The 144,179-nt window shown below is 33.1% G+C and overlaps 10 protein-coding genes across 15 annotated transcripts; 7 read left to right on the top strand and 3 right to left on the bottom strand.

The window, feature by feature from the left end:
* Window positions 1-10,561: 10,561 nt before the first annotated feature.
* LOC118046832 (cellulose synthase-like protein D5) lies at window positions 10,562-14,797 on the bottom strand. Its single transcript, XM_035055883.2, is given in 4 exon segments — window positions 10,562-12,486; window positions 12,576-13,380; window positions 13,697-14,022; window positions 14,024-14,797. Coding segments are annotated over 4 exon segments (3,498 nt in total). The 5' UTR covers window positions 14,624-14,797; the 3' UTR covers window positions 10,562-10,719.
* A 3,061-nt stretch (window positions 14,798-17,858) lies between these two features.
* LOC118046831 (tlg2p-like protein a) lies at window positions 17,859-20,512 on the bottom strand. Of its 2 annotated transcripts, none has more exons than XM_035055882.2 (8): window positions 20,105-20,507; window positions 19,766-20,042; window positions 19,593-19,682; window positions 19,294-19,362; window positions 18,850-18,927; window positions 18,706-18,771; window positions 18,543-18,623; window positions 17,859-18,272 (listed from the first exon to the last, which is right to left on the bottom strand). In XM_035055882.2, exons 1-8 carry the CDS (start codon window positions 20,296-20,298, stop codon window positions 18,165-18,167), a joined length of 963 nt encoding a protein of 320 aa, XP_034911773.1. In that variant the 5' UTR covers window positions 20,299-20,507; the 3' UTR covers window positions 17,859-18,164. The 2 variants fall into 2 exon arrangements, 1 of the variants encoding a protein (XP_034911773.1); XR_012169156.1 differs by having other exon boundaries at window positions 18,157-18,272; window positions 18,362-18,623; window positions 20,105-20,512.
* A 2,310-nt stretch (window positions 20,513-22,822) lies between these two features.
* Window positions 22,823-26,932, top strand: LOC118046830 (protein DEHYDRATION-INDUCED 19 homolog 6). The gene is made up of 5 exons (XM_035055881.2): window positions 22,823-23,077; window positions 23,202-23,353; window positions 25,496-25,573; window positions 25,726-25,985; window positions 26,610-26,932. Exons 1-5 carry the CDS (start codon window positions 22,999-23,001, stop codon window positions 26,716-26,718), a joined length of 678 nt encoding a protein of 225 aa, XP_034911772.1. The 5' UTR covers window positions 22,823-22,998; the 3' UTR covers window positions 26,719-26,932.
* A 453-nt stretch (window positions 26,933-27,385) lies between these two features.
* On the bottom strand, window positions 27,386-31,480 carry LOC118046829 (L10-interacting MYB domain-containing protein). Its single transcript, XM_035055880.2, has 5 exons — window positions 31,328-31,480; window positions 29,151-29,505; window positions 28,983-29,076; window positions 28,338-28,873; window positions 27,386-28,218 (listed from the first exon to the last, which is right to left on the bottom strand). The coding sequence occupies exons 2-5, from the start codon at window positions 29,484-29,486 to the stop codon at window positions 27,631-27,633; spliced, it is 1,554 nt and encodes a 517-aa protein (XP_034911771.1). The 5' UTR covers window positions 29,487-29,505; window positions 31,328-31,480; the 3' UTR covers window positions 27,386-27,630.
* Window positions 31,481-35,191: 3,711 nt separating this feature from the next.
* Window positions 35,192-39,612, top strand: LOC118046828 (nicotinamide adenine dinucleotide transporter 1, chloroplastic). 2 transcript variants are annotated; one of them, XM_073407769.1, is made up of 9 exons: window positions 35,192-35,670; window positions 35,754-35,855; window positions 35,973-36,103; window positions 36,765-36,813; window positions 36,970-37,079; window positions 37,697-37,791; window positions 37,897-37,985; window positions 38,063-38,157; window positions 39,019-39,612. In XM_073407769.1, exons 1-9 carry the CDS (start codon window positions 35,586-35,588, stop codon window positions 39,253-39,255), a joined length of 993 nt encoding a protein of 330 aa, XP_073263870.1. In that variant the 5' UTR covers window positions 35,192-35,585; the 3' UTR covers window positions 39,256-39,612. The 2 variants fall into 2 exon arrangements, with proteins under 2 accessions (XP_073263870.1, XP_034911770.1); XM_035055879.2 differs by having other exon boundaries at window positions 35,194-35,670; window positions 35,997-36,103.
* A 15,534-nt stretch (window positions 39,613-55,146) lies between these two features.
* On the top strand, window positions 55,147-61,136 carry LOC118046827 (kinesin-like protein KIN-14I). Its single transcript, XM_035055877.2, has 20 exons — window positions 55,147-55,548; window positions 55,665-55,831; window positions 55,926-56,069; window positions 56,166-56,405; window positions 56,509-56,580; window positions 56,872-56,940; window positions 57,043-57,120; window positions 57,280-57,411; window positions 57,498-57,579; window positions 57,723-57,818; window positions 57,903-58,076; window positions 58,158-58,264; window positions 58,370-58,548; window positions 58,717-58,878; window positions 58,976-59,229; window positions 59,327-59,490; window positions 59,594-59,752; window positions 60,096-60,586; window positions 60,673-60,801; window positions 60,930-61,136. Exons 1-20 carry the CDS (start codon window positions 55,428-55,430, stop codon window positions 60,931-60,933), a joined length of 3,024 nt encoding a protein of 1,007 aa, XP_034911768.1. The 5' UTR covers window positions 55,147-55,427; the 3' UTR covers window positions 60,934-61,136.
* Window positions 61,137-68,074: 6,938 nt separating this feature from the next.
* LOC118046826 (uncharacterized) lies at window positions 68,075-73,400 on the top strand. Of its 3 annotated transcripts, XM_073407764.1 has the most exons (11): window positions 68,078-68,444; window positions 68,578-68,661; window positions 68,957-69,090; window positions 69,199-69,296; window positions 69,874-70,038; window positions 71,114-71,202; window positions 71,287-71,392; window positions 71,800-71,954; window positions 72,035-72,105; window positions 72,676-72,790; window positions 73,047-73,400. In XM_073407764.1, the coding sequence occupies exons 1-11, from the start codon at window positions 68,217-68,219 to the stop codon at window positions 73,206-73,208; spliced, it is 1,407 nt and encodes a 468-aa protein (XP_073263865.1). In that variant the 5' UTR covers window positions 68,078-68,216; the 3' UTR covers window positions 73,209-73,400. The 3 variants fall into 3 exon arrangements, 2 of the variants coding, with proteins under 2 accessions (XP_073263865.1, XP_034911767.1); XR_012169278.1 differs by lacking the exon at window positions 73,047-73,400 and having other exon boundaries at window positions 68,075-68,444; window positions 72,028-72,105; window positions 72,676-72,754; XM_035055876.2 differs by lacking the exon at window positions 69,874-70,038 and having other exon boundaries at window positions 68,079-68,444.
* A 4,580-nt stretch (window positions 73,401-77,980) lies between these two features.
* On the top strand, window positions 77,981-84,435 carry LOC118046825 (fumarate hydratase 1, mitochondrial). The gene is made up of 17 exons (XM_035055875.2): window positions 77,981-78,257; window positions 78,362-78,479; window positions 78,841-78,990; window positions 79,906-80,016; window positions 80,153-80,236; window positions 80,928-81,026; window positions 81,126-81,176; window positions 81,279-81,328; window positions 81,745-81,826; window positions 82,010-82,104; window positions 82,189-82,255; window positions 82,369-82,419; window positions 82,591-82,686; window positions 83,284-83,382; window positions 83,483-83,512; window positions 83,596-83,661; window positions 84,015-84,435. The coding sequence occupies exons 1-17, from the start codon at window positions 78,121-78,123 to the stop codon at window positions 84,099-84,101; spliced, it is 1,473 nt and encodes a 490-aa protein (XP_034911766.1). The 5' UTR covers window positions 77,981-78,120; the 3' UTR covers window positions 84,102-84,435.
* A 3,391-nt stretch (window positions 84,436-87,826) lies between these two features.
* Window positions 87,827-95,451, top strand: LOC118046824 (ATP-dependent RNA helicase DEAH13). 2 transcript variants are annotated; one of them, XM_035055871.2, is made up of 11 exons: window positions 87,827-88,154; window positions 89,385-89,454; window positions 89,540-89,614; window positions 89,701-89,750; window positions 89,855-89,915; window positions 90,003-90,398; window positions 90,787-91,032; window positions 91,131-91,361; window positions 92,147-92,260; window positions 92,363-93,592; window positions 94,095-95,451. In XM_035055871.2, exons 1-11 carry the CDS (start codon window positions 88,048-88,050, stop codon window positions 95,298-95,300), a joined length of 3,786 nt encoding a protein of 1,261 aa, XP_034911762.1. In that variant the 5' UTR covers window positions 87,827-88,047; the 3' UTR covers window positions 95,301-95,451. The 2 variants fall into 2 exon arrangements, with proteins under 2 accessions (XP_034911762.1, XP_034911765.1); XM_035055874.2 differs by lacking the exons at window positions 89,701-89,750; window positions 89,855-89,915; window positions 90,003-90,398 and having other exon boundaries at window positions 87,828-88,154; window positions 89,540-89,602; window positions 90,796-91,032.
* A 4,450-nt stretch (window positions 95,452-99,901) lies between these two features.
* LOC118046823 (ethylene response sensor 1) lies at window positions 99,902-105,437 on the top strand. Its single transcript, XM_035055867.2, has 6 exons — window positions 99,902-100,293; window positions 101,031-101,961; window positions 103,508-103,876; window positions 104,004-104,270; window positions 104,602-104,729; window positions 104,949-105,437. Exons 2-6 carry the CDS (start codon window positions 101,056-101,058, stop codon window positions 105,187-105,189), a joined length of 1,911 nt encoding a protein of 636 aa, XP_034911758.1. The 5' UTR covers window positions 99,902-100,293; window positions 101,031-101,055; the 3' UTR covers window positions 105,190-105,437.
* The last annotated feature ends 38,742 nt before the right edge of the window (window positions 105,438-144,179 follow it).

Genomic DNA, 144,179 nt, shown 5'->3' on the forward strand with positions numbered 1-144,179 from the left:
TATCTCTGACTCATGCATTAAAAAAAGATAAATACCTCTTACACATTATTATTGCGGGATACGTGGCAGGTCATTTTGAAAAAAATAACTATACACCTAGGGATGTAGAGAGATGAATATACTTGACCTTAACATTTTATGTTAGTTTTATGAGGAAAAAAACAAATGGAGTTTTGTGGCCAATAGAAGGGTTAGAAAAATCATTAGTTTTACATCTACCTAGGCTTGACGAGATGCTTAGCTTAGGGATATCGGGCCTGACGGCTTACTAGACTCACATGTACTTAGACACATCACGTAGCTAAGCCTAGAGATTGATGAGCTGCCAAACCCACATGTACTTGGGCTCAACACGTAATCTGAGCCTAGGGATTGTTAGGTTTGATGACTTCGCCAGACTCACATGTACTTGGGCATAACATTGCGTAACTGCGCCTAGGGATGTTGGGTCTGACAAGTCATTAAACCCGCATGTACTTAAGTTTAACATGTAGTTAAGCCCATAGATTGTTGGGCCTGTCAGCTCATTAGAACCACATGTACTTGGGCTCAACACGTAGTCTTGTTTCCATTATAACCCTCATCATTTTTGCTTCTATTTTTTCTTTTACTTTTATTTTCTGTAATTTATGAAAAATAGCTTTGTACTTGGGTTTAACACGTAGTCTGAGCCCAGGGATTGTTAGGTCTGGTAGCTCATCGAATCCACATGTACTTGGACCTGGCATGTAGTTAAGTTTAGAGGTGTTAGGTCTGACAACTCTCTAAACCCACATGTATTTTAGTTTAACACATAATTGAGCCTATGGATTGTTAGGTCTGTCAGCTCGCTAGACTCACATGTACTTGGGCTCAATGTGTAGCTGAGCCTAGGGATTATTGGATCTAGCAGCTAACTAGACCTATATGTACGTAGGCTCAATGCGTAGTCTTGTTTTCTTTATAACCCTCATCATTCTTGCTTCTATTTTTTTTTACTTTTATTTTTCTGTAATTTATGAAAAATAGCTTTGTTGAAAAAACTCAAGCCACTTTTGTTTTAATCTAGGAAGAAACTGTCATTCTAGGTAATTTCCACCAAAAGCTTCTTTTTTCTTCTTTAATTTGAAAAAAAAAAAAAATAGACCCAAGTGTGGATGGAAAGAACAAGGAATTATTGTTCCTTATCAGTTAAAAAGATTTGGAGTCGCTACCTATTATTCCGATCACTAGAACCCTAGTTGAGCTTTAAAGTCTAGATAAGAGAACCAATTATGTATAAGGAGAACAATATCACCCCTAGTACATCTTACGTGAGATAAGTTGTATTGTTTATTTTTATAATTACTAAGACATTGTTGTTTTTTCTAACCACTGGTTTATCTATTGGTTAAACTAGGTTCACCCCAATAGAGCAAACCATTGCTTTATAGGTTAGTTCTAGCCATTCTAAAGACAAAACAAGAATCTTTTATATATCTCTTTTGTTTCTTTTAATATCTGGAATTCGTTTTATATATAGGTTTATCATAAAGGTATTAAAAATAAACAAACTAATTTCTTTGGTGTTTTTGAAATATTGGTCAAGTTCTCATGAATTTAATAAATTTTTATTAAATCCAAACATGCATGCAAAGATATAGAAACAATTATTTTTCTTGAATTTTGATATTTTAAAAAATGATAAATCTCTTTATGTAAATATAATTTTTATTTGAGAGACTTGGCCATATACAATTTAAAAATATTTAATATATTTTTTAAAGAAAGATTTTTTTTGTTTTTGTATTTTTTTTTTAAAAGAAAAAAAATGTTATTTAATACAGAAAAGCACCTTAGTGCAGATTACAATCCCAAATAATAAATAATAAGAAGGGAAATATGAGAAACATAAAAAATTTTCAAATAGATCCCTCGAAGGCATAAAATTGAATTAATTAAAAAACAAAGGCTATGTTTGGAAAATACAAAAAAGAAAAGAAAATAAACACTGCTAGAAAATCAATAGGGTGTGTTTGCCAAATACACTCTTAGCAAAAACATTAAAAGCTTAAAAATTATTTTAAGATCATGTTTGGCAAACATGTCTTAAGTACATGAAAAACATTTTTTTCCTTTGAAAGTTTTTGGCATATCAAACAAGCCCTTACCTTGACTGACTTAGCCCAACCCAAAGCCCAAAAGCCAAAAACAAGATCCACTCTCAGATTTTTAAAAAAAAGATGAAAAGGTTTTTTCGCTTGAATTTTGTGTAAAATACACCGAAGAACCTAGAAATGCAATCAATGATGTAAACCATATTTCATCAATTGAAAAGCACTAATAGCTAGATTATGTAAAATTGAAACAAAATGATGCATTGTATAAGAACAACAAAACAAGAATGGCTTAAAATCAAGCCCGCCAGCTAAAAACACAAACCCTAACATTTAAACTTCCAAGGATCAATCAATCCAAAATAAGAGATTAATGGATAAATCAATGACAAAAAACAAACATGTATGAGTCTCAGCTTCGATCAAAGTGTATTTATAAAGCCAAAAACATTAGTTTACAAGAAATCAAAATTTGCATCCATGAATGTTCAATAATGAACATAAAATCTTCATAAAACCCATAAAAATGCTAAAACCTCAATATCAAGCCTTAAACAAAACCAAAACAACCTCAAGCATGCTTATATAGACCTATCAAAACTCTCAAGAACATTAAAGAAAACAAATAAAAATAAAAATAGAGATTTAGCCACAAAGCCACATAAGAAAACAAAAAGGGATATCCTTAACTACAAACATTGTTTTATTCTTTACTGAAATTATCATAAACTTAGCTTCATTAACCTAACTTTCCACCAAGAATAACACATAACCATGTCTTTGCTGAGAAAAAACAAGAATCAAAACAATTTTATCTACTAGTCAAGGCATCTGAACTTGCTAGAATACCTCTTAACAACATTAAATAACATCAAAACAACCTTAAGGCAACAATCTATGCCTCAAATCTAATATTGAACACACATATAGATATTAATTTAAAAATGAAAAAATGCATCTAAACACAAATGTTATCAAAAAAATTAATAACCAAAGCATAATATATGAACAAACTATCAAATAATAGTTCAATAACATATTAAAAGGGGGGGCTACCATTGAGCTATACATCCTATCAAAGTTTGAAGGCATACCTGTAAGAAGGATTTTGATTCCTTATTTAGGTTATTTTCTTTTTTTCTCTTAATTTTCAACTTTTTTGCAATATAAGATTGGTCTTGATTCTCTTCATTCTTTCTTAACACGAAATCCTTATAGCTTTTCTTTTAATCAATTTAAGGGTGTTCCCCTCAATTCCTCTATGTTTCCTCTCTTTATCTTTGTGATTTCCCTCTAAAATGAATCGAACATCTACTCAAGAGCACTTGCTCTTTTATACTAACCAAAAGTTGTAAAACCATGGTGGCTTCGCACAAGATAGATGGTTTATGAATGATTTTTTTTTTCATCCTCTCCACTACCTCTCTAGAAATGTGTATTTTCGATTTTTTTTTTTCTTCCTATGAGCTCAAACCTATCAAGAGAAAGTAACTAGGAAGTCTACTCAAATATGTAATTTTCTTCTTTAGTTATGATTAACTAAGTGGGCTACTTTGGCAAAATCATGGTGGAAAATGAGATATAATCGTGTTATAGGAGGAGATGAATCCTGTAGAGGGGATGTATATCTATCATTAGAAACAAACCGCATCTAATTTGAAGGTTTATAACTCCTCATTCATCTATTAGAAGATTGGTCCCCATTTAGCCTACATTTGTCAACGTAAAAGTGGCTAATTAGGGATATGATGTTGTCGATATCATTGAAGCAAATGATATGTAAATGTTTGAAAAGAGAAACTAATCATTGTGGAGGAGATGTTTCACAATTGAGTGGTAGTTGTTGGAGACCCTATGATGGTCGAAGATGCCATGCTTATTTACTTGAAAGTGACATCTCGATAAACCTTCTTAGTTAAAGAAGAAGTAAATAGGGATGATACCACATGTCATTCAGTCTCTTCATTAAAAATGAGTGACACATCATCTGTTTAAGTCCTAAAAATTAGGATTTTTAATTGGGATTTTAGGAAATTTCAATTTGGTCCCTGCCTTTCCAATTTCAGCATATACACCCTCAATTGACCTTGAAACTTTTTAATTTTTGCAATTGCACCCCTCAAAACCTTGATTTAAATCCTTAAATTTAAGCATCTTTTCCAAGTTAGTTCTTGGTTTTCATATTATGCAATTTGACCCCTCTCAACCATCAAACTTTTAATTTCTATCAAATTGACCCCTAATTTGAGTAATTTTAGTCCTCGAACTCACGCGCCTTTTTGCACTTTGATTTTTGGTTTTGAAATTCTTCAATTTAGCCCCCAATCAGCCTCTAATCTTTAAATTTATTTCAAATAAACTTTTGATGGCACCAATTTAGTCTTTTAAAGTTTTAATTATCTTCTTAATCTTCCAATCTTTGTGAATTGTTCTGAATTAGGTCTCCAAATTTGATTTTTATTCAATTAAGTTCTTGATTAAATCCACAAAACTCATTAGAAGTTTAATTAAGTCCTTAAACTTCAAATTTTTTTCCTAATTGACTTTTAAACTTAATTTTTCTTCAATTAAGTCCTAGATTGAATCCATAAAACCCATTAGAAGTTTAATTAAGTCCTTAAAATGAACTGTTTTCTTTCTAATTTTTGCTCAATTGACTTTTAAACTTAATTTTCCTTCAATTAAGTCCTGGATTGAATCCACAAAAACCTTTAAAAGTTTAATTAAGCTCTTAAACTTAATTGTTTTCTTTTGATTTTTGCCCAATTGACTTTTAAACTTAATTTTTCTTGAATTAAGTCCTTAAACTTAATTAATTCTTTCACTTTTTGTCAAGTTTGGATTTCACCCTCAATTGTCTTTTTATTAAGTCTTTTTTCATCCTATTTTGTCAAAATATCATAGTCTGACTATTCTTTTTTTATTTTGGCATGTTGGAGTTCAAAAGCTTATCTCCTCATGTGTTGAAAATATTTTTTGATTTTGAATTTCTTTTTTTTTTTTTTTGTATTTTTGAATAAAAATATGTATTTTTTTATAAAACAATCCTGGAGAACCCAAAATTGGGTTATGACAACCATCCTTCTAGTTGAGTGATGTTGTAGCTCTACAGAGCTTCTCTTAGCTAGTATATTGGTGCTTAAAAGCAATATAAATATAACTCAAAGATCACTAAAAACCATGAAAGAGGTTGCTTTCTAATTACTGTACTGGGCTCATCGAGCTTGATGATTCCCTTGATTGACTTGCACCACCTCTAGCAGTCACAGGGAGGTCTGTGGAAAATCTAGTTCTACATATGTGTTGATTATCTACTATTAATAACGATAAGGGATGTCAAAAACTAGTTTAGGAAGAATAATTAATGGCTTTTTTATGAATCTCCACTGACAGCGCCATTAATGATGTCTTAAAAATTTAAATAGCTTGAATGGCAAGGCTTACATCTTGGATAATTAGTTAATCTCTGGGTTCTAACAATGTGATCCATTTTCATTGACCATAATGAACTGATAGTCAATACATGCAATAGATTTTTTTAGTGGATTTTAAGACTTTTGATTCTTCAATAAGTATCTTCTTTTGAGAAAAGATGATGATATTTTAAGAAGAGACTCTGAAAATAAATTTGCAACAAATAATGGAGATTATGAACTTTTTTCTTTATTAAATGATTCATAGGATCTTTATAGCTTATGAGTCTTGTTCTTTTATAGATATGAGAGGCTGAAGTGTCATTTTACCTTTATAGCATTAATAAGAGAAAATATTTTATTGATACATTCATTAAAAAAGGATAAATGTCTCTTACATATTATTAGTGAGGAATAAATATTACTTACACATCATTAATATAAGATAAATGACAAGTTCTTTTGAAGATTTTTATACACCCAGTGGTATAGAGAGATGAGTACCTTTGATCTTAACATTTTATGTTAAAGTTCATGAGAAAAAACAAAGAAAGTTTTATGGCTCAATAAGAGGGTTAGAAAGATCATTAGTTTTACATCTATCTAGTCTCGGTGAGATGCTGAGCTTAAGGATGCCAAGTATGGCGACTCACAAGACCCACATGTACCTGGGCTCAACATGTAGCTGAGATTAATGTTAGGTCTGACATCTTGCTAGACCCATATGTATTTGGACTTAATGCATAACTAACCCCAATAATTGTTAGGTCTAGTAGCTAGCCAAACCCAACAATCATTAGGCTCAATGCGTAGTTGCTCGCCAGACCCACATATACATAGGCTTAATACGTAGCTGAGCTTGAGGATCTTAGGTTTAACAACTTGACAGACTCACATGTATGTGGGTAGCAGCTAACTAGACTTGTATATTTGTGGGCTCAATGCGTAGTATGAACCTAGAAATTTGAGGTATAGTAACTCGTTAGACCTATATGTATTTGAGCTCAATACGTAGTTGAGCCTACTGATTGTTATGTTTGGCAGATCACAAGACCCACGTGTACTTGAGCTTAAGGCGTAGCAGTTTGCTAGCCCCATATGTAAATGGGCTTAGCACGTATCTAAGTTTAAGGATATTGGGTGTGGCATCTTGCCAGACCCATATTATGTGGGCTCGATGCATAACTGAGCTCATAGATTATTAGGTCTGATATTTCACCAAATCATATATACTTGGGCCTTACACGTAACTAAGCCTAGGGATTGTTAGGTCTAAAAGCTAACTAGACATATATGTACTTGATCTCAGCGTGTAGCCTGAGCCTAGGGATTTTGGGTTTGGTAACTCACCAAAGCCATATATACTTGGACTTAGCACATAGTTCAGCCAACAGACCTTTAGGTCTAGTAGCTCGCTAGATCTATTTGTACGTGACCTCAATGTATAGTTTAAGCCCAAGGTTATTAAGTCTGATAGCTCGCCAAACCCATATGTATGTGGGCTTAGGGCATAGTTGAGCCCATGGATTGTTGGGTTTGATAGCTCACCAAACCTACATGTATTGGGCTCAACATGTATCTAAGCCTAGGAATTATTGGCAGCTCACTGACCCTACATATACGTACTCTCAATGAATAATTATGCATATAGATGTTAGTTCTAGCAGTTCATCAGACCCATATATACTTGGGCTCAACGTGTATCATGACTTTGCCTTTGATCCTTTTTTAAACATGGATCTTATGCAAAAATCACAGTGATCCATTAGTTTGGTAATGAGGTTGAAACACAAATTAACAAAAAAAAATAGGTTACTAGAACACTTTGCCTAATAATTTGGAACAAAAATAAGGAACTCATTGCAACTTCCTTCTCCTTTCCTTCTTTCCTCTTCAATTTTTCTTGTCTCTCTCTAATAATTTGATCTAATGACTTCCCACCTTCCAAGTAGTTTTTTGTGTGATTTTCTCATAGTTTTTCACTTTATTTACTCCCCTTAACCAATCTCACCAATAATTTTCAAAGAAAAAGAATTTGAAGTAGAAATGAGCTTTCTCTCTCTCTCTCTTCCTCTTAATAACAATATTGTCAACCTCAATAAATAGGGAATGTGGGAGTTTTTTTTCTCTAAATGTACAAAAATATCACTCCTCTAAGCTTCAATGTAATTTTTAAGTAGTTATTCATCCATCAATATTATTTTACATTGCTTATTAACCATATTTATCAATATTTTGTAATTAAACTTTTTGGAACACTTTCACCTTAATTTATGGTGCATTTATTTTATCTCGTATTTATTTTTCTCCTGCTAATAATTTCCATTCAAATATAATAATTTACTAATTTTAAATCAATTAGTTCAAGATCATTTTATACAATTTAAGACTTATTTATATTTAATTTTTTGTTTCCCACACAAGTTTTAGAATTTCGGCCAAGGAGTTTCATTCTCTCATCCTTGTGAGAAGTTTTCAACTCTAATATTCTATTGAGAATAAGTTGGTGTACTTTCCTCTCATACCAACATCCTCTTATTTAAATAATTCTTCCATGTTTGATTTTTTCTTTCTTTCAGTATATTTTTCTTCTTGGTTTTCATTACCAAGCACACTTATCCTCATATCTATAGAAGATATTTCCCAACGAATTTGGAATTTTCGGGTCTCCACATTTATAAAACTACATTATCATTCTTAATTATATAATGCAAGTACACATTTTAATTTCTAGTACCATTAGTAATCCAAATATCATCTTGTAAACTAGTATTAGCTTCATTCTTTGAAAATCATGAAAGGTGGTAACGAACCAATTAGTGTTCAACAGTTAGACAAGGAATGATAGAAAATTAGGCATTGCTTAAACTTTTTCTACTTTCATCTCAGCGGAGATGTTTCTATGCTTTACATGCCAAACAATAATATTTATTTTGAGGCCAAAACAATTATATGCAGCATGTGAGGAACTTACATGTTTACAAAGATGCAAGGCTATTAAGAATAAGAGGGTTCTTAAAATGAAGTGAAAGGTTTTTTGCAATAAAAAATATATGACTCGATTAATTATTAAAGGATATATGAAGGAATTGACTATAAGGAAACATTTTTACATGTTGTGAGGTTGGCTTCGATAAAATTGATTTCAGCTATAATAGCTAACTTCGAATTTTGAATTATATCACATGAATGTAAATACTGCTTTTCTTAATGGAGAATTAGAAGAAGAAATCTATATGGAACAACATTGTAAGTTTTGTCAAGAAAGGCCAAAAAAACAAATGTATATAGACTTTTGTAAGACCCTAAAGATTATTAGTAATCTTTACTTGTGCCTTTATGACACTCATCTATTTATCAAGATTTAGATTTGATGTTAATTATGTTGTTAAAAGATTATAAATAATTCGATCTACTAGAACATTATTAGAAAGCGAGTTAAGTAGAAGTTAAGGGAATGAATGAAAAAAAAGGATCATTTTAGTATTATCACTCTATTTGTATTATTGGTTGATCAATTATATTTTATATATGATAAGATGTAATTATGAATTTAAGAAGTACAACAAATGAGATCTTGATTAACAAAAATGTATTAAATAATCTAAGCCATTGCATACTACATCTACTTTATGACATCTACTTTATGTCTTCATTATTCAAGCAATTATATATTCATAATAAACATATAAGTTCTCGAATATGCCCGGTAATACAACCTATTTGTTAAGTATAAATATTGAAAAATTAATGAGAGAGTTGATCCCGTCATGTGTGTGAGAGAGTTGAATGAAAAATAGATTTTGATCATGATGGGCTAACCCAATTCATATTAATATTGTTTATATTAATAAGATAATATAAAGAAAAATAATGAAGAGTTACATCCTAACAAATAACCAGTAAATCTTCGCCTTACAAATATAAATATGTCTTGATAGACAATAAAAAATAAATAAATAAATAAATAAAAAATAAAGAGGAAAAAAAGTCAACGCGTAATGGAGATGGAAGAACTAACTGCACAGACGAACTTGAAGTAGATTTTTTATTCACCATAAAAAAAGATTAAGAATTTTCTTATGAATTCCAATCGTGTATATATATAAAAAAAAAAAACACAGGGAGGAACCGGCGGGCTTACCAACCCTCCTCTCTATACACCGCCCCTGATGCAACCCAATAACTTCCTCCTCTCTATACACCGTCCCTGATGCAACCCGAGAACAAGCATTCTTATTATTGTTTTTTCAGCAAAATAATTGTAGTTATGTCAGTTCATTAAAATACTGGCTACGGAGTCAATGCTGTGCAGATGAGATGAATGGCCCGTGACAACTGCACACCCGACGGCTAGAGAGAAAGTGGAGAGATGGTGCGGCGGAGGAGTGCGGTGACTCCGTAGCCATGAGTGGTAGCAGACGTAGAAGCTTCTTTGATCTTGGACTCACTCCTGTAATGTTCATTGATTTTGTGAGGCAACAATAATTGGCAACACATAGGATGCGAAATTCACACAAGAGTAAGAGAGGGAGGACTTGGATTACCTATGAAATTGTAGAGACAGTTGTGATATGTTTCATTTCTAGAAGTTCATGAATTGTATTATTCTGCAGTGCGGATTCATCTATGAAAATGTATTTAAAATTCAAAGGAAACACCACCTACAAACGCAGATGACCGATGAAGAGACGTGACAGTGCTTAAACTAGATTTATAACAACTTCGTTAACAGGACACCATGCTCAGTTATTCTCACAGCAACAAAATAGACTTGCTGAAAATGGAGGTATCTGCTTTCAAGTTATGATCCAACCGAGGCTGGCAGACGCACACAGAAGTGCCAAATCTCGGAGAACTTTCAATGTGTTCCTCCTATAGATGAAAACCAGAGAGTTTTGCAAGAACCCGGGGTAATTGCAGCTTCAGACTTGATTTGTTTAATTCTAATTCAGAGACTAAAAGGCCAGCTTGAAACCCTAAACGACGGGCTGGATTTGAAGGCAGGTAAAACAAATACTAGCCTGTTCAAAGTTAGATTTCCTCAGTTGAAGACTTTTCTGACATTACAAATTTCAGAAACATGTCGCAAATTATCTAGGAACTAATATATTCCTTGCATAAGAAAGCGATGGAAACAAGAGGTCCAAATCAATTGAATTAAAATGAACAAAAAGCTAAACACTGCTACAAAGATGAAGTGGAGAAACTTCATCAAAGGAAATGAAACTTCATGTAGCCAGTAATGAAACTACATTAGGAGGACTAATGTACACCCACAGCAAAGAAATGATGATGGAGAGTAGTCCAGACCACACATAGACAATGGTTGGGACCCTTCCCCTCCTTCCCATCAAGCCTTTGGCAAAGGGGTAAAGATGGGACAGAACCCAGAAGCTGAAGAACACTCCTCCAAGGAGCCTGCTCCACTGTGGAAATGGGCTGTACACAGTTCTGGCAACTCCTACTGCAATTGCAATCAGGTTCAGAATCATTATTGTAATAGGAGGGACCATTAAGAAGCTCCACTTAACCACATATAAGTCAGCAAGTCCATCATCTCCATCTTCAGGCGTGGCAGATTTAGATGTCAAAGTGAATGAGATGTCAACTCCTGCTATAACCTTCAGTAGTCCTTGTAAAACTGCTGCAGGATGGGCACTTGTCCCCCCAATCAACCAAAACTGTTCATTTCGCCACCAATCATTAAGTGTGATTCCTGACCATTTGATTTCTAGAATTGCAAGCAAGCATAGGGTGATAGTGATCACCAACAAGAGAACTAGAAAGGTCACACTGAGTGATTGGACTATGAACTGGCCGGAAAAAAGAGAGATTGCAGGTAGGACGCAATAAACTATGAGAAACATGGATGTGAATGGGTACATTCCGCAGTTGAAATATGCAACTCTTTGTAAGAATTTCATCCGGCGAGTAGCAAATAGTGCATTGTTCCGTGAAAAGAAGATTTCCACTGAGCCTGTTGCCCATCGAAGGACTTGGTGAAGCCTGTCTGTTAGATTAATTGGCGCTGTTCCTCGAAATGCATCCCTTTTGGTTACACAATAGACAGACCTCCATCCTCTGTTGTGCATACGATAACCAGTCACCACATCTTCTGTTACCGAACCATATATCCATCCTACTCTCTTTCCCCACTCAGTTTTATCCTCGTAGAAACAAGAGATGACACTGATTGCCTCTGCAACAGTTGCAGCATCTAAAGGCTCACGAGGCACCGCAAGGGAACCGGCTGGTCTTCCGTGGCTACCTTTTCCTTGCAAATCTTGAAGCAGCCTTCCCTGGTATTCTGCAACCGGGATAGATGCAGCTAGAGAAGTAGAGTTCCCAAACCTTATAGGTAGAAGAAGCAAAGACTCAATATCTACATCATCAATATCGCCGCGATCCCCATTGATTGGCAAAGCTATCTCATCCTCTTGCTTCTTTGCTGCCTTGGGTTTCCTCAAGAACAATTTGATTTTCCTCCTACCAAACCACCCATGGTGCTCTGTGGTTCTAGGAGGACTAAACCCATAAAGAGCTGTTCTGCGGAAAATACAGCCTGTCCCAACATACATCGGACCCTGTAGCCCATCAAGAGCTCTCATGCTTACATCAAAGAATATTGTATTGTGGTTTGCATACCGATCACTTGGATCAATCCCATCGAACCTTTGTGGGAACTGAACGTAACAGATCCTATCACCACCCCTATCAAGCATAAAGCACATCCCTTCTCTCAAAGCCAGAGAGTTAGAAATGTAGTGATCACAATCCAGATTCAGAATGAAGGGACCATTTGACATGATTGCACTGGTTCTAACTAGAGCATTCATTGCCCCAGCTTTCTTATTGTGATCATAGCCTGGCCTCTTTTCGCGAGACACATAGACCAGCATTGGCAATCTAATATCAATTTCTGTGGTGTCAATCAAGTTCTCACCATCTGCTTCTACACCAAAAACAGGTTCTGCATTTGGTGGAGCTAGCATAGCCTGGAAAAGAAAAACAAAAATGTAGAATGACTCTGTATTCAACATCTCATTCTCTAGAAAGTTTACAAAGTCAAAAGCAAGAGAATTACCTGGATTATTCCAGCATGGTCTCCTCTTGAGTGGTCTGCTTCTCCAGAAGCCCAAGTCCCCGGCCAATGAGAACCATCTGACATCCAGGTAGCCTCGGGCACCTTCACAGTTTCTGATGGACTTTCCCCCATTTCCATATGTTTTTTCCTAGCTCGAAGCTCTTCATGGGCATTATATGCATCTGATCTTCTCCTAATTGATTCAGGCAGTGAATTGATCCTCACCTTAAATTCATCATATTCTCTCTTTACTCTTCTCCTCTCTCTAACAAAATCAAGTCTCACTTTGTTCTTAAGAAAATCACGCTTCTGCCCGAAATAGGCCTCAGGGTTCCTGGGTTCTAAATTGTGTTTCCTACAGAAAGGTACCCAAATTCTTGCAAAGCTGGCTGTCTCAGCCAGAGCTTCAAACGTCAAGAGGGATCCACCATCATCCGATAAGTAACAAGCTACCTTTTCCACTGGATAATCAACCGCAAGTATTGAAAGGATGGTGTTTGCAGTGACCAAAGGAGGTTCCTTTTCAGGGTCTGCCGTGGAAACAAATACATCAGTGCCTGGGAGGTCTGATCGACCTTTCGGGTTTCGAAGATTGGGGGATTCAAACCGCTCTTTCAGCACAGAGAGGTCAGTCACTCTGCGTACAGGGCAGAGCTTAGGGAGCTGATCAAGAATCCACGACAGTGCAAACCATATCTCACAAGTTATGGACATCCCCCATAACCACATAGCTTCACGATTAGGGTGTCGGATTCTCCATGTAAGGAAAAGCCCAAGAGCCACAAGACGTATCACGATGAGTAGCCTGCATCGTAACAAATAACTTCAGATTTTAGATAATAAAAAAAAAATAGGTGATGCAATTGGCTTGTTATTGATTTAACTAAACAAATTGGATCGTTCATCATCTGGAGCTGTAAGTAACCCAACAAAGAACCAAACTTTGAAAATCAACTAACAAGTAAGCATCAATGATTAACCTTTTCTTTCTTTCCAATTTAAAACTAGACATGCAGTCAATATCATACATTCAAGTCATAACAACACGAGTTCAATTTGAAAATAAGATTCTTTTAATATCAAGCTTAAAGAAAAAATCAAAATCATAGTTTGTGGGTTACCTGTATGGGCTGAGGATTGCTGCGGAAACCTTAACCTTCCTGGTCAAAGGCCTCCTGCTTCTCTCTCCAAACTCTGGAGGTTGCTCAAACCCATTACCACCTGAACCAACACCATACCCATCTTTAGGCCACACAGCATTTCCATAACCATAAGTCCCCTTCGTCTCAAACAACCACCTAGTATGATCAAAATCAGGAGGATGATTCTGCGCCTTAAACGACTTCGCAAGTGAAAGCCTCTTATCCAATTTAGGCAACGGCAGTGCCTGATCGTCTGCTTCACTTTTCGCTTCATCATAAGCATAATCATCGTCATCGTCATCGTCATCCCTCATCATCAACATCCTTGTATGGTTCCTTGCAACCAGAACAACGACCTCCTCCATTAGACCCCACACAGTCTAAATAACAATCTCTACAAATCTTGAACCCACACTCACATTTTCCCTTAATTGCTTTTTCGTCACAACCTTTCATGCCACAAACAAGCCCAGATTTCAGGGACTCGTTGTTTTCTACCGAGCAATCAATAACATGCCCACGTGTAACAGAATTGAACCCACCAGTGAAAATAGTACCAGAAATGAAACTCCTATCAGGTTTGCTAGCATTTTTTATGTCTTCAGCTAGGCTTGACTGTGAGGCTGAAAAGGTCTGGTGATCTGGAGTGGGCGGTATATGGACAGTGTACGAGACGAACTCTGAATTGTTTTCCTCCGTGGCATCGTCTCTGGACATTGAACAGTATCTGCCTCCACTAGATGTTCTATTTCTATTGTTGCTAAGAGGGGAGTTTGGGTTGTTTGAAATGGAAGTTCTTGGTACTGGACTTGTTAAGCCCATGCTTCTACTTCCTCCTCCTTTGCATCCTGATGAGACAGTTATGGTCACTGGAGATGAACATGGAGAGCCAGCCCTTTTCACCATTTTCTTTGTTGTTGAGGGTTTTTTGCTTCTTCTTTTTTTGGTTTCTCTCTCACGAGTGGAAGATTCAAATGCCGGAAAAAGGAAAATGAATCTTGTTTCTTTGGAAAGTAAAAGAAATATAAAATGACGAGAACCCAGATGAAGAGAGAGAGAGAGAGAGAGAGAGCCGAAAGGAAGTTAAGATGTTTCAAGGGAAGCAGATAAAGAGGGTTGGGGTTTAATAACCACAACGGTCGATTAATCTGGACTGTACATGGAATGTGATCTGACGGACAGTGTTTAAATAAAACGGTCGTGTTAGGGACGCGACATTGTCATGTGGTCCATGTCGGGAAGAAAATCAAAAGGCTCAAGGCCAATGGCTTTTCCCGCTCTGGATTCTTATGCTTCTCTGATCTACTACAACAACTACAAGGGAATCGAGAGTTTATACCGTGTTTGGATATAATAATAAGAGCCCGTTTGGCTCTGCGGCTGCGGCTGCGTTTTATTGAAAACGCAGTTGCAGCCGTTTGGTTAATTAAAATTGAGGCGTACTGTTCACTGGGACACATCTTTTTTCTGCGTTGGAAACGCAGCATTTGAGATGCAAGAATTCGTTGCTTTTTGTTTACTGTTCACGTTAATTGAATTGTTCAATGAACAGTGCAATTAACATGAACAATGTATTGTGGTGCACTGTTCATGTGAACAGTGCAAGGAATTGCACTGTTCACTATTTTTAAGTGAACACTGCAATTCTCTTGCACTGTTCACTTGCACGCAGACTCCTCTTCTTCTTTTTTTTTTTTTTTTTTTTTTTTTAGTGTGTAAATTTAAAAAAAAAATCAAAATGAATTTTATACATTATAATATTTTATCTAATTTTATTATATGCTAAAAAATTATGAAAATTGTAGTTTTTGTCGGATGTATTTTATAGATAATGGAATTATAGATGGTTTCTTGAAATAATAACAAATATTTTATATAAAGTATGATTTATTTTATAATATAATAACAATAGTTAAATCCATAATATTTAAATTAAAAATCATCAATATTAATATATATTTTTTAAAATTATTTTATAACCTCAATTTTAAAAGCATTTTTAACCAAACACAATAAACTATTTTTTATTCAACCTTAATTTCAACCACAGTTTTAACCAAACACCTATTTTTTCAAACCAACCTCAACTAAAAGTATTTTTTATAAAACAATTTTTTTCAAACCACAACCGCAACAGCTACCGCAATGCCAAACACACTCTAAATCAGTGGAGAAGGAACCACAAAACAAAATGATTAGTGGATAATCGAGAGTTTTTAGATTAGAACATTGGCAATTAAAAAGGAAATTTATACCGTGTTTGGTATTGTGAAAGTGGAAAAATCTTTTTTATGCTTTCTTTGATAAAGCCTTTCATTAAGATGTTCGATTCATCCATTTTAGAAAAAAAAAATGAAATTGTTAAGGCATTAGAAATATTTAGTATCTTCTTAGTTACTATAGTACTGATAAATGTCACTTTATTAAGTATGTGTTTGGAAAATTTTAAATATATTTTTTTTGCTAAAAATTAATTATATTTTTATGTGTTTTGAATCGTTTTAATACGCTGATTTTAAAAATAAATTTTTAAAAATAAAAAAAATATTATTTTAATACATTTCAATATAAAAAACATTTTGAAAAACAACAACGTTTAATAATTTAAGCTAATAAAAAATAATAAGAAATATCCCATAGATCCACATGCTATGATCCCCACGTTTTAAATCATGAAATATTTCATTAAAATTTTAAGCAAAATGAATCATTCAGGGTTCTTTGCATCATAATATTTAAGATTTTAAATGGGCTTTTAGTAATCATGAATATTAATGCTACTTAGATTCCATGTTACTATTTTCACAAGTTAAATCCCAGTTGCATTAGGATCTTAAGCAAAAAAAAAAAAAAAGTCATTTAGAGCTCTTTGCATCAAATTTTTTACTATTTTTATAAGGATTTAAATAATTATATGTTACGATTTTAACAACTCAAATTATAATCTTATACAAAAAAATGTAAGTTCCAACTAAAAAATTATTTATGATATGGACAATGGATTTCAATAACTTGTGAAGGTAAGAATTAGATTTTGATATGTATGATTTTTATTGAAAATATAATTTTGAATTTATCAAGGTTGACGAGGATTTGAATTATATGTTTTTAAGTTTGATTGATATATTGATATTAGTGTGATTGAATTAATTGATTTTGAGTGATTTTATTAGGAATTATGACTTGGGATTGATTTGTTTAATTGATATGTAAGAAGGGTTAAAAAAAATTGTAATAACCTTGCTTGAAAATCCTGACATATTTTTTTTAAAGTTGAAAATGATTAAATTTTATTTTTCTCCTTGATTTGTGAAAATTATAATTTAGTCCCTAAAGTTAGGGGAAAATACAATTTGACCATTGAAATATATTTTGAAATCATGCACAAAATTGATTATGTGGTTAAAGATGAATGATTTTAAATTGGACGTTAATTTATGATATTTTTCAGTTTAATTTTTTAATTTTTGTAAATTTACAATTTAACCCCTAAATTTTAGAAAAAATTACAATTTAATCACTAATGGTAAATGATAGATTTCAGTTAGGTCCCAACATATATTCAAATTTATTAATGGTGGATTATCAAGTTTTATTTGCTTCCATTTGAATTTAAAATTGATTCAATGTTGTGCTTAATTTTATTTATTTATTTTAGAAGCACCACTCGCGACTTTGTCAATATATGTAATTGCTATTAATATATCTTAGAAGTATTATAAATTTATATCCATACTTTTATTTTAAAATTCATTACTGTGAATAATTTTTATAAATGTCTTTTGAAAATATTTATGAAATATGAGTGTTTGCATATATGTATGTTTATTATATAAATCATGTGATTGGTATGTACATAGTGTGGTGAGTTACGCGCATTGGTTACACATTAGTAGGGAAATTAATAATACAATATCATATATGAGTTTGGTAATATTATTCTGGTGTGTACTTATTTTGATTACTCATCGAGTTATGGAACCTCATTCATTTTTCATAAATCATAAATAATTTTTATCTCCATGATGTATTTATAAAGATAAATTTATTGGTTAAAGAAAATACCTTCTAGTTAAAATAAATAAAAGCGTTGAGATTAAAAAAAACAAAATGCATGTTTTTTTTTAATTAAAAACCATGATATTTAAAAAGACATTTATAATATTAACACGTTCTATTCTTTTATTATATACAAAATTAACTTGAACGGAAAGGATGCTATGCTAACAAATTCGTGCAGTAACTTTTGGTTAGTATTAGTTCAACCATTATATACCCTTTAGCTTCTGTGCCTGCTCACATGTACACAAAAAAGCATCTCCATGTCGAAATGAGGGCGGCAGTCTCCACAATCCAAGCGGGTTAAAACCTATCAGTCTGTTTGCTTTTCACTGCATTCGAGAGCTATGCAGAACAGGCTCAGGTGTCCAATGACAGCATAATTTGATCACAACAGCGACTCCTTGAGGATCAAGAAGGTCAGCATTATGAAGCACATTATAACAAGTACTGTTGCACACATCACCATTCCTCCTTTCTTCTGATTTCTCTCTGCCTGCAAAACCAGGATGACCAAAATGAATCATAGTTGAAAGGAGATGAAAATTTAGTAGCAAATCATGCATCAAAATAGACTTTCCTTACATAGAATTGAGCAGTGTGTGGATGGTATTAGCAACAGAAAGAACATGTTGAATTTCACAAAATTAGAAACTCTGTTCTAGAAAGATGGATGTGCTGTGCCGTGGGTGGTAGCGTGTATGCACACATGTGAACATGTTATCATCCCAGCTTCTGCAAGTAGGAGAGAAGGAGAGAATTGGACCTTCTGCAACTGTTTAAAGCCCTCCTCTACTGTTGACGCAACATTATGAATATTATAGTCTATCCGATCAACAACTGTGCCCTGCTTGAGAACGTATTAATTTGATCAGAACCCATCATAGATAAATCCACCTCCATGACATGATATAAGATGTGGCTCAAACCTGATCTATCACCAGGACCGATAGGTCTTTCACGATTTGAGCAAGCTCATGCACTGATTCTATGACCTACAAACAAATCATAGGTCAATTGAAATGGGAATTGGAAACTGACTCTCAGATGACCAATTAGGCTCATGTAAATACCTGTTTGATCTCGCTTTCCCTGTCAGCAGTAAATTGCTCACTCTTCTTTAGCTTAAGCATCTGACCCTCATTAAAACCCTACACTTATCAAACATTACTCTTCAAGCACTGCACAGGACTGGTTGAACAAGCATTACTGGTACAGAACACAAGAAGTTGAGAAAACCATGATTCAATTGCCAAAATTATCTAATTAGAAAGCTACACGTTCGGAATTACCCACAACCACAAACTCCTGAATGAGGAGAAAGGGAAAGGAGGAGGGGAGATCAATTGAATGAATACGCTCAATCTCCATATACTTCACATACTGTTTTTCTAAATGACTTGCATCCCTCGGTTTCCATATATGAAAGGATAATTAAATGACATTCTGTAAGTATACTATGCAAGTAACCAAGTCGCGTATAGCAAATGTAGCCCAACAAAGAAAAAACAGCATACCACAGCACTATCTTCCGATCTAAACTTGTTCGCATTCAGGCTCATCTCTAAATCAACCCCGTCATGTCCCTGCACCAGAAAAAAAATAATAAAAAAATTACACAGGACGCAATGAACAAGTGATTCTGCAAGACAATTCAACATGATCATGTAGCTGCGTATCACCACTTCACAGTAATAACATCAACAGCAACCGAATCCAACAGTAGCATAGCATACGAGCGGTATAAGATAACAAAGTGAGAAGGCCATGGCCAATTTTACACGACAGTTTCCATGCTATTAAGTGTATCCCAGACCTCTTTTTGCTGCTGCAGACGTTTTAGATACATGGATTGTTTTCTACGGAGATCCATCGACAAGTTCTGAAGTTCTGTTGCAAGCGCCCGCTGAAAAACAAACCCAACATTAATTAAAATCCTCCCCGAAAAGCCACCACCAGAAAGACTCATTGACAGTTAAAACCATATACCTGTACATTCTTTCTAACATTTGAGTCCTCAAAAGACTCACTTGCAGAAATTTTCTTTAATCTAGTCTCGGAATTTCTCAATAAACCCGTAATCTCTCGAGTAAGACCTTCAATCCCTCGTTCATCTTCTTTCCCGTCTCCAAATGTTGGCATTAAAGCTTTCGCATGCGCCTTGACTAACTCACCCATTTTGGTTCGAATTCTTTGAATATTCACCGATATTTCCTCAGAATCATCCACCCACGCCGGCGGCAGACCACTCCTAAACGCATCACCACTGCACCAAAAGCAAAATTTTATGAAAACAATCAAATTATTAGAAAGAGATGAGAGAGCTACCTGGAAGTGGAAGGACCTGGATCTTCGGTGCTCAGTGGAGTATAAGAGGAATGTTGGGAGCGAAGAAACGACGCGCTAACCATTTCGATAACCGGACCGCTAGAACCGGGCAGCAACGATGATAAAGGAGCACGCACGCTCTTGACTTCATCTCTGTGCTTCTTGTACACTACGGTACGGTTTCTTGTTGCCATCGATAGCCGGAAAAATTGAAAGAAGTCGGGGATGTGAAAATTATTTTTGTAAAGGGTGAGGAAATGGTTATATAGGAATTTGACGAGAGTGGGAAAAGTATGAGAAAGTGGAATTCGTGGGATATTGAGGAGCTTTGAATTGCATTCTCAACGAATCAGAAGCTTTGGTTGAAAGAAAACTTACGCTACTTTGCGCCTTTCTGGATCGCGACCGGGCTGCTGATATTTGAGCGGGCTTTGGGCTATCCCAATCCCCGGGGAACGGTTTTCTAACTTGTTCGGGCTTTGGGCTTTCCCCCGATCAGCGGAACGTTCTTCTCGCGCGCTTTTTCTTCATCTCGCTGAACAAGCGGGGTCTGTGAGGCTCAGGTTTGATGACTTTTTTTCCCAATTAATATAAATAAACTAGGTCATATTAATTGCATTATTGATGTTTAATGGAACGAGTAAATGATAAGCCTTTAAACAAATCACAAGCAAACTTTCATCATAAAATTACATTGTTTTAGTAAGAAAAAAACAAAAAAAAAAATTAACGAGTTTACGACCCAGTTTTGCTAGGTTAACCGGGTTAACCAGCCAGGTCATACCAGGTTTTTTTTTCTTTGTTTTTTTTTCAACTCGGCCCAATTCCAATCATGGTTTTCAGGTCGACCTGTCAGGTCGAGCCAAGTTTCAAAACCATATCTATAGTTACTAATATAATAGCCAAATGAGGCTTACATAGCCGTTAATTTTATGGCCCGTGAGATTAGTCGAGGTACACACAAGCTAGCCCGGACACTCTATTTAATAAAAAAATAGAGTAAAATATGTTTTAATTTACTAATAAGTTAATATAGCTGAGGGACTAATTTGAAATTGGTTCTAAAATTAATTGAAGATGAAACAAGCGAGTTTCTTTTTTACCAATTAAAATTAATTCTCGTTAACAAACTTGATGGAGGGATTTGATTTAGAATTACTAAAGGAGTAATTCGGGCTTAGAATAGTGTATCGGTCCCAAATGAATCCAACCAATCAGGCTCAACAAATTATTGATTAACATATATTAAAGGGTTTGACTTTTCACTGTAATAGTGAACATGAAAAGCAAAGTTTTTATAGTTTGTTACTCAAATATTTTAGGTTTTTTTAATTGCATTTTTTTTAAAAATTATATTTATTGGGTATAGAAATTCATAATTTTTTTTTGTTTATGGAATTATTCTAATTTTATAATTGGAGTAACGAGTTTTGTGAGTTAGCTATGTTGAATCGAGTAATTTTTTTGTTAATTTTAATTTTTTTTTCAATTTCATCATTTGAGATTGGGTTAATTGGGGATAGAACTCTATATTTTTTTTTTAATCGTTTTTTATATAATTATCACAGTCTTTTGATATTGGTTTAATAAGTTAACCCGAGTTGATTTTGATCATTTTTTTATTATTTTTAACCTTTTTTTTTAAATTTAATCCTTCAAAATTGGGTTGATTGAGAATTGAGATTTATAATTTTTTTATTTGTTTTTTATATGATTATCACGGTCTTATGATTTGGATCACAAGTTGGTCGATTGACTTGAGTTTTTTTTTCCTTTTTTTACTTGATTTTTTGTTTTTAGTTTTATCATTCAATATTTGATTGTTTGAAAATTAGGATTCATAATTTATTTCGGTTTAAATTATATAAGGTTATCTTCAGTCTCAGAACCCGATTAACAAATTTAATTAGTTGGCTTTAGTGATTGTTTATGTTTTTTTTTAATATTTTTTTAATTTCACTCTTTAATATTATATTAATTTATAAGTTTTGACTTGTTTTTTTATAGGATTATCTTAATCTTATTATTTATGTTTGACATGTTAACGATTTATTTTTTAGTTAAATTTTATCTTTTAATATTAAATTAATTAAAAATTAAATTTAATAATTATTTATTTATAAAACTGCAACTAACTCAAAAAATGGAAGGATCAAATCAATTATAACACGACGTTGCACGAAAACTCGAAAGATATAGGGGGAAAGAGGCAAAAGGACAAGGACAAGGACAACCCAGCCCCAGGTCGGTCAGCAGAGGCCCACAACGCAAGACAGAACTTCTTTAACAAGCAAATGGAACTTCTTTAACAAGTAAATTTTTCCCAAACACACCATCACACTTTAAAGTGTGTTTTGGTAATTTATAGTATAGAATTTTTTTTTTAAAAAAAAAATTAATATTTTTTTGAATTTTCTTAACATTAATATATTAAAAAAAATTAATATATTAATTTAATATTTTTTATAATTTTAAAAACACTTAAAAAAAAATAGATTGAATCACATAAACAAAGACACTGAGTCATATGATACATTGTAGTATGAAAAGGATCCAGATTCTCTTTGTCGGTCTCGAGGGTCTTCTCATGAGATAAAAAAGTAGAGTGCCGAGGGTAGTCTTTTTGTGAAATACGCGGGAGGTGGAGGGTAATTTGATAATTCCGAGTTCGTGTCCATTAAGAATCTATTTATAATCAACACCTTCGATTTTTCTCTGCAATTTTCACCTGCCTTCCTTCCGCGCCACATACTGCCTGCTGCCGCCCTTATTTCTACAGAGAGAGAGAGAGAGAGAGAGGGAGAGGTGAAGAACCCAGATAGAAAGAATCAAGAAATCTGCAAAAGATAAGACATAAATTTAATTAATTGTTAGTGAACTATAATCAAATTAAAATGGAAGATGACACGTGGAGCTTTGGTCTCTCTACTTCTTCTTCAAGGAGCTATCAATCAGTTCTCAAGTCTCTTTCTGGTCAGTTCGAGATTCATTTTTTTTTCTTCTCTTATATATATTTGGTATTTTTTCTGTTCTTGTCTTTTTTTGTAGGGGTTTTTATTAATTGTTAATTCTAAGAAATGGGCTGTTGTTGAAACAGATCTTTGCATTGATTTTGAAGAGATAGAAGAAGAAGATGATGATGATGATTTAAGGACGGAGTATCAGTGCCCTTATTGTACAGATGATTTTGATTTAGTTGAGCTGTGCTTCCATGTTGAAGTGGAGCATTATTTAGAAGCCAAGTCTGGGGTATTTTACTTTACCATTTTACTCTGAAATAATATCTTGTCCCTTTGATTTATTGCGTAGCTGCCTTATACTGACTGCTTGCTGGGCAACCCTTTAATGCTTTTCATCGCTCTATGTTGATTGCTGGGTAGAACCTTTCGAATCATTAATTGACCATCTTTCTCTTTATAATAGTAAAAGGGGCGGAAAAGTTTGGTATATCTATTGAATGCCTTTTGTAGTTCAGCTTTTATGCGTTTATAATCTGGGCCATGTGCTTTATCAAAGAGTTGTCGGACATGTTTGATTTTGAATCCTATTTGCGTACTATATGCTTTTTTTGTTTGTTCTTTTTTTTTTTTCCTGTTAATAAAAAAACAGAAAGGGTGATTGTAAACAATCATAGGTAAAATGTTAGTAGTTAAATCTTAAGACTTTCTTCTTTGTTTGGGAAGTTTTTTCTTCTTATATACTGTAGGCCAAGTTTTGATGCTATCTTCATTGAAAATGGCATTGTTATTCAACAGAGGCTTGAGCTTCTTACTATTGCGCAATTTGTTATTCAATTTTCTGCAAATGATTTTGAACATTCTCCTTTGGATTATGATATTGGCTTTCACCCCATTTCTCTTACACTAAACTTGATGTGGGACGTGTATCAACAAATTCTAAATTCAAGAAAAAGTCTAGACACTTCAAATGGCTTTTTTGATGAAAATTTGCACATTTTTTTATGCAATGGTTAGATCAGGTTGAAATTTTCCTAGTGTGTTCTACATGCTTGGTTCTATAGTTGTTAGCTGGCTAAGCCTTAGCCAATGAAGGTCCTCATTTTCATGTCCAAATTAGGCCTAGAAGAAGATGTTCTGGATTTTTCTTTATTTTCCTAGCTATTTTTGGATTCCTTTCCTAGTTAGGTTACAAAATAGTAATTTGATTTGGTTTTAATTAGCTAGGTCGGTTTAGCCACTATTTAAACAACTTTGTAGCTTATTTCTCGAAACTGTTAAGATTGATCATTCAGCAATTTATTAATTTTTTGCTTTAGAGTTCTCTCTACAGTTTAGGGCTGTAAACTTAGGGCTTGAAAAACTATAGTTCTTTCTTTCGCTATACACTATGTCAATTGATATCAGACTAGGTTAGCTTGTTTTATGGATGTAGACATTAGTAATAACTTCCCACCTTGCGTTGAAGGAATGGAAGCCATCTGGGACATTATGAGGGCTCAAGAGACAATGCGGAGAACCCTATCATAAAGAATTGATTGGTTGTATCAACTGTCTGGAGGTGCAAACAAGGATCATGATGAGGAGATGGATGTACTGAGAGACTTTCTTCAGGGAGAACCACCCCTGTATCTATTCTTGTGGACCTATATAGGCATCATGATGGCATGGAGAGTGTTGTTTATGTTAGGCGATGCACTCAACCTTTTCATAAACGTGTTCTTAATTTTGATGAAATTCTTTTTTTTAATGGGGATTTTTCGAAGAAAAGATTTAATGGATGGTTATCATAGTTGTACTTTTTATTGAAGAAAATTCCTAGTTATTAGAAGGGTCAAAGAAGCAAGATTGTGTTCCTCTTGAGGTTGATAGCATTCAAGAGCATATTAACTATGAGGATCATCAGAACAAATCTATGAATACCGAGCAATCTTGTGATTCCAAAGAATAGGAAATATAGATAGAAGTTGCTGAGGTGAATGCCTATTATAATGTTGTTTCATCAAAGCAAAGGGGGGAACACGATATCAGCTACTTAAAACAACGGCTTCAGTTTAGAGTTTCTCTATAGTTTAAGGTTGTAACTCTAGGGCTTGAAAAACCCTAGTTCTTTCTTTCACTATACGCTGCGTCAAAGCTAATGGATCATGTTTCATTGAATTGCTATTTTATCTTAATTATGTTGAGTTATACCTGAAATGAGAATTCATCTAGATGAATCTGTTGACAAACCTAAACTGATGCGTATCTGTTTTGTTAAGAGAAAGGCAGGGAGATTTGAGTAAATCTGTTTCTAGCTTGCTAGCATGTACGAGGTTCCCTTAATATGTTTTAATCATAAGTATAATGGGGATCTTTGTGCACGTGTCATAGCCAGCTTGATATATAATTTTGGAAGTACAATTTGCTTACAATCACTGATATTTGTTTGCAGGTATGCCCTGTTTGTTTCACCAAGGTGGGGGTGGATATGGTTGATCACATAACAACAGAACATCAAACCATTTACAAGATATCCTTCTTTTTTTAATTGGAATTTTTTTTATCTTTTTATTTGATATTTACTTTCGCTTACTGCATCTTGTCCTTTTACTGCCAGTTGAATTGTTCTTAGTTCTTTTATTTAGACTTGAGCCCATGTCTGCATCCTTGACTAGAGATTACAGTTTGCAAAAACTGAAACTTCGGAAAGGTGAATCACATTCGAATTCTACTTTTCTGAAGAAGGAGTTAGAGGATGGATATTGGCAAGCGTTATTTAGTGGATCATCCCCAGTGGTTTCTTCCTCCAATTTAGCACCTGATCCATTGCTTTCATTCCTTTGCAATGTACCCCCTGCTGAGAAGAATGAGAGTGCACAGCCTAGTTTATCAAGTAAAGTGACTGTAGAAGAGAAAAACTCAGATGTGAAACTATTGGAAAGGTTAGGTGTTTGGTTATGCTCTATGACATCATTCACATTTGTGCTAATGTTTGTTCCTATATATATGTTTTGCTGGGGAAAAAAAATCAAAGGGCTAGTTCTTGGCAGGGTAAGTTAAAAAAAAAAAATATAATAGATGGCAGATGGTTGAAAGAATATATAAGGTTAGCTTATATTCTGAAGCCAAAGTGTGGAAAAGAGACCCAAAGCATTTCAATGTTACAAGCGCAATAATTTGTTGGTGAACGGTGATGAGAAGAAGGATGGTTGCAATGTCATTTTATGAAATATTGGGGGAGCTATATATGATAGGATAGCACCACTGTCATTATAGTACGCACTTGGAAATTTCTGAGTGGAAACAACAAAAGAACTCTAGGGAGGTAAATTTTCCTAAATAGGATGGGAAGGAAATATTGACAAAGCGACAATCATGGTAAACAAGAAAGCCCTACATTTGATTCCAAGCTCAATGGAACCTTGAAGTTCCTGTGGTTTGATTTATTGTCTTAATGTGGGGATTCATACTAGTATGATTATGATTGTGCAAAGGTTTTCATTTTAATACCGCTACTTGATTGTTTTCTTGCAGTACCAACTCTGATAGTATTTTTATTATTGCAGGAATGATCACCTGTCACCTTTGTCAGATGAGGAACACATGGAGAAGGCAAGGAGAAGTGAGTTCGTACAGGGACTGTTATTGTCCACTATATTTGATGATGGACAATGAGTGAAACACAATATTAGCGTTGTTGGTTGTCAACTTGAGATTATAACATAAAGGTCTTAATCGTGAATGCTATGTTGAATATACCTTTTCTAATAGAGCTAGATTAGATGCAGCTCTGAATTGTATCCCGCAATTGTATGTAATCCATGAGGCCAGATCGGAGCCAGAATTTCAAAGCTCCTGTGCTTAATTGAAATTTAGCGTTATTCTTCTAGCTAAATCTCAAATCCCAATCAAATTCCTATTGTGTACACTTTGCCTGTATGGGAAAATCTTGTTTTGAGGGTCGTGGTGGTGATTCTGCCACTAATAATGGGGTTTTAATTGCTGGTTATGGTTCTCTTCAATGCATGGCTCTATGGTGCTTATGACTTGCTCACAAATCGACCTGAATTATCTCACCCTGCTTGGATGCCCTCATCAACAATAAAGATACTTGATGTATATGTTCTCCTGTTAGGTGAGAAGCACGCAGTAGTCCGTTTCTTTAATACTGGTTTTTATTTAACTGGCTAGATACTCGATCCTTCATGCTTTATAATAGAAAGAGGATATTAGGAAGAAGCTAAAGGAATAGTGAAGGAGCACGTACCTTTAAGATGTAGGAAGTACCTTCAAGATTGGGACTCTGACCCATATGAGAAAAAGGACCATACTCAAAAAGAACAGACTGAAGGGGGGAAGTTCTTTATGCCAAGAGATAATGGTTTCACTTGCCAAATGGATATATTTTTTAGTTCTGAGTTTACGTCATTACATTCCGAACTGTTCTATTTTCATGGGGGAAAGTTCTCAAAAATCCACTAAATTTACATTAGCCGTGGCGAGCATGTAAACCTACGCAGCCTAGTAAAAAATAACTTGATCCAAATATGGCCAGCTAAAGAATGAAGTGTAAACTTCAAAGATCACCTATGACTCTGGGCGAAGCTTCCTCAATAGCCATTTCTTTCGCAATTTAACATCCAGTGCCATAAACGTCTTCGCTTTCAATTCATCCTCTAATAAATCACAGGCATCTAATACAAGGTCTTCGTCCATTTCAGGCAATGCTTGGATAGCTTCAATTACTTTCTCTATAGAGTTGGAGTTTGAGATTTCATCCTTCCTTTTATCTGATAAAGATGAGACTGCAGTTGCCATCTCACGAAGGGCACTAGCCATGCCATCCTCATCACCGCGGGACTTTTTGGGGGGAGCAGAATTTGATTGGTTTTCTAATGGACGTTTGTTCTTCTGTGTAGGTGCACTGGATTTTGAAGCTGTATGAGCAGGGTCCGAGATACCACCAACTTCATCTCCACTGGAATTTGATGCAGCTGGCGACTGAGAGCTCTGTGGCATTCCACAAGACTTAGCAATCTTGAAATCATTTTGCAGCTCTGCATATTGAGCAGAGAAGCAGTCTCTATCATCACTGTCTTGATCACTGCATATCGTACACAAATCTTTATAATATGGGATAGGCCGGGTCATGAACTGCCGTGCATCTGTATGCGTCTGCATTTTATCATATCAAAGGCTTTTATAATATTCTTGCTTCAATGCCATACAGCTGCTATTCAATTTAACAAGCATCAGTTGGTTATGGGTTCCAGATACAGTAAATAGACACGTACCTTGATATAGTCTTGCCAAACATAATCATCAGCAGTTACCATTTGACGAGCATCATCCCAAGTAAACCCATCCAATTCAAGGAGATTCTTTATAACATTATGCTGCCTTCTCAGAGTTTTGAAGCGATTTTTCAAAACATCAACATCATAGTTAAAGCCAAACCTAGCATTGAAAGATGCAATCATGTCCATCCATGCTTGTTTCCGGAATACACCATCAATCTGATTTCCTTTCTGCCATTGTTCAAGCATAAGGTCAATGAAATATCGGTCCATTGGTGGTTGCCAATATGTCCGAGTGCGGTTGCTTGTCGTGCTTCCTGTGATATTTGGTGCAGCCCCTTGCACATCATCCCCTACCCCTTTTGTCACAGAGTCATCCACTACTTCTGAAACACATATTCTGTAATCTTCATCAATTGTGATTTCTTGAAGAATTTCAGCAACTCCCTCACTACCAATATTTGGCTGAGTGGTTGTGACTTCTTCATTCTCAGAAGGTAGTAGCAAAGGCAGTGACTCTGGCACATTGTCACCTGGTAACCAACCATCAAGAGACAGTGACGGATTTTAAAACTAAATCCTTGAGTCCTTGTGATGCAGACATATTACTGTCAAAGACAGCATCAAAGTTGGATTCTTTACCTTTTTTCTCAATGGTTGGATCTCCATATATCAAGCACAAATCACTATAATAGGGTATAGTTTTTATTCTGAATGCACGTGCATCTGGATGTATCTGCAACTATAACACATGAGATTTCAAGAATATAATAATTCTTTTCAATTTAGCAGAAGTGAGAAGCTTTTCACCTTAATATATTCATCCCAATCATTATTATCAGCCGTCACCATTTGTCGATTCTCATCCCAGCTGAAGCCCTTATATTCAAGGAGCTTCTTGACAGCCTTATACAAATTCCTCAGTGTTTTGTGCCGATTTTTCAAAACATCCTTTTCACATTGGAATTTGAATTTTGCATTGAACAAATAGGTCATATGCTTCCATGCTTTTTTGCTAAATAGATGATCATCAAACTTGTTTCCATTGCTGACCTGCTCTAGTAGAAGGTCAATAAAATACCGATCCATTTCAGGGGTCCAAATTGTCCGAAGACGATCATTTCCATTTCTGGCTTGAATGCCCATTTCAGCAATCCAAACTGTCCTGCTCATTAAAAAGTTATTAATTAATAGTTAATGCAGAGACAGTCTCTTATTTCCAGTCACATTCCTCAAAATATACTACCAAGCATAACACAATAAAGCCATTCTGTTTTCCATGTCAACCTAAACATCCTCAATGTTTGATTCTTATGTTATTGAAATGATAATCCATGCCCTCAAATTGATGAACACGTGCTATTGATTATAATGCATTAACATGAAGATGGTTATGGCACAATGCTGTTGCTGTTCACTTAATGATACCAATTTTTCTTAAAGTTGGGGGGGGGGGGGGGGCGGGGGAAAAAAAAATAATATAATAGTAACTGTTGCATTTTCATGTAACAAATCCTAGGCTGTGGAATTGTTATAGAGAAGTTTTAAGAAAAAGGGAGAAAAACAGGAAAGGGGTGAAAGAACAGAGAGGATATACGGAAAACAAAACTTTGTAATTTTCATTCACTGATTCCAAAGTTTGAGAATAGAAACTTTGAACACACCCTACGCCAGATGTTTCCACCCTATCACTAGGATTGGTATATTAATTCCTATAGTAAATAGGTTATAATGCCCCCTTGCTTCATTTGATCCTTGTTCCCAAGGATCATAGGTTGGGAACTTGAAATGGGGTAAATGTGATAGCAAAGAACGCAAGTTGAAGGCCTCTTTGCTTACTTGTTATCTTCATTATGTAGCTTGTCATCGTGTATCTACTGTCAGTTTAGGTCCTTAGAATGTGAGGTTGTACTTAACAAACTTTCACCTTTGCTTTTAGAAAGATTTATTTCAGGCCCAAAATTCCCCACCAGGATTTAAACAGGAGGACAGTTAGATCATAAAATGTAAAAAGTCTATAAACTTCAGGCCAAACTTCGAGGACAGCAGGAGCGCCAACAAAAACTACACAGAATGTTTCATGGGCATCGTCCTTAGACCCAAATGCTGGAATTGGAAACTCTAGCTTAAAGCTTTGAACACGCCACCAAAATGAGCCATAACATAGCTCTTGTAGGGGGGGGGGGGGGATGCGGCCTCTTCCCTGTAAAGTGGTCCTTAAAACAGGTCTGCAAACTTCCAACGCCATACACAATGAACTGATTCAAGAGTTTCACTTGCTCCACCAAAATCACACTTACATCATGAACTGATTCGAGAGTTGCACTTGCTCCGCCATAATCACACTCCATTTGCATACTATTATCAAACTATAGTAATGTTAGCCATATTCTTCATATGCAAAAGGAACATATTCCATTAATTCTCACAAGCAAGGGCTTAGTATTCATAATCCAACTAACATGGTAAAACAAAATGCAACTCCTCTTAGACTTGTAATCAAAACCCCACACCACTCCAAACCACTCAGTGGGTTTTTGTTCAGGGAGGAGGCCATTAGGTGCCATCTGTTAGTTACATTCAGGCTAATTCATACTGCCACGACAGATTGCAAAATCACCAAGACCAGTCCCCTGGTACTTCATCTGTTCGTTCTAAGTTTATATGCTCAAATGTATAGAACCAAGTATTTAGTTAGTGTATGTACAGATTGTTTCCGTTACGACTCAGTGAAAGAAAATTACGAAATTTCCTTATCGTTTTCGATCTATCTTCTTTCTCTTTTCCTCTTCATCTTACTTAACCTGTGACATCACTAAAACCCTAGGACCGTCTTCAACTATTAAGTGATATTTGAATCAAACAGAGACAGAGATAGAAGCAATAACTGTAGGGGGAGAAGGTAGGAGCAGAGAGAGCCGATAAAATACTATATATATAATCAAACAGAGCACGAGTTAAGAGAGAAGGAATTAGTCAAAACGCACCTGGGACGGGGAGATGTCGTGTAGGGACGGATCTAGGTCAGGGGTTTCTGCAAGTTAAATCAGGGATAGGGCTTTTCATGGATAAGGGGGGAATTGAAATAGCGTTCCCGTTGGAATGCAATGATAACCTAGATAGGGTTATCACGATTTTGACAAGCATATCACAATCCAATCAGGAAAATTAATATTCTTATTTATTTTATCTTATCATTTAATAATTTAATTAACTATCTCATGAATATTTAAGCATGAATTAATAAGTATTTATTTATACTTATTGCATCTTAAACACTATCTTATTATTTTATAAATTTAAAAAGAATATAATTATGCTTTCTTGAAATGTTTAGGGGAAATATTTATTAAAATTATATTCTTATTTTCTGTTTGTATTTTCATTTTTTATCCCATCCCAAGTTATCATACCACCTCATGAAGCATATATTCTTGATTATCAAACATAACCTTATGATACATATTAACAAATTCATCTAAAAAAGCCAATGAAAAACCCACAAATGAGAAATGTGTTGAATTTTTTTATACATTATAGTTGAAAAATAAGTTTTTTAATTTTTCTCCATATATTTGTTTTAGATTAACGAAGTTGTCCAGGTTAGCTTGGGCGCACCTAAACTAATCTCACAAGTTCTGAAATTAACAATCATGTAAGCCTCAAGTGGCTCCGAATTTGTGGGACTCGAACTAGTGAACTTTGAAAAACAAACCCAGAATATGATTAGTTGAGCTATACCCCTCAGAGTTTTTCTCCAGATATTTGATAAAACTTGGATTTGGTTTATTATAATTATAATGATAAAATAAAATAAAAACTAAACTTGTGGATGCTACTGTAGCTTTCCTCGCAAGATATTTTTTGAAAAAAAAAAACTTTTATTGATTAATTTATTAATTTACAAATTAATTCAAAAATATAAAAAGGCAAGTAGTCAGGTGTGACTATTAAAACATATAAAACGTTAACACATGCACAAACCTTAGCAGGATTTCAGGTTTTTAATTATGCAATAATTAAATAATGCAAGTTATGGTATTTTTAAGGATGAAATTGAAACACTGGTGGGTTATAAAACAAATTAAATAATCAACGTGAGAACGTGACACCAATAAATAGGGTCATGTTTGGTTGGAAACTTTCATCCATGTCCTTTACTGAATATTTTTAGCCTTCAAAGGTCAAACTTGGCATAACGCCATTCTAAGACGATTATCAAGCGCCGTGTATTACTTGGACACTGAAGATTGCACTAATATTCTTAAATAATGATAATGATAATAATAATAATAATTAAAAAAAAAAAAAAACAAATATTTGCCAGCAGCCCGGGGAGGATATTTTAATGTGTTTGGAATTGAGTTTTACTCTATTTTAAAAAAAATATTTTTTTTTTTGCTTCAAATTAATTTTTTTTTGGTTTTTGAATCATTTAAATGTACTAATGTAAAAAATTAGTTTTAAAAAATAAAAAAAATATTTTAATATATTTTTAAATAAAAAAACATTTTAAAAAGCAATTTTCATCGTACTCTTAAACATCCATTAATGATGATTGGACTATGATAATTGTTTTGAGTTTTTGTTTTGTTTTTTAGCACAACAAAAATAATTGATAAAGTAACATAACGAAGAAAATATTTAAGGATATAGTACAATTTCACAAGTCGTGAATGATAATTGTGACTATTATGTCATAGTTGCTATCTACAACTCTTATTTCATGTTTTTTATTTGTGGCACACGAATCGCTGATGGCATCTATAACTTCACTTGAGATTTAAACTCAAAGACTCTTTATTCTCCTTTTTCTTCTTCTTTCTTCTTCTCTCTCTCTCTCCTTATAGCTACCACCATTCCCCTCTCACCAAATTCAACAAACTCTCTCTCTCTCCCTCCCTACCGTTAAAAAACACCCATAGTGGCACTACATCACCCATCTCTCTCTCTCTCTCTCTCTCTCTTTATGTACTTCCAGATTGTAGGCCATCTCTCTCCCTCTCTAGCGTGACTCATTAATTTTCTAGCCAAAATAGTCATAACTAGCCACCATCACCACCCACATTCTATATTTAGAGGTATATCGAACACTTTTCCTCTATCAATTTAATGTAGTTTATACTAATATATGTTAATTTGATTTTATAGAATGTTAGAGTTTTGAATTAGATATTAAGTTAATTAGATATAATTTAAGTTGATAATTATGTTATTTTGTAAATTAATCAATGATTTTGGGTTGTTGTTCATTGTGAATCAATAAAATTATTTTGGAAGAGTTAGTGTTGATTTAGGTTAAATTATGGATTATACCAATTTACATATAATTGTGGATTATACCAATCAATAAAAATATGTTGCATATGATGTGTACAAATCCTTCTAAAGAGGAGTTTGACATTTTATGTAAGGATTTGGTGGAGACCGATGATACGATCAAAGCATGGCTAGAAGTTGAACCTAAAAAAAAAAAGGCTTTGTAATATAATTTAAATGGTCATTGTTATGGCAATATGGCAACAAAATTGATAAAGGTTTTTAATAATGTTTAAAAAACTGTATCTGGCTTGCCTATATTGGCTAATGTAGATAATTTGTTTTAGTTGTAATAAATATTTTATGGAGTCCAAAGAAAAGTTGAAGATTTCTTTAGTCGTGATGTATTATAGCCTTCAAATGTCATAGTTGAAATACTTGTTCATGGGACAACTTCTAGATCACATTTGATATCTTAATTTGATCTTAAAAACAAGATATTTCTGTCTAAGACACCTCCAACAACTAGCGTTACACGAGAAGTGTGGAAAACAATTAACATTAATGAAATAACTTGTACTTATAGTAAATGATAACTATATTGTTGACCATGTTCATACTTAATTGCACATTGCACTTTATGAAATATGGACTATATGCAATTTGTTAATGATTTCTATTCCAACTTGTTATATAAAAATACATATAGTTATCGTTTTCAATCCTTACCTAATACATCGTTGTGGCCTATACATAGTGGTTCAAATATAAATGAATGCCCAGCTAGATGGTGAATAAATAAGGGCCGAAGGAAATTCACTCATCTACATAATGAGATGAAAGCTAAAGAGGGGCACTCATAATTATTGTTTTTTAAAATTAAATAGAAAAGGGTCATAACAGAAAAACTTGTGAAACTAGATAATGTATGATATTTTTTGTATTTATTTAAAATCATATTACTGTCAATTATTATTTTTAATTAAACTATATGGATGTTCAATTTGATTGCAAAAGCTAATAATTTGCTACTATAAAACATCGAGAGAAATATGGTTCAAACTAGAGGAGGTTTGACTACTTTTAGAAGTGCTAACAAACATGACCAATTTGTTATTGAGGTATGTCTTGATGATAGGTATGTTTTATATATGCAAGATCAACATTGTTATGATGATATTTGGAGAAATTCATATAAGTATTTTAATTAAGCATTGTAAATTATTAAACTTTTAACAATTATAATTTTTTAATTAACTAAATTGCTTGAATTTCAAGATGGTGATCATGTAATATCTAAACAACATGCTTTGATAAAATTACATTAACGTGTCAATTTATTTGTTAATTATATTAATTTTTATGAGATCGGTTAGTTTATGTGATATATATCTTAATTATACATTGATTATAACATTAGTTAAACGATAAAGACACGAGACACGTATCTTTCATCTTCTTGTTCAAAATATCATCATATTGACTCTAACTCTTGTGATAGGTCAATTTACAAAGATACTTCATATGATTATTTATTAAGATAATTGCCTCCATATAGTGTGACTTTAGAGTGGCAACTACACAAAATCGACGTTGGTGTACGTAAATTTTAATGCCCCCACGAAAATTAAAGAAAGCCTCACGTTTTTTATTCCGGTTCTCTTCAAATACACTAGTAAAATCCACGCAGGGAACTGAATCTTTCTCCTTTCGTTGTTCCTCTCCCTCTTTTTCTCCTACAATGCAATAACCCAACAATAAATGCTTTCCTCGACCTTATCGAATACCTTCTCCTAATTCGATTTCTTCGATCCCTTATTAACCTCAAAAAAACCCTAACAAACATCCTAGGACGGGTTCGACGAGCAACAGGGTTTCATCTTCTGGCCATGCGACTCTGGCTGTCTGCAAATTCCCTCTCCAGAGAGGATTCCTTGTATTCTTTTTCTAATTCTCGAATCTCTGCTTTTTTTCTTTTCACAAGAAATGTCCTCCACCGATTCTCATGCCCATCCTCATCCTAATCCCAAGCAATGTCTTCTCTGCAATGCCGGCGCCGGTGCTGCTGCCGGTACTCTTACTTCTTTCTTTTTTTTCTCTGGCCTAGATCAATTAATTGAAATATTGATGCTTTCTTTTTTAATTTGGATTCAGGAGTTATTGCCGCTACCTTCGTCTGTCCTTTAGATGTTATCAAAACTAGGTTTCAGGTTCATGGCCTGCCAAAACTCGATGTTGCTGCCAATAGTTTTAAAGGTTTGATTTTTTTTCTTAAAAAAATAAAAATAATTGATCTTTGAAATTCTAACAGATGCCAAAATTGAATTAGTTCCTTAAAGATTTGCATCCGTGTGGTTTGCTTATGAATTACAGAAATTCTCTTTGAATTTTGGTCAGGGAGTCTTATAGTTAGTAGTTTGGAACAAATATTCCAGAGGGAGGGGTTGCGTGGTATGTACCGGGGGCTTGCTCCAACCGTGCTCGCACTGCTTCCTAACTGGGCTGTAAGTTGAAGCCTTACCTCCTCAATTTAGTTCTCATGGCGAGTTTTGTTTCGAACTTATATTTTGTACGTCACAACATTTAGTTATTGTTATAAAACAGAAGCACTTGAGTTGGGTTTCCATGCTAGTTTGTGTGAAGTGTATGATTATGTTTGCAAGCATTTTTAACTAAATCAGAGCTTGATTATGAGAATTTGGCGAGGGCATGGCACAACATATCTATAAACTCTGTTATTATGCGATTAAATTTGTTTGCGTTCTTGTAAGATGCTGAATTTTAGAAACGTGGTGAGTGGAAATATGAAGGAAAAAATAATCCATTCACTTACTGAATCAACAAAACAATGATTAACTTGTCGTAACCCTCAATCTAGAAGTCATTGGTGAATTCATCTCTACAGCACAGGCAATTTTCAGTGCCACCATGCATTGTTTCTTTTAGGCACTTCATTGACTTGATTTTGTATCCTTATAATAAACAATCACTAGTGAGAACTGAGGCCCCAAGATGAATTTTGAATATAATGAAATATATTTGGTCCAGAATTAAAATATTTGATTCTATTTTCTCATTTCCCCTAGCATTTCCGACTTCCTTTTTTTGAAGATGATGCTGCCTTAAATTTTCTTCTTCCTAATGATCTAGGGTTTTTTTTTACAGGTTTATTTTACAATCTACGAACAGCTCAAAAGCTTTCTTTGTTCCAATGGTCAGTGCTAATTTGTTACTTTCACTGGTCATTAAACAAAGCTTCATTGCTGCTTTCTTTTCTCCCCTGTTTCATAGTTTCTCTTAACATTTATCTCACAGCACCTTTTTTTTTATTTTTAGTGTTAATGAGACTGTGATTGTGTTGCTTGTGTAGATGAAGGTCATCATCTTTCAATAGGTGCTAATATGATAGCTGCTTCTGGTGCTGGAGCTGTAACAGCTATTTTCACAAATCCTCTTTGGGTTGTAAAGACAAGACTTCAAGTGTGTGATTTTTGCTCATGTCTTATTTTGTCTGTTATTATAAAAAAAAATGTGCTAGTTAATCTAGCACTTACCAACGGAAGCATCTATGGAATTTTAGGTCAAGCTCCTTTATTTAATACACCTTGTAGATTTAGCAGGATGCAAAAACCTATAGCTCATTTGAGTCATGCCTTTTTTTTGTTTCCTTGCCGAACATACCATGCCCCAACCTATGATGCTCATTCAAGGAGGATTAGCCAATTGTGAGCTCCTGGTGGAGAGGAGAGGACCTTCTCTTGAGTTCCCATTTGTTATTATTTTCTGATGCGTAAGATGTCTTAGTTGTCCAGTCAACAACTTCAATGCGCTTAGGAGCAACAATTTTGTTGTTTTAATTTAGTTGCTTGTGATTATTATTTTAGTTTTTGTTTATTTTATGTGATATGGTTTTGCAATATGTACCTAAGTCATGACATTGAAATTTGTGCATTGTACATGATAATGGTAACTAAATCTTCTATACATGCAAGTGACTTGTTCTAGTGTGGAAAGTGGAAAAAATAGTGGATGATTGCATATTTCAAGGTGCTGAGGTGGTCAGCATTCACTTTGTTTTGTTTGCTTCTGCTCTGCAGACTCAAGGAATGAGAGCTGGTGTTGTTCCATATAGGAGTACACTGTCTGCTTTGAGAAGAATAGCTTATGAGGAAGGCATCCGTGGGTTGTACAGGTATCGAATTCTTCAATGAATATCATTGGACTGTGTTAGATATTTATGTCTAAAGTTTGAAGATGAGTTTTAATAATACTTAATATTTTTTTATGCGGCAATCAGTGGTCTTGTGCCTGCTTTGGCTGGTATCAGTCATGTTGCCATCCAATTTCCAGCATACGAGAAGATCAAAATGTACTTGGCCACCCGAGGTAATCTATAACTGGTTTTAATCTCTTAGTAATGTAAAACAGGAAAGAATTGTTTTTAAGTTATTTTTTTGCTTCAGATAATACCGCAATGGATAAACTAGGTGCACGTGATGTTGCTGTTGCCTCATCAGTGTCCAAAATATTTGCTTCAACACTGACATATCCACACGAGGTATGTTGTTGAAAAAATGGTCTGATTTCTTGAGTTAATATATATGTAATCACTGATCAGCATGAAAAATAGAAACGTCATTGATGCTCAGCTGCCTTCCCACCTCGCCCCCTCCTTTCTCCAAGGTTCAGGCAGCTCTGTAGCCTTTCAATTGTCTTCTTTCTGGATTTTATTTGTTTTTGAAGAGGAAAAATTTTGGACTCTCAAATATTTCTTGCTTGTAACTTGAAGTTCTATTCAGTTTTTGAGCAATCAGAATCGTACTCAAAATGCCTTGTCTAAGCTGCCAGTAACTTTTGAATCGTTGATAAGACTATCATTATTAGGATTTCACAATGAATTGTGCAGTCACTTTTATCTTAAGAAAAAGGAAAAAAATCTTATGATGTTTCTTGAGCTCATAAGCTTTCGTGGGTGGCAGGAATCATTCACCATTCAAGTTTTAGTTTTATGAGCATGTGACCTGGTTTGGAAGATATAAACAATAGATAAAGATGAGAAATGTGCTCACTGACAAAAAAAAACATACCCTGAATGCTGATACTCAAGGACTTCATCCAGAAATCCTGTGAAGTGAAGAGAGATAACTTCAAAAAATGTTCTCTTATTTCATTTCCTGGCCAAAAAATCATGCAGCAAAACCTATCCCAAATACCTCCATTGCCTATATAGAAACCACAGGCCCTTTGAGCTATTAACTTCTAGCAAACTACTTAAATCTCAACAGAAAGCCACAGCTTCATGCACCAACTCCCCTAAGCTTCTTGCTTGTTTTCTATGTGACAGTAAATTGTTGGTTGCTAGTTGTCTTTGCTTGACAGAAACACTAACATACAAATTTATTCTCACATGATTGTACAGGTAGTTCGCTCAAGGCTTCAAGAACAAGGCCACCACTCAGAAAAGCGTTACTCTGGTGTGGTCGATTGCATAAAGAAAGTATTTCAACAAGAGGGTCTCCCTGGATTTTACCGAGGGTGTGCCACCAACCTTATTAGAACAACGCCAGCGGCTGTTATTACATTCACCAGCTTTGAGATGATTCACAGATTTCTTGTTACCCTTCCCCCTCCTGATCCACAGCCTCAGACATTGTGAAGATGGATTTTATTTGAGAATATTGCGTGGATAGATAAAACTTGCATTGCCTTGAATTTGCAACATGGAAGAGCAGATGAGGTTGGTCAGCGTCATGATGATACCTTTTCTAGATTATACTTATGTATTCATAATTGTCTCAGGTAGTTTTTAGAAATATTGGATGGCATTGATGCCCGCATCCCCTAGCGTAAAATCTGCAACATGAAGTTATCAGAAGGGTTGTGAACATTATGCTAAACTGACAGTGATAATGGCGATAAAAAGGGATACTGTGTGAATTTTTCCTAGGAACATTATTTTATGAATAATATTTAATAATCAGAAATCATTTAACGTTGCCTGCTGAAGATTTTACATGCTGCACCCCCTCATTTAACGTTGTTTGCTCCTGTGCCATAAAACATGTTGCATAAAGATTGTACCTTTAATGTGTATGAAGGCAGCTGAACCTGAACAGCTAGTTGCGGCATGTGGATCAATCTCTCTTTCATGGAAATAATTTTGCATCCAGTAGCTCATTTCAGCGGCTGCGGGAACCACAGTTAAAAGAATAAACGCTATATCTTGTGGTGTAACTGGATTGCAGTTCAGGGAAGGACTGGGGGTATTTGAAGGCTAGAGAGGTAAGCCTGTCATCAAGCCTAGTACAAGATTTTCCCCATTGGATCATGTAATTGGCCCTAGAAGGCATGCTTGCATTTGTGCGCCCTCGAATATAGAAATGGCTGCCTTCTCCAAAAGAAAAAGGAAAAAAAGAAAACAGAAAGTTGTTAGCCTGGTTTTGTAAATGGGCAATGATTTGACCTTTCGAATGCTACTAGCGTCCATAGCCATAAGTTGTAGAGCTCCACACTGAATTTGGATTTCTGCGTGGGCTGCTAAAGGATCCGATATTAGCAGGCTTTGTAATAATCACTAAGGATCCGTTATCGGCTTTGTATAAAAATGCTGCTGGCATGGATTGTTATTAAAGTTTGCCAGTTTCAGACCAAACAACCAGCGACTGTACAGATTGAGCCAAAGGATCCTCTAGCTTTGGTAAAAGTATGTTGTCTGAATAACGGGATTCTATAATATTCTCTGAAAACGAAGAAGGGTGGAAAGAATAGGAAAGGATGGCATTGGTTGGATAACTCAATTGTCTAATCACTCAAAAGTTAATATATTCGTGATTGGAAAGTCGGTTTAAAGTTTAAAGGGTTTGGCTCAACAGCTTCCCAGAAAATTAAAGCTTTATTATCATTTAGACTAAGATCCTTATCCCGTCGAGGGGATGAATCATGCTTCCCTCGCAAAGATATACCCCACTGAAAAGCTCGAGGGCTAAAACAATGAACGTGATTCGAAAAATCTTCTCCTCTTTCCTGTTCCTTAATGCCAGTTACGAGTGTAATAATAAAGGGGATAGTGCCCATAATTTGACAACTCATTAGCTGAAAAGGGGAATCCTATGAGCCGCATGTCTTCATTGGAAGCTCAACACAACAGAGTTAGAGCCTTGAGGTAGGTTCAGTTTGTAATCAATAAAGACTTTTCTTGACGTTCTACGTGCAAGAGAACTCTCTTGTTTTTCCCCATTTTGTTGGAAAACTGGATTTATGCAAACTTGCTAGAAGCAAGGGAACTGAGCCATTAGATGTGATCAGAAGCTAGCCGGCCACCGCACTTTTCACGGACGAGGCTAAGCTGATAAAAAACGGCATTCCATGAAGCAGATCATGAATGAAGAAGAACAGGCAAAACTAAAAAAGCCTTAATTTCAACTTGGTGGGATTGCATCAGGTGCCATGCCTCAGTATATAATAGCAGGGCAAGGAAGCTAAAGGACTGCCCTTTCACTACTCGCAATAAAAAATAACACACAGGGAGCAAGGAGTGCAATGGTTTCATGATTTATTGGGAATGCTGGTTGCCCCACCCATAATTATAAAACCAAGGAAAAGGAAAAACCTATGATGCTCCTCTGCTCTTCTTCTCTTTATGCCTTATACTTTTAATGTCCTATACATTTGATTAAGGTTAAGCCAAGGTTTTAAAACAGGAACCACTTGGTTGCAAGCTCATGAACTTTAGTTTAGCCTCTTAACAAGCTGTCCTTTCTTGAGTGTAAAGGCTTGACCTTTTCCATATCCTTAATAATCATATTACGTGAGATTCGTCCAGTAGTTTGCTTGCAGCTACACTTTGCTGTTAGATTTCGCTGGTGTTTACTTTCCAGATGGAATTGCGATAAAAATCTTCCTTTTCGACTTTCTGGCCAGCAAAGAACAATAATTGTAATGATTGCAGGGTGCCTTTAGCTCTGCCATGGCAAGGCCACTGTGTGCTCTCTTTACTAAGCTTCAATCCCTCTACAGAAAGCCTAGAGTTACGGGCTGCTCTGATGATGCAAAAGTATACTTAGCGAATTCTTTTATAAAAGAAAAAAAAAGGAAAGCATCTTGCTTGTTTCGTGCTCGTACTGGCCCAGTTCTTTTTTCCTTTACACAATACATCCATACATCTGGCCGCCTCCGGTTCCTAAACCTAGCAAAAAATAACACGGAAATAAATAATTAAAAAGAATTGTGAGTATTAAGACGAGGATTTCAGTGAGTTGCTTGGATAAGATGAAGCATGGGATCGATCCCATTACATGATGTGGCTCGCCATCTTCTGGGCATGAATCTGCACCAGAAAGCGATGCGCACCTTCTCTGTAATCGATGACTAAAATCATTCTAAGAACCCAGAGGTCAAATTTGTGGGTTCACCGAACATGTGAAGCTGATAATTAAGGGGAAATAAAGGAAGGATGATTGCTAGTTTGATAACTTTGACAACTGAAATCTCTGCCTCAAGTTTAATTACAGCATTTGCAATAATAGTTCAACAATTAACTGCCTTTTGTGTACTATATAGGAATATGATTAGGAACTTAATTTAACTGCCATTTTTAACAATTTTCTTCATTAAAGTGAAGGTTTGGTGCTTGCACAATTATGCTTTGGCCAAAAAGACGTTAGAGATTCTTTTGAGATGGAGATGGAGACTGTGGGACACACAGAAAATGTTTTCATATATGTTTTCTTTTATTTTGAAAGCATAAAAATTCATTCTAAATTTATCTTATTAATATATTATTTTACATTTTTATTCCAGCCTCTTCAATCAAATAAATTTTTATTTTCATTGTCTTATATTTTCTGTTCCCATATGAAATTAAATGTTATATAACATGCATAAAATATCTTGTATGCTCATTTCTTGGATAGTATGGAGAATGAACCAGCTGTGTATGTTTCTCTTTCGAATGAGATCTGCAGTGGCTTCAAACTGATTTTTTACCATAATCTAATATGAATATGAAAAAAAAAATTAATCAAATTTCAACAAGGATAAATTTGGTTTGATTGGTTCTATTTAAAGTAAAATGCTCCATACTTGCCAAAGTAGAATGTCGAGGTTGTCATTCAATTTTAATCCAGAGACTACTTTATTAGCCTACTGCAAGTCGGATTAAATTTTTTTCTTTAAACATAAAAAAGATTTTGAGAGTGCAAGAGATTTTTTTGGCAGTATCGCTAAACTAGATTAAAAAAATTAATTTTAAAACCTCTAGTCCAATTCATTACTTAGTTGAAGTTTCAAATTAAATCAAGTAAAAATTAAACTAGTATAAATCAATCTATTTCATTGGTCCAAAGACACCAACCTTATACCTGAATTATATATATATATATATATATATATATATAATCTAATAGAAAGCAAAATAAAAAATTTATTGTAATTTACTTATTTCTATACTATTGTAATAGAAAGAAAAATTGATTTGTTTAAAAATAAATTTATTAATTCACTATTAATGCATAGTAAATCAAGGTATGTATACATTATTTTTTGTAATTTACTTATTTCTATACTAGCCATTTTAGCATGGGAGAAGCTTCTTTCCCGTTCCAAAGAAAACATGAAATTTTGAAAATATTGTACTTGCAAGTCAGGATTAAAATTTTAATCACGGTTAAGTATGTATTTAATATTGTGGTGTAGATTAAAAGTATTTTTTAATTAAATAATATATCAAATGATGTTTTTTCATTTATTTTTTATTTTTAACACCAACAAATAAAATTATTAAAAATAAATAAAAATCATCAACTCAAATGAAATGCAGACTGTAACGAAAATACAAACACTCATTGGAATAGAGAAAGAAAATCCCCTATTTTTGGAAAAAAAATTAAAAACTCCAGCCAATAATGTATTGTTTGTACTTTGTAGTGGCTACAATTTGCAGCTTATATCATCCACAGAAACATTACATTGAATTTGTAGGCCATAGAGTTATGATATTTTGAAACATTTCCTTTAGCTTTTATTTTCAATTTTTCTCTGTCCAAATTATATATATATATATATATATATATATATATATATATATAAATTAAATTGTTTAATTCAAAGTGACAATGCTTTCTCCTTTTTCTTTTCCTAATTCAAAGAACAAGAGCAGAAAGTTCTATAGTTTTATTATTATTATTGCGAGTACTGAATTTAATAATACGTGTTCGCCCCTCACAGTACCGTCACGGGCTGAGGTTGCGGGTGGCGGGACAAATGTTTAGAGCACCTAATAGAAATGTGCCACCTAGCGGACAGTCGTGGAGCTTCTGATGACGTGGCTAGCTCTAACTGGCCTGGCTTAAATATTTTTGTAATTGGCTGTTGCGCTACCATAGCTTGGTTGTTGAAAATAAAACACTTTATACGTGCCGATCGCCCGTGAAGTGGGTCCTAATGAAGCCGCGCCCCTTGGCCCTCAATGGGAAATACAAACCTGGCTGGTTCGGTACCGAACCATCCATTTGAATTTTTTGAACGTTGAGGCCACCCGGCACCCTAGGAGGTCATCTCATGGACTTAGGGAGCCTCTATCTTTGTCTCTCTCTGAATGTATAGTTTTTACCATACCTGATTGATATATAGATATCGACTCATTGGTTTCCTGCAATACTAACTATTTTACATGCAATTCTCTGTAAATTAGATTATTTTTTTCAGTAAAAAAAATATTAACATGCAGGTTTTTTAAGTGTTTTTTTATTAAAAAAATTATAATTATAAATTCAAAAATTTATGTATGCATTTAATTAAATAAATCTAAGGTCTTATTGGAAAACATGTTTTACATAAAAAAAAATATTCCATTAAATATTTTTCATGAATGTTTTTAGATAATATGTCTAAATTAAAATTGAAGACTGCTTGTACAGGCAACAAAAATATTTTTTAAGTAATCTATTGAGAGTCATTTTTATTTGTATTGAAGTAAAAAAGAAAAAAAAATATTTAAGAGAAACATCCTAGTCTATTAGATTTAGGTGGTCCATTAAGCATAACCCTTAAAAACAAAAAGGTAGATGTGTGAGCTTACTTGGCAAGGCCCACTCCCTTTACCTCTTAAATTTTTACCAGGACATTGGGATGTATGACATGTTGTTCTTTTTATTTTTTAAAAAGAATTAAAATAAATGGTGTGTTTTTTGTTATTTCTAAATTATGACCACTAAAAGGATAATAAAAAAATCAAGTAGTGGATTGTTTAAACTAAAAAATCATTTTTTAAACTATTATAGTCAAAAAACACATAAATATCATCCTTGGACTCTCAAAAAACCAATCAATTAATTTGGTCCAAAAATATAAACTCAAATCAAAACAAAATCTTTTTTCTCAAACTCGATTTACTTTCTTTGGCAAGATAAAAGGTAAAAAAATACGTCAATGAAACTTTTCTTATCGAGTGAAACTTATCGGTACCAAGAATAAATATTTTGGTTGCCAAATAATATGGAAATTCAATGAATTTTTCTTTTCATAACTATTTTTTAATGACTTTTTCTTTTCGTAACTATTTTTTAGTGACTCTTTCTCTTATTTGTCAAACTAAATTGATCAAAAATGAACTTGGCCAAAAACCAAAGGCAAAGTTTCTATAAAGGACACTGACCAAACAAGAAAAAAAAAAAGATCCACAATTGTCTCCATTTTAGTCCATTTTTTTTCAATTCTTGTGAAATTTTAAAACTCAAACTCTATTTTGTAAAATTGAGCATCAAGGCAAAGTCAAAAATATTTTTTGCACACTCTAAGAATCTTAATTTAAGTTTATCGAGACAAACTATCATGACCAATCTCAAATATATTCAATGTGGAAGGATCTTTTTTTTTTTTTGAAAAAAAAATACATGAGTGAAAAAATAAATGAATAGTGCTTGAAAAAAAAATATTATGATGTTTTCATTTGTTTCAATTAAGGTCCCTCTATTTGTAATTACCCGTTAATAGAAAAATCAATTTCTTTATAACAAAATCAAACATCAAGCTAATGTCAGGATATTTCTTGAAACTATGAGAAACCTATACTAAGCTAATTAAATCAAATGATCAAGTCCAATATCAAATTAATTTTATGTGAAAGGATCAAATTAAAAAAAAAAAGTAACATAACTTAAAAAAAAAACTGAAGGATGAAAACAAAATGAGAAAACAGTGAAACATTTCACTTTTAAGATCATTTGAGATCAAATTATAGTGGAACCCATTCACTTTTAAGGTTAAAACTTTGTTAAAGATTATTCTCCAACAAAAATTATTTAACATGAAACATTGACATTATTAAAATAAATTATGGGTGAATGAGAAACTGATATAAAAAAAACCTAGGTTAACATATTTTTGTGAAACCCAAAACCTTTTATCCCACATAGAAATAAAAAAGGAGATTTTATTTTTTTAGTTTACATCATATTTTTTAAACCCAATCCGGTGGTCGACTCGGTACAATGATTGGGTCACGGTCAGATGGGTTGACCGGGTAAAAAAATAAATTGTTTAAATTAGTTCTGGAAAGCAAGCATTTCTCTTAAATTAGAGTTTAAATCTTATAGCAACACAAACACTTTGATTAATATATTGTTTAATATAATTTTTTTCACATAATTTAAAGCTAAAAATATTTAATAAATCGTAGTCCCTAAGCAAATTGTACATGCACATCTTTAAAACCATACATATCAATAGGTAATTGGATAACAATCCCTTGCGTTGAAAAGCTGCATAAGTTGTCTTGAATTATAAAAAAAATCTATTACACCTATTGCCTGCACCCCTTCACTCTTTCCTCCTTTTTATCCCCTTTTAATCCACTCCTATAATCAACAGAAATTGTTTATGTTCAATGTTTGCCCAAAAAAAAACTTTGTGTCAAAAAAGGAATCCCACTTAGTGATCTCTCTATTTCCACTAGGAAAAAAATGGTTTGCCCAAAATTGATGAAGGAATCTTAGTTATTGATCTTTTTGTTTCCACTTCAAGTGACAAAAAAGAAGTTGTGTCAAAGATTGGAGAAGTGTGCAAGAATTAATTAAGACTAGTTTGCCTAAAACAAGGGAGATACAAAGAACTAACCAAAAAAGCCAGAAACCATAAAAGCTAGATAGCCACAATAGAGATCCATTGGTGATTTAATAACCAAAAAAGAGACGGGGACAAAACCTGGTATGACTTGCCTTAAAGTCTTTTTTTTTTTTTTGCTTAAATTCCTCTACTATTCTTCACAACTAATATGGCTTTAAAGATTAAAAAGATTAGGTTTTTTTGTCTTCATTATTTTAGCCTTTTACAGTCAAACTGTTGTTGCACGTGTGCGGCATCACGATGATCGTCCACCCTCAGGTGTTGGTATCTATCTGGCAAATTTGGAGAGACAAGGAATTTTTGTCTTTTATCAATGAAAAAAAAAAATGAGAGTCGACACCTAGTATTTTGGTCACTATGAACCCTAACTGATCTCAGAGATCAAGAATTGAGACCAGTTGCGTAAAGAAAAGGTATTAACACCCCAACTATGCCCTACTTAAAGTGGGCTACATTGCTTAATTGTCTGATGTATGCTAAGGTCTTATTATGTTTTCTAATTGTTGGTTGGTCTATGGTTTAAGAAAGGTTATCTTCGATAAGGAGATTTTTATCTTATCAGGTAAAACCTAACCATTCTAATGCCAACAAAAAAATTTAATATTCAAAATATATCTTACATATAAGATCGTAACCCTAGTTATTAAAAGAAAAGAAAATAATTTTTTTGTTATTTTTGAAATATTGGCCTAGTTCTCGTGACTTTAATAAACTTATTATTAAAGCCAAAATGCATGTTAAAACATATTTTTTTGAATTTTTGTTTCTTTTGTATGAAAATATGCTATGATTTTCTCTTTGAGAAACTTGGTCGTATGCATGAAAATAAAATATTTTTTTGTTTTATAATAATTGTTTTTGCAATATTTTAATAAAAACCAGGTATTTTATTATTGGATTTGTATCTTTATGGTATAAAAATACAAATCGACATTACACGAAATTGATAGAAAAATACATAGGAAAATCACAAATTATTAAAAAAAAAAAAGATTTTGAATTTTTTTTTGGACTAGGCCGGATAGTGAAAAGCAGAGCAGCTTTCCACTATTTATATGCAACGTGAATAATGGAGAGTGAATTAATTCACTCTCCACTATTGACGCAGAACATTGGAGCAGCCGAGGAATGAAGAAGACGAAGAAAAGAAAGGGAAAGGGAGGAGGGCTAACCTGCAGTGCTGCTAGTGGCGGTGGAAAGGAAGAACAACAGTGGTTCGCAGCGAGGGATAGTGGCAACTACTGCAGTGTAGTGGGAGTTCTTCCTCCATTTTTTTGTTTTTTGCTTCTGCTTCCTGTTTTGTGCTTCAGTTACTAACAGTGGTGGTGGTGGTGAAGGGGAAGAATGGTGCGGTGGATGGGGGATTCCAGACAGTGATTCTTCCTCTTTTTTTACTCTGTTTTTCCGTGTTTCTTCTGCTCTGTTTCTATTCTCCTGTTTTCCTTTCTTTCCTTTTTTTTTTTGTTTTTCTCTTTATGTCTCTAGTCCTCTATTTTTTCACCTTTCAAGTCCAACTTTGTTTCTTCGTCTTTTGCCCCTCAAAACAATATCCTCTTTGTCTCTGTTACTCCTCTAAAAATCATGCTCTCCTTAAAAAAACCTCTCTGTTGTTTGTCCTACCTTCTTCTCTTTGTTTTTCTCTCTTCCAAAATTCCTCTCATTTGCCTCTATTTTTTTTCCTTTCTTTTTTGTTTATGTTTCCTATCAAATTTGTCGTTTTTTTTCCCAAAATTCTCCTATGTCTTCCCCTGTTACTCTCTGTTTTTCATTTCCTTCCCTTTCCTCCTACCCGTTCCTAATTTTTTTTTCAATTCTTTATCTCTTCTCGAAACCCTCTGTTTCTCATTCCCTTTAAAGAAATTCCAAGCCCCTCTTATGTTCGTTCTCCTCCCCTTTTATTTATAAGCAGAAAGAGAGGGAGCCCCCCTGCTCTGTCCCATTATGGTACAGGGGGAGCGGGGTTGCCTTACGTTTGTAGGGTAAGGTGGTAGCCCGTTTGCAAGGAATGACGCCTTTGTCTTTTCTTCAGTGTGGTGGCAGGGTATATAGGGGTATAGGCTGTGTCAGGTAAGTGATCAAGTTGGGTGGAGAGAGAGAGAGGGGGGAAAAATGATTTAAAATCTTCTTCTTCCCTGCCTCTACATGCTCAGGGAAGAAGGAGAATAGTGTCGTTCAAAATAACATTGTTTTGATATTTTTTTTGTTTTTGAAGAAAAGGAAATGTACTTGGGAAGAACCCAAACATAGGTTATGACAACTTTTTGATAGTAAAAGGATAAAATAGTGATGTATATATATATATATATATATATATATATAAAACAACGGGGTCTCATCTAGGTTGACTCGACGAGTCGACCGGGTTTTGCTAGGCCAAATCCCTGGCCATTTTTTTCATCAACCCGGCTTGGTTTCATCCTCAGGTCAGCCAGGATCCGAGTCGACCCGTCGGGCTGGGTCAAGATTTTAAAACATTGATTTACATAATAGGAATTTGAAATGTCATAAATAAGCATAAGCAAAGTAATACGAGTTTGATTCGCATGCATGCACTTGGCTTAGCTCAGCTCAGACACAAGCGTGGCTCTCAGATCTAGAGTTTAAGTTTGTTTTCTGCTAACCTATTTTGGACATGAATTTGAATTTATTGTAAAATAATTTTTTGGCCGATAAAGAATTATCTTTTGTCAAACCATTTATATATCCAACATATGAATAAGGAGCTTGTACAATCATTTGAACATTTTTTTCGAATGAAAAAATGTTTGGTTTTTAAAGCTAAAAACTATTAGGTTTTTATTTTTTTATAAGTAATTATGGAAAAATAGAGGGAATTAATTATGATACTCATAGTTTTGGTTTCAAAAATTAGTATAAATAAAAGTGGAAAGAGAGGTGTTTTGAGCACTTTGAAACACACCTCTAGTCTTTCTCTCTTTTGTTTTTGCAACTTGTATTGCCTCAAGTTTCTATTAGCTTTTTTTGTCTTTTTCCTTTATTATAGAGCTTAGATTATAGTTTTTTGTTTTAGAGATTTTGAGTTAATTTACACCTTCGATTTGAGAACTCTCAAAACAAAGTGCATTCTTTGAAAGTTAAGTTGTTGGAATTGGAAGACTACTTGCAACAAAAATCATTTGCACCAATAAACAAGCAATTTATTCTTAAAGACAAAGAGTTTGGTTCTTCACATCAACACCGTCAATTTCTTAAGAAAAAACATTCAACAAGGAGCTAATTCTAATGTTTTTTTTTGTTTAATATATTTTATTTTTATATGTGTTAGTATACATGTTATGACTTGTTTTGTATATACTATAACTTTGAATATCATCATGTAAATTTTTAGTATGGCTTGGGTTTTAGGTTAGCGAAAGCAAATCTTTTTTTGTTTTGGCTTAGGTTGTTCTTGAAAAATCAGATCCTTGTTAAAACACGAGACACTTTAATGTTTAAGTCGGTAAATGTAAGAAAATATAATAATAGTAATAATAATAATAATGTATAAGAAGAGAGAAATAAAATAAAATTACAGGGAATGGATATATGAGTGTAATGGATGGAAATTATATAGCATGGTCACATAGATAGAACTTGTGTGGCATGCACCCTTACATGGTTGATTTATGGCATGGAATGGCATAGTTAGCTTTGGCTGACTTTTATAAGTAGTTTTAGCTATGACTAAGCTATAACTTTGTACAGTTGTATGTTAGACTTATATTGCTAGAAATTGCTTTCCCTTTTTACTTTGAGATTGGTGCGTTTATACACCCATGTCTTGAAATTTTTTTTTATAAATAATATCATTGATGAAGAAATTATTGTATTAACTTTGGCTAACCATAATGGTCATCGATTATTGTGTTGTGTTATGGTTATTGTATCATGCATGCTATTAATGAAAATGTTAATGATAGACAGTGTCATTTGCATAAAAAATGATGTTTACTTTATATATAAAAAATTATATACATGAAAAGTTTATGTACACGACTTCTAGGAAATGATGGTAATGGACAATGTTGTTGGCATAAAAAATAGTGTCTACTCCGCATAGAAAAACTTGTATATGCATTAAAAAATTATATACATGAAAAGTTTGTATGTGTAGTTTCTAGGAACCCAAAAAATACATAAAAGAGTATGTCGGGATAAGATTATATATATCATATCAGTACTGGTCTAGGCTGGAATTCCAGCTACTTGGGGTCATTTTAACATTTTATTTTTTTTTGTAAAAAAATATTTTTCTATTAGTTGTTTAAATTAAACATGTGATAATTAAATATGATAATACCAAAAAAAAAAAACAATATGTAAGCAAAATATTTTTCTAATTGTCTCTGCAAAAATATTTTTGTTTTACAGAAAGAACTAGGTACTATCCATATTTAGTTATCAGATGTTTAATTTAAACAACCAGTAGTTTGTGTCAACACATCCAAGTGGATGTAAAAGGTTAAAATTACCACTTTTGACTATAAGTTCACACATCTAAAAGGAATTCACTGGATGAAAGCATCCTTCATATAAGCCGAACATCCTTAAATCAAGGCGAGATTTGAATATCTGATTGGAAGGTCTAAAGTCAAGATAATGAGAATTTTATCAGATTTTGACAACACATAAATTACCAACCAAACAAAAAAGAAAATTGAAAATTTATTTTTTTTTATTAGTTGTTAAGGTCTCTCTCTCTCTCTCTCTCTCTCTCTCTATATATATATATATATATATATATATATATAAAAAAAAAAAGTTTTTCCTTTGAAGGGTAATGATTATTTTTTTCTTTTTTTATATATTTTTTATTTTCAAAATTAACTTGATAAGATTATAAAGATATTTATATTTTAAAATATTTTTTTGATTTTATTAATCAAAGTAGCGCTAAAATAATTGATATAAGAACAAGAAAGTAAATTTTTCAGTAAATTTCTTTTAAATTTTCATTTTTATTATCAAATATGTTACGGGAGTGCTTAATTCAAACTGACAAGAGCAATAGAATTCCTATCGAACGTAACGTGAAGTTAAATCAGATTTATAAAAAAAAAAAAAAAAAAAAGGAAACGAGTTCTCAAAGGTTTTGTTACTTAGAACTCAAGGCCATGAGGCATGTTTTGTGGCATTAATTTGGTTATATATTTCGATCATTATGAACTCCATAGAAACTGGTTGGTAACCGTTTTCAACAACCATTCCGCTATCTGAAAATTACGCACTGCCTAACAATTGGAGGCGATTGCAAGTAACAAATTTGACTGTGCTCGGCCTCTGGAATCGGTTGCTTTTCAACTTTCTACTTGCCATGCTTGACTAATAAATCCGAACTGTGTTTTAAAAATGTTTTTTAAAAAAATTTATTTTTTTTATTTTAAATTTATTTTTTTAATATTTTTAAATCATTTTGATATATTAATATTAAAAATAAATTTTAAAAATAAAAAATATTTTTAAAAAATAACTATTATTATATTATCCATTGCACCTAAAAGCATGACTTTGTCGGCAATGCTGCTGCTGGGAGCCGTACGGGATTGTTGCGTTTGGTATCTCACCGAGCTTAGCACAAAGTTCTTGCACCCTAAAGAAGCATCATATGAATTGCATTTGACATAACAGAATATTCAAACATTCTATAATGTGAAGTAAAATTGCAGCTTTCTTATTTAAGTTTTTTTTTTTCTTTTTGAATAATAGTCTTTAATTTTTATTTTGTTTCAACACTTGTCAAATATTTCATAAGTGAACCTCGAAGTCAAAGCGGGCGCATGGACTCAACAATAATCTGCTTTTTTTTTTTTCCAGATTATTAATTATTAAAAGGTATTCATGAGTTTATTTGATAATAAAAAAAAAAATTAAATGAGAACGGGATAATTTTATAAAATAAAATAAAAATCTGAAACTCAATTTCTAGAAAATTAAATGTTTGAAATTGAAAAAATAAAAATTAATATTGAAAAATGATAAAAACAAAAAACCAACTTTAATCAACACTTGATTGAGAGAGATAACATCGTATAAAGTATATTGAATAAAATTATAAAGTTCAATTCTCAAATCAACATAATATTGAAAAGTAAAACTTGAAGAAAAAGTTGGGGGGGGGGGGTGAGCATAATAAATGGATCGAAAAAAGAAAAAATAAACACGATAACTTCGAGGAAAAAATCTTTTTTTCAAAAGAGAAAAAACAATATAGCTCAATTATTAGTCAATCAAATACAAAAGAATGTGGGTAAAAAAAAATTACTCGAATCAACTCGAATTAGCATGATAAACTTGAAACTAGGATAATAAAAGTCAAGTCAGCTTGGGTTCACTCGCTAAACCCATGATCTAAATCACGAGATTGAAATAACCCAATAAAAAAATGAAGAAAACCATTTAGCCTATTTTAAGGAAAAAAAACAGTATTAAATGATAAAATCAGAAAACAAAATAAGAAAAACAAAAAAAAAACATGATGGCAACCCACGTTAACTTTTCAAACTCGTGACCTAGGTTATTAGATTAGAAGCATGATATTTGGAAAAACCACATAGTTCAATTCCCAACCAATCAATTATTGAAGGATGAAATTGAAGAAAAAAATATCAATTATACAAAATGATTCAAAACCAAAAATAACAATTAAAAAATGAAGATTAAAATTGAAATAAAAAATAAATTAGAGGACAACTATAATTTTTTTATTGAAGGGTTAAATTGAAAAGAACAATCAATTTAACAAAAGACAAAATAAAATAATAAAAAAATAAGAATCAAATTGGAAAAAATTAATATATCATGGAATGGAATTGAATGATGAAATTGAAAACAAATCAAAATTTTACAAAAGGACCAAGAACAAAAACTAAAAATCAAAAGAATATGAATCGAAGTTGAAATGTTAATAAATAAAATGACAACTCTGAAATTTTGAATGACCAACACAAATTTCAAGGGGATGAGAAAAGAAGAAAAAAAAAAAAGAAATTATCTCTAACAACAAACCATCTTACCACCGTTGTCATGTGTCGTCCCACAGGAAAAAGACGCCTAACAACCCAACGTCATAGCGGAAGGGAATTTTGACCACTAAGAACACCATTTAAAGACAGCGGACGCTTCTCACACATTAGTCAACTATTTTTTATTTAAATAATATTTATAATGATTATTAAATAAATTACTCTCATTCAACTTGATAATAACAAAAAAAAAAAACTATTAAAAATTTTTTTAAAAAAACCTGGATATATACAGGTTTAAAAAAGTTTGCATTTAAAAGTAATTGAGTTATTATATTATATTTAAAAAAAAAAAAAAACCAAGAAAAAAAATCCTAGATACCAGGTTTAGAAATTTTGTTTTAAGAATAATTTATTTATTTTATTGTACTTTAAATATAAAAAAATAATTTTATTTCCTATCAATCTAATAAAAACAAATATAACGTGTGAAAAGACTAAATTACTTTCAATACTATTACTATTAATTTTTTTCTGGGAAGGATAAATTAATAGTTACATTATTCCAATAAATGGTAATAATTGTATAAGTATACACGGAATCCCCCTTCCGATTTTAGTTTTTTTATTATTATTATTTGCGGAGATGACAGTACCCATCACTGAAGACTTGGCAGAAAGCTTACAGACAGAAAAGAAAAAGAAAAACAAGAAAGGTGAAGTGTAGGCGAGGAATTGAAATGGACAGACACACCGCCCACTTTCATAGTGTTGATATTTGAAATTTTGAAGAAAAAAATTGTTTTTTTTTTTTTTTTTTTAATTCTGAATCCGAATTGAAGGATCTCCATAGCTATTTATTTTAACAACACGACTGCTTAGATTGAGCAATAATTTCCCCCATCATAATCTTAATTCACTCACTATTTTATTTTATTTTATTTATTTATTTATTTTTACAGTAAATATTTAAATTAACTTACACATATCTCTCGATTAAAGATTAAATAAAGACCCAGTCATAAAATTACTGGAGTTAATTAGAACTAATTTCAAGAGGATTTTAAGAGTAGAGTTTAAAATCAGTTAAAAACAAAAAATTGCTGCCGTGATGGTGTTTTGAGCATTGGTGTAGGGCGTATATTTGGCATTGAGAATATATTAAAAATGATTTTTCTTATTTTTTTAATTCTTATATTAAAATCACCTAAGAAATCTAAAAACTATTAATTTTAATTTATTTTTAAATCAAAAACATTCTGAACGCACGCGCTGGGAAAAAAGCACCTGAAGCACGTTGGCTGGGATGGTATACTGGGGAAGCCACGAGGTTCGGAGACAGGTACGGGGGGAGAAGTAGCTTAGGAGAAACGGAGTGGGCAGAGAGAGAGAGAGAGAGAGTATACTGAAATGAATACTACTGATGCTATATATGAAGCAAAGTCATTAAAAGGAAGAGATAATTTATTAGCTTTTCTAGGTAGATGAAGGAAGAAAGAGAAAAGGCAAAAGCTCATGGAGAATGAATGTGATATATCTCTAGATGTTCTAGCATCAAACTAACTTCCTAACAAAATAAAAATATCCTCCTCCCTTCCTCTTCCATCCCTCTCTTTCTTCTCCGATTTTCCCTTTTTCAATTTGTTTTAGCTCCAACGGGCTTATATGGAGACATTTTGATGGTGGAATTGTGAGAGAAGGAGGCGGAAATATATAGTAGTACGTTGCAGGGATTTCTTACGACATGGCTGTTGAAGGAGGAGCATTGTCGTTTTCAGTGGCGTCGGTCGTGGAGGATGTGCTGCAACAGCATGGCAATAGACTCAGAGATCTTGATTTGGACTCTAGAAAAGCTGAAGAAGCCGGTACCTTTTATTTCTTCTTTTTGTTTCCTTCTATGTTTCCCTTGCAACAGAATAGTTGTTTTCCTCCGAATTGTCTACGAGAAGCGTTAATTTTATTGAGATTTTGCTTATGGTAGCGTCAAGAAGGTATGAAGCTGCGGGGTGGTTGAGAAAGATGGTAGGAGTGGTGGCAGGTAAGGATTTGCCAGCAGAGCCATCTGAAGAAGAGTTTAGGCTTGGATTGAGAAGTGGAATCATTCTCTGCAATGCTCTCAATAAGGTTCAACCTGGAGCTGTGCCTAAGGTATATGTTATTTTATTTATACCGCTAGTATTAGTACTTTTCATTGATTCTATCTATTGGATGATGGTGATTAATTTAATTAATTATATTTTAGGTTGTGGAGAGTCCATGTGATGCTGCTCTCATGCCTGATGGAGCTGCATTATCAGCATTTCAGTACTTTGAAAATGTTAGGAATTTTCTTGTAGCTGTACAAGAAATGGGGATTCCTAATTTTGAGGCATCTGATCTGGAACAGGTATGTATTGCGATTGCAATTGTGATTTTACTATATGCAAAAGATGCTTGGAATTAGATGAGAGCTTCATTTGTCTAACTCTTGTTGCATTTCTAGGGAGGAAAATCTGCAAGGGTTGTGAATACTGTTTTGGCACTTAAATCATACAATGAGTGGAAACAGACTGGTGGAAATGGGACTTGGAAATTTGGTGGAAATGTAAAACCTACAGTGTCAGCAAAGTCTTTTGTAAGAAAAAACTCGGAACCGTTCATGAATTCCTTATCCAGAAACTTGTCAATGAATGAAAAATCTTTCAACACTCTGTCCAGTGATCTTGAAAACTCTAATAAAATGGTTGGTAAGCTTAACTGTTTTAAATTTGAGCTTTTGCTTGCTCCGACAGTTTGAACTTCAGATTTATGTCTTCTAAATTTTTATCTCTTTCCGCGTTTTTTAGCCCGGGTCTGGTTCTTTGAGTATGCTTGTTCGTGCTGTTTTGTTGGATAAGAAGCCTGAAGAAGTTCCAACAGTAAGAATACATGCACCCACTGCTACTGGTTATTTTCTCGGGCATGATTAGAAGCAAATTCGCATTTGCATTATATTAACATTCTGTGAAATCCATGCTCAGATTCTGAGGCTGCCAAGCTTCCCCAGTATTGAATGATTACTTGCTGATATGTTGATCACATTTCCACAATTTCAAAATCTTAATTCCCAAATTTTTTTGAGCTCAAATACTAGCACTCCTTAGAATCTGCTGGTACCACTGATTATATTGCTTCTAACTTCGATTCTACATGCCTTCTGCTTGCAATAGTTAGTCGAATCAGTGCTCAGTAAGGTTGTGGAGGAATTTGAGAATCGCATAGCAAGCCAATATGATATGGTAGGCCAGCCGATCATTGAACACGAATAAGTTTACAGAAGATAATTAGTTCATTTCTAATTGTGCAACTATTTTTTTATCCTACTCTGCTGTAAATTATAGGTAAAGGCAGCTCCTAAAGAAATGACCATCGCTCAAGGCAACAAGTTTTTGCTGAAATCTGCATGTGGTGATAAAAGGGTAAATCTCTTAATCTTCATCCACTGAATAGCAAAAAGCCTCCTAAGTGCAACAGATATATTAAGACACTGCAAACATACTACCACTGTGAAGCCTATGATGCTTATAATTGTATGATAATCACTAAAGAGTTTCTTGTCTGTTGCTGAAATCCTGCAGACTGAAGAAAAAAATATCAGAGTGATGAAGAAAGAGGAATGTTTTCATAAAAAACTAATTGATGATGAAGAATTAAAAAATAAAAAGCAGAAACAGCAAATTATCTTTAGTCAACAGCAAAGAGATATCCAGGTACGCCTACTAGTAATTTCTTCTCCATTATTTTCTTTCTTGGATTAACAAGGTATAGTTCTCGTGCTAATTATTATTTGCTGCAGGAATTAAAAAACACACTCCGTACAACAAAAGCTGGTATGCATTTTATGCAAATGAAATTTCATGAGGAGTTTAACAGTCTTGGTAGGTACTCAAAAAAGAAATTTGATTTTTTCGTTTCGTTATCTACAAACTTCTCTTTTTTGGGGTGGGGATGGCCGTGGGGAGCAGAGTTGGTTAAGTGTTCTTTCTATCTAAGGTTTGAGTCCATATCTTTTTCTACGTAGGCATGCACATCCATGGTCTAGCTCATGCTGCTTCAGGCTACCATAAGGTTCTTGAAGAAAATCGCAAGCTATATAATCAAGTGCAGGACCTCAAAGGTAAGTTACTGTTGTCCGCAAGGGACTAGGAATTATGTTTTTTCTATATCGTGTACCTATGCCCTTCGTTTAATTTTTGTCCAGGAAGTATTCGGGTATATTGTCGAGTGAGACCATTTTTGTCTGGACAATCAAACTATATGAGCACAGTGGATCACATAGAAGATGGGAATATTACAATTAGCACCGCATCAAAACATGGGAAAGGATGCAAGTCCTTTAGCTTCAATAAAGTATTTGGACCATTGGCTACCCAAGGTCAGTTGGTTCTTAATTTGGAATTTTTTCTGATTAATGCTAATTGACACTACTTTTTCACTTACTCTCACTGAATTGCAGCCGAGGTCTTCTCTGATATGCAGCCGCTAATTCGATCCGTTCTTGATGGCTACAATGTTTGTATATTTGCATATGGTCAAACAGGATCGGGAAAAACTTACACCATGGTAAAACAAAAGTTAGATATATCTGTGAAAGTAGAAAAATTGTTTTTGCGGTTGTTCACTACTAAAATATGCAAAATTTCTGAACTTCATCATTCATGTTTCCAGACAGGACCCAAAGATCTCACAGATAAAAACCAAGGGGTGAACTATAGGGCATTGGGTGATTTGTTTCTTCTTGCAGAGCAAAGGAAAGACACCTTCTGCTACAATGTTGCTGTACAAATGATAGAGATTTACAATGAGCAAGTCAGGGATCTCCTTGTTACTGATGGAAGTAACAAAAGATATCCTTTACAAAGTTTGTTTTCTGGTTAAGCGCTAGTTAAGAACTGGAATGCATGAGCATCTACTGCTATAGCCAAAACTACTTAACAAGGAAATAAGAAGTCATTCGGACATTTGTATTCTATGGAGGGTTAAGAGTAGAATTGTCCATCCTTAATTGTTGACACGTTAGAAATTCGTAACAGTTCTCACACAGGTCTGAATGTACCAGATGCAAACATCATTCCTGTGTCATCAACATGTGATGTTATTGATCTGATGTACCTTGGACATAGGAATCGTGCAGTGGGTGCAACAGCCCTAAATGATCGCAGCAGTCGCTCGCATAGGTGACTTCTTGTTCTTTTGCATATTTCAGTTTGTAATGTCTCCTAGCAGTGCCTTCTAGTGTGGATGACATGTACTTTATATTTTTGTGAACTGCAGTTGCTTGACTGTCCATGTTCGAGGAAGAGACTTGACAACCGGAAGTATTCTCCGTGGCTGTATGCATCTGGTTGATTTGGCTGGGAGTGAGAGAGTAAACAAATCTGAAGTGACAGGAGACAGACTAATAGAAGCAAAGCACATTAACAAATCCCTATCAGCTCTGGGTGATGTCATCGCTTCCCTTGCCCAAAAGAATCCACATGTCCCTTACAGAAATAGCAAACTTACACAACTGCTCCAAGACTCACTTGGTACGGTCGAAGTAAACACATTTTTCAATCTGCCGTCTTTCTGTTCCTTTCTCCTCATGAAAATGATTGTGGCTCCGGAATGAAATTCTTCTTTCAGGAGGGCAGGCCAAGACACTGATGTTTGTTCACGTTAGCCCCGAGCCCGACGCACTAGGAGAAACGATAAGTACTCTGAAATTTGCTGAGCGGGTAGCCACGGTGGAACTTGGTGCAGCTCAGGTGAACAAGGATGGTGCAGATGTTAAAGAACTCAAAGAACAAGTATTACTTTCCTTTTCTCCTTTCTGCTTTCGATATAACATTTTTATCTTAATCATTCAACACAAATTAATGTACTTTGTATGAAAACCTTTCATCCCTGTAGATTGCTAGCCTAAAGTCAGCATTAGCGAAAAAAGAGAGAGAACCAGAACACAGAAGAAAAGAAAGTGAATCATCACCATTCAACTCTAACCACCGGCTCGGAGATGCAAATGACAGCAATGCCTTCCGCCAACCCATGGGGGATGTGGGCAACATAGAGGTGAGCCTTGCTTTCCAATCATGACTGGTAAAGATTTTTCTTAAATCAAGCGATTAAATTGCAGTTGTTGAGTGAGTGTTGACACCATGGAGACAGCTGAATATTTCACTTTGGCATGGAATCTATAACAGCATCAAATATTTGAGTCTTTAGAATTGATAAAATTTATGAGCAAGAAGTTCAACCTTTGAATAAGATTGGGGGTTAAATGTATAAAAGATTGTTGATCATCGAAAGTAAGGCTTCCTCTACTTTTCTCTAGGATTGATTCCCTTCTTTTTCTTCATCTTTGTACTCATTCAGTTAATTTGGTTCCCTATAAATTGATGTGCTGCTGCTTCAGGTTCACACAAAGTCTGCTCCAAGACAGAAGAGACAAAGCTTCGATCTTGATGAGATATTAGCAAACTCGCCTCCATGGCCTCCGGTCATTAGCCCTGGTCAAAAGTACGGGGAGGATGAGAAGGAAATGGGCTCGGGCGAGTGGGTAGATAAGGTCATGGTGAACAAGCAAGATGCTGTAAACAGAGTAGAAAAGTCTCTAGGATGTTGGGATGCAGAAAATGGCAATTTGCCTGATGCCTTTTACCAGAAGTATCTTTCAGACTCCTCAAAAATTTACCCAGAACAATCCTATAATATGTTCGCCGGTAACAACCAGATCAACCTTGCTAATAATGACGACATGGACGATATTGATGCTGCCACCAGTGATTCATCAGAACCTGATTTGCTCTGGCAATTCAATCAGTCCAAGTTCACCGGTGTAACAAATGGGATTGATTCAAAAACTAGCAAAGCAATTTCAAAAGCACCCAGGAATCCAGAGTTGAGGTACTGTAGATGTGATTTGGTGTTGGTCAAATCCTATCTATTAATTTACTTTCGCAAGTTTCTCTTACAAGTTTCAACTTTTGCAGCAAGAACTTAAATCCCTCGCTAGGCCCTTCACCGTCACGAAAGTCAGGAAACGGAGTTGGAGTTCCCCTGCATCAGAATAGAAGGCAGGCCGCTCCAATTGACGGGAAACGCAAGAATGCAAGTAGGAGGTAGGAAAGTTAGCCGTGCTGAGGGGGGGATTGCAGATTGTTTTTCCTTGTATATTTCTTTGATTTTTTTTTCCCCTGAGCGAAGAAGGAAGGTTTTAATTTTTTCCTCTGTATTGTTTATAATATAGTTAGTGCAGCAATAATTCCAGTTGCTTGTTGCCATCCTTCGGCGAGCCCACCAGATGTGTGTCCTGACCTGCTTGGATTTGATGAGAGATCTTTTTCTTTTTTTTTTTCTTTTTTTTTTATTCTATATCACCACAGATATTCTTCATGTGAAATATTGTGAGCTCAGAATCGATTTCAGTGATAAGAATTTTTATTCTAAGATTAAAGGTGTTTTTAGATCAACTGGATTGTAGTGATTATCTCTGCAGATGGCATACAGAATGAGGAACTGCAATCCATGTGCGCGTTCTTCAGTGAGAAGCTAGGAATGGTAAGAACTGCAATCCTGACACAAAAGGATGCTCCAGTAACATCTCAGCAGTCATTCTGAACACAGGTTTCCATCCCTTAAGTTTGTTAGGGGTGAAGTATTTTTTTAAAATACTTTTTAGTTAAAATAATATTTTTTTATTTTTAAAAAATAATTTTTAAAATTAGTATATCAAAACGATCCAAAACATATAAAAAAAAATTAAAATTTTTTAGAAACGCAATTCCTAAAAGTTCTCAAAATCTCTTCTGATTTTGGAGATCTAAGGAGGGATTTCAGGCAATTCATCACCAATCTTTCTCAGGAATTCTTTGGTAGTGGCCGAGTTCTTCGGTAGTGGCCTCGGGCTTCAAGTCCCATACTAGCTTCCATGTAAGCAGGGGTAATCATTTTTAATTTGGTTTAAGTTTTTATATATATATATAAAAAAAGTAAAAAAATTAAAATATATTTTAAAAAAAAAAACTGAAACCAGTTCAAACTGAGCGGTTTTCGGTTCGATTTTTTAGGATAAAAAACTGATTTTTTTGGTTTGGCTCGGTTTTTTTCCTTTTTGGCTTGGTTTTTTTCCTATATGGCTCGGGTTTTTTCAGTTTCAAGTTTATAAAATCGAATCCAAACTAAACTAGTTTGTTTTTTAAAAAAATTTAATCAGTTTTTTTTTTATGATTTAATTAATTTTTCAGCTCATCCCTACCTATAAGCATCCCGAAAACTATGCATCCAAGAGGGAGCCTCTTGGACATGATCAGCCACGGACTCCGGTGCCATATACAAAGCAGTCCCTCTGAGATAAGGATCGAATTTCCTTTTCTTATTCATCTCAGCTCTCTTCGCCAGACCAAGAATCCCCTTTCTTTGCACATATTCAGCGCCAGTGCCGCCCCTTTTACTTGACACGAGTAGAATATTCTCACGCTTCAAAATCACAACGCACATAACCATGTCCATGAATATAATCAACACCCAACACCATTAGATTTCTATGAATATAATCAAACCACAATGCACGTAACAATGTCTACGAATATGAATATTTGCTTTGGAAAATATTTTTAATTGAATTTTTTTTTCAGATGTCATTCTAAATATTAAATTGGTTGAACACAAGTCTAGGATTTTTACAAGTTGCGAGTGTAGAAATTTAAGGCCGTGATTTATAAAAAGAATAATTCATTCATACTATGTTCTGTTGTTGTATACATGTATATATAGCAAGAAGATTATGTGGCAAGGAAGATAATCTTGCACATAATTTCTCCCAAGAATCTCACCAGGATTTCTTACTAATAAGAGAATATAATAATGTCTAAACTAAGTAACAAATAAATTACAGTAGGTAATAGTATAATGCTAGAATATTTGCAGGATCTTTTGTATCAATAGTTGCAATAGAATCATTTGCATTAATAGTTGTAGTATCTTCAATAGAGTTTGGATGACTAACCCGGATCTACAATATTCATGAGAGTTTTCTTGATTTTCTCTTTTTTATAAACTCATATTTTTAATCAAGCTTGAGGTTTGATAAAACTCAATCAAGGCTCATCCAGGAAAAAAGTAAAGAAGGAAAAAGACAGAAAAAAACAAATTATCGAACCAGATTAACATATTATAGTCATGCCCATTACCCATTATAATATGTCGTTATCTTTTCATTTTACTTTCTAAATTCTTTTTTATCAATTTAATTCTTTAATAGTTCATTATTTAACATTTAAGCTAAGGTTAGGAATATGTTAAAAATAAAACTTGAATTTATTTATTTTAACCATATCATCATTTGAACTAGATGACTAATTTGTTTTTAGCTTGTTGGGTTTAACAAGTCACACTAACTTTTTTTTCATTTATTAATGTATATGGTGATTGATTAATTTGATTTGATACACTAATCAAGTTTTTAATCCTCATTTTGAATATTTTATGTGTGTAAAAACAAATAGTGACGCTTGTATTTTTTAATTTAATAATTGGATTTTTAGTTAACTTGTAGTAAAGCACATGTCGCAAGCTTAGTATTATCTCAAGACTATTAGGTGAACAATTTCAAGGTTTTATTATTAAAAAATAAATTTAGTAATTTTCTTGAGCTTGAGCTTAGATATTGAAGATGGTTGTAAAATACTTTTATGGTTTGGAAATGTGACAGTGGTTATTTTTTAAAGTATTTTTTGTTCACAAAAATATTAAAATAATATTTTTTTTATTTTAAAAAAAATTATTTTTAACATCAACACATCAAAATGATACAAAACACAAAAAAATAATAATTTAAAATTAAAAAAATCAAATTTTAACAAAAAAAAGTTAATACTTGCTCTCAAACACTATTAATTGAAAAACAATTTTGCAACAACACCTTTAAAAACACTATTTTTTATACACTATTTTTATTTTTTACAGTCTTTAATGATAACATTTTCTTTGAAAAAAAGTGTGTTGATTTTTATTTATCTTATACGAACAAACGTCGTGTCATTTAGGGAATGACCCCGACAAGCTTTATTAAGAATAAAACCTTTGGCAAAAGAGAAGAACTCATAACATGCTTGGCCTAGACTTATTTTTGGAGCTTTTTCTAATAGAAAAAAAAAAAAAACAAACATTATATCTTTTCAAGTGGCCTCATAAACCCAAAATCAGCGAGTCAACTCAAGACTCAACCTAGAGCTTGGAATGGCCTAACTTGAGAGCAAAAAATAAAGGAATGATTAACTTGGTCTGATTCAATAAAACAAAAAAAACCAAGTTGACTTATGAACCGGTCAAATAAACCATTAATTTTTATTTAAGAAAATATGATTTTTTTTTAAAAAGATAAACCCAAGTTTGATCCTCCTAATTCAAAATCTAAGAAGGTGTTTGGTATTGAGATTGAACCTGCTTTACATCAAAAGTTGAATTTTTTTCACATTAAATTAATTGTTTTTAGTGTTTTTTTATTGTTATGATATACTGCATTAAAAATACATTTAAAAAAAAATATTATTTTAATGTATCTCCAAATAAAAAATATTTTAAAAAGCAACATTTATAATCAACTACCAAAAACTTCTAAATCTTATTATGATTATGGTTTTAAAACCACATGTCATCGGATGTTTAAAAGTTAGGTGTTTGGTGGAATATGCTCTTTTCAGAAGGTTTCTTTGGAGGTAGATGGCCAGCAGATGTTATAGAAAATTATTTCCGAACATCAGCAAACACACAAAAATTGGCAATAACACAATTAATTGCAAAACGAAGAACGTACGTACCTTGAGCTTTTAACCAAAAAAAAATATATATATAATAAATTCAAGCAAGTACAACTTAAATAATCGGTCAATCTAATATCATAGTTATTAAATCTGAACCAAATTGATAAGTTAATCGAGTGCTCAGTTAATCCGATAGTTAGATCAATCTGGATAAGATAAAAGATCGATGAAAATAAAAAAAATAATCAAACCCAGGTGAGATCCGATTTATATATATATATTAATTTTATTTAACACTAGGCCTAGCAACAAAAGGAAAGTTGAAGTTTATGACCTAATTTCTTTCTTTGAGCAGGCAAGAGATCTATTAACAGCTAAAAGCTAAATTGCTTTATTTCCTAACAGAGAGTTCATTGGAGAAATCAATGCTACTTCCAGTTGGTTGGTGCTACTTCTACAGGTGTTCTATCTCCCCTACGTTGATACTATGTCCGAAGCATTTATTAACATTTTATGTCTTGTTTTTTTAGTTTTACATTTCAACCGTCTTATAGTCGCGTGTCGATATGGGAGGGATCTTAATTTTGAAAAAGTAACATTGTCTAGTCAAATTTAAGAAAACGCATAATAAATCTAGAAATTTAATTTTTGTAAAGAAAAGGGACTGCTCTTTATTTTTATCCAATATTCACAAGAGACCTTTTCCATCTCCAAGCCACGTACCAGCTCTGCCATGGACCGCCGCACATAAATTTACCTCGATGAGTCGTGTTTAGAAATTCAGTTAAAATTATGTTTTTTAAAAAATTAATTTATTTTTTTTATATTTTAATTTGTTAATATTAAAAATCATTTTTAAAAAAATGCAATATAAATATTATTTTCTTGTATTTTAAAATAAAAATATTTTAAACTGTACAGTAACCATCATCTCCGTGTCCACAACCGAAAACAATTGGTGGACTGCATTCCAAATATCACTAACCAGGTCTCTCGAACCTTCTATCACATGGCTCTCGGTCTTTTTTCCTCCTTACCAAAACACGAAACTTTTTGCCTACTCAAGTTGCCTGAAACTAATTTTATGGTATCAGCAAACTTGCTTATTGTTTATTTAAATTTTAAAAAATAAATTAAAAAATATATGAACCAATAGATTATAAAAAGAGTTGTAAATGTTAATTGACAAAAAAAAAAAAAAAAACAGAAGGAGAAGAAGATTTTACTGTACTCCTCTTCACAAAATACTATTAATTATAATAGTGTTTTTTTTAGTCTATGTTTTTTTTATTCATTAATATTTGGTTTATTGAGGTTTAAGTTTCATAATATTTTTTAATATGCTTTTTATAAGGTTATTTTAGTCTTTTAATTCAGACCGTAGGTTTAACAAGTTAACTTGATTGGCTTGATTTTTTTTTTTTCAATTTCATCATTCAACATTAAGTTGATTGAGAATTAGATTTTGTAATTTATTTTTATTTATTTTATATGAGTTTATCTCGGTCTTATGACTCATCTCACAAGTTTGGCGAGTTAACCCAAGTTCACTCGAGTCGTATTCTGCATCCTTTTGTTAATTGATTTTTTTATTTCATCTTTCAACACTTGGTTAACAAATAATTCAAAGAGAATGGGATTTTACAGTACCCCTTCTCACAAAATACTATTCACTATAATAGTGTGTTTTTTTTTTAATCTCAATTTTATTTTTATTATTCAATATTAGATTTATTGAAGATTGGATTTTATAATATTTTTTTCATTTTTTATGAAGTTATTCCAGTTTCACGACCCGGACTATAGGTCTAATGAGTTAACTCAATTGTCTTAAGTTTTTTTTTTCTTTTTTAATTGATTTTTTTTCTCAATTTCATCTCTCAATGTCGAATTGTTTGAGAATTAGGCTTTGTGATTTATTTCGGTTTGTTTTATATCAAGTTATCCTCGCCTCATAATTCAGGTTACGAGGTTGACAGGTTAACCTGAGTTAACTCAAGTCATTTTGTGTCCTTTTTTAATCAATTTTTTTTTCTCAATTCATCTTTCAACACTTGGTTGATTGAGGGTTTTTTTTTTTTATAAAACACTAAAGGATGAAATTGAAATAAAAAAAATTACACAAAAGGATTTGAAATAAAAAAAACGGTAATAAAAAAAATGAGGTTGAAAATAAAATAAAAATTAGAGGGTAACAAAAAAAAAACTTTTCTTAGAGAGTTAAATTGAAAAGAAAAAAAATTAACAAAAGAAAAAAAATAAAAAAATAGGGATCAAATCTGAAAAAATAATGCACCAGAAACTTAGATTAAATGATGAAATTGAGAACCAATAAAACTTTTACAAGAAAACAAGGGAAAAAAATTAAAAATGAAAATAATAAGGATCAAATTGAAAAAGAAAAATATACAAAAAATTAGAATCAAAAGACTGAATTAAAAACAAACAAAACTTTTACAAAAGAGCATGGAACAAAAACTAGAAATTAAAAGAATAAAGACTAAAATTATTACACTAAAAACAAACAGGGCCAACATGTGATTTTTAGAGGATGTAAGAGAAAAGAAAAAGAGAAAAAAAGAAAGGCTTGATGGCAACAAGCCGCCTTCACATGCACTAAGAAAAAGAGAATGCAATGATGTTTTCAACAATACGATAGTTTCGATAAAAGAACAAGTTTAGCTATTAGGAGATGCAACACATACTACTAAAAGGGCATAGAACCCTCCCACATGTTGATGCTTGAATTACACACATCAACAACTATTCAAAATTAAATATTAATTTATCCAGTAAAAAAAACCAAGTCGCCCTCAATGTTTTTGGAATTAACAAAAACATATATGAAAAGATAAAAATACCCTTAAACACATGACTTTATTTTTTCTTGATTCCAAGGGTAATGATTTTTTTTTTATTGTAATTTAAAAAGCAAAAAATCATAAACACCCCTGATCAACAACTTTTTTTTTACCTGAAAAATAATTTAATTATTTTACCATCTTAAAATTTGAAAAAAAAAAAGTGCATATATCTTGGATAATTTTCTTAATGACTAAAAGATTGAATTACCCAAAACACAAGTATCTCATTTTTTCTTTGAGGGACAAAAATTAATTTCACTTATATGTGTGTACAATGTTCTTACAACACCTAGAGTTTTTGTTAATTAAACAGAAACAAAAATATGAACCTTTCACATAGCAAATCCCAGTTTTACATGTTCAGGACTTGGTGTGGTTCAAATATCCAACTGACTCAATTGCGGATTCAATTAAAAGTACATAAAGATAATATATATTTTATTTATTTATTTAAATATAGAGTTCTATCGTTTGAGAAATTTAATGTTGTTAAAAATTTATCTAGTAATATCTTATTATACCTTAAAAAACATACAGACACTAAAAAAAAAAAAAAAAAACTCATGACCCAGGAAAAAGTAACTACAAAATCAAAATATAACTACAATTAGACAATAGAAAAAGTACAAGGATGAGTTTTGCTTTTGATGTAATTTTATGTTAAAGTTACTTGGTTGATTTATATAATTATTAATTTTAAATTTTATAAAATTAATTAAAATACAATCAAGGTAATACAATCACATTAATTTAAAAACAAAATACAAAGATAAAATAATATTCGGGACAACTTTAATTTCCGACTCCTAAAACCCTAGCCCCTTCTCTGTGGCTGATCACCAAAGAAGAGGCAGGGGTAGCGGCCTGAAAACACACGCAATAACTGAAAAGGGAAATACGCCTAAGTCAATGAGTGCGAAGGGAGACTCTACAGAAAAGCTCAAGGGAGTACAGATTTCCTCGCTTGATGAAGAGGATGAGGTTGAAGAAGTCGTTGAAGAAGAAGAAGAAGAAGAAGAAGGTGACGATAGTGAAGAAGAAGAAGAAGAGCCAGTAACACTAGGTTTCTTGGAAAAGACAAAGAATAGTTGGTCTCTTTCGCGGCAAGTATTTCCTAGCAAGGCTGGTGGCGTGCCGGTACTTATATATTTCAACTCTTCAAAACTCCTTTTCTTTCTTTATTTTTATTTTAATTATCTGCCATTTAGTTTGTTTAAAGCAAGCCCTGTATTTGCTAAATAAACGGATGTTGTTAATGTCTATGTTGCAGGCATGGCTGGATCCTGTTAATCTACCATCTGGAAGGTCTTGTGTTTGTGATATATGTGAAGAACCTTTACAGTTTTTGCTTCAGGTATTTATTTTTTTTGGGTTTTGGTGCACGATAATTTACCAATTTCTTGAATTTACATACCGCAGACAATTCTTTGTCGAATTTTCATTATTTGCGCATGAGACTGTTCCAATTCTCTGCTTCCTTTTCTTTTTGTCAGTGGTGGATATTTATCTTTGAATACTTTGGTTGAACTTAGAGTCAGTGTATATACTATGTTCATATCTGCCAATGGCATTTAATTCGCTGTAATTTTCAGTGATTTGAATTTGAGAAGTTGAAGAGAAAATCCATTTTCTGTTGAATAATCATCTAGGTATATGCACCTATAACAGAGAAGGAATCAACATTTCATCGAACATTGTTTGTCTTCATGTGCCCTTCAATGTCCTGTCTTCATAGGGATCAACATGAGCAATGGAAGCGCAGTCCAGAAAAACCATCTCGAAGGTATCAGTGTCTATTTACTGGTTTCGTTGTTCTTCTCTTTTCAAATATCATGACTAGGAACAGCCAAGAATCAATCTGATTTCTTATTCTTCTACTTTCTTTCTGAAGTGTGAAGGTTTTTCGTTGTCAGTTACCTTGCTCTAATCCTTTTTACTCAAGTGAGCCTCCAAGAAACGATGGAACTGATAAACCGTCCGGATCTGGGGGTAACATTTATCTTCAATTTCTTTTCATTTATCTAATATTGCGTGCATGGGTTAGGTTTTTTGTTGCCACCGAGAATAACCATCCATGTTACTTTTATAGAATATTAAAACGGCTATCTTCAATTTCTTTTCATTTATCTAATATTGCATGCATGGTTTAGGTTTTTTGTTGCCACCGAGAATAACCATCCATGTTACTTTTATAGAATATTAAAACGGCAAACAATGAAAAACACTTTAAATTTAGTATTTGGCAATATTTTTCATTGTCTTTTGATGAATTAATCCTTGCGAAATGTGTACAGCATCTCCTAAAACAATTTTGAATGAGTAGGCACCACAATTGTTGTGCAACTGCTCTGACAAAGTATAAGGATTCCCTCAATTGAAGGTTGTAGCACACTCATTCTAATCTTTCCTCTCTCAGAACACACGTCATTAATTTATGGAATACCCTCCCTCACTGCCTTTCTCCTTTTTTGTAACCCTAAAGTTGTGCTCCTGTCAGTGAACTAAGACAAAACTAGAATTTGAGTTATTATTTTTTTTTTAACTGATTTGTGCTTGGATTTGGCAGTTGCTCTCCATGATTTTGTTTTTACTTCCTCATCCAGCAATACAGAACTGAACCTAAAATTTTCTGTTAATGGATTTGGTATTCAGTGGGGATGTGATTTGAGCTATTTGCTAGCTAGATGGAACATTTGCAATGCTATGAAGTTGAAGGATGGACCTTTTGAAAGTGAATTTTTGTTTTTCTACATGATATTCATTTTGCTTTCTTCCTCTCACTTTCTTTTGAAATGGCTGGAAATTGTCATGGGGTTCTAGTATTTTATGAAAACTCGCATTGTTGATTGTTTCATAGTTTGTATTTCACGAGCCAGAGAATCCATGATACTGAAACCTCACCTGTACCCCTCAACTATGATGAAATTCTATCCTTCCCATGGCAGATCGCTATTTATATGAATTTAGCCTGCACTTGAAGATGCATCTAGATTTTCCTCTTACTGGAAAATTGAGGTCAATGCCCTCAAAAAGTTTTGATTAAGGTGGTAACAAGTATTGTTGTCAAGAGAAGTTTTACTGCGAGCTGTCATATTTGAGCTCCGTGGTTTTGATTCACCATCATCCTTTGCTAAAGACCTCAATTTGAACTCTTAGCAGGATGATAAACACTGAGCTGATCTGTCTTTTTTCAGCACTCCTAGTTTTGGTTTTCAATAGACAACTTGAATGATTGCCTTTACAAAACAACTGCTCCGTCATACTTTACAAGAGCATTGCTGAGCCATAAATGGCCTTTCTTGTAAGATCTTAGTCCTTTGACTTGTTGATATGATAACAATCATCAAATGGAGGATACAAATTGTTCCCACATGAAGACAACATAATGCAATAGCATAATCTCTCGAAAGACAGGACCAAAACTGCCAATACCCAAAATTAAGGGTTTTTCTATGTAGTTTTTTCCTTTATTTACTTTATTGACTAAACCTGCATTATTCTATTCTGAATGTAATAGGCTTGACACATCGCTGATTATATTGCTAACAAAGCCTTGCTTCCAAACAAGCAATTATTATCCTCCTACATGAGACTGATAAACCCTTACTCAATATGAAGACATCATTGTTTGGTGCAACATGGCTGCAAGGATCCTAAAGCTCTAAGATAGATAGATTAATTGATTAAGATCAAATTAATATTTGTCTGATATGTGTGATCATCACTACCCATGTTTTACATATTTCCATTTCTCTCCTTCTGTCAGACCAGGCATTTACGATGCCCATCATTTTTGCTTGTTTTAGTTTCGCTTTGTAACTGGTGTGGTACCTGGAAAGGAGATAAAGTTTGTAGTGGTTGCAAAAGAACAAAATACTGCTCACATAAACACCAGGTATGAGTTGTCAGCATGTCATGAGTTCATTTTAGGCCATTCTTGCTGAATGAACATCCTCTCCATTGTTTTCATATCTCACAGGTTTTGCACTGGCACTCAGGTCACAAAATTGATTGTCAACAGTTGAGCCTTTCGGTTGACTCTCGTTCCAGCAAGAATGGAGCCACTTCAGCAGAGATCATTAAAGGCTAGTATATACATCATGAACCTGGGTCCTGGGGTATCACACAAATTTACATATGCATATGATTATGTTCATTGTACTTAATTCTTATTAATTGAAGATAAAAATGTCTATCTCTTCTTAGAAAACAATTACATTTAATAATCATGTGATCATTTTTATCACACCTTGTACCAAAATATCATTTTATTTAGAGTATTTTTTGAACCCTCAATGGTTAAGGAATAGAATGGTTCAAGTGCAAATTGGTGACAGGACATTTTGACCTAGAATCTAGCATTATGAATGGTTGGTTGTGAGTACTGATTTAAACACGTCATAATGTCCATTGTCTAGTGTCAAGCTTACTCAATGAAATTTATGTTTCAAAAGGTCTACCAGAGGTGTCTGATTTTATTTTTTTTGAACAGTTGTTAGCAATGCCCTGTGGCCAGAGTATGAGATGATAAATGATGATGAAAGTGAATATGATGCTGAAATGTCTGATGATAACATACCCACTCATTCATTGGTGTCTAGGAACAAAATGGACAGCACAATGAATTCGTTGTTGGACATTTTTGAGGTATCAATTCTCGCTCTTGTTAATGGAAATTTATGCACTTATGTAAATCTCCTGCTTGCTTATTTTAGTGTAGTGGGCAGGGCAATAGTGACAAAAAGTGCTGGGCATCTTTCCAACAGCGCATAGCCAAAGCCCCCGAACAAGTGTTAAGGTGATACGAGCTATTATATTTTGAGATCATTTTTTGTATTTAATATTCTAGAAAACTTGAACATAATTTGAATTCTTTATGTGATTGCTTTAGGCATCCTAAGCATTGCATGCGGTGAGCTTGGATCCCACAATACAAGTGGACAAGTTTTTCTAGAAAACATGTAAAATCTTAAGACATTTAAGGGGCTAACCCAAATTGGCTGCTGATTGTGAGACTCGCATTTGTAGAGAATTGACTCTCTGTAACTGTCACTTATCCTTCGTTACTTGTCAATACTTGCTATATGCCCGAGTGATCATCTGGCTGGGAAATGATCAAATGAACAAGAAATGTTTAAAATCAACATCACTTCATATCTGTTGTCAGTTACATATTGAGAAGTTGGCAGGGCTGTGCAAGATTTTAAGAGTTTATATCTAAGCTAGTGTGCATGTCAAGTTTTCATAGCCTAGTTGCATTTCAGCCATGTGATTTTTTTGTACCTAGTATTTGAAGCATTTTATTGTGTAAATCGTACTTCCTGTTTAATTTGCAATGGAATGCTCATTCCTTTGTTTAAATTAGCAGGTATTGTAGGAATGCTAGTGCAAAACCCCTCTGGCCTATGTCAAGTGGTCAGCCATCTAAGGCTGACATCCCTAACTGCAGTTACTGTGGTGGTCCTTCAGATTTTGAATTTCAGGTATAGTTTGATCTGCCTTAGATATATTTATTTATATTGCTTTATGTATTTGTCTTTTTTTTTTTTCCTCGAAAATTTTGATTGAAGCCCTTGTATGTCCAAGTGAAGAGTGTGCCTATTCACGTGCTTGGTTTTTCTCTGTTTTTTTCTCTCCATATGGTGTGCTGTTCTACTATTTGATTTTCCTCATGGATCTCAAATCTGAGCTCCCATTAAAGTTCTAAGGTAATAATAGCTCCTGTATCTGGTGCATCAGATCTTACCTCAGCTACTTTACTACTTCGGTGTAAAGAATGATGCGGATTCTCTTGATTGGGCAACCATTGTTTTGTACACCTGCAAATCCTCTTGTGAGGCTAGCATGGCTTACAAAGAAGAATTTCCCTGGGTTCAGCTCTACCCAACATCTGCAACTTGACGGTGGTAGTTCTACTTTCACCTGTTGACGAGCGTCCTTCATTTCTTTTCTCCTTTAATCCTTTTCCGGCAGTTAGCTCTGTTAAATTGAGTGGTAGAAAAGTCTTGTCTAGCTCTGAGCTCTTTGTATTGTGTGTTTGACAAAATATGAAATATTTTTTTATTTAAAATTAATTATTTTTATATTTTTAAAGGTTCCCAAAAAGAAAAAGAAATTGAAGGCCTTTTTTTTTTTTTATCAATTTTTTTAGATGGAGTTGTCATTGAATTGTTTTTTACTCTGGTGGGATTTAAACTTCGAAGCTATTATTTCGATAACAAAAATGGAAGTATATTACTGGAATAAGCTTATGAGAACCAGCTTTTTGGTTCGGTCAACCCACCATTTTATTCCTCTGACATTGTATCCAACTGGAAATAAAACTATGCCGTTTTGTAATTGACAAGGATAATTCTAAGATGATGTGATAAAAAAAAAAATTGTATTTTTAGTACAGTAACGTTACTTTGTAATCTTATTTATATTTTATATATTCAGTCATCTTCAGTTTAAATTATGTAATAATAAAGTTGAAAATAAATTAAGTATAAGTAAAATATAAAAATCATTAAATGTGACGCTGCTAGCTATAAACACAAATTTTATACAGATTTATATTTTTACTTTTAGTAAAGAAATGTATTTTAATCGATTTTAAGTTATTTTATGTTATTCAATTTTAATCTTATCCACGCACAAGTCATCATCTACCACTTTCTATCTTAGTGAACCAAGAGTAATTTATCAACATAAAGGAAATCCGTTAAAATTATCTTTCATCTTTTGCAAATGGATTCAAAATTAAGCAAAAACAAAGAGAATGTAGAGGGCAATAGATCCGTGACCCTTTCTGTGCCTTGGTTGGGTATTTTTTGCTAACAAAAAAAAAATAAACATGTTGCTATTGTGTTTTTTAAGGAAAAAAAAATCAATTATGAATTCAAAATAAGATCTACAATACTTTTTAAAATTATTGAAATAACAGTATGTTAAATAATATTCTTTCTTTTTAGTTATTAAAACAATTATAAATTAAATTTACTTGGGTTAATTTTGATTAATTTGTAAAAATCATAGTCTAGGCTATTAGGCCGCAATAAACTCATAGAGAAAAATTAAAAAAATATTATAAAATCTAATTCTTAAACAAACTAATGTTAAAGGATAAAATTAAAAAAAAATCAATAAAAAAAAAAACAGTTTTAGGCAACTTGTGTAAACCGGTCGAATCAACTACATGAATCATGAAAATGAAATAACCTCGTACAAATAAAATAAAAAAAATTATAAAGGTTGATTCCTAACCAATTTAATGTTAAATGATGAAAATTAAAAAAAAATTAAAAAAAGTAAAAATAGCTTGAATTAATGCTAACAAACCTTCTGAACCTAGGCATGGATCATCAGAATAAGAGAACCTCATATAAATCGAATTGAAAAAAATTATGAAGTTTAATTATCAAGCAATTCAGTATTGGAGGACAAAACTACGAAAACAAAAATCTATTTTAAAGAAAAAAAAAGATTTGAGACAATTCGGGTTAACCATTAAACTCGTGGCCCAAATCATAAGACTGTGATAACCTTATAAAAAAAATCAAATACAATAATGAACTTTAATTTCAAATCAATTCAATATTGATGATAAAATTAAAAAAAAAAAAAAGGATCAAGTTAACCCGAATGAACCTTCCAAGCCCTCGATATCAGATTATAAGACCAGGATATCTCATAAAAAATAGATAAAAAAAAATAATAACAAAGCCTATATCACATTAAAGCAAATATTAAATGATAAAATTAAAAAGCAAAAATAATTAAAATAACTAAAATAAAATTTGATAGGAAATAAAGTTGAGAATCCTCTTTGAATTTTTTTAAATGCTAGGCGTGAGGATCAAGGTGACAGGAGAGGGAAAAAAAATAAAGAGAAGAAGAGTGGCTTGCCGAAGCCAGAATTGGATGTCCATTGTCAACACACACCACACGCTGTGGTAGACTGATGCGCCGTGAATGATTCGAAAATCAGCAACAATGATTCTAACAAAAATAGATGAAGGATGGGTCTGATTGTGTTGTCTTTCTTTTGGTATTTAGGCTGAATTGTAGTTATTTTAAGGTAAATAAGATGGAGGATAAACTAGAATGATACTTTGATAAGTCGATCTAGACGCCACAGAGATCAGTCTAGTATTTCGACACCACACTCTTTGTGATTGAAAAGTGATAAGTCAGGTAGGATTCTTCACAAAATCAATTTGAAAGAACAACTCTTAATTCTCTAAATTAAGTTTCAAATCTTGGCCAAAAGTGTTTATTACATATTTTGATACTACATTTATAATTGGAACATCCCTCCAAAGTTAGGACAATTCAACATGACAGAAGTCAAGCCTAAAACTTAGACTTTTAATAAAATAACTAAACAAATTTAACTAACACACGTTTTTTTTTACATTTCTGAAACATAAACAGACTAAATTTAAAACAGCCATAACTTTTGACACAGAAGTCCAATGCAATCATGGTTGGACAATCTAGACAGATTACGTTCTGAACTTGAATTTTACCTAGATAAGTCTTTTTATCACATGCAATGGATGACTTCAAATTCGGGTTCAAATCCATCTACTGTTCTGACCGTAAACAACATCAATTCCTTCACTTATTTGCATTATCAATTCAAATACAAGTAGCCCAGCATCAAAAGAACCATTAAGGGCTTTTCCCATCTCTAAGTTCCAATTGTAGGCAAATAAGCACCCTTGAATCAATTTCAAACTGATTGCTAATTTTTACTCCGACGCAGCTTCAATAATTGCGATTTGATTCGTCAAGACCCGTTGTAGTTGTTTTGCCCTCGCTTTTGTCATTGAACCATTTGAATCCTCTTGCACATTAGATTCAGCTTTACAAGATGGATTATAATTTCCATGATGCACATATAGACCATGGTGACTATAGTCAATAACACCAAGGAAAGGCGAAAGCATACGTCGAAGGTTGGTAGCTGTAGCGGAGAGAGCTGACAATCGATCTTGTATAGCCATCATGACACATCTTTACCAAATTGCCGCTAGAGCCCATCACGCCATCCATCCCTCATTTCCATTCCAACAAAAACAAATCCTGTCATCACGTGCCTTAAAATTAACTATAAATTAAAAAAAAATAAAGTTCTACTCTACTTCTGAATTGCTATTTATTTTTTTAATTATTTTTTTTAATTTTAATTTTTGATATTAAATTTTTTTATTTAGTTATTACACTCTCTTAATATAAATTCTAGGTCTGATGAGTTAATCCGATTAACTCAGATTTTTTTTTTAATTTTATCATTTAATATTGATTTAATCAATAATTAAACTTTATTATTTGCTTTGTTTACTTTTCATTAGGTTATTCTAGTCTCATGATCCAAAAATAATGCTTAACGGTAACCCAAGTTTACTCGAATTATTTTATTTTTTTTATTTAATTTTCTCATTTAACATTGAATCCGTTAGAAATTTGAGTTTTATAATCCGTTTTGATATGTTTTTTATGAGAATATCTTGATCTCATTATCAAGGTCACAAGTTTTGATATTTTAACTCTTATTAAATCATTTTTTTTTCTAAGAGGTTATATTGGTCTAATGACTCAGGTCACAAGTCATTCAACATCAAACTTGCTTTTTATTGGGTTATTTTAGTCTCATGACCAACATCGTAAATTTGATGAGTTAACACAATTAATTCTCTCTCTCTCTCTCTAACTGACTTTTTTTTCTTTAATTTCATCAATTAATATCGTGTTTGATTATGAATTAGGTTTCATGATTTGTTTTTTTATAGGGTTATCTTAGTCTCGCGACCCAAAAATAGTGTTTAATAGTTAAATCATGTTGACTTGACTTATTTTTTATGTTATTTTTTTAATTAATATTTTTATAAATTTCATCGTTCAATATCAAATTCGACAATGACAATTGAGAATCAAGTTTTATAATTTATTATGACTTTTTCTATGAGGTTATCTCAGTCTCAAGAGTAAAGTTGTGGATTTGAGAGGTTAATTTGAGTAAAATTATGTCTTTTTTTAATTTTTTCTATAAGGTTATCTTGGTCTGATGACTTGGATTATACATTTCGTGAATTGACTTGGGTTATTTTTTATGTTATTTTTAATTAATTTTTTTAATGTCATGCTTCAATATTAAGTTGGTTAAGGATTATAATTCATAATTTGTGTTAATTTGTTTTTCATGAAATTATCTCGATCTTATGACTCGGATTGCAAGTTTGACATGTTAAATTGGATCATGTTTTTATGTATTTTTTTTTAAATTTCATTATCCAATATTGAGTTAATTGTGCATTAGGCTTCATAATTTATTTTTATTTGGTTTCTATAATGTTATTAATATTACATTCTTGTAATCCGGATTATAAATTTGACACTTTAACCCGGGTTATTCCAAGTCAATTTAATATATTGTTATTTTAATATAAAAAAATATCATCTTAAAATTTTATTTAATTAAATATTATTTTTATAAGTTGTATAAATTATTTCTGAATAATAAAATTAACCAAGTTATAATAAATAAACTTGTGCACAAATTTGTTTTTACAAAATTAGTAATATTTAAATATTTTATTTTTTAAAAAATTGACTTTTCTACAATTCGTAGCCAAGGTCAATGATATAGGTAAAACTAAAAAGCCCCAGCAACGCCCTTTTCATTCCTAGCATAGCACAGCATTCGCAGCCTTTTTATTCCATTCTCGTCTCCTCTCTTGATATTTATATATATACACACAAAAAAAGAGCTTGATATCTCCTCGATCTACGCATTCTGCAAATCAATTGAGGGATTGAGTAAATTGGAATGGCGATGTATATCGTGTCACGGCGCCTCTCTACAGGATCCACGACTTGGCGTTATGGAAACTGGTTGAGGTCTTATTCAACTGCCTTCAGAGAGGAGAGAGACACTTTTGGTCCCATTAGTGTCCCTGCTGATAAGTTCGTCATTCTATCTATCCATCACTCGTTTTTTTCCCCTCTTACTTCACTTTATTCATTTATTAGTTGTCTTGCTTTGTTGTTTTCAATAAATAATAATTCAGGCTATGGGGTGCTCAGACGCAAAGATCTTTGCAGAATTTTGATATAGGCGGCGATCGCGAGCGAATGCCCGAACCTATCATTCGAGCCTTTGGTATACTCAAGAAATGTGCTGCCAAGGTCCCTCCCTCTCTCTCTTTTTAATTTTATTTGATCTCTTACGCGATTTTGTCATGTCTTTCTATTGTTTCAGCTGCTAATATAAACTAATTAGTTGTCCCACACTTTTAAGAGACCTAAATCTTTATCCTTTTTTTAAAACTTTAATTTTGAATTCGATATTTTTAGTTGATGACAGTACTTAAGTTAAATCTCAATGTAATCTCAGATTAACATCTGCATATATTGTTAATTTGTGGCTATTTATTTTTTGGATTATGATAAGTCAATCTCAGTGTAATAGAGTGTATAGATTATTGGTTTTCGTGGAGATTAATTTAGCTTAAATTAAAAATAACATAGTTGATTTATTTTGTGGCAGGTGAATATAGAGTATGGGCTTGATCCTTCCATAGGGAAAGCGATAATGCAAGCTGCCCACGAGGTAGCTGAAGGGAAGCTAAGCGATCATTTTCCACTGGTTGTGTGGCAGACTGGCAGTGGTACTCAAAGTAACATGAATGCTAATGAGGTCAGCGCCTTTGCATCTTACTTTCTGTTTCTTCAATAAAAAGAGGGGAAGGAAGTAGAAGCTATGGCATTTCTTTATTTGATGTGAACAATAGTTAAATTATTATCCTCTTGGAAAAAAGGTGCGATGGGGCTTTGACTCTACTCTCATCTTGTGAATTGTGATTTAGGATTTCCTCATCTGGTTCAACAGAGGGTTAAATTGTAGGATTTGAAGAGGCTTGATTGTTTGAGATATTCAATAAATTTGGTAACCAAAACCATAGTGTTTAACCGATGTAATGCTGTGTTTTGCATGCTAATGGTGAATAAAATTGAAATTTCTGATGGAGGTTGTTCCTTGGAAATTTTTTGTGTTATGTTCACCTTGTATCTGTTATTTTGTAAATTGTAACCTTGAGATTTCTCCCTCATTTGGTGCTTATTCTTGATCTGACCTAAGTAAATAAACTGAGTTTTTTATGTTTTTGTTGACACAATTAAAATTTAACCAAAGGCTTCCTCTGCTCTGAAATCTAACTGACGTATCATTTGAGATATCTAAATGGAAGGGACTTAGACGTTTATTCTCTTCACCATTCAAGTATGTCTGATATGTGGCTGCAATCTGGTTTTTAGTCATGTTTAAAATTGAATAGATAGCATACCAAATGATCCTGCACTTCAGGGTACGGTTCATTGTATGTGTGAACTACACATAGAGGTACATACCATTGGTGAGAATTCAAAACACATCCTTTCTATATTGGTTTGATGCTCCCAAAGAATGTTCATAACATTCATCCTGTAACCTAGTGAAGGAACAGAAACAAGATGGAAGTTGGGTGATAATTGAAAGCACTGCAAATTAGACTTGCTTTGATTAATCGAATACTGAATGCCCAAAAAATTCTGGCTTGTGTGATGCACTTTCCAGGTTATTGCCAATAGAGCAGCTGAGATCCTTGGGCATAAGCGTGGGGAAAAGTTTGTGCACCCTAATGACCATGTGAACAGATCACAATCTTCTAACGACACATTTCCAACTGTAAGCATGGTTTACTCTTTGAGTGTCAAACTGATAGGTCTTACTGTTTTTAAAAATTTTCTATTTGAATCGATAACTTAATGTATCATGAACTGATTTCTTGCAGTCTTATCAGCTGTATCTTTTTCTTATTTAGGTAATGCATATTGCAGCTGCAACGGAGATAAATTCAAGATTAATCCCAAAATTGAAAACTTTGCACTTGACACTCCATTCAAAGGTTTGACTTTGTTTTTCTTTTTCTTTTCTTTCTTTCTTTTTTTTTTTGGGGGGGGAGGGGGGTTGATAAAGAAAACATTTTGTTTATTGTTTTGCGCAAGCAAATAGAAAAATTGCTGAATTGAAATGCTTCTTTGTGTTCAGTGCATTTAATTGACCATTTTTTTTATTTGGGAATTTTCTTTTATTTTCCTGCATGTTGATCAAGCCTTTTCAATAGATGGTGGGACATGACATCTATGCATATTCTACTTCATTATTTAGGGCCTATGCGTGCTCTGCTCCTTTATCAATGGCTTACATGTTGGTGGGAAACTTAATAGGCCATGGACTGTAGCAATTATGATGTTTGTTTTGCTTGCCCTCAAATGCCTTACTTCTTAATGCCAGAAGATGGCTTAGCACATTTTTATACACACATGCTTTTGTTGAATCTGCCATTTCCTAGATATATTTTTATCCATGCATTATGAAATTTTACAGTTCAAATTTTCAAAAAATTTGTGCTTTAGTAAATGTTCTTGATCATATTTTTCAAATTGTGTGTAGTCATGTGGAAGGTAAAGCTTTAATGTCTCCATTCTGAGATTTGCTTTTGCATTTACATTTCCAATAATCTGCACATTTTTTCTTGCATGTATATTGCTGTAACTACTGCACCTGGACTAATATTGCTTTTTGGTTCCAACCAGTCAGTTGAATTCAAAGATATTGTTAAAATTGGGCGCACGCACACTCAAGATGCAACACCATTGACACTTGGGCAAGAGTTTAGTGGCTACACGACACAAGTAATATATCATTTCTGTATTATTTTTTTCTGATCTACTATTGGTTCATATTTCTCTCATGTTCGTGCTTGCTTCTGATGATTGTTGCCTCGTTTGCAGGTGAAGTATGGAATTGATCGTGTCATGTGCACACTACCGCACATGTATCAGGTTGGAAACACATATATTAAATAAAATTTTCCATTCGACTGTTCTTTTCTCCCTTTTCTGCTCTTCAGATTTTATGACATACTGGGAATGTTATTTGAGCAGCTTGCACAAGGTGGAACTGCTGTGGGGACTGGATTAAACACAAAGAAAGGGTATGTAAAGCATCATGGGTGAAAATTTTATTTTCGAGGCATTCTTTTCCTGAAAACAAAAATTGCTTCCTTCAGCTTGTTTTATTTGTGATTCTTATCACCCCATAAGGCAGGAATTCAGTTTGATTCGTTTCTTCCTGGTTTATTTTTCTTTGATGGACTGAAGGTTTCTCTCCCATTTTAGCCCCAAAGAGAAAAGAATCTCAAGTCTTTTGCAGCACCTTTTTCCTATTCTCCAATAATGTTATCAATTTTATGTTTTATTATCTGTAAGAAAATAGTCAAATCAGTGGGAGAACCAGTGTTTTGAAAACTCTTGGAATTTATACATGGATATCTATGGATCATTTCTAAGAATTATTTAGGTCGAGGCATGTCTGTTCTTTGACAGTTATCCTTTGTTTCTTTCCATCTAGGTTTGATATAAAGATAGCTTCAGCAGTGGCTGAGGAAACAAACCTGCCATTTGTCACAGCGGAAAACAAGTTTGAAGCTTTGGTTGGTTTTTGAACTCCTCATAACTTGAGTTTTATTCTTTTCCTTCCAGTTTCATTTAAGGTTGTAAGAATGGACTTTGCTCTTTTGATTTAATTCTTTTGAGCAATAGTGCGATTTTACATGTCACTACCCTAAGTGAGAGCAAAATACTTTTGCATGCTAAAGCGGTATTTTTTTTTACAGGCTGCACATGATGCTTTTGTTGAAACTAGTGGAGCACTCAACACAGTTGCTACTTCTCTGATGAAGATTGCAAATGACATTAGGTTATTAGGAAGGTCTGTGCAAAGTTGTATAATCCACTTCTCCCTGCTCTCACATATTTGCTTTACTTTTGTGGTTTTAACAATGTTTTTTTGCAGCGGTCCACGATGTGGTCTTGGTGAACTCATTCTTCCTGAAAATGAGCCAGGAAGTAGTATAATGCCGGTAAATCATCACACCTTGTTTGTTTGGTACCTGAAGAATTTTGATTCATATCAGCACATTTGAAGATTTAATTGCGATGCAATGTTGTCATTTTATAGTTTTTCTTGTTTCAGGGAAAGGTTAATCCCACCCAATGTGAGGCTCTCACAATGGTCTGTGCTCAGGTAAATTTGTAGTGCTGTCAGTTCCATCTTGTCAATATCATATGATTCACTTTAAAACTTGTCTGAAAGCAGCTATTCAGATTATAAATTCACATTGTTGATGTATAAGCTTCAAGTTTGCTCTGAACCAATCAAGTCATTGTTAAAAAATGCCCTTTCTTCATTTTGCAGGTTATGGGAAATCATGTTGCCATAACAGTTGGTGGATCAAACGGTCACTTTGAACTAAATGTATTCAAGCCAATGATCGCTAGTGGCCTCCTACATGTATGTTAATGGCGCTGTAATGTACTTGTTATTTTTATTGAAGTTCCAAATAATAAGTTACTTAAGAGTGCTTTAACATTGGATGTTCCACCCTGAGCTTGCTTTGATTCAGGGCAAAATCAGTTTTGATATGTTGGTTCTTTTGTCTGTGTAAAGTATTTCAGTTTGTTTGGATAGTGGGTTCAGTTTGAAGTTACTGGTGATTACTGAACGTAGGAAAAAAATGCCTATTCTTGCTAAATGTTTTAACACGAAAGTGATTGAAACTAAATCGAGGAATTTGAATTCAATCAGGTTTGTGAGAAATTTCGTTTTAGAATGTTAGTTTCCAATAGTCCAGGTTCATTATGATGCATGAGTTCCCTCTCATCAGGCATCTTTTGATGCATGCACTGAGATCTTAGAAGTCTTATGGTGGACCCTAATAGTATTCGTAATCAAATAGCATTTTCTTGGCTGATATTAGGATGCTGACTGTTTGGCTATGCTGTATTACTGATTGGTCACACTTTACTCTGCTGTTGTTTTTGACTCTTGGCTGGGAAGACTGAGTGTGGCTGTTTTACTAAACAAGTGTGTTTGACCTTTTTCTGGCAGTCAATAAGGTTGCTTGGTGATGCATCTGCTTCCTTTGAAAAGAACTGTGTGAGGGGTATTCAAGCCAATAGGGAAAGAATTTCGAAATTACTGCATGAGGTCAGTTCTTGATAACTACAGAAACTTTATTTGCATTTGATGTACCTGAAAGATTTTTGATCATGTTTTATTGTTATTGACAATTTGTGTGACCCTGCAGTCGCTGATGCTTGTCACATCATTGAACCCTGTAAGTCTCTATACCATGTCCATATTTCCATTCTCCTGATTTTGTGTTTGGAATATTAACTCACGTTTCCATTTTTATTCTAGAAAATTGGTTATGACAATGCTGCAGCAGTTGCCAAGCTGGCCCACAAGGAGGGAAGTACTCTGAAGGTGATGATTTCTTCTCATCTTAGTGGCTCTGCAATATAGTGTTTATAAGCCCTATGATGTGTGTATATTGTGGGAGTAACGATGTCTGCTCTTCTTAGACTCATGTAAACTGTTTATTATGGATTCTTCTCTCTTTTTTTCCCCCTCTCCCTTGGCTGGGAAGAACATAAAATTTCAAAACATTAATCTCCTTGGAATGGGCATACGTGCATTCTTGTGAAGAAAATTATTCTTGAATATTGGGTTTTTTTTATTTTTGTGTACTGTCAATAGTGTTTAAGACTAATGATGCTCAATCCATTTGTTGTTTTGGAGTGATTGAATATCGTACCTTACAATATTTATCTCTGCAGGAAGCTGCACTAAAACTCGGAATGCTCACCAGTGAAGAATTTGATACACTCGTAGTCCCTGAAAAAATGATCGGGCCAACTGACTGACAAAGTTGCAAAGAGTTTCCAGCTTCTGAGAATTGATTTCCCAAAATTTCAAGCATCAAACAAGGTTTTCCGTTCTAGCTTTGCAGCATGTTAAATCATTTGATGTGGAATAATGCGATCAATAATGACATTATTTTGCTAAACAATTTTCTTAGAGGTTTCCCGCCAGCTGGCATCTCTCATTTTTCAAAAAAGCAGCAATAACCCTTGATGAGGTTAATAATGGGAATCTTCCCTCATTTTGTAGCGGACATGTGAGAAATTTACATGCTAGAATGAAAGAAATGATATTGTTTTGGCAAGATAGTGATACAAGGGTCTTGTTGATGGTTTACTACTATATATATATATATATATATGGTGCATAATTAGTTCCTCGCCTGTTTGTTTCTTTCTAAGCAAAAGATACGGCATGATGGCTACTAGGTCTTGACCTTCTGCATATCAGTACACACTAAAGCAAGTTCTCTAGTTATGGAAATCAAAACAGGTCCATGCCAGCAAATTTGTTGATATGAGAAGACTGAAAGAGAAGCCGATTCAGCTTTTAGTAGACATGGCATCTCCTATTTTACTCGAATGTGCTATGTATTATTGCAGTTCTTATTTCCTTGTGAAAATAGTGACATTTTATTGGCAAAATTTCCCCACATAGGTCACCAGAGCTCAATCATGGAAACCACAGGAATTTACAGATTTCAAAATTTCCCCACATTCACATCTTTAGCAGTTAAAACAAAGTGAATGCCATTAGAGTTTGGTGGTAACTTGTTACCATCTATGTTGTTCTTGACTAGGCTGCGTATTTGGGCACGCTTGAGGTTCTTTCCCAAAGGCTCGAAGGTATTGTCCTTGTCCACAAAACGACATTCAAATAAGGCTCGAAGGTGCATGATCAACTAAATAAATAACATTCAAAGGACATGGTTTAATTTTAGACCATTACATCCTGGTCTCTAATAATTAATAAAGACAATTAATTCAAAATCAAATATCAATTGATATTATTATTAGATATTAAACATAAAAAAAAACAGGGTTTGATAATAGACCATACCATATTTGAGTTAATTATCAATTAATAGGAATAATTAATACATGAATAATTTTTATTATCATTTTAATTTTATTAAATTAAATACAAAAAAATGGGTGTTGGACCCACATTGACAATGAAAAATTAGCTATTGGACCCACACTTAATAGGAATAATTAATACATGAATAATTTTTATTATCATTTTAATTTTATTAAATTAAATACAAAAAATGGGTGTTGGACCCACATTGACAACGAAAAATTAGCTATTGGACCCACACGCAACGCAATGATAGGTGAACTCAAGCATTGAACTTGCATCGTCAATTTTTATTTATTTGTTTAGGGTATACAAAATAAAAAATAAAAATAAAAATAAAAATAGTGAAAATACATGTACAAAAGTAAAATTAAAAATACCCCTAGAAGCCCTTGAATTTACCTTAATGCCACTAGACAAGAAAAGTACCAAAATACCTTTGAACTTCGTTGGAAATTTCAAAAATACCCATTTCAATCGCTAAAAATGAATTTTGATTATTGAAAAATTCATTTCAAACTCCAAAAAATTTTCTTTTGACCAGTATGTATTTGGTGAACCTGTTTTTTTATTGAAAATAATGGTTTTAACTTACCTCAGTCAACACAACACAGTTTAATCTTTATTATTCTGGTGGTCTCATTTTCTTTTAATGAAAATGATGGTTTTGATCCGAGATGACTTAAAACTTATTTTTTACCTCGGTCAAAACAATTTGATTCATATTATCCTGGTGAATGGAGGTTGACTCGAAACAAGTATATTTTTAAATTTTAAGTTTTTTTATTTTTTTAAATAAAAATAGAAATAAAATGATATATAATTTATTACAATCTCATGGCTAATCAAACTGACAAGTTCAATTACAAATGTGTTTTGGCTTATTCGTTCACGCGAAACATTGCTAAAATTCCATGTTGTTATTTATTCTTTTTTTTTTATTTTATCTTGATCGGTCCTGTATAATAAAAAATTTTTTGGGTTATTTTTTAGAGTTAATTAAAAGAAATATAAATATAAAAAGAGAAAATAAAATCAATGACTCATAAAAAATATTAAAAATATCCTTACAGTTAATCCTAAAAAATAATTAATAAAAGATCACTATTTAATTATATATGTTCTAATAATGGAAAAGTTTTCTTCTCAAAATAATATATAACAGAGTAATAATATTAATAATAATAACAATAGCAAAGTTTGATTAATCAATATTTTAGCATTTTGGCAATTTCAAGGCAAAATTCAATGTCATTGCCATTTGAAGTGCCCGTTTCGGCCAACTCATGTTTTTTAAGTTAATTAATTTTTATTTTAGATCGTTTTATATTGATTTTAAAATATTTTTTTTAAAAAATATTTTAATATATTTTTATATAAAAAATACTTTAAAAAACAATTACAACAATATTTTCAAGTACATATAACCTTAAACACTACTATTGTATATCTAAAAATAAAGAAAATAAAAAAAATCAAAGCAAAATGAAATAATGTTATATTAAAACTTTGTTTGGAATTATATTTTAAATGATGTGTTATAAAAAATAATTTTTTATTTTAAAATAACTTTTTATATTTTTAGATTATTTTAATTTTTTGATATTAGAAATAATTTAAAAAAATAAAAAAATATTATTTTAATATATTTTTAAGTAAAAATTATTTTTTAAAAACAACCATTATTCTTTAAATTTTTAATTTATAATTAAATCATTTTTTTACTAAAAATTTTTATTTAAAAAAACCAACAAGTAAGAAGCTTGGATCTTTACGGAAGAAATATATTAGAGAATGACATATTATTTTAAAATAGTAAAAAGATGATATATTAAATTATTTTGAGTTAATTATTGAAAAAAGAAAACTTGAATGATCAAAATAAAATAAATTCACCACTGAAAGACTGTTGGTTTAAGACTTTAAGTCGTTTTTTCTGTAAAAGAGATTGAAGTTGGGATGATTTTTATCTGCACTCGTATTAAAAAAAAACAAAATTAGTTAGCAGCTCAAATTAATCCTCGGGATGTGAAATGGGTAGGTTATCATTAGCTGATGAGATCCATGAACCTTGATGACACCTATAAGGCGGAGGCTGATTTTTCCCGACGAGACAGAGCGGGATTCGTAAGGTGGTTGCACTAGTTGCCACTCCAACATGCCTTTCACCACAGTGGCAAACCCTAGGGGAGTCAGAGTTTGAAGGTTTTTAATATAATTACTATTATATTTATATTATAAAAAATACTCCCCGCGCCACTTTTCACACACTTATAAAATAAAATGTAAGCTAGTTGCCACTTATATTTTATTTTGTAAGTGTGTGAAAAGTGGCGCGGGGAGTATTTTATTGACCAACATCGACTTGTTAAAAAACCTCAATAGCTTATGATATATTTGATTCGGGTAAAACTAGACAAAAATCTTGTTGATTTTTTTTAAATTTTTTTTTATTAAAATAATATTATTTTAAAAAAAATAATAACCAAGGACACTAACCTTACCATCATTCACCTCCTAAATCAAAGTTATAAAGTTTTAAAAACAATGGGTACGGGCAGTACGACACCAAATAACACAAGGGGCGAAAGCATAAATTCCCATTACAGTCCCTTCTTCCCTTTCCACGTCTTTAATTAGCATTCAGCAGTAACATTTATTTATTTTCTCACAAAAAAGTAAACTAAATAAACTTTAAGCAATAAATCTCAGTTCCTTTTATTTATTTATTTTCCGAGAATTCAAAATCCCACCTTCCCCGATAACAAAGAAGCGACTGTTTTTGATAGGGTTTGCTTCTCTCTCTTCGGGCACAAAATCACATTCTAAAATCCTGCAATTCGCCAAATTAGGGTTAGGGTTTTAACTATGTATGCTGATCGCGTAGACGCTGCAGCGAAGACTTCAATAAAGGATCGCCTTAACGGCAATTCCATCGGCGACTCCGCTCGCCTCCGTCATGTTACTGGCAAAAGGTTTTGTTTCCCCTTCTCTACTGTTTCACCGTACTTGAATTTTAATTTATGTTAGATTTTAATGATTTATTAAGGAGAATTTAGGGTTTGTGGAGGTTTTTTGGGTTAAAAAAGTTAATATTTACAGTGAGAATCTGTATTTTAGCACTGGAAGAAAAACAATTGAGCTAAGCGTTTAGCTTCGTCCACATTGTAAAATAAAAATGAGAATCGGCGCTTCGCTAGGGAATTATGTTGGGAATTGACTCAAAGAGAGTTTTATTAGTTTATGGTCATACATGTAGAGATTAAAGACCCGGGAGCTTGGTATTCGATTCTCACTTTGTGTTATGATAGTCTTGTTTTAACTGTTGATTTTGGCTACTTGTTTCTGTGTGAGAAGATTGAATGTTTGCGGATGAAGACACGCCTGTTCGTTTGATGCCTAAAATATGAATAAGCGTCTTGGGAGTTGCATATTTTTTTGGGAAAAGTGTGGGAGTTTCTGGACATGTAGATTCACTTTCCATGCTGTACGTGAGAGATTGAGATAGTTTATCAGAGTAGAGCAATTGGTTATATCAATTATAGGCTCTGTATGGGTGAACTGATTTTTCAGTCAAGTGAAAAGCTGCAATTGGTTATATCAATTATAGGCTCTGCAACAAAAGGACTTGTGATAATCTGCTCTCTATTTATGGAGTAAACGTTCTCTAGTTGTAACTGGGTGGTTTTTCTTTGTATATGCAAGTTATGTTTAATGAGATGGGAAATGAATTTCTTTTTGGAACCGATAGGTTATATACAATGATGACTTTAAATCTGCATAATAAGAAATTATAGTTTTGTGCCCAACATAGCAAACAAGTGCTAATTTAGTATTATCTTATACTACTAAGTCAACATGCCATATTTCTGAAGCCATTTCATGGCAAGTAATGAAGCCTGCAAAGCCAGCTGATTTAGGAAAATGACATTAAAAAAGAAAACAATTTTTATAAAAAGAAAAGAAACAGAGAGAAAATTGGAAAGTTTAAAATCCCATTAATAAACAATTTCACCTATTGCAAACTTTATATAATTGAGTGTGTTGTTAGCTCATTCCTCTTTTTTATTTATCTCTGGTTTCTTTTTTCAAGTTGTGGATATTGACAGCTTGGGACAGAGGTTTACCTTAAGTAGCCATGGGCTTGCAAATGTTTACCTTTGAGTTTTTTTTATCCGCATAAAACTTGTTGCTTGCATATGTAGTGTGGAAGGTGATAGCAACGCATTGATCATGCCTGCAAAGAAAAGTAATAAAAGGAAAGGCATGAATCAGGTATGTAGTGCAGGTGAAATATCTCTTTTGTTCTGCTATGCCCTTTCTTTTAAGAGGTTGAATGCCTGAAAATTTTGTTGCACAGGAGCAAGAAGTGGCCAAGAAAAATAAAAACCCACAGTTAAGTAAATCTCAGAAAAGAAAATTGAAGAAGCTGGAGGTGTGTGCTTGCATTCAGCTTCTAGTGTACTCCAATTCATTCTTGTGTTTTATGTGGGAGTTGATTTGCCTTTTTGTTTTTGGCAGGAGGAGAATGAGAGAACACTGCTGTTATCAAAAAGCATAGAAACCCTGGAGTATGTTGCCGCTTTTACCTTTTGGATGATTGATTTCTATTTTCTGTTGCCTCTCCAGAAAGCATTAACAATGTTTGCAAACTACTCAATTATCTAACTTTCAGGAAATATAAGATCCCGGAGGATGCTTTTTCTCTTCTGCAATCATCAAGAAATATAAGTCGGGTTTGTATCTTAGGATCTACTTAACTTTCTACATAAATGCAAAAGCCTGTTGGATGTTAGTTTGCTCATAGGCTTACATTCATGTAGGTTGAAACTGTTAAAGAAAAACGTAGGATGGCAGTACAATTTTCCAAGGCTGGTTTAAGTCCCCAGGGTGACCAACCTTTCAAGAGGAATCATGAAACTGCTTCTTTTGAGATTGAAGCTGGGTTGGATGAGATCCAATCAAAGATGCATATGGATGAGAAAGGTCATTTACAACCAATGGTAATAGGAAGAGAAGTTCAAAACCATGCATCTTTTTCACTGGTGTGTCACAATCCAGTTAGTGGTAATGAGCTTGGCTTAAATGGCAGATCTGTTTCTGCCTTATCAGCTGAAGAAGTGTCCAATGAGGATAATTGTACACCTACACTGGAAGTTCCTAAAAAATCTTCACAGGCTTCAAGTGATCATGATGCTAGAAAAACTTCCAGTTTAATGGTATGTTACCGGCTCAGATTACAAGTCATGATACATAATCTACTTTTGTGCTATATATGTTATATACTGTTTATAACTCAGATTATATGAGACTAGAATTCTGTTTGGATGTTTATTCTTACTTTTTGAAAAGGTTGCTAAAAGAAGTTGAATTGACCAGCTGCTGGCTTACAACATGCAATTTATGCATTATGTATTGTACATGGTTAGCATGGAGGATTGAAGAAGCAATTGATGCAACTTAGTATATTATTAACTATTTTTTACTCAATACCATATCTTGTATTATATGTGAGTGGGAATGGTGAAATTACATGTGCATGTCAGTATATTGTGGTAACTGCACTATTGTTGACTAACCGGAGAGCGGGGCATTTGCATGGAGCAGGGTAAATTAAATGAGACCTCAACTGTGGATTTAGGAAAGGCTAGCAATTTCCCAGATTTTCCATTGCTAAGACCTCCTACTACCCCAACAGTGGTGCATGTATCAAGGCCAGATGAGGTGGAGAAGAAACGGAAGGATCTTCCAATTATTATGATGGAACAAGAGATAATGGAAGCTATAAATGAACGTTCCACTGTTATTATCTGTGGAGAAACTGGGTGTGGTAAAACCACTCAAGTTCCTCAGGTGGGTTTCTTCTATGCATTAGATTTGTTAGCTACTGCCAACTCAAACAATTCGGCTCAAGAAACATCTAATTTTGGTTCTTCGGTGTAATCTTTCAGTTTCTTTATGAAGCAGGTTATGGTTCAAACCATTCTGTTGTTAGAAATGGTGTTATTGGTGTTACTCAACCACGACGCATTGCTGTCCTTGCCACTGCTAGACGGGTTGCATTTGAACTTGGCCTTCATCTTGGTAAAGAGGTTGGATTCCAAGTTAGGCATGACAAGAGAATCGGAGACAATTGTTCAATCAAGTTTATGACTGATGGAATATTACTGCGAGAAGTTCAGGTTTGGATTCAGCCGATTTTACAGGCATCTTATTTGTGGGTGTTTTGAAGAATGGTACATCAATGATTATATGTGAGAAGTTTTAGTATGTGGTTTTTCAACTGTCAAATGATGTTTGCAATTCTTATATTTGATCTTCCTATAGAGTTTTTTCTTTTTTGTTGGTGCTTCTTTGGTGTTTCTTCATGTCAGATTCTTGCTTGGTTGCCTGAATCTACATTTTTTAATTGTGAATTTGAATCTATTGGTACTGACCCAAAAAAGGCAATTAAAAAGAATAAGCCAAAGGCACAGTTGTTATTGAACAACCACTAATTTCACTTGTGTCTTCTTTATAGCTGACCCATTCGTCAAACTTTTTAGTGCTGCCTGTAGAATTATATATTCTGAATGTTGTTTGTGGAAATTTAAAATTCCTATTATGTTTTCTTGGAATGTACTACCATTGAGGATCCAAAATTCAAATTTTTTTCATGTGTTATTTTCTGAAACTTGTTCCTGGAAATTTAAAGTCCTATTAGTTATATCTCCTGCAGGATCCTTTCTGGTATTGTTTGCTATGTCATGTACGGAGCTAGCTCTGCTGGTGGGACCCATGTAAAAAAGATCTTTTGTCTGGAATTAATGGATTTGAACGCTCATGTTAACTCTTCTGCAGTTCAATAAAATCTTTTATGGTGCAGACGGATATGGACCCATGTAAAAAAGATATTGTCTGGAGAAAATGGATTAGTATGCTCATGTTAACTCTTCTTTTGCTGTTTAATACTTTTTTTATGTTGCAGACTGATATTTTATTGAAGCGTTACTCTGTGATAATTCTGGATGAGGCTCATGAGAGAAGTGTGAATACAGACATTCTTATTGGAATGCTCTCTCGTGTCATTCAACTCCGCCAGGTAATTTTGATACACTTTCCCACTTTCAGCTGCAAAACATTGTTTATGGATCTTCTTCCTTCTCACCTATCTTTACCATATACAATCTTTTGCATATGGCAGAAGAAATATGAGCAGCAGCAAAAAATGGTGCTTTCTGGTCAAAGTCTAAGTCCTGAAAATATGATATTTCCACTAAAACTTGTTCTAATGAGTGCCACCTTGCGAGTGGAGGACTTCATTTCTGAAAGAAGGTTATTTCATGATCCTCCTCCAGTTATAAACGTTCCTACCAGGCAATTTGAAGTGACAGTGCATTTCTCGAAGAGAACAGAAACTGTGGATTATATTGGCCAGGCCTATAAGAAAGTCATGTCAATCCACAAGAGGCTGCCACAAGGAGGCATACTTGTCTTTGTCACAGGACAGAGAGAAGTAGAGTACTTGTGTCAGAAGTTACGTAAAGCTTCAACAGAGTTGATTGCTAATACTGCTAAAGGGCGTGTAGGGGATGAGGTCCCAGCAATGTCTGAAATGGTTTCCATTGAAGGCGTTGACATGAAGGATATTGATGAGGCATTTGAGATTCAGGGGAATTTGATTGACCAGCAAACTGAGAGGTTTGGCTCTCATGATGAAGACGTGCCAGATTTTGTTGAGAATGAATCAGATGTCTCTTATGATTCAGGATCAGAGAGCGAAGTAGAAATTGTTGGTGATGAGGTGGATATAGAGGATTCAAAAACATCTGAAAATGATGTTGTGGGTGTTCTAGGAGAGAAAAGTAGCCTTGCTGTATTGAAGTCTGCTTTTGAAGCTTTGGCTGGAGAGAATGCATCAGAATGTAAATCAGAGGGAAAACAAATTCCTTCTATGCCAGAAGAGAGCCCAGAACAATACAAAAATAGCATGGAGAAGAAAACAGTAGGAGATAAGGGTCTTTTTACCAGTGCCCTGCGTGTTATGCCTCTTTATGCCATGCTTCCTGCAGTGGCACAGCTCCATGTATTTGATGAGGTCAAGGAAGGGGAGCGGCTTGTTGTTGTTGCCACTAATGTTGCTGAAACTTCTTTAACCATCCCAGGGATAAAATATGTGGTTGATACTGGAAGAGAAAAGGTGAAGAACTACAACTCATCAAATGGCATGGAAGCATATGAAGTACAGTGGATAAGTAAGGCTTCAGCTGATCAGCGCAAAGGAAGAGCAGGAAGAACAGGGCCTGGCCACTGTTACCGTCTTTATTCTTCTGCTGTCTATAATAACATACTTCCTGACTTCTCTTGTGCTGAGATATCTAAAGTACCTGTTGATAGCATTGTTCTTGTCCTGAAATCCATGCATATCGACAAGGTGTGTTTTCTTCTATGTTATGGTTCTCTAATTACCTGCAAAATCTTTTCCTTTCTTTTTTCCTGTTTAATGCAACAGACTTTACAATGGCATTTTTGATGCACGAAGGATTTAAACTTAGATAATAGAAGATCATATAGGATTTTTTATATCAATACTATAACCAATTAGCTTTTCGTGTTTTATGTTTGTGGTGGAGGTGAGGTTTGTTCTTATCATATGCTGTTTTCCAAGTATCCAAAAATCTAAAGAGGCACATTAAATTATCTGAATGGGGTTGGATATGCCTATACGGAGTAAGTATCTTGTAGTTGACTTGTCCCCGGAATGCATTTGCTGGCTGGTCATCCAGTTGCTAGTTGTTTTGCTGAGTTTGCTTGTATGCTGCCTGCTACATGTTTTTTGAAGTTATAAAATTAGATGCCAGTGGTTTAACTCGTCCAGAGGAATTTCTTCTAACCAATTCTTTAACTTAGTCTCTCTGTTTTGTTATGTATTCCAGGTAGAAAAGTTCCCATTTCCAACTCCTCCAGAGGCTGCTGCCTTAGTAGAAGCAGAACGTTGCTTGAAGACCTTGGAAGCTCTTGATAATACAGGAAGACTGACATCCCTAGGGAAGGCCATGGCTTGCTATCCCATGAGTCCTCGTCACTCTCGAATGCTCCTTACAGCTATCCAAATTACGAGGAAAATGAAAGATCATGATACAGCAAATCTGGTTCTAGGATATGCAGTTGCAACAGCTGCAGCATTGAGCTTTTCCAATGCTTTTCTTAAGCATTTTGAAGGAAGTCATACTGACAGCAATGGCTCAGAACAGGATGGAAGATCTAGTAGCCTAGGAAGCAATAAAATTTTAGACAAGCAAGAAAAAATAAAGAAAAAGAAACTCAGAGAAACAACTAAATTATCCCGTGCTCGATTTTCCAATTCTACTAGTGATACATTGACTGTAGCTTATGCCTTGCATTGTTTTGAGCTTTCTACAAGCCCGGTGGAATTCTGCCATGAAAATGGCTTGCACCTTAAAACCATGGAAGAAATGTCCAAGCTTAGAAGGCAGCTTCTTCAACTGGTCTTTAATCATCATGTTCACGAGTTAGAGCAGGGTTTCTCTTGGACCCATGGGACCGTGGAGGATGTAGAACAAGCTTGGAGGGTTTTGTCCAGTAAGAGGTCTACTTTATTGAATGTGGAAGATATCTTAGGCCAAGCTATCTGTGCTGGCTGGGTTGATAGGGTTGCAAAACGCATCAGAGGAAATTCAGGTTCCTTGGAAGGAGACAGAAAAGCAAGTGCTGTTCGGTATCAAGCCTGCATGGTTAAAGAAACAGTATTCCTTCATCGGCGGTCCTCTCTTTCTAATTCAGCGCCTGAGTTTTTGGTGTACAGTGAATTGCTTCATACAAAGCGGCCTTACATGCATGGGGCCACAAGCATTAAACCAGAATGGCTTGCCAAGTATGGTGTGTCTTTGTGCAGTTTTTCAACTGTAGAAGACCGGAAACCTGAATATGATCCTCAAAATGATCAATTATATCGTTGGGTCATTCCAACCTTCGGGCCACATCTGTGGCGACTTCCAGCACAAAGTATGCCAATTAGCAGTGATGAGGATCGACTCAAGGTATGTGCAAAGTTTCCAGAACTAATCCACTCATTGAAGCAGATAAAGCGGGGAGTCAAGGATCAAAAGCTGAAAGGTTAGATAAAATAGAAAATGTGCCAGTTGCTTTAGCTTTCTCAGAATGCGACTATAATCGCATGAGATTGGTTTTGTTCCTTGTTGATCGTACATGAACGAATAGAAGATCTAAATTTATACATTTTTTTAGGAAGGAAAAATGATTTGATGGTCAGGATCTTGCAGCGAAATATCGCTGCTCCTGTTATCATTACTTTTTATTGGTAACAATCACACGGCAGAACTATGAATCGCTAACTGCCGCCATCAGCCAAATTTTGATGCCTGTCTGTCTTTCTAGCAAGTAATGAAAGAATAGTGATTTCTCCTAGTTTGTTCCTTTGTCAGAATCTTTAGCTAGCTAGTCAACGATGGTAGCTGTGGTAACAATGGGATTACTATACTCTGTTGGATGTTTCTTCCCACTGCTCATAACCTGTCTATAATACTCTCTGTAGCACAAATGGATATTGCTGTAAGTGGAGAAATCAGGAAGTTGATACGATGCCTGTATTTATTCGCACGTAGTAGTTGAGGGCTGGGGGCCGCTGCTGCGTCCGCCAAATGCGATGTATGTGCCTACTCTTTTCTTTACAACGAGGATGGAGATGGACACTCGGTTTATTGAATGGGGTCCCTCTGGATTTTCTCTAATGGGATGGTTTTCAAATAGCAAAAAGATGAATTTCCTGTGCACTTTCTGTCTAAAACCACAAACCTTTCTACTGCACAGTACCTTGCATTTGTTGGAAAGCAAAATGGAAGTTTGAAGTCTGAAGAAAGATTCACGAATGTGTTGAAAATTCATGTGATTTTCCCTTCTTTACGGCTCTTGGACTGGAGAAGGATTTGTATCCATTATAGGCATTACTGGCACTTGCCGTTGAAAGCTAGTTGCAGACAATGGTACAAGAGGAACATCTTTTTCAAGCAAGTTTAACGGACGTGGCAATGTTAGAGATGAAAAATCATGAATGTGGGTCCCCATTTTGAAAAGAAAACCTCTCCATCCCTACAAGGGATGTCAGCTGCCAGATCTCGACCTAATTCTATGAATCTACTAGTAGTGGTCGGTTTCTTATCACAATTTTGTCTCCCCTTGATAATGACCATATGCTCTTCCCTGCTTGTGTTTGGGAAAAATCAAAAATATATATGAATAGGGTTTTATTTGGGAATTGTGGCTTTATTAAATTTTTAAAGTGTGTTTTTTTATAAATATATTAAAATAATAAATTTATTTTTTAAAAATTATTATTGATATTAACACATTAAAATGATTTGAAAATATTAAATAAAAAAAAAACAAGTAATACAATTTAATTCTATTAATTAATTAATTTAATTATTTTCAGTTGAACTATTCTCTGAACATTCATCTCAACTCATTATGAGATTGAGAATACAAAATCTTATTTAGATTTTCATTTATTTTTTAATTGTGAGATTAATTATGTTTTCTAATGATTTAATTGGCTTGGTTCGTGCTCATTTTATAATGATTTATTTTTTTAATTATGAGATTAATTGAAAACATAATTTTGCCTGTTTTTAATTTTTTTTTAATCTTTTTAAATAATATGTAAATAAAAATTTAATTTTAAATAACCATTTACGAGGATGATAAGTGATTTTAATAATGGAGTTTTCTATATAAAGTAATATGAACTCAACAAATCAATTTTTTTTTATACGAATTATTTAACGATAAGTGTTGTATAAATTTTTTTCTACAAAAGATGAGAGATATTCAATGCATGGTTTCATGTTAATTTTGTTTTTTACATCTTTAACCTAAAAACATAAATATTAGTAGATGATGGTATATAACGTGGATGATCCAGATTGTGAGATGATAAACGGGTTAATTGCAAATTTAGCCCTACCTGGACAACTTAATTAAGGTTAAAATGCTAAAAGTCACCTTCACAAGAGATTAATATATTGTTTTTAATTATTTAATTACAAGTTTATATTATCTGAACTCAGTGGTTAACACGTGGAAGTAACTTGGATCACGAGTTCAACACTCGGAGGTACCATATTTTTTCTCAACTAACAAGAAAGACATGGTTAATATATTTTTTCAAAGGGGGTTCAAGTCGCGCTATTTGTGGTGTGCTTTTTTATCGAGATAAATGTGGTTTTTTAAGTTTTAAGAAATTTGTGTACATTCTGCAGCAGAAGTTATGATGAGTGCCTTTTGGTACATTCTGCAGCAGAAGTTTTAAAAAAATTTTAACGACATAAATGCTAAATTGAGATTCCTAATTTATGATAAACACAACTATCCATCTGGGTTCCAATTATTTTACATGTCGTTTCTTGTTAAGCAAGGAGTGCCTGTTTGGTTGTACTTTAAAACTTAATTTTTTTTTTATTTTAAAAAATTAAATTGATGTTTTTCTATAATTTTTTTTTATGGCTTGAATACCATTAATGATTTTAAATCTTCAAAAATATGTTATAATGATTCAAAAATATATAAAAAAACCTGTCAGTTTTAATAGATGTTTGATCTCACCCGTAGCCACATATTTTGGTGTTTGGTTAACCAAGCAAAAGCAATTTTGCTTGGTAAGGCCCACAGCATTTCTGCTGGCCAACCGCAGGAATTGAGAAACAGCATTTTGCTGTTTCTGGTGCATATTAACAGTGGAGCATGGCTCTATTGTTCAGTTAACAGTGGAGCCATGCTCCACTGTCACCATGTCTTTTTTTTTTTTTTTTTTTTTTTTTTTTTAATTAGTAAGAAAAGTTTATTTTTTTTTTTGAAAAACCAATGAGTAAAGTTTATTCCCCCCAAAAAAAAAATTAGTGTAATTAATCGTGAATAATATATATTTTTTATTTTTTTAAAAAATTAGTTTAAGGTTAATTAAATTTACTCGTACTGTAATCTCAATTTTATTCATGATAATATTTTACCTAATTTTATTGCACGCTCAAAAAATCATGAAAGTTGTAGTTCTTGTCGAATAATTTTTGTACGTAATGAAATTGTAATTTTTTTTTAAAAAATTATGTTTTACTCGAAAAACTAGTATTTAATATTATTTAATAACACTACATAAATTAGAAAGATATCGCATGATGACGTAGCATTTATGGAATTTGATCGCAATTCCAATAATAAATATATCACAATCTTTATTATTTAATAACACTATATAAATTAAAAACTTCAGTTTTTGTTGTTACGCGCTTAAGAAACCATGAAAAATATAGTCCTTATTTGATAGATTTCGCATGTAATGACATTACATATAGTTTAATAGAATAATAAAAAATATTTGATATTAATATTATTTATTTTATGATGTAATAACAATAGTTAAATCTACAATATTTAAATTAAAAATTATTAATATATATATATACATATATTAATTATTTTATAACCTCAATTTGAAAAATATTTTTTTAACCAAACACATTAAACTATTTTTTGTTCAACCTCAATTTCAATCACAGTTTTAATCAAACATATATTTTTTCAAACCAACCTTTATTAAAAGTACTTTTTATAAAACAACTTTTTTAAAACCACAACCACAAGAGTAACCACAATACCAAACTATTAAATAAAAAACACTCAAGCCACAGCACCAAAAAGTTCCTTAGACTATCCTCCTATTGCGTGCTGCTTTTAACAAAAGATGGTTGATTTTACTGTTTTAATTTAATTCCTTCTCCACACAAAAAAGTAAAATAAAAAGAAAATTCTAAAAACCCACTCCTCCTGAGGTATAATCCCTTTATTTTTCCAATCAAATAAAGCATCAACCTTTCTCTGGGCATCTTACCTGTTTAAAGAGTTTACTTATGATTATTTTTTAAAATATTTTTTATATAAAAATATATTGAAATATTTTTTTTATTTTTTAAAAATTATTTTTAATATCAGAATTTTAAAATAATTTAAAAACATAAAAAAATATTAATTTAAAATAAAAAAATGAAAAATAAAAAAATTTTAAAATATAAAAACAAACAGTAGATTTTATTTTGTTGATGCCTCCGTCTCCTTCGTGAGCCGCCAGAATGGGCAGCAAAGCATCTTTGAGACTTTGACTATATATATCTCCACTTGTTAAATGCCCAAACTACCTTGAGCGCGTGGGTGGGTGAGTGCTTTCACTTTCACTTTCACTTTCCATACAGACAACATTCACGGTACCTGATCAAAATATATCTCATCTCTCAGCCTGGAATGACCCGCACCCACACTTGTGAATTGTTAGGCGTGTAGTGATTATTTTTTGAAATATTATTTTATTTTTAAAAAAATTATTTTTAATATTAATAAATTAAAATAATTTTAAAATAAAAAACAAATACAAACTAAAACTACTTACCAGGCTAGGTATCCTTCCGATTCAATTCACTGCTCAATTAAGTTTTGTTTGTGTGTTTTAAAAAGTATATTTTTAAATTTTTTTTTAATTTTTTCAAATAATTTTAATATGTTAACAGTAAGAATAATTTTTTAAAATAAAAAAATAATATTTTACAAAATTTCAAACAAAAAACATTTTAAAAAATAATCATTATAAAAATACTAAAAAAAAAACCCACTAAAATATGTTTATTTTTCTTAAAAATCCCTTTTTAAAACAAGGTTGTTCTAAACATCTATCAACACTGATTGATACGTCCATCTGATGACCTCGTTCTAGTTTCGCCACAGTGTCTTTGAGTTGGCGCTTGTTGTCTCCAATCTCCATGACGGTTTTAGGCGGCGGCTGCTGCTGCTCCTTTACCTCCACTTTATTCTCTCTCTGCTCTAGAATTGGAAAAAGCTCCTCCCTTCTTTTCTCTCCATACACCACCACCACCACCGCCGCCGCCGCCGCTACTCCTCCTCCTCCTTTCGAACTCTCGTAAAAAAAATGTGAGAGCGATCATCCACTTCCACATTATGAAACTAAATAGACGGCTTCGATCAAACCTCTACTGTAACTAACTGCAAGTTCCTGGCCATCCGTTTCTTCTTCCTCACGTCTGGGGAGCATTGGTGATTATTTTCTTTTATATTTTTCTTCTGGATGGTTTAATCTTCCTGCCTTTATGTGTAACTATCTAGCATGCTCATCAATAATAATTGAAAAAAAAACCATGACTAGCTTTGATAATACGCATCTTTTGATTTTTATACTCCTTTACTTTCCTTGGAACAAAAAAAGAAAAAGAGCCTAGTCGAAGTTCAAAATGTGTTGGTTGCTGCTCTGCTCATTTGCAGTTTAAAGATGGGTTTTTACTTGTTTTTTCATGCGAACAACTGGGATTTGAATTGACTGCAGGACAGGTGAAGGCTCGTAAGGAAGAAATGGCCTCCAATCTGTCCAAATCACCAAATTAATGCATTGCATCCTATATGCAATTAGTGCTGCTACTAAACACTGTTTAGTTGATTGATGAAACGGACTGCAAATAATTTATGGGATAAAATCTGGGGGGCCACAACAGTTAAGTTTGACCTTAATGTAATTGGATTGGTGATTTTGTACTAGTTACAAAAAGAAGGATCCAAATTTATTTTATCTGAGAAGATGTGTCACCGTCTTGATGTAACTGGATTAGTATTTTCTTGCCCATACATATTTTGTAATGATTTAAGTGGCCTGGTTCGTGCTAATTGTGGCAACATCATTTTCGGAGTAAAGAAGATGGGCTCATTTTGCCGTGTTAAATAGTCTATACTAGGAGATGGTGTTGTTATCGTGATGTTTTCTGTGTCTCTTTATTTTTTAGATTTACCTCGGTATTGATCGGAAGGATGGAGTCCTGTGACTGTATCGATATGCAATGGCCACATGAAGAACTTCTTGTTAGATATCAGTATATATCGGATGTTTTAATTGCCTTCGCATACTTCTCCATTCCCATCGAGCTTATATACTTTGTACAAAAATCAGCATTCTTTCCGTACAGATGGGTGCTTATGCAGTTTGGTGCCTTCATTGTTCTTTGTGGAGCGACCCATTTTATAAATCTGTGGACGTTCTCGATGCATTCAAAAGCTGTTGCTGTGGTGATGACTGTTGCAAAAATTGCTTGTGCTATTGTATCATGTGCAACTGCTTTGATGCTTGTCCACATTATTCCTGATCTACTGAGTGTTAAAACCCGGGAATTATTTCTCAAGAACAAGGCTGAAGAACTTGATAGGGAGATGGGCCTTATTCTCACACAGGAAGAAACTGGAAGGCATGTTAGAATGCTGACTCATGAAATTAGAAGCACACTTGACAGACATACTATATTGAAAACCACTCTTGTTGAGCTGGGTAGGACCTTAGGCCTCGAGGAATGTGCGTTGTGGATGCCTTCAAGAACTGGTTTGAATCTGCAACTTTCTCACACCCTGAACTACCAAATACAAGTGGGATCTTCTGTACCTATAAACCTTCCTATAGTCAACGAAGTCTTCAGCAGTGCTCATGCAGTGCGTATACCATATAACTGTCCACTGGCTAGGATCAGGCCCCTTTTTGGTAGGTACCTGCCACCCGAGGTTGTTGCTGTTCGTGTACCTCTTCTACATCTGTCAAATTTCCAAATTAATGATTGGCCTGAACTCTCTGCAAAAAGCTATGCTGTCATGGTTCTGATTCTACCAACAGAAAGTGCTAGAAAGTGGCGAGACCATGAATTGGAACTTGTTGAAGTTGTTGCAGACCAGGTATTTTATGATTTAATTGCTCTCTTCCTGCTTCTGTGTCATAGAAATGTTGGAATGTTCTTATTTAGTTGTTCCAATACTCATGCTGTATTTATTTTTTAGTTTTTCTATTTCATGCATCTTGTCTGCATATAAGCTTATGCAAATGATGAAATAGCATGACCAGTGAAAAAGCTAGCATATAAAAATTCACATGCAGGCTTATCTATTATACACAAGGGATTGAAAATTTGCGTAGGCATGGGGTGTCTCATTGCTCAGTTTAATGTTTGGTTTTGGCATTTTACCTTGGAATGTGTAGTTCTGTCATGCTTCTTTGGTGTGTATATGTCCAATGAATAAGCTGCCTTTCATTACTGCATATATATATATATGAATGATTGGATTTTATAGATAAAAATACTGCACATATTCATTCATAAATGCATTATATGCTGCAATAAAAAAATTAAAAAACCAATTGTTGGCACATCAGATTCTCTCATCTGCGCCTGCTACCTATCTGCTGTAATATGCTGTTATGTTGACCGGTGTTGTCAAGAGGCGCTTGCCTAGGCGCTCCAGGCAAGGTGAGGCCCCAGCACCTTTATTAGCCTCAGGTGTTGGATTTCAATGAGGCGCCGCCTAGGTGAGTGCCTTGTGAGTGGGTGCAAGGCGCTAAGGCTAGTGCTTGCTTGAAGTTCTTCCTTTTCTGTTGGATTTTTCTTTTAATTTACCACAAGAAACAACTTAGGGGTATTTTTGTAAAAAACAAAGATTAGGGTAAAAAAATTGAAAAAATCATCATAGAGGGAGACAAACACACAATGAAGGACACTTAGAAGAGAAACACCAACCAACCTTTCTTTTTTCAACAGTGGGAGTCAAAGAACAACACATCTTTATAGTTAATACTTCAATATTTTCTAAACAAGTGCAATTTAGTTTGAGAGATGAGGATTTCGATTATATTCATGAAATGGAGGATATGGAGGATTCAAGTGAAGGAGAGGAAAGCATGGATGGAGATGTTTTTGAAGATTAATGAATAATGATGATGATACTTAATTTTTCCTTAATCTACTTGGCAACTTATTACTTTAAATTATCTTATTTTGTTTTAAGGGTTAAAAATATAACTTTATATGACCATGTTATGGTATATTATATTTTCCTTTGATTTTCTAATGATCTAATCTTAATTGGGAAGATATATATTTTAGATTTATATAATATAATATAATATATATTTTTTAATTTATAACATATCGCCCTGGTTCATTCGGGCGCGCGGCTAGTGCCTTGGGTATTTTACAGGCTTGGCGCCTTTTAGTGCCTTTTGCCTTTGACAACACTGATGTTGACCACTATCAGAATGATGATCAGCATCACAATTGTCTGTTTTGGTAGTCATGTTTCATATTAGGCATTGCCTCATTATACCTTTACATATGGTTCCTTGTATCAGATGCTCACAAGCAATACAATTTATGTGCCATAGTTTGAAACTTGAACTACCACTCCAAGCATGTTGTTCAGTGTTGAAATCCTTTTTGACATTCATCAGGTAGCAGTTGCTCTTTCGCATGCTGCTATTCTTGAAGAGTCTATGCGGGCACGTGATCAGCTCATGGAGCAGAATGTTGCTTTAAAATCAGCTCGTCGAGAAGCAGAAATGGCAATACATGCTCGGAATGATTTCCTTGCTGTCATGAACCATGAGATGAGGACACCAATGCATGCAATTATTGCATTGTCTTCACTTCTTTTAGAGACTGGACTAACTACTGAACAAAGAGCAATGATTGAGACAGTATTGAAGAGTAGTAACCTCTTGGCAGTACTTACTAATGATGTGCTAGATCTTTCAAGACTTGAAGATGGAAGCTTAGACTTAGACCTTAAGACATTTAATCTTCATGAGCTTTTCAGAGAGGTGACTACCCCTAATTTTCTACTTTCATCATGCACTATTGGAATTCAATACTAGTTGGCACTGTGGCACTTCCATAGAGGCATTGTGGTAACACTATTGTTTTTTTTTTTTCCTTCTGTAAACGCAGGTTGTTGGTTTGATAAAGCCCATTGCATCTGTTAAAAAGTTATCTTTGACTTTAATTATGGCCCCAGATTTGCCTGCATGTGCAGTTGGTGATGAGAAACGGCTGACACAAACTATTCTGAATGTTGTGGGCAATGCTGTCAAGTTCACAAAGGAGGGTTATGTGTCTATTGTTGTTTCTGTTGCAAAACCAGATTCTTTGAGAGACTGGCAGCCTCCTGAATTCTACCCGATGACGAGTGATGGCCACTTCTATCTACGTGTGCAGGTTGTTGACCAGTACATTTAGGTTTTGCTCAGATAATTATAGAACAGTGTTCCATTGGTCTTAATAATAGATAGCTAACCTTTTTAAGGTTAAAGGCATCTCTTGGTATCTAATAGACATGCAGTTTTGGCAGTTCAGGACAACTTTTTGGATTCTAGTATTTCAGATTGCTATACTGTCTAACATGATTAGCTTGTATAAAATCTCACGGCCATCATCCATTCCTAAGTTGGATACTAACCAATGCAGCATTTTGTGCTTGCATCATCCTTGTAGGTTGTTTGGAATATGATCTGCTTTGTTGTTAACCTTGTCACGTTGGTTGTGACAGGTTAAGGATTCTGGCTGCGGTGTTCTCCCACAAGATGTCGCACACCTTTTTACTAAATTTGCTCAGCCACAAAGTGGATCTAGTCGAAGTAATGGTGGTGCAGGACTTGGGCTTGCCATCTGCAAACGGTAGAGCTAAAAACTTTCCATTACATTGCATTGCAAAGTTTGTAGAAGTTGTGAGATCATTCCTTTCGAGCACTGTCCCATCATCTATCAAATTAATGGCAAAAATAGTCACTGTTAGATCTAACGTGGAAGCTACCATATAAATCTCTCCTTTCTTATTTGTTTTCTTGTTCTATAGTTTTTTTACTTGTTCTCCTTGTCTTAAATTATGGGAATCAGATTCGTAACTCTCATGAAGGGCCATATATGGATAGAAAGTGAAGGCCTTGACAAAGGTACAGTGACTACTTTCATTGTCAAACTTGGACTCTGCAACAATCCAGATGATCCATCTGTACACCAAACTGCATCAAGAGGGCGAGCAAATCATGGAAGTGGAGATCTCATTGGACACAAGCATCTGTTCAGAGATGTTGACGGGGTCGCTTCTTCCAATCCACGTTATCAAAGAAGTCTGTAGATACCTATAGATGTGGATAGGTATTAAGAAACAAAACCAATTGGCAAATGTGAATGTTCTTTGTGATATGGTTTGGGGGCTAATGGCAAATGAAGGTATTGATGAATAACTCGGGAGGCCTGAATGTGATATATCAGGCTAACATGCAACCAACGAAAAGGGCGCTGGTTATATATTAATACATCCTACAAATCACTCCATAGTTAGTTGTATTTGGCTTTATGACAATAAAAAAGTTTTTGATATCACATGTCATTGATTCATGGTTTATGCAGTAGTCTGCTGGAGGAAATGACCCGCCCGCCCAGGTGCTGGCATTGCATTTTCTCATATCTTTTGTAGATCTGTTCTGTGTTATGTTATTCTGCTTCTCGATTCTCTGTGGGATTTCAGGGGCTGGGGACTGCGGGTGGCTGCTGGAGTTGGTAGAAGGGATCCATTTGGGAGTTTTGAATACCATCCAAAAGACAAGGAATTTCCTCCCCCTGGCATGTCTAATGCCATTTAGCCATCAGCCTTCTAGTTGAATTGAATCCCTGTCAGGAGTGACTGCAATTGTTGGTCCTCGAAGGATGGCATTCACGAAAAAGAGTGAAAAAGGAGAGAGTCTACCATGCCACTTGGAGTTTCAAGGACAGGCCTAGTTCAGTTTGGCCTGGTCATTTGGACACCCAGAGTTACTTCCCCTTTACTGGTGATGTGGCCTCTGACAAATTGAGCTTGTGATACATTAGTTGGGCAGATGAGCTTCAATCTGCTCGTCACTGGCTAGCACAACTCTTTGTTGGTAGAATATACCCTTATATATATAATAAATAAATATCATATGAAAATGACCCACGAAAATAGAAATGTTATACTTTGTCGGTTTGTCCCTTTAAGAAACCAGAGTCTGGATTCATCTCTGCCTCCCTTTTTTCCCTTGTCATCAAAGATGTTGCTCCGTATTCTATTTATTCAATCATACAAGAACAAAGATGTCTCTCATAACTTAAAATATGCAGAGATGAGGCTTAATCTTTATTGATACAAAATAGTCTAATAATATCTTTTATTGCAAAAAAAAAAAAAAAATCAACAATGATGAGATAGAGTGCCATTCTTTTACAAAATATAAAAGGGTCATATTGGTAAATCTCAGTTATAATCAATGGCTTTGGAAAAACTACTTTGGGTATAGACACATGTTGTGGATTCACATGGTGCCTTACAATTCCTTTCTTTTGTGTTTGTTTTTGATCTTTGATTAATTTTTTTTCTTCAATCACTAATTTTATTTTGACATTAAATCCAAATCTTGTTTTTTGATTGATTTGAATTATATTATGCATCTAAAAATTATATTGCATATCTTTTTATCAAATATGAATTTTCCATTACAACCAGAAACAAAACCCGTATTTGAGAACTAGCAAATGGTACTCAATAACAATCTCAACCACTTTGAAGCTTCATCTTTCACCTTAATTGCTCATAATGCACTCTAAATTAGTAACTATTTTTAAACCTCTACAAGCCATGTAAACACCATACAACATGACGAAAATCAAACTTTTGTTGAAGAAAAAGCCTTCGAGGAAGAAATTCTTGAAATATACAAACTTTATTAGAGGAACCTTACACTTAGAACAACTCTTCTTGCATTAGACATAAGAATCCAAAATGAGCCAGACATTACTAATGAATATAAGCTCTATGAATGAAACATTGATGGTATGCCAAAATACAACATCCTTAATACCTCATAACAAATGACAATAGCTGTCAATGCTTATAGAACCCAAACTAGAATCTCAAACAAAGCCATAGATGAACTTTTAATTGCAGAATTTTCTAGTTAATTAAAAAAAATGATGGGATTACCATCTCACCGATGCGAGATTCTACAATCCATTCATACATATAAAGAGCAAACACCAATCTTTGACCAATCTAGTAATACTATCCAAGATGCAGTATCAACCCGGATACTAACTATTTCTCTACATTTCATAAGAGATCCATCCTATCTAAAGGATAAAAATATTGAAATTCTTTCAAACATTAGGTGAAAAAAACTTAGTGACTTTTAATGGTACAAAAACACCTTTCTCACTCATATTATTTCCAAAAAGAATTTAACCAACCTTCATGGAAAGAAAAACTTCTTGCTGGATTACCTACCCATCTAGGAGAGAGTTAGAAACAAAATCAAATACACTTCTGGCAACAAAACTATCATATATGACCAAATGACATGTAGTGAACTTATTAGCTTCACCTAAAAGGAGGTCTCAAAATCTTAAACTCCAAAAACAATTTAAGTTGGAAATGAAACGAATCAGACATGAGTTAGGAAATTTTTGTCAATAGTTTGACTTATCAATTAAAAAGCCAACATGTAGTGGTACCTGTTCCAAGCCCCAATTAAAACCTCATAAATCACTTCATAAATGATATGCCTATGAATATAAAAAACATTCTCATACCAAATCTGAACTTTATTACAAAATCCCTTATAAAAAATCAACAAAAAATTCTTAATCGAAACCCAAATTTGACCTCAAAACCATTTTTTACAAATGTGGCAACAAAGGTCATACTTCTAGATTTTGTCGTGTAAATACCAAACGCCATGAACTTTAATTAGAAAAAGAAGTTATTCATCATATCCAATCTTTTTTACTTAAAGTCTCTAAAACTAAAACAAACCCTTTAGATACTTTTGAATAACCCCTACAAATTGATGAGTTAGCAACATCTAGTTTTGACTCAGAAGATTCTTTTGACCATTTTTCAAGACAAATCAATGTCCTTGCTAGAGACCAATAATTCATTATTAAAGCCATAAAATGCCTTGATGATCACCAACTACAAAAAAATTTACCTAAACAAACTCTTAAATACTTTTGATAAACCAAAACCACTATAGCCTATTCAAAGTCCCTTATACCTTCAACTAGTATAAATACTTATGATCTTACAAAAATCCTCAATAAAAAAAAAAATCCAAACCTCTAGCTACTATCCCAGAATTACAATCTGAAATCAAAACCATCAAGATTGAACTTAACTACCTTAAACAAGCCAAGCAAAAAGATTATGCTATATTACAACTCCTTACAAAATTAAACAATGATTCGGATTCTAACAAGGAATCAGATTTTAATCATGACATAGAACAAAACTTAGGAGATCATATATTAACAAAAAAGTAATTCATAAAAAATACCTTTGCTTTTCAGATGATTTTCAAATAGATTCTATCGCCCTTATTTGATACAAGGGAAAATTTAAATTGTATTAAAATAGAAATAGTTCCAAAATGATTTTTAGATAGTACTTTTAAAAATCTTTCTGCAACAAACAATACTAAATTAAAAAAAAAAAAATAAAACTCAAGCATCCATTTTAAACAATGGTTTTTATCTTAAAAACTTTTTTAGTGTTACAAATGATATCAATCATATTGTTATTCTTGGCATTCCTTTCATTATCATGACCACCCCTTACAAAATTGGCCATAAAAGCATTACTTCAAAAACCAATGGTTCAAAACTTGTTTTTCCATTCGTCAAAAAACCAAAAACTAGAAATCTTAATTTAATCAAAGCATGTTCTATTCATACTCATAAAATAAATTCAAACAAGATGTATTTTTACAAAAAAAATAATTTCAGATTTCCAAACCAAAATAGAATCAGAAATTTATTTTGATTTACAAAATGCTTTTCGAAAAAGAAAATAACTCATGGTTGATCTCCCCTATGATTACAATTTAATGAAAAACAAATACATACAAAAGCCAAACCTATCTAGATGAATGTTGAGCTAGAAAAACATTGTAGACTTGAAATCCAAGATTTACATTCTAAAGATCTCATACAAAAATCTAGATTATCTTAGTCATGTGCATCTTTTTATGTCAACAAAAATAATGAAATAGAAAGAGGCACACCACAAATTGTCATAAACTATAAACCATTAAATAAAGCTTTGGAATGGATTAGGTATCCAATTCCAAACAAGAAATATTTATTGCAAAAGTTACACAGCCTTGCATTTGTATTTTTTTAAATTTGATATGAAATCAATTTTTGACAAATACAGATTCATCCAAAAGATCATTATAAAAATGTATTTACAGTTTTTTTTGGTCAATATGAATGAAATGTAATGGCATTTGGATTGAAAAATGCTCCATGAAAATTTCAAAGAATCATTAATATATTTTTAATCCATATTCAAAATCTTGCATAGTTTATATTGATGATGTTCTTGTTTTTTCAAACTCATTAGAATAACATTTTAAACATTTACAAATGTTCTTTTATCTTGCAAAGAAAAATGGATTAGTTGTTTCAAAAACTAAGATTTCTCTTTTCCACTTGTATTCATTTTCTTGGCCACTATATTTTCCAAGGCACAATCACACCTAAAGAGAGATCCCTCACCTTTGCCAGTAAATTTCCTAACAAAATCCTTGACAAAAACTTGTTGCAAAGATGTTTAGAGAGTTTTAACTATGTTTTAGACCTCTATCTAAACATTTTCCATCTAGCAAAACCATTACATGATAGGTTAAGAAAAAATTATGTGCCATAGTCTGATGAACATTCTAGCATTGTTAAAAAGATGAAAAAAAAAGGTATAAGAAATCTCTTGCTTACACAGCCAATCCCCTAGCTCCCAAAACAGTTGAAATAAATGCTTTAGAGTTAGGTTATGGTAGTATCCTTAAGCAACTCTGAAATCCCTAGGCATCCTTAAGCAATTGAAACAACATTTATGGTTTTCTGTTTGAAAAATTGGTTGATCGATCCTGGGTTTTCCAAAAACTAGTTGACTGGTCACCATGTAGTTGCTTTGATTGTCTGTTTTTTAAACTTTTGATATTTCTTTAGCTTTTACTTTGTTTTTTGTTGCCTAAGGTCATTTAGAGCTAGGTAACGAACCTTTGTACCTCTTGAGGATATGCCCCTAATATTACGTACAATTTTCTCTTTAATACAATTATACTTATTAAAAAAAATTCCAAAATTCCAAAGAACATATTCCTCAATTTACATCTGTAGATTGGAATGATTGTCAAAAGAATTATTCAACCATAAAAAAGAAATTCTTTTGATTTTCATGTGCATTTATTTAAAATTTTTCAATTAAAGATGTTCAAAACATTGTATCAAAACAAGTTTTTGTTAAGTGGTAAGCTATACTTATTAATTTTTTTCTTAATTTTGATTTAGAATCTATAAAGAAGATACCACATAAGATTTAACAGTTTTACTGATAGAAATTTTTCCGTCAAAGTAAGATACATATTCCGTCGGTAATTAATTTACCAATGAAATCACCGACAAAAATTCTTCGTCGGTGAATCTTTCATCGGTAATTTTTTGATCCGTCAGTGAATCTATTGGTAATAAAAAAAATATTATTATCGACGGATTTACTAACGAAATAGACTCGTCGGTAATAATATTTTTTTATTACCAACGGATTTACCGATGGAAATAATCCGTCGGTAATTATTTAAAAATATTTTTTAAAAAATTCATTTTATAAAATAATTAAATTAACATAAATCAACACTGTATAATATATACTCAAAATGCTTGGAAAAAAGAATAAGAAAATCAACTCAAACAAATTTGTAACAAATAAATAAAACAAAAAAATTAATTCAACTAAAAAAATTCATATGAAAAGAATGAAGTTGCAATTGCTAAAAATTTAAAAATCCTATAAATAAATTAACTAAAAATTGATCTCATATGAAAAAAAAAATATCATAACAACATTTATACATTTATTAAGAACAAAAACAATTAAAAATAAAATAAAAAACAAATATAGTGAAAAAAATCATGAAAAAAGAAGAAAAAAGAAAAATCTTACCTTAATGTACTTGCAAGTGAAGCGAAAGAGAGATTTTTTGTTTTTTGTTTTGTAAAGCATATTAATAAAAAAAAAACTAAGAGGATAAAGAAGAAAGAAGAAAAAGACATACCGAGCATGGAGGAAAAGAGAAGGAGATGAGGAGAGAAAAGAAGAGAAAGAAATAGATATTGATGTTTTTTACATATAGTGAAGAAGAAGAAGAAGAGGAAAAAGACGAAGAAGTAAAAGTAGAGGAGGAGGAGGAGGAAGAAGAAGAAGAAATGAGTCTGTCTCTTGTGAAATAACGGATTTAAGTTTTTTATTGGGGTGCATTAGCGACGGATTTACCGATGGATAATTGAATATTAATATTTTTTAATTATTTCGTTGGTAATATTTAATTTAAATTTTCAATTTCGTAAAGAGTTTTTAAGAAACCACAAAAAATTACCGACGATTTTTAAATCCGTCGGTGATTTTGTCTATAATATTTAAATGAAATTTTAAATCAATTGAAATTTTTTCATAAAACCCAAATAACACCGACGAATTTTCAATCCGTCGATGATTTTTGACTGTAAGGAACAACAAATAACAGTGTAATTGGAAAAGTGAACAATTCTAGAGCTTTTTGGAAAATACCGATGGAAAATTTCGTCGGTAATTCCCTTTGTAATTGACATGATGAACAATGTTCACAGTTTACCAACGGATTTACCGACGGATTTTACTGACAGAATTTAGTTTGTCGGTAATTTCATTGGTAAAAATGACACATCATAATTTTTTTTTTGCTTTGTTTTATTTTTTTTCCCACTATAATTCCCTCGGTATGTACTGAGGGAATATTTCCGTCGATAAAATCCCTCGGAAATTTACCGATGGAAATATTCCCTCAGTATTTTCATTTGTATTTATTGATTTTCTGGTAGTGTACAATTTCTACACCTGATTTTCTAACCAGAAAATTTTTCTAAAACAAGTGTTGATACCACCAAAATCTCCAAACCCTTTAAAACTCCTTTCTTCAGCAATTTCTTCTACAAAACCAATAAAATCATGGAATGATATGGTTACCGAAAAAAGAAGAAATAAACCATTCTTCTCATGTACAAACTTGGGTGGATTCCTTTTCCAATTCTCCAAAACTACTTCTGGCTCTACAAACTATAAGCTAGAAATCCTTACGGGAAAATAAATCTTCTTAACCAATTTCCAAAATTAAATCGGATTCTTCATCTTAAAAACCCCTATTTCAATGTTTACAAATCTCTCAGATTGATTTATCTTAAAAAAAAATTTCAAAAGAAAAATATGAATATATTATAAAACAAAATTCCCAAAATGTTTGTCTATTGAAGATAAATTTTTTTATTCTGATCCTTTAATAGTAGCTTTAAAGATTTTTCCTCCAGTATGAAATATTAAATCATGAGATTTTACAAAACCCAAACCTAATTATATGGCAATCCTTGAAGTAACAAGATTGACCAGATTTAAACACCTTAAACTTTAGCAAAACCATCTTGATCTCATTTATTACACATGTATTATCCAAAAAATGATTTACCCTTTTGATTGGAAACAAACTCTTCACAAAGAAATTTCTTTTCCAGTTAGTTTCCAAGCTAAATTACATAACCAATGCTGCTCCTATACCTATTAGGATTGCTAATAGACAGTTTAATACTTTTCTTCTCCAAAACTCCAAGAGTAGTCATTCTTAGTTATTCTATTTCAACAATGCCATAAACACTTCAAAATTACCAAACTAGTTTGGCCAATGGTGGAACTATTTGGTTCTTTATATGACATTATTTAATCTCATCCAATGGTTAAAAGTGGTCACAGCTTCTTCAAATAAAATTACAAAGCCATAGAAAGTGAAAAAAATATTTCCAACACTTCTCATTTTATATTCAAAATTCTTTGTTCCTTAGATCTACTCATGGTACTTTGATAACAATACTCAACATGGATTTCCCATTCTCATCATAAGATTTAAAGTCAAATTGTAGGACTTCTTTGCAGTAGAATCCAAGAGCTTCAAACCTATATTCTTACAATAGTTAAAATAAATTTTTTAAAAGTTGAGATTAAGGACTTAAATCCTTAACTGATTAAAAAAAAGTTGAGATTAAGGACTTAAATCCTCAACTGAAGCTCTTAGCCTAAAATTCTCATGCTTAAACCCTTTTAGCTGTAATAAAATCCAAAGAAGAGTATTTTGAAATCATGAAGTGGATTTTACAAAGTGACTCCAAATCAAATGACTTTGTTTCCTCTTGATCTTTAAAATCCATAATTGACTTCGAAGATGAAAATAAAGATGATGTTTTTGGCATTCTCCCTCCTATACAAAAACCTTAGGCATTTTTTCCTGTGTACATATGTGTGTGTGTAAAAAGTAAAAAGAGTTTTTAAAGGCTAAAAATATTTATAGCCTTCTATTTTTAATTTTTTTTTCTTTTATTTTATTAGGCCTATCTTTTCAAGCCCTTATATCCATCTAGACCTATCTTCTCCTAGCCTTTCATACTCTTAGTCTAGAGATTTTTTTCAATATAAGAAGACAAGTTTTACTCCACTTGCAAATACAAAAAAAAAAAAAAAAACTTTTAGTGGTGGAAGATAAGGCAGACAACTACATCAGACAACTTTTCAAAAGCCTAATAATTACAAGACTTTGAAAATTTTTGAATTTGCAATCATTTACTAGCTCTCTCTTTGTTTTAAGGCAGACAAATTTCCTTTAGACAACACTTTAGTAGAGAAAACCAATTATAAAAAAAACACCCTTATTTGTATTACCTATATCCAAATCCATATCTCCTGTATCTACCTCAAATTTCTTCAAATTTCAAGCTTTGTTTTTATTATAGTTATATTTTTTATATTCTTGTATATATTCTATATTCATGCATTTATAAGTATGTTCTGTGTTTGTTAGAAGATCGTGTCATTGTTAGACCTGCCTTTACTTTCACAACAAAAAAAATTTATATTGTTTGTCATTGTTTTAGTTATAAATTATCCTCTATTTTCACATTATATATATATATATATATATATATATATATATATATCAAAATAAAGAATAATATTATTGAGAATGATAGATCATAATAAAAGAAGTAATATTAAACCATAATAATTCTATGATATGTTGTGTACAATCCTCGAGATTATCAAATAACATAAACTTGAAAATCAGCTAGCTGAAAATATTTAGGAAATGCTACAGCTAAACATCATGTCAAGTTATCTAGTTTCGTGGAGCACATGATGAACTTGTCAAAAATTAAAACATACTAAACGATAAGAATAATAGTTTATATTTATACAATATTAAACATTCAGTATTCAACAATGACATTTTCTTACATATACACATGCTTCTTATAAAACCTTTAGCTTCTCAACGTAGTTTTACCCTTATTTACCATACACATATCTTTCCCTATCATTGGTAGTAACATCACAACCTAACATGTTAATTCTAATTTTTAACTTATGAGTTTTTCACATAACTTTAGGATTCTATATAAAACACGTAGTCCCTAATCTTTTGACCAATCCCTTACATAAGGCATAAGCCTATAATGGTGGTTCTTACACTAACATTAATGACTAGCCTTAAACATAAATGTTTCCACTTTGCGATCCTTTTTAATTATCCTTTAAAGGTTCGATAACATACTTAACAAGTAGTCCTCGACCACCCACATTTATGCACAAAATGTATACCCATCATCTTCTTGGTCTCTACTCATGCAATTGACTATTATTAAATAGTAACCCCACACTTGTGGTCGATATCTTAACTTAATGATTGAATCCCTATTCTTTATGGCTAACTCGTAGTATCCATTCAAAGCCCCACACATGTGGTTAGCTCCCATGTTCATATACATATTTATCATGTCCTTCAAATACCATAAATTTAGCCCTACTCATGTGACAAACTCCCATGCTCAAATATAACTTTAAAACTTCCTTTGAGGACTAATAAAACTAGTCCCATTCATGTGGTAGGCTTCCAAGATCACATGTCATTCATAACCATTTTCAACACAAGTTCACCAACTAAGTTCCCCAATGAAGGGTTGGTTTTTCACCCAACAAGACAATCATATGACAAATTTTTACAATTCATCATTCCAAGCTCCACCCATATGGCTAACTTCCATAAATAGATATAATTTTGAAGTATACACCTTAACAAGACTTCACTAGTCTTTTAACAATCATTTACTTTATATAAACATCTCTTATCGAAGTACAACTTAACAATTAAGACTCGAGTTAAAGGCTAAAAATTTTAAAAGTTAAAGTGACGGGCACCTGCACATTCCTTTCATTGGTCTTGTCCCGCTTACCTAGGGTCCCATTGTCGATACCTCTCCTGCATCAAACCAAGCCTTACATCACTATCTCTCCTTATAAATATTGAGAATGAGCTTATTAATATTCTTTTAAAAATACAGGTACATGTTACTCATGAATACATATACACTTACATCATCTTATATAGTTTTCTAACTCTTAACGTTTCATATAAGAAATGCTATCATACAAGCTAGTTTCATGCATACACACATATTATGTTTTCTTTTCCACATAATAAATGTTAAGAGGCGTGCCTTTAAATTATGCAGACATATTAATATAAAAATGTGTTATTTTCCTTATAATAATCAGTTTGATATTGACAGAAATCAATTAGAGAACAATCTTCTTCTATCCCTATTTTTCTCTACAAACTCCCTATTTACGTTTATCGTAAAAAATATAGAAATTCTTAAGAAACTTACAGAAATTGTTGTCTACAAGTTTCAAGGCTTTCTTGTATCCTGAAGATATATTGTTTTAACCCTGCAATAAATATAGTAGGGGATATTAATACCTTAAAAATAATGATCTTTATACCTCAAAGTATGTTTGCTACACCCATTAACCTAGCAAATTTAAGGTATTGATATGCAATAGAGTCCAAGACTATAGTGAATCAATAGTTTGTGAAGCTGAGTCATTTTGATGAAAAAAATTTTATTTGCTGGAAAGACAAGATGATATTCCTGCTAACTACTTTAAAGATCTTTTATAGATCATTGATCTGAATTTGCTTAAAATTCATGATCTATAAGTCACTATAATAGAAATACAATAAAGAAAAACAAGACATGTGGTCAAATTTCTTATCATGAAATATTTTAAATTCTCAATGATTGATAATGTTTCTGTTATTGATAAAGTCCATGAGTTATAAGTTCTGATTTCTAAACTTAAAGGTTTGAGAGTGAAAGTTCTTGAAGCATTAAAAATAGGAGGAATAATTACAAAACTTTCTCCTAGTTGGAATGATTACAAGAAGAAATTATTGCATACCACAAAAGAATTTTCTCTTAAACACATTAAAAAACACTAACGGATTGAAGAGGAAACCATAGTTCATATAAAGAAATTCACCATTGAATCTGCAACAAAAATGAATTATATTTAAGGAAATCATAATGTTTAAAATATGAATGGTGGAAAAAAGAGAAAATTTTATGAGGCAACAAAGAACTTTAAAAATCCAAGCAACACAAGTAATTCAAATAAAGGAAAGACCTATTACAATTGGGGCATTAAAGGGCACAACATGAGTGAGTTTAAGTTTTGAAAGAAACAAAAGTAAGAAGATTCTAGTAATGTCTAAAATTCAAATAATGCAAATATTATTTAACATGAAACTAAGTTGGTTGCAATGGTTTCAAAGCTGAATGTTGGAATGATTACTGAACTTTATATGGTTGCTAGTACCATGTATAATGACTGATGGTATGATTCTAGTTCAATCATCCATATATACAGCAATAAAAATCATTTCAAAGATTATGAAGTTGCAAAAGATGGACAATAAGTTATTATGGGAAATTATAATTCTATAAAGGTGATGAGAAAAGAAAGTGTTGAACTAAATTCCACTTCCAGAAAGAAATTATTGTTGGTTAATGTCTTACATATACCAGATATAAGGAAAAAAAATCTTGTATATGTAAATTTGCTTTGTAAGAAGGGTTTTAAGGCTGTTCTAAAGTCAGATAAGATTATCATGTAAAAAAATAGACTATTTGTGGGTAAAGGCTACTCATGTGATGAAATGTTCAAACTCAGTATTAACAATAAAGTTAATGTTTCTGTTTATATGACTAAGTTATCTTTATCTTTATGGCATGATTGTTTGACACATGTTAGATTTAGATCATTAAAATATATGACTAAGCATAATTTAATTACTTATAAAATTGGAGATAAAAAAACATGTGAAATCTGCATTCAAACAAAGATGACTAGAAAGGCTTTTCTTAAAGTTGAATGAAATACAAATTTATTAGAACTTGTATATTATGATATATGTGAATTGAATGATATCTTAACCAGAGGAGAAAATATGTATTTTTATGAATTTTATTGATGACTATTCAAAGTATACTTATGTTTATTTAATGAAATATAAAGATCAAGCTTTTCAAATGAAAACTAAAAGGGGAAGAAAATTAAAATTTTAAGTAGTGATAGAAGTGGTTAGTGTTTTTCCATGGCATTTTCTTCATTTTATATAGAAAAGGGAATCATACATCAAACTAGTGCTCCATATATGCCTTAACAAAATTGTTAGGTAGAAAGAAAGAATAGAACACTTATTGATATGCTTAACTTTATGTTAGTGAATGCCAAGTTGCCTACTAGTTTGTGTATGTGCTCACACGTGGGGGGGGGGGGGGTTCGTCATATACATAATGAAATTCCTTCTAGAAAATTTAAAGTTTCTCCATACAAATTATGAAAGAAAACAAAACCAAACTTAAATTATCTTAGAGTTTGGGGTTGTCTTGCATTTTATAAAGTCTCGAATCCAAAAGGATAAAATTAAGACCCAGAGCTTTAAAATGTAATTTTGTTGGCTATGCTGAAAATTCAAATGCATATAGAATATTGGATTCGAGTACTAATGTAAGGGCGGAATCTAGAGATATAGAGTTTATTGAAAATAAATTTCAAATTAATTCCAATTCAATTAGTGAACGAATAAATAATTCTAAAATTGAAATATAGTCACAAATAATATGGGTTTTGATTCAAGTTCTAGAAATAAAAGAATTTAAGTGGTCATCCTATTCAACTTAGAAGAAGCCAGCATGTTAAAAAATAGAAGACTTTACATCCGGATTATATATCTTTACAATATATTATTTTCCTAGTTGAAAGCAATAAGACTGACGTGCTTAATAAGATACCAATCTTATTAATAGTAGAAGATGATCCTAAAACATACAAAGAGGCAATGATATCATAAGATGTTGCTTTATGGAAAGAGACAATTAATGAAGAGATGGATTAATTATTATATAATAATAATTCAACCATTGTTGATTTGCCTATAGGCTTCAATGCAATTGGATGTAAATGGATTTTCAAAAGAAAATATAATAATGATGGATGAATTAAAACTTTTAAAGAAAGGTTATTAGCCAATGGCTTTAGACAAAAGGAAAGAATATACTATTTTGATACACATGCTTTAGTGGCTTATATAACATCTATAAAAGTACTTTTGACTATATCATCAATCTATAATTTGTATGTACATCAAACGAATGTTAAGAAACCTTTTTTTAATGGTGAATTGGATGAGAATGTGTATATGGAACAACTATAGGGTTTTGTTCTACTAGGAAATGAACATAAATCTGCAAATTAATTAAATCTCTATATGGATTGAAACAAATATCTAAGCAATGGCATGAGAAATTTGATTTTTTAATTTTAGAATATGGTTTTATGTAACAGTGCTGATAAATGTATTTATTCTAAATTTACAAATGATTTTGGTGCAATAACATGTCTTTATATGGATGATATGCTCATTATTAGTACTAACATGAATGATGTCAATGATATAAAGAAATATCTAACCTCAAAGTTCAAAATAAGGGACTTAAATGAGATAGATACAATTTCAAGTATTTAAAAAAAAAATATTGTGAGGGTTTTGCTTTTTATCAATCTTATTATATTGAGAAAGTCTTGAATAAATTTAATCATTTGAATATATAAAAAGCAAATACTATGTTTGATGTTTCTTTAAGTTGACAGAAAATACAGGAGGTCAATTACTCAATGCTAGAGTAATTGGTTGCTTAATATATGTCATGCATTGTACTAGACTAGATGTTGCTTTCACAGTGTGCAAATTATCTAGATACACAAGTAATACTAGTATGGATTATGGCAAAGCAATTACAAAAGTACTTGGTTACTTGAAAAGGACTATGAATTTTGGATTATTTCATAATAGTTTTTCAGTTCTACTTGGAGGTTATGCCGATGCTTGTTGGATAACTAGTGCAAGCGTTAATAAGTTAACCTGTTGGCGAGTATTTATTTTGGGAGGTGGTTTTATTTCCTAGGTCTCAAAGAAACAAACATGTACAACTCATTCTTAATTGAACACGAGTTTATAGCTCTAGCAGCCGCGATAATGGGACAAAATGATTGAGAAATATGTTATTGGATGTTATATTAGGGTTACAACCAATGCCATCTATCTCATTACACTGTAATAGTTAAGCAACTATGTCTAAGGCATCTAGTAAAATTTTCAATGGAAACTCTAGATATATAAGCTTGAGACATCATAAGACAAATAATATATAATGAGATAATTATCATTTTATATGTTAGATCTTGCAATAATTTAGTAGATCATTTAATTAGGAACCCAACTTTTACTAGTTAGGAATTTCGTGGGTAATAACAAATTATTATAAGAGAGGTGTATACTAATTTGTGTATAAAATCAAGATTTACAAAATTGGTATTTGAATTAAACGGGAGAATGAGTGATTAACACTTTTAATGAAATATTAATGTGAGAATGAAGTTTTACCTATATGAACATAGAAAGTGGTGCCGCTTTAAAAAAAGTTTGAAAAACTTCATAAATGTTTGTGAATTTAGAAAGTAGCACAAGCCATATTTGTGCTAAAATAATGGTAATTTTTTGTTTTGCATTAATTGGATCATGTGTAATAACCCAAATAATGAACCACATATTTGGGACATAAACTCAATCTCATGTATAATAACAAACATGCTTTTTTTTTTTTTTAATCTCATAATATATATTAAATTTCTACCAAAAATTTTGGTAGAGTTTTTTTTTTTTTTTTTTTTTTATTTTTTGCATACATCCTAAGTATCAACATCAATTTAATCACACAACAATAATCATAAATATACATTTATACCTAATGGTCTAAACATTCCAAACCTTTCCAACATCCATACATATATCCAGGAGATTTGTTCCTTCAACTTTCTATACACTTCTAATTCATTTTACTTTACTTGCTTAAATCAAATGTGTTTTTTTTTTTTTTTTTAATCTTACTAGACAATTATAACATACAAGATCAACCTGACTAGGTTCATCCGAAAACAAACCAAAACAAAGACTCAAAACCAAAACAGATAAACCTTAATAAAACATAAAACTTAAAAATATTTTAAACAAAATGAATCAAACACATGAAAAACAAAGAACATGAAGAACATTCATCAAGAACCCATCAAACACAATTCTTAAACCAAACTAGATCTCGAACAATAAAATGCAGGATTTTGTTCACAATTATGCATAGAACATTAATCAAGGATCCATTTGTTTCTATTATCATTAAATCAATATAATTTTGTCAAAGAGGGTTTAGGTGCGAAACCAAAACTCTAAGATTAAAACACTTAAAACATGGTATTGATGTAAAAAAAAACCTAAATTATTTGCTAACAATGTCATGTGAATGTAAACATGTAAAGAAAAGAGTGAGAACATGTCCAAAACACCAAGCTATGACAATATTAATAGGAAGAACATGAAGAACAAAACCCAGATTTGCCCATAAAAGATGAACTATTGCCAAACCTATAAATGCTTATTTTTGGCTGCTAAACACGTTTTTTTAACCTTAACAAATTATCATAGACAAATGTATTTGAGTAAAAAACACAAATAAATAACACTAAATCATTAAGAACATGCATATGATCCAAAGTTCAAAGCTGCCAAATCATCATAGCTTTCTTTTCCATTAAATTTGAATAAAAAAATAGAATTTAAAACTTATTTTAACCATGACCAAACTCATAAACCCAGAAAGCTTACATATTTCAACACACTTATTTGGATATTACTCAAAATCAATCAAAAACTTTATTATATATATATAAAAAAATTCAACCTCCTTTCATGCCATCAAAAATAATTTTAAGAAAGTTGAAGGAGTTTGCAAAACCACAAAATCAACATCACAACAATCCTACCTAAATTAAACAATGAAACTAAATCATGGTTGAACACCAACTTTTTCATATCCAACATATCAATGTACTAAAAAACATTGCATTACACTATAAACAAAATGATTTTGGATCTAACAAGTCTCATGGACTCTACCTTCAACGTTTTAAAGTATACATTTTAAGCTTGAAATCTTCAATTGGGGTAGGTTGGTGCTGTTGCTTTTCTTTCCTTTTATCTCTAAACCCACCAAGGCCAAACCTAAACTGAAGCTTTGAAATCCTATTAGATTGAATTTCTTACACCTTAGCCAAAGTTTTTTTCTTTTTCACTATTTCTTTTCTTTCTTCCCCCCTTCTTTTCTCCTGATTACCTTTCCTTTTATATGCGAATTCAAAGCTTCTAAATAAGTTTGTTAGGGTTATAACAAACCAACACTAATTAAGCTAGTTTTACCACATAATCAATGGTTTTGGATTTAAATGGTTTTGTAACAAACTTGGAGGCCAAGGTGAAGGTATTTTTGGTCTTTAAATCTTAAGAGAAGGGTTTTAAATCCTTGATAAGAACTCTCTAGAGGTTTTCTAAGTTGGAACACACGAAAGAGTTAGGTGGTTTTCTGCAAATAGATGTTTCAATCAAGGCTAATTGAGTTGGTTACTTTCATGGCTTCATTAGAGCAACTTCGATGTCAACATTGCGTAAGACTACCTGAACTTGGTAGAGAGGGTGCAAAACTTCTACCAGATCTATTCTTGCTTAATTTGAAGGTTTGTAACTCTATATTCATTCATTTAAAAGTGTCAACTTCATTAGCGTAGCATTTGAAACTACAGTGATGGCTGATTAGGGACAAGATATTGTGGATATCAATAGAGAATATAGGATGTAAACATTTGATTTTAAAGAAATTGGGTTGTAGAGATGGTGTTTCTTAGTTAAATAGTGGTGGTTACAGCCTTTAGAGTGATAAAAAACACCATATTCATTCGTCTGAAAATGCCTATTTGATCAGCCAAAACTAAAAAAAAAAAAAGAATATTCACAGTCTCTTGAACGATGCTATTTTGGCTAAACCCTACAAATTAAGGTTTTTGATTTGGGATTTAGCAATTTTCAATGAAAACCCTATTCTTTCAATTTCATTTAATTTTACCCATAATTTCCTTTTAATTTTATGCAATTGCATCCCTGCTAGATTCAATTGCCAGCCTCAAATTTAAGTGCCTTTTACAAGTTGGTCCTTAGTCTTTGATTTGTTCAATTGGATCCCTAGATGATCATCAAACTTTTATTTTTCTTCAATTTGATCCCTGATTTTACCAATTTTAGTTCATGAAGTCGTGCGCTATTTGCAAGTTGGTTTTTGGTGTATGAATTGTTCAATTAAGTCCCTAATTGTCCGTCAAATTTTGAATTTTATGCAATTAAGTCCTAAATTTGACCAATTAAACTTTTCAAAGTCCAATTTCAGTCCCCAAACTTTGATTTGTTTTAATTAACATCCATATTGACTTTAAAAGCTGACTTCCATTACAATTAAGTCCTTAGTAAATTTAATTACCTTCCAAAATTCCAATTGAGTCCCTAAACACCTAAATAAAATTTTTTCACTAATGGGGCCTTTTATCGATCAAAATTAAGTTTCTAATTTTGTCAATTTTATACATTTTAGTCTACTAACTTTTACTCAGCGTTTCACCAACAAACTTGGGCGGTCATTTTTAGACTTTTTTCATGTGTTTTCTTTTTTTTTATATTTTTTTTATGGGGTTTTTAAAAATGGGTAGCAACATTTAGCATAAGGTTTCAAAATGCATTTAAGCTAATAATTTACCAATTGATACTTCAACATCCTAATTAATTATTACATACCATAAACATTCAACATTCCATACAAAATATTAAACTAAGCTAATTGCATAATCCTTCTCATTACAACATTACCAAACAAAACTATTTACAACAAAATACCTGCATAAAAGATTTGCGCATAACATGATATAATATCTCCTAACTTTCAAGAAAAAACTTTAATGCTACTAGTTCAAGGTCATGAACCAGATAGTTGACTTCATGTGATTTTAGTTGTCTTGATGATGCATACGATATCTTATTCATGTTGCATCAAAACACACCCCAATTGTTTTTTTAAAGCATCACTATGCATCACAAATTCTTTTGTTTCAGACAGAAGTGTCAAAACAAGAGTTGTTGGAAGCCTCTTCTTCAACTCATGAAAGCTTACCTTACACTCTTTTTACCATTTGAACTTCCTTTTAGGTGAATCATGTCAAATGAGTTGCAATAAAAAAAAATTCTTCTATAAATTTTCTATAATACCCATCCAAAATGAGGTAACTTTGATGACCGATTTAAAACCAATAGTTTTGTCTCATTGCCAAATAATTTATAAATCTTAACCAGGTATTTATCAACCAAGATTTTCAAATTAAAACTCTACAAGTTCAATGTTTCCTTTACTACTAATAAATTTTGGTATTCTTGCACAAATACTCATTAATTCAACCTTTCCATATTGGAGGCAGATCAATATTATTTTTATTTCTAAATACCATATGAATTGTAGTATCTTCTCATCAATACTCTTGAATCTGACATTCTCATCTTCGAAAGCCAAATCAATCTGGTATTCTTTACCAAATTCCATAAAAACATCAGTACCCTCTCATGGATAATTTCAAGTCCGACATTCTCTTTTTCAAAAGCCAAATCAATCAAGTATTCCCTACTGAATACCATAAAAGTACCAATATCCTTTCATAGATACTTTCAAGTTTCGCATTCCTAAATTTTTGGGAGTCAATGCAATCCAATATTCCCTTCTGAACATATAATTCTTAACATGTTTTAATGGGTATTCATTTTAAATAAGGTATTCTTAATTTTTTTTTCATCCTAAACAATCTGGTATTCTCTTTCAAATACCAATTATCTTACTTATTAAGTTAGTTGATTGTCTTGCAAAGTAAATACAAATAACAACATAAAAATAAACATTATAATAACTTCTTGACCCACACCCTAAAAGAAAAATATTCAAACAAATTTATTTGAGGTGAATATTTTTCACCTATCTAAAGTTGCCTGACACACCATTGGTCCTACCGTCTATGACCCTCCCATAACTTCTCCAAGGACATTAAATCAAATTTATTTTTATATTCATGAAATGTCTTCTAATAAACTCTTTTTTTTCTTATTCAATTTAATTAATTTCATCAATATACTCTCCATTTAAGATTCTTTAATTAGCATGTTCATAATTATTTCTTTCCTTAAATTAATATAATTCATTTCCTCGACTTATGAAAATGAAACTTCATTTCATGTTAGATGTGCATGTCTCATTTTTTTTAATCAAAGAGATCAAATTCTTAATGGAATGACCTCATTCTTTTTCAATTCCTCACCTTTTATACATTTAAAATTTTTGGTCAATATATTTCTTCACAATCCTCGTAATAATTTGAATAATTCTTTTTTACTTAAGTCTCAAGTTTCACTAATTCCTATTTTAATCAACATGTTTATCTTCATAATTATTCATACCATAATCAAATAAACATCAAATAAATTTTTCTTTTCTTTCACATTTTTTTTTTAAATCATTAATAGTTTAATATAACTTTTTTAATGACTAGTTTTTCAAAATAATCAATACATCCTTAATAGGGAGTCTCTCAAATGATAGCGATAGAGAACAACTTATATACAAGGAGCTTTGACAGTGAAGTGGAGGTTTTTAATACTTGATGACAGCAGTTATCACGGATTCAATCAAAATAGATACTTGGCGTCAAGTCTACCTTTTTCTTCTGGCTGACTGTTCTCCCCGAGTGGGAAAGGGATAACCAACAGTTTGATCTCTCCATCCATCTGCTGCATGAACATTGACAGTGTAAGTTAACGGATGAGGCGAAAGAGCAACATTGCATCTATCCTCAAATCAAAGAAAGAAGGCCCAATGACTGCCCTCTTCTATATAGAATAAAAGCCTTTTGCCTCCACCAACCAAGGATCTGTGGTTCCTTCATACAAAATTCTAGCACATGAAATTTATCAGGGAGCTCCGCCTCGGGAAATAGTCAAAGATCCGAAAGGCCCTTGTAAATTCCAAAGCCTCTGTGCTTGCGAACATCTTCCCGTAGTCCTTTGATGCATATCTAATAAAAATGGATTCCTCTGCCCTGACTGGCTGTTGTGCCTTCTCTTATGTTATGGAAGTAGCTACTCTAGACAAAATCATCCACTGTTGAGAGATTCAAGTGAATATTTTCGAATTCAAGCGGATGTGCCATTGAGAATGATGTATATTAAGGAAGAGTTCTGTCTTTTCTTTCAGGAAGTGGAATCACAGTTAAAGGTCTTATTGCGGATTAGGGGTGTTGATATGAGGGTACCAAGGTAACTCGAGCGAGCATAAACCTACCTAAGCCTCAAGAAAGTTTTTTAGGGCATTCCCTCAAAAGCAAATTTCTTATTATTTAGGGCTCAGGTAGAACTTTACTTTAATAAGAGGAAATGGAATCCTATGACAATCAAAAGATTTAAATAGGCATAATAGCCGCTCCTTATACCCGCTATTGGAATAGGCCACACGTCTTAGTCACCTTTTTTTGTGAAGAAAGAAGCTCATTCCTGTCTTGGTTCAATTGCATGTGCCAAAGCTTTGGAAGGGCTCCTTTCATTTTCATGGTTGAATTCATAGTGTAAGGTCAATCTTGTCGGACAGATCAAGCTATTCAAACAAAAAGGATCCACAGAAACAGAGGGTGGTGCACCACATCTTGGATTTGCTTTCTGTCTTCCACTCCATTTGACATGTGGTTAAGGTAATGGAATTTTGCATTCTAACCCAAGAAGAGTTTACCGAAAAACTGCTTCCCTCGTATCTTGTTAGGAATTAGCTGGCTTAGAGTCTCGAAGACCCCTAGTTTTGGAGCTTTCACCCTCTATAGATTATAAATGAGGCTTGAATGCCTAAAGCAAATAGTAAATAAGACAGCTCAATAAGTAAGTTTGCTTCTCTAATGGCTTTAGCTGTTGTTCTCATTTCCCAGATTCAAAGAGTAGAAAAATAGAGAATCATAACACGAATTGATTGACTTTCTTTCATTTTGGTTATGGAAAGTGAAAGTCGTTTCGTTTAGTACTTTTGTTTGAGATATTATTATATTAACCAACAACAGGTACAAAAGAAATAGGAAAGTTGTATTAATATCTCTGGGTATGCAATGAAAACTTGGTATATCGAAGATCTATATACTCGACTCCTCACTCTCTTTTAATCTAGTAACAAGATAGTCATATGATAAATATATGCTTTTAAGCTCTCATTCACTAGTATTCCACCCACTGGGGCCAGATAGCTGCTTCTGAGCCTTCTGAGCTCCGATGATCTAGCAAGTTGATAAATATATAGATCTGCTTCCTTTGGTCCGAGTGAAGGGATTACCCTCAAGGGAAAGAATGGAGTAAGCTGGTTAGCCAGCAATGGATGAAAGAGGAGGAGAGGAATTGGAATAAAGGGTTCCTTGGTATAGTTCAAGCTATCCAGCTTTGAAATATTACGGTTCGGGCCATACTTATAGGATCTAAATACTAAAAAGGGAAGTGAAGCTTCTTGATGACAACGGATCGAAAAAGAGTAAGCAAAATTGGCAAATCAATAGCAATTAGGGTAAATGATGACTCGCTCGACTAGTTAGTCTCGGGATTGAATCAACCAAGGGAGGAAATAAAAGATTTGAATAGGCATAATAGAAGGACGAGGGAAGGACCTCAATAATAAGAAGTCTCCTCAAATTCTATTTTTCTCTCAATAGGCATGATCAATTCTCTACTTCAAGTGCAAAAGGAATAGAGTTCTGAATCGGGAAGCCTACTCTTCGGGGGTTGCTCGAGACCTTATATGCTTATCATGGATAAAGACTACTTTTCGCTTGCCTGCGCGCCTCTACTCACACGGGGCCTCCCTCCGAGAATGGAAGTGCCGCCACCTCATGTGGCTTACCAGTTTGCCTCGAGAATGGACTAGTTGAAGTGACGCTTCAATTGATCGCGATTGACGAGCTTGCCTGGCATTCAGGTATTTAATCCAATCTTGCATTATTAGAATTGACTCTTGCGAAGAAAGAACCTCAGGAATGGAATCAACTGACTTTCCTTACTCCATAAAATGGACAGACTCACCAACCAGCTGATCGCTTCGCCTGCCCCATACCAGAATGACCTACCCAACTTAGGCTTTCCTGGGACTTGCCGGCATATAACGGTTCTAAAAGTGCTCCTCACTGGTCTTTCTCCTCCGTAGGGTTAAGCTTAATACTCCTCACTAAACATCTTTATCTCACGCACTCAATATTCATTTCCTCGTCTTCCTTTATGAGGCTACTACTTGACTCGAGATAATAGTATTATTCGGATTAAACTGGAACTCCTCTTGTTAGCCCAACCATGTTGACTTTTGATCGCTTACGTGTATAAATTAGTAAATACTACTTACTGCTCAAGCTGTAGGACTGGAAAGACTTTCTCTATCTCATTCCATACCTCTCTAGCCTGAAAGTTTAGCTTCCCTATGACTACGGACTGGCTGAATTCTACTCTTTCAAGCGGCTGTCTTTAGGGATAAGAGATGGTTGAAGGAGGGATCGGGTACGATACGCAAGCAATAAAAGTTATGGCTAGATCCACTCGTCTAGCCCGATTCACGGGATGACAAGCCAGCCGACGAACCCTTAGGATTGAGCTCCGACCTTTTTATTTCATCTCTCTCACTTCAATGACGTGCTGTTCCTGGAATAACCGACATGGGAGCTCATAGTTAGAGGTGAAAGGAAGATTAGGCGACAAAAGTCTTACGTCGTTAAATAACAGGTCGCAGGTCGTGTTGTTGCTAATTCACTCGGAAATAGGAGACTTGTTGGACTGTAAACACATCAGTTAACTACTTAGCTTTATCTCTATCTATTAGGTACGTGCGCCAAGAGAGGCTAGATCGCAACGTATTTTGACTCCAGGTAAGGGATTCGCCCTACTCAATCGTTGCCTCTTGCATCCGTTTTCTTGCAGGGTGAGCTCGTTTTAAATTGTTTTGATGTTATTATTTTTTACTTCATGGCAGTTTATGCTGGCTCTCAATAAGATAGGTGAGCTGATGTTGTTTCTCTTTTGTCTAGGTTGTTTTTGTTTCGCTTGGCAATTATTATGTTGCTGCAGATGAATTTTTTAAGTTTTCAATTTGATTTCAGGTTGATGTACTTTGTTTTTGCTACCTTTGAAAATTATTTTTTTCTTGTGCTTGCTTGAGAAATTTGGTTTGCCTTTCGGTTTCCTGTTTTTAGTGATATTTTACATCTATGGACTCATCCTTTTATCTCACCCTTCTTTTGCAGGATCCCATTCTGTTTTACTATTGTTTTGTTTCTATTTTAAGTTCTTTACTTTTATTTTGCAATCATGACTTTTTTCTTCAGCGATCGTCATTTTGGTTGCCTTTGAGTGCCATGTTATCATGTGAGTTGGATGACTGTTGTCCATGTATCTTCTTTATTCTTGCATATAAGTTTTATGTGATGTGTGTGAGAGAGGAATTGCTCCCCTTTTTTCTAATCTCTATTAATACCTTGCATGCAAGTTTTTGTTTTCTATTTCATTTCCTTATGTTTACTTTCTCATATTTTCTGGGTTTTTGATTAATGTTATCCCATTTGCTGACTATTGATTTCAGCTTCTTCTTCTTTTTTAACCGATTTCTTGTTTTAATTTGTTATTTTGGTAGGTGTTGATTTTGATTCATTGCAGTTTCTGTTGTGTTACAAGTGCTCTTTCATGATTTGAGATCGTTGAGTCAATATTCATGTAGGTATGTTCTTCCATTATTGGAGTCTTGATTTGGTTTTTTTTTTTTTTAGGATATCAGGATTTTTTTGTTCACTAATCTTTGTTAATGCTTTGCGTCCACGTTTTTCTTTTCCATTTTGTTGTTTTGTGCTTGGTTTCCCTACAAATACACGCACAAACACACATTGAAATAGATGCATATAATTGTCAAAATTGGCGGGGGTGACAGAATTTATGGCCATTTATAGGTGGCGGGTAAAGAGTACATTAAAACTTGTTTTTTGGTTTTTTGGTTTTTTTTTAATATATTAAAATAATATATATACTTTTTATTTTTGAAAAAAACACCAAAAATAATGAATTTAAAAGAATGAGTTTTGCTTACTCACACACAATCAAAATCTATAAAAAATTATAATTACAAGCTAAATAACTTTATTTATACTAGGTAAAAACATACTATATAAGAATAGGAAAGTATTAAAAAGTACTAATTAAAATAAAGATAAAAATCATAAATCAACTATAAGACTAATATATATCCCATAAGTTGGGGGGCGCGCGGCGTCGAGTGGTAGCGGGTTTACCTCTTGAGAGTGTGGGTTGAAAAGGGGTTTAAGTATAATCATAAAGTTATGATTATAAGGTTCATGAGTCGTCATCTAATATTATAGTTACTGAAAAATCTATGGTCTACAAGAGTCTGGGTAAATGATTGATTATGCAAGGAGGAGATGCATCACCACTAGTATTCCCCACCTAAGATATGTTACATTGTTATTTAATTAATTTTTAAGATCATATTTCTATCCATTGTTTTTTTTCTAAGGTCCAACTTAGATTTTTTTTTTTACATGTGGAAGTCTCCACCTTATTAGATTAAAGCTTAACTATTCTAAGGTCTAAATTTTAGCGTTGTATTTATTTTCTAAATATAACTAATTCGTGACATTCTGAACAAAATAATTGTTATGGTTTTTTTGTTTTTGTTTTTTTTTTTTTTTTTGTATTTTGGACAAACCTTAATGTATAATTATAAACTACTTATGATATCTATTTTGCATTTTAAAACATGAGAAATATGCCATTTTTGTTTTTTTTAAATGAAAATATGGTTGGAAAACTTTTACAATTTGGCCATTTGCACATTTTTAGAAAAGGAAATTAATTTATTTTTTTCATTTTAAATTTTTTAGAAAAGTTTTGGAGAAAACCCTGAATCTGTATCTTACAGTGTAAATATACTGCCTAATATTATGCAAAATAGTTGATAAAACATGTGAGAATCCCATAAATATTTTTTAAAATGCCCTTTGAAAAACATGAAATTTTTTCTCTTTTTTTTTTATTATTATTATTATTATTATTATTATTATTATTAATAAATATAGTGGGATGGGCTCGACTCAGTGGAATCGGGTTAGGTCAACTGCGGCCCAACAGACCTAGCCTTTCTCTCTTTTTACATTAGGCTGGGCCGCTACAAGTTCAGCCCAGGCCCATATGGTCACTGGCCTAGCCCAATGACCATGTTAATCATGTGGCCATTGCATTTAAAATCATGCAATGCCCACAACGAGGAGGGGGGAACAAGAGGAGAAGGAGGATAAACCTTGCCTGACCAGAGGTAGACGGTTGCTGGCGGCGTTTCTAGTGGTGTAAGGAAGACCGATGTGTGGTTGGTATGTAGTGGTGGAGGTGCGGTGGAGGAAGTATGAGAAAACCAGTTGAGAGAAGAAAAATAGGAAACTGGGGAGAATGCTGATTTTTTCACAATTTTTATCTCTGATTTCTTGATGCTCAAAGCTTGGAATGCACATCTATTTATAGGGGTTGAATGAGAGACATGTTGTCTTTACTAGTGTCAAATATTAACCCTTGATTCGAACCGGAAGAATCCTAACCGTTGGTTCAAAGTCGTCATTATGACTTGTCAGATTTTAACAACTCAAAGTTGTCCAAGTTGACCTCTTTGGGGCGGCACCAGAGCCATTGTGGTGTGAATTGGCTAGAAAAAAACAATAATGGGGTATGGTCAAATATGGGGCCGTTATTTTGGTGTTTGCTTTTTTTTGGTTTGGTAAAGAGATGAAGTATTGAATGATTTGAAAAGATGGCAACCAAGCAACTTTTAGGGTGAAAAAAAAAAAAACAAGAAGAAGATGAATAATAGATCAGATGACACATCGTCTGGTTTGTCTTTTTTTTTGTCCAAATGGCGATGTTTTGGTAGAAACGCTCTTTTTTATTTAAATGAAACGGTGTCTTTTAGGATTTTAAAATAATTCAATTTAGTCCCTTGATTTTTTATTTCTTTTAATTGCATCTTCAATTGGCCTTAACTTTTAATTTTATGCAATTTTACCCCTAAAAAAGTTAAACATCAGCCTCAAATCTCAAAACCTTTTTCATTGTGGTCATTGGTTTTAAATTTATGCAAATTAACTTTCAATTGATCATTAAACTATCAATTTTTTTCAATTTCGCCCCTGATTTCAATCAATTAAGCCTCCATGGTTCGGTGCTTTTTGCAAAATGGTCATTGGCTATGAATTTTTTCAATTTAGTCCTTAATTGATCTCAAACTTTTTATTTTCTTGCGATTTACCCCTGATTTGAACCAATTAACTTGGTAAAAATTAAATTTAGTCCTCTAAAATTCCAATCTTCTCAATTAAGCCCAAATTAGATTCCCAAACTTAAGTTTTCACCAATTAAGCCTCTAATAAAATTAATTTGAACAATTTAAAATATAATTAAGTCCTTATACCTAATTAAATCCTTTAATTGGACCTCAAATTGAATGCTTAAATATAATTACATTCTTAATCTGGCTCATTATTAAATCAATTTAGCTTATTAAAAATCTAATTATGTCTATGAGCTTAATTTTTATACAGATTTGTCCAAAAATATTTAATTTAACCTTAAATCCGTATTGTTTCTGTAGTTTTTGACATAAAAGGGTATGATTAGGATCCTAGTTCTTCAAAAAATTCAGCTTGATTTTTTTATATATTTGGAATCCTCCTTAACCTGCTTTTGTCAAAAAACTAGTCTTTTATTATTATTATTATTATTATTTTATTTTTTATTTTGGAAAGAAAAAAAATAGAAATTTAGGGAATAACTCAGAAATGGGTTATGACACCATATATTAGTTTATGGACCTTATCAAAAGACTTTTTCCAATGTCTGATTGCTATTAAATTTTAATCATATACAAAACATAGCCTCTAGAATCTTTTGAAAACAGCTTAACCCAATTCAATAATCAAATTAAAAGTTATCCTTATTAGTATAAAACTATTTATTAAAAAAATAAGCTTAAACATGGCCTCATAGTATCCTGGTAGAACATTGACTCCTTGTGAATTTTATTTACACATCAAATAAGAATTATTGAGTTATCAAACTTAAATAATATGAATTTTTTTTATTGCTATAAATATTTCCTTGGAGAAAAAGGATTACTGATGCATAAGGAATCCTTGTACAATAAGGAATTTTGTTAGCATATTTCAATTTGAACTTCAAACATGTCATTGTCTTTTGTCTGGATGAATTATTGGCCTTACCATATGATGCAAATTTCTTGATCACATAATCAAGCAATCCTAGAAATATTAAAATACAACCTGTAAAGCTGAAAATCAGGTTTAATAGAACCTTGACCTAGAGAGAACCATGTACCTAAGAAAAAAAAGTATTTAAATAAACTTAGACCTAGAGATAACCCTATACCTAAGAACCCAAAGTATACAAATGACACCATAAAGCCAATCTTCGATAAATTAGATGTATGATTTTTTCCCTACAAAGAAAGGATGTTTTATCAAAAATAATTAAAAGAAAAAAATTCACGTTTATTATCACCAAGCTATCAAGATCTGTAGATCCAAAAATATTATATAGTCTCCTCTAAATAACTTTAATGGACCATTTTTCAGTTTTAAGCCAATGGGCCCAAACGAGGAATCAACTAACGTAAGTCCAATAATAAAATAAACCCCTAAACAATGTCTAATGGGTTAGAAAAAATCCAAATAAAAAATATTTATTTAAAATCAAATAGAAAAATAGGATAAAAAAACAAAGTGATCATACTAGAATTCTTCTATGTAGCCAAAATCTCTAAGCTCTCCTGAGTGATAATTTGATTGAAACTTTTAATGTAGGAATTCAACTAGAAAAATTTGTTTTGATTGCTAAAAATTCATTTCTTATATTTCCTCCTATGAATACCTTCAGAATAAGGAAAATAAACTCATGAAAAAGATCCCCTTAGATGTTATCATATCAAATCCCTGTGGGACTTAAAATCCTTGCAAAGTATGGACTTTAATTCTTTTATAAATTCAAGCCATATTAGGAACCCTTATAGCCTAATCTCATGCACAAGTTTAGGGACTAAATAAGCCTCATTTAATCTCCTTTTTTTTTTCTGTCTAAAAGTCATTACAAGTCTGGACTGATTACGTTGAAAATAGCCAAGAGAAAACACTTTATCGATGAATATGTCAAAACAATAACAACAACTTAATTTGACCAAATTTACCAATAAATATTACTACAATATAGTTTCATGTTGTTTAGTATCTCCCTGCAGAGTTTTAGCTTGATCCAAATTACTTTTGAGAGATATTTCTTATCTTGCAAACTGGTTTAATATCATTTTACAGCAAAATTCAAACCTAACTTTGTCTATATCATCTCTTCTCTCTTCAAAAGGATTTGTCCTTGAAAATATAACATAAAGATCATCCCCTAAAGAAAACAAACTAGTATCATGTCAGAAAATAACATCATCATCAAGGCCTAAAGCCTAAAAGAACTTTGTTAGCAAAAAAGTTCTCCATCATGTCAGAAAATAGCATCGTCATCAAGTTGTCATTTTCAACCATCTTCCCCATTTTCAATTTTAGTTTCTCATCATATATTTGATTAGGTGTTAAAGGCCTTCCATCCATCTCAAAGGAATACATATTTGTCAACCTATTATGTATAGCTCTTCCATCATATCGTTATGGTCTACCAAACAATAAATGACTAACTTACATTGACACAATATCACATAACACCTCATAACAATATTTACCAATAAAAAAAGTAACTAAGACCTATTTATTCACCATCACCTCACCACTGTCATTCAACCATTGTAATTTATAAAGTATGAGATGTTTAGTAGTGTGCAAGTTCAACTTTTCAACCAATTCAATACTAGTTATATTAATGCAACTACCACCATATATAATTAAGCTATATACCTTATTCTAAACATGGCATCTTATATGGAATATGTTCTCCTTCTGATCTTCTAAATCATCTACCTTGACATGTATATTCAATGTTCTCATCACCACAAGTCTCTCTCTTAAATGGATATTCAAAATAAACATCATCAGTATCCTCTAATGGTGACATCTTCTCATCTCCATCCACCCATCAGTCTCAACCTTATTATTGGCTTCCATAACCATGACTTTTTTGTTTGGACACTATGAAGCCACATAACCAAAACTCAAAAAATAAAAACATTTAATATCATAGTTACAAAAAGTAAAAGTATTATTGTTACCTTTATAAGTGGCCAAGCTGTCTTTATTCTCTCTAGGATATTTTACCTTGCTTATGTCATTTGGTTGTGATGAACTAACCCCATTGTTAGCCTTTTAATTAGGTTCCCAAGGTGTCAAAGAGCCCAATAATTGGTTTTGTTATATGGTATCTTTTCGTTTAAGATGGCTCTCTATCTTCACGATCATATGCATCATCTCCTCCAACTCCATATAATGATGCAATTCCACAATATAAGCTATATCATGATTAAAACCATTCATAAATCTAACAATAGTAGCCTTTTTATCCTCTTTAACAGTAGCCTAAATCATAACAAGTTTAATCTCTTTGAAGTACTCATCAACACTCTTTATACTCTAGCTTAAACTCTGCAACCTTTGATACAACTCTCTATAGTAGTTGCTATGCACAAAACTCCTTGTAATGGATCTTATCCCATCTTAAGTATCAAAATTCCTCTCATAATTCCTTTGGTGGTGCATCATTAATTGATCCCACCAAATAATAGCATAGTTAGTAAATGCAATCACAATCTTGATTTTCTCGAGCTTTGGATAATTGTGACACTAAAAAATCTACTCCACTTTCTTCTCTCACTCTATATAAACTTTTGGATCATTTTTCCCTAAAAAAGCCAATATTTCAACTTAATTGTATCTAAATCTTTACTAAACTCAACATTATGGTCACGACACCTATAATTACCCCTTTGGCTAAAATTATCATCATATAAATCCCCTTCATATCGATGATCTACTCCCTATTTCCCACGAGCATATTATAAATAATAAATATTATCCATGTCCGCATTATAAGCCACAAACTCGTCCATATCGGTGTTAACTTGCCTAAAAAAACCTCCTAACATTAAATTCTTTTTTATCAAGCCTATTTTGAACCCCACCATAACCATTAGCATATTACCTCTACAACCTTACCAACTTATCTCCAAATTCATCGGTCATTTGATCCATTCATTGTTTATAATTTACAACTGAATTACAATTTCATTTTGATATGCCGTGAATGATTTGAAAATCAGCAACAATGATTCTAATGAAAACGGATGAATGATGGGTCTGGTTGTGTTGTCTTTTTTTTGGTATTTAGGCAGGATTGTAGTGATTTAAGGTAAATAAGATGGAGGATAAACTAGAATGATACTTTGATAAGTCGATCTGGACGCCACAAAGATCAATCTAGGATTTCGATGCCACACTCTTTGTGATGGAAGAGTGATAAGTCAGGTAGGGTTCTTCACAAAATGAATTTGGAAGAACAACTCTTAATTCTCTGAATTAAATTTTCAAATCTTGGCCAAAAGTGTTTATTACTTATTCTGATACATATTTATCATTGGAACATCCCTCCAAAGTTAGGTGAATTCAACATGACAGAAGTCAAGCCTAAAAACTAGACTTTTAATAAAGTAATTAGACAAATTTAACTAACACACGTTTTTTTTTTTACATTTCTGAAACATAAGCAGACCAAATTTAAAACAACAATAACTTTTGACACAAAAGTCCAATGCAATCATGGTTGGACAATCTAGAAAGATCATATTTTGACCTTAAATTTTACCTAGATAAGTCTTGTTATCACATACAATGGATGACTTCAAATTCAAGTTCAAATCCATCTACTGTTCTGACCGTAAATAGCATCAATTCCTTCACTTATTTGCATTATTAATCCAAATACAAGTAGCCTAGCATCAAAAGAACCATTAAGGGCTTTTCTTATCTCCAAGACCTAATTGGAGGCAAATAACCACCCTTGAACCAATTTCAAACTGATTGCTAATTTTTAACTCCGACGCAGTTTCAATCATTACAATTTGATTCGTCAAGGCCCGTTGTTGTTGTTTCACTCTCGCTCTTGTCATTGGACCATCTGAATCCTTTTGCATATTAGATTCAGCTTTACAAGATGGATTATAATTCCCATGATGCACATCATCAGCCCCGGGTTGATAATGATTTGTCCTCAAGTCAGAATTGTCAGTATGGAGTCAAGTCTTTCACATTAAAAGTAGCTGATATGTTGTAATCACCAGGAAGATCTACCTTATACGCATTGTCATTCAAGCGTCAAAATCCTAGATTGATCTTTGTGGCGTCCAGATCGACTTATCAAAGTATCATTCTAGTATATCCTCCATGTTATTTACCTTAAATCACTACAATCCAGCCTAAATATCAAAAGAAAAACAATACAACCAGACCCATCCTTCATCCATTTTTGCTAGAATCATTGTTGCCGATTTTCGAGTCATTCATGGCATATCATCTGGTATCAGAGCATCAGTTGCAATCTAAGACAGGAGCCAAAAACAACAATAACAAGAAGAAAGGTTTGCTGGAATTGAGGTTGATAGACCCTTATGCAAATGATGCAAAGAAATAATTTGCAACCCTAACAGAGGCAAGCACTTAGGGTGCCACGAAATGATATTATAGAAGCTAATGAAGATCCAATTGGGGATGATGAAGCTGATGATAGGGTCAGACCAAGAAAGCAGAATTATAATCCTCCTAATGGTCTCAAACTTAAGATTCCACCATTTAGACGAAGTAGTTCACCTGAGGAATAGTTGGAGTGGATTCAGAAGGTTGAAAAGGTTTTTGAATGGTATGAATATTTTGAAGAAAGGAAGTGCAAGGTGGTAGCACTTGAGTTTATAGATTATGCTCTTTTATGGTGGGAAAACTTAAAGATTCAGAGGAGAAGGGATGGAGAGGAGGAGATTACAACATGGGCAATTATGAAAAGGGTGATGAAGAAGAGATTTGTTCCTGATTACTATAAACAGGAGCTATACATCATACTTCAAACTTTGCGACAAGGATCTTTGAGCGTGGAAGAGTATGTGAAAGAGTTTGAGCTGCTACTGATTCGATGTGAATTGATGGAACCTCAAGAGCAAACAATAGCAAGATTTCTTGAAGGGTTAAGGAAGGATATAACTAATGTTGTTGAGTTACAGCCGTACATCTTCCTTGAGGAAGTTATAAAGCTTGCAACCCGAGTAGAGAGGCAGCATAGACGAGGAGGTGTCCGAACTACATTAAGCACGACAAGGGCTGTTTCTACGCCTACACGAATATAGAGCACACCTAAACAGGATGAGAAGGTGGAGTTTAGCAAAGGGAATACCAGTTTTGATTCTTTGAAGGGAAATGAGAAGGTGATAAAACCTCAACATCCTAAGAGGTTTTGGGACATCAAGTGCTTCAAATGCTTAGGACATGGGCACATTGCTTCGGAATGTCCAAATAAAAGGGTGATGATTTTGAATGGGGATCATGGAGAGCTGATCAATGGAGATGAGGTTAAAATTGAAGATGAAGATGAGGTACAAGTAGCTGAACAAGAAGAGGATTTCAAACCAGTGAAGGGAGATTTTTTGGTTGTTCAACGGGTTCTGAATGCATAAATTGATGTTAGTGATGAGCAATGCGAGAACATCTTTCATACTCAATGTCAGATTCGAGATAAGGTGTGTGGGATGATCATTGATAATGGAAGTTGCACTAATATTGTGTCAACTACCTTGGTGGAGAAATTGGGTTTAAATACCCTTCCACATCCCAGACCCTATATTTTGCGATGGCTAAATGAGAATGGAGAGATTTGGGTGACAAAGAAAGCTCGTGTATCTTTTTTCATTAAAACCTATAACGACAAGGTTTTGTGTGACGTTGCGCCAATGTCAACTACCAATTTTTTGTTGGGTCGTCCATGGCAGTTTGATAAGGATATGACCTACAATGGATGAAAGAACACTTATTCTTTTATGCTAAATGGAAAGAAGGTGAACTTGTTACCATTGAGTTCTCAACAAGTTAGAAAGGATTAGTTACGAAGCCAACAAAAGGAGGTGACATCACGTAAGGGGTTGTTGTTTGCCAAAAAAGGAGACATCAAACAAGCATTAGCCACAACAGGGATTGTTTTCATGGTCTGGGCAAAGCAACTACTACAAGTAGAAGGATTGGACTTACCAAGATAGATTAAGAAATTACTTGAAGAATTTAAAGATGTGTTCCCAGATGAATTACCTAAAGGGTTACCACCTATTCGTGAAATTGAGCATCAAATTGATTTAGTGCCGGGAGCTTCACTTCTAATAGACCAGCATACAGATGTAATCCAGAGGAAGCGAAAGAGATTCAAAGGCAGGTTGGTGAGCTCTTAGAGAAGGGCTATGTGCGCGAATCACTTAGTCCATGTTTCGTACCTACTTCGCTTGTACCGAAGAAAGATGGTACCATGAGGATGTGTATGGACAACCGCGCTATCAACAAAATAACAGTTAAGTATCGATTTCCTATACCAGACTTGATGATTTGCTTAATGGGTTGCATGGTGCTGCATTGTTTTTGAAAGTCGATTTGATGAGTGGCTATCACCAAATTAGAATGAAAGAGGGAGATGAATGGAAAACAACATTTAAAACTAAACATGAGTTATATGAATGGATGGTAATGCCGTTTGGGTTATCTAATGCGCCTAGTACATTTATGAGGCTTATGAATCATGTTTTGAGGGAATATATTGGGCTGTTTGTTGTAGTATATTTTGACGACATCCTGGTGTATAGCAAGACCTTTAATGATCATGTGAAGCATCTTAGAGTTGTGTTTGAGACTTTGCAAGATTCTAAGTTGTATGGGAAACTCACAAAGTGTTACTTCTGTAAAAAAAGTGTCGTGTTTCTTGGATATATTATCTCTATCAGGGGAGTTAGAGTTGATGAGGAGAAAATTGAGGCAATTCAAGACTGGTCAAAACCTGCTAGTATCGCTAATGTGAGGAGTTTCCATGGTTTAGCTTCTTTCTACAGGCGATTAGTGAAAGACTTCAGCTCTATTGTTGCTCCTATGACAGAATGCTTGAAAAAAAAGGGAAAGAGTTTAGATGGAGTGAAGATGCGCAGAAAGCTTTTGAGCTAATTAAGGAAAAGTTGTGTACTGCTCCAGTTTTAACACTTCCAGACTTTGCTAAAACATTCAAAATAGAGTGCAATGCTTCCGGGGTTGGAATTGGTGCTGTTTTGATGCAAGAAAAGAGGCCGATCGCATTCTTCAGTGAAAAGTTAAATGGAGCGCATTTGAACTACTCTATTTACGACAAGGAGTTCTATGCTTTGATTCTGGTTCTGGAGGTATGGCAACACTACTTATTACTTAAAGAATTTGTTATACATACTAATCATGAAGCTTAAAGTATCTTAAGGGGCAAAGCAAGCTGAATCGAAGACATGCTAAATGGGTGGAGTTCATGAAGTCATTTCCTTATATCATAAAGTACAAGAAAAGGCAAGTTAATGTGGTTGCTGATGCTCTTTCTAGAAGGTATGCATTGATCTCTATGTTGAATGCAAGACTGATAGGTTTTGAACAAGTGAAGGATCAGTATGCCAATGATTCATACTTTGCTAATGTGGTTGCCGAATGTGCAAAGGGAGCTTGTGATGGGTTCTTTATGCATAAAGGTTACTTGTTCAAAATGAGCAGAATGTGTATTCCTTCAGGTTCATTACGAGAGTTGCTTGTGTGAAGGCTCATAGTGGTGGTCTTAGTGGTCATTTTAGGGAGAAGAAGACTTATGAGCTGCTGAAAGAATTTTTTTTTTGGCCCAGTATGTTACGGGATGTACACAAGGTGATTGAAAGATGTGTTATTTGCAAGAGAGCTAAGGGTAAAGAGAATGTGTATGGACTATATATGCCACTACCTATTCCAGAGCAACCATGGATGGATATTAGCATAGACTTTGTACTTGGATTACCAAGAACACAACGTGGGAAGGATTCAATAATGGTGGTGGTTGATCGATTCTCCAAAATGTCTCAGTTCATTCCTTGTAAGAAAACTGACGATGTAGTACATGTTACTGATTTGTTCTTTCAAGAGATTGTTCGTTTACATGGAATTCCTAAAAGCATTATCTCTGATCGTGATACAAAATTCTTAAGCCACTTTTGGAAGACTCTTTGGAGGAAACTTGGAACGAAGTTACTTTTCAGTATGACATGTCATCCACAAACTGATGGACAAACTGAGGTAGTAAACCAAACTTTATCTTCTTTGTTACAAGTTGTTATACATAAGAATTTGAAGAGTTGGGGTACTTGTTTGCCTATTGTGGAGTTTGCATATAATCGTAGTGTGCATGGGGCTACAAAAGTTTCACTATTTGAGGTTGTGTATGGCTTTAATCCTTGTGTTCCTATTGATCTTGTTCATATTCCAATTCATGAGAGGACATCTATGGATGGAATTAGAAAGACAGAATTGATGAAGAAACTACATGAGCAGGTTCGACTACATATTGAGGAGAAAACAACAAAGTATGCTAAACAAGCTAACAAGGGGCGAAAGATGGTCAGGTTTGAACCTGGAGATCTTGTTTGGATTCATATTAGTAAGGGCAGATTTCCAAGCAAACGTAAGTCCAAGTTGATGCCAAGAGCTGATGGTCCATTTTGGATTATAGAGAAGGTGAATGACAATGCGTATAAGATAGATCTTCCTGGTAATTACAACGTATCAGCTACTTTTAATGTGAAAGACTTGACTCCATACTTACGATTCTGATTTGAGGACACATCATTCTTAACCCGGGGCTGATGATGTGCATCATAGGAATTATAATCCATCTCGTAAAGCTGAATCTAATATGCAAGAGGATTCAGATGGTTCAATGACAAGAGCGAGAGTGAAACAACAACAACGGGCCTTGATGAATCAAATTGCAATGATTGAAGCTGCATCGAAGTTAAAAATTAGCAATCAGTTTGAAATTGATTCAAGGGTGCTTATTTGCCTCCAATTGGGACTTGGAGATGGGAAAAGCCCTTAATGGTTCTTTTGATGCTATGCTACTTGTATTTGGATTGATAATGCAAATAAGTGAAGGAAATGATGTTGTTTACGGTCAGAACAGTAGATGGATTTGAACCCGAATTTGAAGTCATCCATTGCATGTGATAACAAGACTTATCTAGGTAAAATTCAAGGTCAAAACATGATCTTTCTAGATTGTCCAACCATGATTGCATTGGACTTTTGTGTCAAAAGTTATGGCTGTTTTAAATTTGGTCTCCTTATGTTTTAGAAATGTCAAAAAAGAAAAACGTGTTAGTTAAATTTGTCTAGTTATTTTATTAGAAGTCTAGTTTTTAGGCTTGACTTCTATCATATTGAATTCACCTAACTTTGGAGGGATGTTCCAATGATAAATATGTATCAGAATAAGTAATAAACACTTTTGGCCAAGATTTGAAAACTTAATTCAGAGAATTAAGAGTTGTTCTTCCAAATTTGTTTTGTGAAGAACACTACCTGACTTATCACTCTTCCATCACAAAGAGTGTGACATTGAAATCCTAGATTGATCTTTGTGGCGTCCAGATCGACTTATCAAAGTATCATTCTAGTCTATCCTCCATCTTATTTACCTTAAATCACTACAATCCAGCCTAAATACCAAAAGAAAGACAACACAACCAGACCCATCCTTCATCCATTTTCGTTAGAATCATTGTTGCCAATTTTCGAATCATTCACGGCATATCACATTTTGCCCTATTTGTGGTGCCATGCTATTGCTTAACTTAAACATATTAGAATCTGAAAAATTAGTTGGTTGACAAGAAATATATATTCCCCACTTACTCCCTTGCGTGTTTATAGTCCTTTCGTGTTTCACTCATGGATTCATGGCAATTTACAAGATAATTTACAACAAGATGAAGACATATTAAAATTAATTAACGATATGAGAAACTAAAATCAACACAAAAATAGCAAAAAAAACACTTTCTCGATAAATCTGTCAAAATAGTAACAACTTTGACCAATTTAAATAATATATTGCCACTCTTATTCACCTTAAAATTTACCAAAACATAGTTCCATGTATTTAGTATCTCCCTATAAAAGTTTAACTCCATCTGATGTATTTTTTAAGAGATATGCCTTATCGTGCAAAATTGGTCAATAGGCATTTTAAGGAAAACTTTGAACCTAAGTTGGTTCGTATCACCATATATGGATAAAATGTTTGAGATGTCTATTTTACATCCCAATTGGAATTGCATGAAAATTCAACATATAGCTCCAAATATGAGTCAAAAGTACACAAATGTCTAGTTTGATAAATTTACAACTTCTTAACCTAAATATTCAGAATCAAACTAATCAAATTCTCTTGGATTCTCTTAGTTTCTGAACTTATAATATGACCAATTGGTAGCTCTAATGAATTCTTTGGTGATGCTTGCTGATTTCCATCTTTTGAGACTTCATAAGCCAAAAAAAAAAAAAAAGGTTACAAGGTCAATTCTTCAGTAGGCATGACAATTTCACCTGAATCTAATGGATATTAACCCAAATGGATATGAAATTTCTAGATCCAATCAGGTGTAGAGTTAAGTTTAGGTAAAACTTGAAGGTAAAAGGTCGGGTTTGGTTTAGGTATAGATATTGGTCTACCCAAGCCAAATCCGAAATTGACTTGAAATAAATAAACAATCTTAAAGTTTGAGAAAATTACATGTATACCAAGATAATTCTATACTAAATAATTTTAAATTATAACATTCAATTTTAGATTTTGGGTTCGAGTTTTAGGTTATGGTCGAGTTTGAGTACAGATAGTACAAAACCCAATCTGAAGATATCCATTATCATTCATATATATGTCTTGCCGTCACCCTCTTTGTCGTATAATGATGGGAATGTTAAAAAATTTATGTATTTTTTTATATTTTTATGGTCTAATTTTAAACAATTGGTCTACTAAATTGTAATTTGACTGAATAAGGGGTTTGATTAGAAACTCATGTATTTTGGGTTAAGAAAAGCTATTTCAAATGAAAAAAAAAAAAAAAAACCTTTTAAATCAGAGAACTAATTATCTAGATTTTTTTATACTTGGCGTAAAACATTTTCACTGATTTTATTAAAATAGTAATCAATTATTTTAATTTTAAATTTTTTGGTCCTTTGGTTTTTTATCCCATTTTCATCCCCTTTTTTTTTATTCATTTGAAGTTGCGTTTATTTGGAATTGAGTTGCTATTTTATTTTGGCTATTTAGCTTATGAGATCTCAGGATCCTAGAAAAAAACAATTTGATGCTTGGTTGATGCTTAATTTAGCAAAATTAAATGATATTTTATTGATTTGAAACAATTAAAGCATGAAGACTGAATGTGAACAATAAAAAAAATTCAGCCCCTTTATCTTTAAAGAATAAAGGGTTGAATTGCACGGGTAGGGGAAAGATTAGCCATATTTTCTTGGTCACATATTTTTTTTGT

The sequence above is a fragment of the Populus alba genome, chromosome 2, assembly GCF_005239225.2.
Source record: "Populus alba chromosome 2, ASM523922v2, whole genome shotgun sequence".
NCBI classification, from domain to species: domain Eukaryota; kingdom Viridiplantae; phylum Streptophyta; class Magnoliopsida; order Malpighiales; family Salicaceae; genus Populus; species Populus alba.

Bases quoted from the DNA above. Each gene is read 5' to 3' on its own strand.
- LOC118046828 (XM_073407769.1), top strand. From the start codon at position 35,586: ATGTCCTCCACCGATTCTCATGCCCATCCTCATCCTAATCCCAAGCAA. The intron at 35,856-35,972 runs GTTTGATTTTTT...TATGAATTACAG, and splicing joins TGCTGCCAATAGTTTTAAAG to AAATTCTCTTTGAATTTTGG. The intron at 38,158-39,018 runs GTATGTTGTTGA...ATGATTGTACAG, and splicing joins CACTGACATATCCACACGAG to GTAGTTCGCTCAAGGCTTCA.
- LOC118046823 (XM_035055867.2), top strand. From the start codon at position 101,056: ATGGAGTCCTGTGACTGTATCGATATGCAATGGCCACATGAAGAACTT. The intron at 101,962-103,507 runs GTATTTTATGAT...GACATTCATCAG, and splicing joins TTGAAGTTGTTGCAGACCAG to GTAGCAGTTGCTCTTTCGCA. The intron at 104,730-104,948 runs GTAGAGCTAAAA...TATGGGAATCAG, and splicing joins GGGCTTGCCATCTGCAAACG to ATTCGTAACTCTCATGAAGG.
- LOC118046827 (XM_035055877.2), top strand. From the start codon at position 55,428: ATGGCTGTTGAAGGAGGAGCATTGTCGTTTTCAGTGGCGTCGGTCGTG. The intron at 55,549-55,664 runs GTACCTTTTATT...TGCTTATGGTAG, and splicing joins TAGAAAAGCTGAAGAAGCCG to CGTCAAGAAGGTATGAAGCT. The intron at 57,121-57,279 runs GTAAATCTCTTA...GAAATCCTGCAG, and splicing joins CTGCATGTGGTGATAAAAGG to ACTGAAGAAAAAAATATCAG.
- LOC118046824 (XM_035055871.2), top strand. From the start codon at position 88,048: ATGTATGCTGATCGCGTAGACGCTGCAGCGAAGACTTCAATAAAGGAT. The intron at 89,615-89,700 runs GTGTGTGCTTGC...TGTTTTTGGCAG, and splicing joins GAAAATTGAAGAAGCTGGAG to GAGGAGAATGAGAGAACACT. The intron at 92,261-92,362 runs GTAATTTTGATA...TGCATATGGCAG, and splicing joins GTGTCATTCAACTCCGCCAG to AAGAAATATGAGCAGCAGCA.
- LOC118046829 (XM_035055880.2), bottom strand. From the start codon at position 29,486: ATGGGCATTCAAGCCAGAAATGGAAATGATCGTCTTCGGACAATTTGG. The intron at 29,077-29,150 runs GTGAAAAGCTTC...TTATAGTTGCAG, and splicing joins ATTGGGATGAATATATTAAG to ATACATCCAGATGCACGTGC. The intron at 28,874-28,982 runs GTAAAGAATCCA...GTTGGTTACCAG, and splicing joins TCCAACCATTGAGAAAAAAG to GTGACAATGTGCCAGAGTCA.
- LOC118046830 (XM_035055881.2), top strand. From the start codon at position 22,999: ATGGAAGATGACACGTGGAGCTTTGGTCTCTCTACTTCTTCTTCAAGG. The intron at 23,078-23,201 runs GTCAGTTCGAGA...TTGTTGAAACAG, and splicing joins AGTTCTCAAGTCTCTTTCTG to ATCTTTGCATTGATTTTGAA. The intron at 23,354-25,495 runs GTATTTTACTTT...ATTTGTTTGCAG, and splicing joins ATTTAGAAGCCAAGTCTGGG to GTATGCCCTGTTTGTTTCAC.
- LOC118046831 (XM_035055882.2), bottom strand. From the start codon at position 20,298: ATGGCAACAAGAAACCGTACCGTAGTGTACAAGAAGCACAGAGATGAA. The intron at 20,043-20,104 runs GTAGCTCTCTCA...CTTTTGGTGCAG, and splicing joins CCAGGTCCTTCCACTTCCAG to TGGTGATGCGTTTAGGAGTG. The intron at 18,928-19,293 runs GTATGCTGTTTT...TGATAAGTGTAG, and splicing joins GATCGGAAGATAGTGCTGTG to GGTTTTAATGAGGGTCAGAT.
- LOC118046825 (XM_035055875.2), top strand. From the start codon at position 78,121: ATGGCGATGTATATCGTGTCACGGCGCCTCTCTACAGGATCCACGACT. The intron at 81,329-81,744 runs GTATGTAAAGCA...CTTTCCATCTAG, and splicing joins GGATTAAACACAAAGAAAGG to GTTTGATATAAAGATAGCTT. The intron at 82,420-82,590 runs GTAAATTTGTAG...TTCATTTTGCAG, and splicing joins TCACAATGGTCTGTGCTCAG to GTTATGGGAAATCATGTTGC.
- LOC118046826 (XM_073407764.1), top strand. From the start codon at position 68,217: ATGAGTGCGAAGGGAGACTCTACAGAAAAGCTCAAGGGAGTACAGATT. The intron at 68,445-68,577 runs GTACTTATATAT...TCTATGTTGCAG, and splicing joins GCAAGGCTGGTGGCGTGCCG to GCATGGCTGGATCCTGTTAA. The intron at 68,662-68,956 runs GTATTTATTTTT...ATAATCATCTAG, and splicing joins CTTTACAGTTTTTGCTTCAG to GTATATGCACCTATAACAGA.